This window comes from Tasmannia lanceolata, unplaced genomic scaffold (genome assembly GCF_043159265.1).
Source record: "Tasmannia lanceolata isolate RefF3 unplaced genomic scaffold, GAP_Taslan_0.1 ptg000005l, whole genome shotgun sequence".
Classification (NCBI taxonomy): Eukaryota; Viridiplantae; Streptophyta; class Magnoliopsida; order Canellales; family Winteraceae; genus Tasmannia; species Tasmannia lanceolata.
The window spans coordinates 13,660,766-13,799,997 of NW_027518682.1; the positions used below are offsets into that span (position 1 = coordinate 13,660,766).

General features: G+C 37.8%; 5 protein-coding genes and 2 pseudogenes across 10 annotated transcripts; 1 reads left to right on the top strand and 6 right to left on the bottom strand.

Moving 5' to 3' along the window:
- Window positions 1–5,455: 5,455 nt before the first annotated feature.
- LOC143876678 (pentatricopeptide repeat-containing protein At2g27610 pseudogene) lies at window positions 5,456–8,004 on the bottom strand (annotated as a pseudogene).
- A 4,487-nt stretch (window positions 8,005–12,491) lies between these two features.
- LOC143877582 (DNA polymerase epsilon catalytic subunit A-like) lies at window positions 12,492–73,401 on the bottom strand. Its single transcript, XM_077379725.1, has 49 exons — window positions 73,163–73,401; window positions 68,848–68,913; window positions 68,592–68,651; window positions 68,294–68,389; window positions 66,202–66,362; window positions 65,823–65,911; window positions 65,480–65,697; window positions 63,517–63,603; window positions 63,282–63,416; window positions 62,221–62,343; window positions 61,907–61,990; window positions 59,152–59,316; window positions 57,186–57,362; window positions 51,476–51,589; window positions 44,084–44,188; window positions 42,640–42,758; window positions 42,400–42,541; window positions 42,218–42,312; window positions 41,855–41,960; window positions 41,670–41,749; window positions 41,364–41,540; window positions 39,353–39,440; window positions 39,087–39,167; window positions 38,859–39,002; window positions 37,271–37,366; window positions 36,904–37,104; window positions 36,477–36,531; window positions 36,235–36,377; window positions 35,667–36,151; window positions 35,062–35,209; window positions 34,773–34,970; window positions 34,568–34,642; window positions 33,481–33,671; window positions 29,396–29,579; window positions 29,226–29,290; window positions 28,502–28,634; window positions 28,285–28,386; window positions 28,117–28,200; window positions 20,925–20,999; window positions 20,648–20,707; window positions 19,251–19,498; window positions 19,127–19,175; window positions 18,692–18,852; window positions 18,538–18,604; window positions 17,639–17,779; window positions 17,340–17,510; window positions 17,032–17,247; window positions 14,278–14,384; window positions 12,492–13,339 (listed from the first exon to the last, which is right to left on the bottom strand). The coding sequence occupies exons 1-49, from the start codon at window positions 73,313–73,315 to the stop codon at window positions 12,967–12,969; spliced, it is 6,693 nt and encodes a 2,230-aa protein (XP_077235840.1). The 5' UTR covers window positions 73,316–73,401; the 3' UTR covers window positions 12,492–12,966.
- Window positions 73,402–76,744: 3,343 nt separating this feature from the next.
- Window positions 76,745–81,459, top strand: LOC143876679 (LRR repeats and ubiquitin-like domain-containing protein At2g30105). 2 transcript variants are annotated; one of them, XM_077378366.1, is made up of 4 exons: window positions 76,745–77,161; window positions 79,443–79,491; window positions 80,867–80,986; window positions 81,116–81,459. In XM_077378366.1, exons 1-4 carry the CDS (start codon window positions 77,085–77,087, stop codon window positions 81,242–81,244), a joined length of 375 nt encoding a protein of 124 aa, XP_077234481.1. In that variant the 5' UTR covers window positions 76,745–77,084; the 3' UTR covers window positions 81,245–81,459. The 2 variants fall into 2 exon arrangements, 1 of the variants encoding a protein (XP_077234481.1); XR_013250456.1 differs by lacking the exons at window positions 76,745–77,161; window positions 79,443–79,491 and adding an exon at window positions 79,729–80,404 and having other exon boundaries at window positions 81,116–81,131.
- A 2,230-nt stretch (window positions 81,460–83,689) lies between these two features.
- On the bottom strand, window positions 83,690–95,863 carry LOC143877583 (putative apyrase 7). Of its 4 annotated transcripts, none has more exons than XR_013250672.1 (6): window positions 95,477–95,863; window positions 95,311–95,359; window positions 91,909–94,234; window positions 85,711–86,000; window positions 84,742–84,919; window positions 83,690–84,039 (listed from the first exon to the last, which is right to left on the bottom strand). XR_013250672.1 is itself a non-coding variant. In XM_077379727.1 (5 exons), exons 3-5 carry the CDS (start codon window positions 93,890–93,892, stop codon window positions 84,914–84,916), a joined length of 2,280 nt encoding a protein of 759 aa, XP_077235842.1. In that variant the 5' UTR covers window positions 93,893–94,234; window positions 95,311–95,359; window positions 95,477–95,863; the 3' UTR covers window positions 84,700–84,913. The 4 variants fall into 4 exon arrangements, 2 of the variants coding, with proteins under 2 accessions (XP_077235842.1, XP_077235841.1); XR_013250671.1 differs by lacking the exon at window positions 83,690–84,039 and adding an exon at window positions 84,312–84,592; XM_077379727.1 differs by lacking the exon at window positions 83,690–84,039 and having other exon boundaries at window positions 84,700–84,919.
- A 3,956-nt stretch (window positions 95,864–99,819) lies between these two features.
- On the bottom strand, window positions 99,820–108,220 carry LOC143877585 (deoxyhypusine synthase-like; annotated as a pseudogene). The gene is made up of 8 exons (XR_013250673.1): window positions 107,726–108,220; window positions 107,459–107,626; window positions 106,226–106,444; window positions 101,534–101,620; window positions 101,159–101,264; window positions 100,834–101,067; window positions 100,261–100,384; window positions 99,820–100,104 (listed from the first exon to the last, which is right to left on the bottom strand). The product of XR_013250673.1 is annotated as a deoxyhypusine synthase-like (transcript).
- Window positions 108,221–110,642: 2,422 nt separating this feature from the next.
- LOC143876371 (monodehydroascorbate reductase-like) lies at window positions 110,643–120,433 on the bottom strand. Its single transcript, XM_077378080.1, has 10 exons — window positions 120,320–120,433; window positions 115,392–115,611; window positions 115,013–115,131; window positions 114,450–114,520; window positions 114,146–114,357; window positions 113,571–113,630; window positions 113,463–113,470; window positions 112,986–113,111; window positions 111,160–111,300; window positions 110,643–110,945 (listed from the first exon to the last, which is right to left on the bottom strand). The coding sequence occupies exons 1-10, from the start codon at window positions 120,431–120,433 to the stop codon at window positions 110,643–110,645; spliced, it is 1,374 nt and encodes a 457-aa protein (XP_077234195.1).
- Window positions 120,434–129,649: 9,216 nt separating this feature from the next.
- LOC143877586 (Protein kinase superfamily protein) lies at window positions 129,650–133,513 on the bottom strand. Its single transcript, XM_077379728.1, has 2 exons — window positions 132,844–133,513; window positions 129,650–130,890 (listed from the first exon to the last, which is right to left on the bottom strand). Exons 1-2 carry the CDS (start codon window positions 133,386–133,388, stop codon window positions 130,089–130,091), a joined length of 1,347 nt encoding a protein of 448 aa, XP_077235843.1. The 5' UTR covers window positions 133,389–133,513; the 3' UTR covers window positions 129,650–130,088.
- Window positions 133,514–139,232: the final 5,719 nt, after the last annotated feature.

Sequence of the window (139,232 nt, forward strand, 5' to 3'; positions counted from 1 at the left end):
AGCCCTGGCTCCGGATCAAGACATATCTCTTTCTTTTTATATCGCCACTCGTGCTATGCTATGAGGGTGGCATCCGTTTTGAGAGTTCCTTGGTAGAGCTCTCCACACACGTGGATGATCCAGAGGGCGCTAGGGACCCGTTCCCTCGCCGCCTCTTTCGGATCGGGGTCCACAGTGTCCATCGCAGAAGGTATTTCGCGGATGGCTTGTTGCATGTGAGAGTAGCTAATGAAGAACGTGCGACGTGGATCAAATCTTTTATTTTCTCATTTTCTATTTTCGTCATTTTATTTGTAGTATTTTTTATAGGAGATGAAAGCTCCCATAAGTCTTTCTAAGTCAGCCAATATGGTTTGGTATATTGGGCCCATGATTAGCAACTTGGTATATTTGGAGCCCCAAAACCTTCCAAAGCCTTAGTGAATACTTGCCACAATCAAGAATTGCATTAATGTAAAGGTTATCTAAGGTTAGTAAGTTCTAAGATTAGAAACTTCTAATATTCTCCCACTTGGCCTGCATGGGCTTTAAATTCTATCATATGATTAACATTCACTAAACATAGCGGTTTTGCAAACATTCCGTTCAATGAGTATACTAACAACGGATCATATAATCATTGGACTATTATTTATATCCAATGACATCCCCACGGTCACAGAGTTAGTATCCACACTCACATGAAGGAGTCTTTACGACCCACTTTATGTCATTACCGACATGCTGCTTCTTAAATCATCCATTCATGTGCAAAAAACAAATAATGGAGCAGCATGCAATTTTATTTATCAGGATCAAAATCAAAAGTGATCCCATTAAAAATGTCTATAAATCCTTAATTGGACTCCTACTAATCAACAGAATCGGCCTTACCCACTAACCTCATGCGCGCTATATGTTCCTTAAAGATTTAAGGTGGTAGGCCCTCTGTCATGGGATTCGCTAACATAAGTGTGGTTCTTATGTGCACAATAGACATTAAGTGATCCTGAACTCTCTTCCTTGTGATAATTTGTCAACACAATATTGAGCCTTTACTTAATTTTCCGTTCTTGGAAAAGTAAAATCTCCACGGAATTATCACAACACATTCTTAGTATCTTGATAATTGTCAACAAGATAACACCATGAGATGAAATTCCACAACCACAAGACATAGAAATGAACAATAAACTTCAAACCCAAGGTGGAAGCCACCAACGGTGTATATTTGAAAGTCTTCCATGATTTAGGACTTTCTGCGAAAATATCCTGAAGCAGAACTCTAGGTGTCTTGACAACTACAAAGTCGGAATCAGATCAACCAATTTCCTTAGCATTTTCTGATCTACTATATGTGAGCATAAAACCTTCAGTCCCTTGTAGAAAATACGTAACCTTCTTGGTAGCCTTCCAATGATCCATTTCAAGATCACAATAGTATCTTCTAAGCCTGCCAGCCGCATAGGTTATTGGAGACATGTGCAGATTTAAGCATTTACACGACTCCCAGTTTGGGAACCACATGAGATTCTTTTTGTCTGCTCTTGTTCCATATTGATCTTGGGACTTACAAACTTGACTATATATGTCATCCCTAACCACAATGTAATCTACTAGTGGGACATTTATCAATGTTGATAATTTAAGAACCTTGTCAATATTTTTTTTTGAGATAATCCCAGCAATCCTTGACCCCTAACTAGATGAATATACACTTTTAACATATAGAATGCTCCAGCTAAATCCCTCATACCGAAATTCCTAAATAGGAATATCACTTGGAAATAGCAACACCACACTAGAGTAATTCATCATCGTTGGGCAAAAGAATCACCCAAGCCAAGTCCCTATGCTTGCTTAGTCTCAATACAACATGGCCAAGGTGCTACTTGAAAGTAGTATACCATCAACTCATAATACCAAAATGATGGTATCACTCCCATTGATCCTAAGATGTATCCACTGATCTATAACATTCTTATTGAACCCAAATCATATGATTAATGTGTAAAACACCAAGTACCACTGCAGAGATGCATGCTTTAAACCATAGATAGACCTTTCAAGTCTAGACATTAGAAGTTTCTGGCCTTCATCATGAAAACCGTCGGGTTGTGTCATACAGATAACTCCATGCAAGTTACCATTTAAAAAATAATTTTGACATCCACTTGGTGTAACTCCAACCCTAATGAGCCACCAAAGCCATGTATGTCCGTAAGGAGTCTTTCTTTGAAATTAAAGAGAAAGTCTCTTTATAGTCTATCCCTTACTTTCTGAGTATAGCCTTTTGCAACCAGTCTCACTTTATGCCTCTCAATACCATCTTTGGAGTCACGATTGGTCTTAAAGACCCATTTATAACCAACTGGTTTGACTCCCTTTGGTAACTCGTTGAGTTTCCAAACCTAATTCCTTTCCATTGAGAGCAGCTCACATTTCACGGCCTCAAGACGACTGATCACTCGTTATGATTTGATGAAAAGAGACGGGATCATCATCCATCTCTCCATCATACTCACACTCATTTAGGTAGACTTCTTACCCGTAAGAAATGACTTACCTTTTCTCTCTATGATCTATGCAGAGGCTGCTCAATGGGATTATTCACTCGGCTCTCATCGATGGGGGATACTATGTCAGGTATGCCTTCATGTACAATCGTGTCCTTAGGGACAAAAGTAGGCACCACCTTCTCTAGGGTAGCCGATATTGAGATCATATTACAATTAAGGCAATTCTCCGAGGCACAGTGCTCCCACTAAGGTCGACACTCTGCAAAACTTGGCGTATCTTATATCTATGATACGAGTGCTATTACCAGGACAATAAAACTTGAAACCCTTACACCTATCAGGATAACCAATGCAATGGCAACTAGTTGTTTTAGAGTCTTACTACCTTATTTGGAGATTATAAAATTTAGCAGCCAAAAAATCCTCATGTATTCAAATACCCAAATCTCGGCTCCCTACCTACGCATAACACAAAAAGGGTCTTAGGCATGACCTTAGCAGAAAACCGATTTAGGATGTTCACTGATGTCTTTAAGGCCTCTCCCTATAGGAAGTTGGGCGAGGATAAGTTAAACAACATGCTTCTCACCATGTCCACAAGAGTACTGTTTGACCTCTTAGCCACATCATTCCACTCCCTGGTATCGTCTGCTAAGCGACAATACCATTCTCTTACTGATATAAGGTGAAAGCCCCTGAATTATGGCACACCTCGAGTATTTTACTGTAGTATTCTTTGCCCTTATCGGACCTCACAATTTTAATCTATGAATCGAGCTGATTTTTAACTTTGACCTTATAGATTTTAAACATATTTAGGACTTCGGACTTTCTATTAAAGAGATACATAACAATAACTGGAAAATTCAACTATATGAGTTGGTGACAAATACTTACTACCAACAACCATCAGAGCCAGAAATGGTCCACAAATCTTAGTATAAATAACCTTTAGTGAACCGGTACTCCCAGTGACACCCTTAATCTTTGTGTGTCCCCCTTTAACGTACTCCGTACAACCATTACATCTTATGCTCTGTCAATTTCTTCTAGAGGGGGTGATGAGTTGTCACCGCTAATTTTACAAAAGTGGATTAACGTCCCACTTTTGATGTGGCGGTTTGGGGCACAGGTGCGAGGGTGCATCTTTCTTGTGTCTTGTGTTGTCGTTAAAACCCTGCAAATTGGGCCGTTGAATGGTGACCATTCTGGGCGGGAACTTTACCCAATAGTACAAACTTTAGTCTGATAGACATGACAACTCTTGATTTGCTGAAAGACCAAGTAGAAAAGGAAACACATGGAAACAGAACAGCTCCCCATTGAGGAGAGTCCAATTCCACAAATTGGAAGTGGTAGCTAAAAAATTCTGACCAAAAGAACATACTATACTTTATACAGCACCACTCATAGAAATTACTGCGAGTACCACTTTTTGGAATGCTAATTTCATTGATGTATAGAAGCACTTTAATATACTTGTCATTCCTAATTGTCTAAATTACAAAGATAAACTAAAATATGAATCTTCAATTCCAATATCTGATTCCCACACTTTCTTTGGTTGCCATCTAACTGGAACATGGTGGACATTACCATCCATGAAATTTGGTTGAATCTTCAATTCCTATATCCTATCCTAACTGTTTCTTACAGTGAACATTACTGTTCAACCAATGAGAACCTCAAGAGCATCTCAATCTTCTGTGCACAAAATGCAGTCAATCCTGACGAAGTTCAAATATGTAACTCTTCTCTATTAAAGAATGTATTCAGCACTTGGTTATTTCTCATATATTATATCAACTTCTACACTTTTAGCTTTTAATATAATCTCTAGTGATGGTTCTGTAATTCTTTTGGGTTGATATATGTCTGGGCACGATCTACTTAAGACTTGTGAAGATGGCAAAGCAGTTCATGGGAAGATGACCAAAGTTCCAACAGATCAGGAACCTACCTAACATGAGATTCCTGGTGAAATTGCAAAAAAGACACACCTTCAAAACCAAGTAAAGTTACCAAAAGCTGAAGCAATACGAGTTGATGAAGTCAAATGCAGCAACTAAACAACTTTATCTGATGGTCTTGAAATTCCAAGAAAGAAGGTCCCTCGGAAAACCTTATTGTAGGGTATCAATTAGAAGAAGGAATCAAGTTTTAATACCAGCTGGGGCATCAATTGTCCTCAAAACGGTCAAAGTGAGTGCTCCAAGAATTGGATGTGTCAAAGGCCATATTCACTGTCACTAAGGGTGCAAGCCCTGGAGTTTGTGAACTTCTCACGGTCTTACCAAGGGTTCCCTCCCACACCTTGGCTTTCCAGCAGCTCACCACTTGTATGAATCTCCCAAGTTCCATGGCACTCTCATGTGCACTCTCGATCTCCGTAGTGCTGATGTGATCTTGTATGTCACCACTGATTCTCTCAGAATATTGGGGGAAAGTACCTTGTTCATTTTCAAAGCTAAAGTCATTGAAAAGCTCTAATTTGATTGAAATCCAGGAGTGCTTCCAAAAGAGCATTTAAGCATTCAATTAGCTCGATGCTTAAGTTTTTGCAATGGTATCCGCATTCCTCTCTGACCTATTTGCACACTTTGCATTCAATTTATCTCATTATGAAGTTTTTGTAATGGAATATGCATTCTCCCCTTCACCTAATTCCACACTTGCATCCCTTACCTGATTTTCAAAAATCCATCATGACCGAAGTTGTCGATGTTAAACCCTAGCAACGTGATTGATCTGCTTACCACTTATCAGAATCAGGAGCTCAATGTCAGGAAAAATCTGTCAAGCATCATAATTATTCCCTCCTATATCAGAATAAGATTGCCATAAAATCAGTTTTGAGGGTTGGAATACGGAGATGATTTTTGGCCCCAGATTGGGTTGGAGAACTCATCCTCAAAAAAGAAATTTACAACGGTAACAATTCGAGTGAAAACCAAGACTGAAAACCCACTTCTTCTCTGAAAATATAATCATTGAGTTTTCTGGTTTAGGTACTTGTGGAATAAACCCACTACTCTCTATCATGAAGTAAATCAAAACTAGGTACATATCCTGCATCCACCATCTGGACTGTTAATTCATTCACAGTTCCGTGAATAATGGGTCTCTCAATATGCGCTAAATCTCCGACATTAAAGAAATGGACACTGTTCTTTACCTCAATCCAGCTGCATCCAGGGTGTTTCTTCAATCCCTTGTCCTTCATAGTCTTCCTCACTTCGGCCGTCTCATCCCACATCCCAGCATCTGCATATACACTCGATAGCATGACATATGCAGGAGCATCTTCAGGATCAATTCTCAAAATGCATTCCGCAGCATGCCTTCCTAAAGCCAGATCTTTATGAGCCATGCAGCCAGCCAAGAGACTGCGCCAGATAACCTTATCTGGGACAAGATTCATGCTTTTTATGAACTCATATGCCCTTCTAACCTGCCCCCCTCGGGCGAATAGATCAACCATGCAAGCAAAGTGATCCATCCGTGGGCTTATGCCATGGTCTTTGATCATAGAATTGAAGTAGCAAAATCCATCTTCGACAAGACCCACATGTGCACAGGCGGATAGAACCCCAAGAAAGGTAATATTGTTGGGCTTGATTCCACCTCTCTGCATCTCATTAAAAATATCTAAAGCTTCCTTTCCAAATCCATGTTGAGCATATCCCACAAGCATAGTATTCCAACAAACCACATTCTTAACTGTTAAGTTATCGAAAACTTTGTGTGCATCGCTCAATCTTCCAGACTTAGCGTACATGTCTATGAGTGCACTTCCGACGACCACGTTGGTGTCGAGACCGGGTTTAATTATGCAACAATGTGTCTGCTTACCCCAAGCTGTAGCTGGGAGATCACCACAGAGACTCAAAATGCTAGAATATGTATACACATTGGGACTCAAGCCTTCAAGCAACATCTGATCAAGCAGTTCTGTCACTTTTCCGACACAACCCATCTGAACATGCCCAGCAATCAGGGCATTCCACGATACCACATCTCGTTCTGTCATTTCATGGAAAGCTTTGGAGGAGTCATCCAACAAACCACATTTAGCATACAAATCTATAACTGCATTTCCAACAAATTTAACCAATTTAAACCCTGATTTTAGTAACAAAGAATGAAGTTGTCTCCCTACTTCAATTGCAAAGGCACTGGCACAAGCAGCGATTGCAGATGAAAATATGTGCTCATTTGGTTTCAAACCAGATGAATGGAACTTGTAAAAGAGATCAATGGCTTTCTTTCCTTCTCCTTGTAGAGAATACCCTCCTATAAGTGCAGTCCATGTTGGCAAAACTGGCTCATTCAGCTCTGAAAAGGTTTGGTGGGCAATACCCAGTTCATCACAGTTTGCATATAAATTGATAAGAGCCGTTGCTACGAATTCATCCGATCTAGCCCCACACTTAATAACATGGCAATGCATCTGTGTCCCAATCTTCAAATCTCTAATGCTAGCGCAAGCGCCCAAAACACTTGCACAAGCGTACTCATTAACCTTCACACCTGCTTTTCGAGACAGCAAATAAATCCTCAAAGCTTCCTCATCCTCCCCATACTGACAATAGCCCGAAATAAGGGAAGTCCAAGAAATCAAATCCGGACAAGTGATTTCATCAAACACTAGCTGGGCACTCTTTATCATACCACATTTCACATATAGATTGACCAAAGAATTGCTGACAAAACTGTTCATCTCTTTTCTAACCCTGTAAATCTTTCCATGTATCTCTTTACCAGTTCTTGCTGCCTCTATGTTTGAACAAGCAGAAATAGCAGCAACATAAGTAAAATGGTTTGGGTCAAATCCAGAAGCATCCATTGATCTAAAACAATCCAGAGCCTGTTTAGAAAACCCCGCCTTCGAATACCCAGATATTAGAACTGTCCAAGACACCAGATTCCTATCAGGCATTTCATCAAACAAGCTGCGTGCGTCATCAAGGCGTTCACATTTTACATAGAATGAGATCAAATGGTTGTTGGTATAAACATCATGGAGAAACAACCCAGATGTAATCATCTTCCCATGAACCATCTTTCCTCTGGGAATGCACCTGGAATCACCAGCAAGGCGCAGAAGACGGGAGAAAACCATGGATATGTCTCAATCCAAAGAACCAGAAGGAATTCTCGGGCATTTCCCTTTCTATTTTGCTATAATGAGAGGAAAACAACGGGTTAGAAGAAGAGTGATGTTGGTGAAACAAGAGTAGTCTGCAGCTCTCTCTCCTTAGTTCTCTTTTATTTTTCATTCTTTATTAAGGCTTGGCATTCAAATTCAACTGCCATCAACAAACATGACTTCTCGCGCGGGATTACTGGGCCCCACCTTAGATTTATCTAAACCCTAAATCAAATTCTGTGTATATTTGGAGCAGCGACGCTTATAAAGTGGATGGTTCAGATTAATCATATGTGGACCACTCTCATAGGAGCCACAAAAATGAGTTTTGGACTCACAATCGGTTGTCCAAAATTTTCAGTCCAGTCGTCTGTTTTTTACTCACAATCGGTTCTCAAAAATCTAAAACGAACTGGGCCTTACTGAAAGAGTCACTAATCTTCTATATATCTACTATAATAAGCTGGGAGGAAAAGCCCATGCTTTTTTGAATTTTTTTAAAAATAGGTGGGATTTACACCTCACTTTGTTTGACTTTTTCTAACAATTCAACCCACATATTTCAATCCTACCCCTCCTTTATGCTTTTTAACAAATGCACACATTCAACCCACATATTTTCAATCCTACCCCGTCCTTTGTGGCTTTTTAACAAAGGAGGGGTAGGATTGAAACCTCAATTATTTAGAGGAAACTCTTTAATTTTACCATTGAACAATCAAATTATATTATTATTAAAAAAATCAAATAATATTAACAGAGATAAAGGGAATAAGGAAATGTGTAACAATTACTTCTAATATGTTTTTTTTAACTCTTCCCTCCATCGTCTGATGAAATGCAGAGCTCAGGGTTTTCTTCGAAGGGCAACGCATTTACTCCTAACTGAATTTTTCGTCAACTACAGGTAAAAAAAGAGCACATCTGTTGTCTCCTTTATTTTGCTATTCTATCTTCCTTCCTGCTTAAGCAATTACACTTATGGAAATAAAAAAATAAAAAAAGAAGACAGAGATTTGCTGAGGGCTGAGGCTATGTTTGGTAACCATGAATTTTTTTTCCCATGGAATATTAGTTACTAATTTTATTTTTTTTTCCTTTGTATATTTCTTCCTGCTTCATAAATTACATGTTATGGATAGAAGGAAAACGAAGAGAGGTTTGCCAAGACCATGTTTGGTAACCGTGAATTTTTTTTCACGGAATATTGGCTTACCGATTGTTGAGAGAGGGGGGAGAGGGTGAGAAGTTGTTGCAAAACAGGGAAAAGAGCATTAGGACTTTGCTCACTCGAGCAGGGTAAAGAAGATAATTTTGTTCTCTCTTCTTCCCCTGTTTTGACATATTTAATGCTACTATTTACCTACTCAATTTTTAACCAACATTAAGGGTGTCAATTTTGGCTTGGGCTCGGAAGGCCCGATTTAGGCCAGGCTCGGCTCGGCTCGTTAAGGCTCGTTAGGAATTTAATATATTTAAATATATATATTATATATTAATATATACACTAAAAGGGTTATCCAGAGAGTGAAAGGGGGAGGCAAAATATGTCACTTCATTTTTGGAACCCCATTTGTTACTTGGACCACCCCCCATAGTGTAAAAGAAGTAGTCAAATTACACTAGATAGGGCTGTCCAGGGAAGATGAGGGGTGTGAACTTAATATAACCCGAGCTCGGTAAGGCTCGCGAGCCTGGTTCGAGCCCGAGCCGAGCCGAGCTTTTGAGCTTAACGAGCCGAGCCGAGCCTGGCCAAGCTCAGCTCGGCTCGGCTCGTTTACACCCCTAACCAACATATTTTAGACCCACTTTGGATACCTCTAAAAATTATTTGCATTTAATCTAATATTTAAATAAGATTTTTTTGAATGATAAATACATGCCACTATTTAATTCCTCTTATTTAACCAACATATCTTAATGCCACTTAGGAGACCTCTAAAATTTATTTCCATTTAATAAAATATGCAAATTATTTTGGAGAGAAATTAATATGTTTATTTGATTTCATCATTAAGAACATGTTTCCCTCTTCAAAACGCAGGGGACATATATCATACTGCTTTGGTGCTTTTCTGCATGCTGTGTAGTTGTTTCTATTTCATTCTTGATGGTATTGTAAGAAAATGACATTTATAGTTGCCACTGTTTACCTCATTTTTAACCAACATTATTTAGGGTCACTCAGGAGTTAGGACTCTAAAAATTATGTCTCTTATTTTCCTCTTTTCTGTTTTTTTTTCCTCAATGTTCTTAGCCACTTGCGGCATTTTGCATTTCCAAGGTGCAAATCTGTAACTTTTTTTAAAAAAAAATTTAACAAATTTGATTAAAACAGTTTCAACACACCCTTTTAAACGTATTTTCATTAATTTAGTAGTTAAATCCCAAAAAACTCTATCTATTCCTTTAATTTAGCATCTAAATCTCATAAAATCCTCTCTTGGTATCTCAATTGCCGTTTTCCTTGCACCACCGTTGTAGAGTAGACTTCTATTTTCTCCTACAAATACCATGAACCGCTTCTTTATCCGGCATATTCTCCTTCAACTCTCTTCATCGGATCGTCTTCCAATACATCAAGGGACACCAAAAAAAAATAAAAAATAGAAGCATACTTTTTTGAATCATTTTTTCTATAATATTCGTAAAATATTATATATTTTCACGAGGGGTTGGCAGCGAAGCATTGAGTGTATTCTATTTTCTGATACGCCTTTCAGTTCGTTATTTTGTTTACTTTACAAATCTCCCTCTTGAAATTGTGCGAATGGTTCATTGCAAACATTAGGGTATTTGTTAATATTTTAGCGTTCTTTTGATTTTGCCATATAAGCACCGTCACTTACTAGAATGAGATGACCAAGAAATTCTAGACTGCTTTTTTTTTTTTTTCCTTTCATTTTTTGTGCATTCTTTTTATTCCTTTTTTTTAAAGAAATTGTGTTTATGATGTTTATGTTCTGAAATATAGATCTTTGTTCAAAGGAGTTATCCTACTTTTGTTCAAAAGAAATAATTATGTTAAATTTCAAGCGCTGTCCCTGTTTTGTTGAACTGATGGACGTAAATCCAATATAAGAGTTTCATTTTTTAAGTTATCTCATACATTAAAGTATAGGGATTTACTAAATCTACTGAGCCCATTAAGTTTTCTATTTGACGACCAATTCTTATTAATCAACCTTTTTGAATTCCTAAAAAATAGCACCTTAATTAAATTTTAAATTTATCTGTTTCATTAGATTTCGTACCTTTTAAAATTCCTAAAAATCAGCAAGTAACTATAAGATTAATTTCTAAATTTGTTATTTTTTAACAAAGTTGATTATAAATCTACAATAAATATTTTTCTAAATTTTTTCTGAAATTTACTTCGTGTTACTTTATATTTTAGTTTCAATACTGTTCAAATCAACCTACACTGAAAAAATATCGGTGGGGCCTACGATTGGGCCTTAATGTTACTGTACGACCAACTCCATAGGATTATCCAAACCATGGACGGCTTGGATCGTCTTATGTTGTGGACGGGCCTTAATGTTACTTTACGACCAACTCCATAGAATGATCCAAACCATTCATTTGATGGGCCATAATGTAAATAGGTTGTGCCCCAAAAATCATTTACATAGGATGATCACAATCCTACAATCTATAGAGGTTGCATAAGATGTAGTTTCTATTTAGATCGGAGGGCTAGGATCAGCCTATGGAAATGATATTTTGGGATGCAGCCTATTTACGTTTATGGCCCATCAAATGGACGGTTTGGATTATCCTATGGTGTGGTATGGGTGGGGCCTACGTTGTTCAAAGATGGGCCCACCAAACTGTTCCTGTTGTGTGTGTGTGGAGAGAGAGAGAGAGAGAGAGAGAGAGAGACCGGTCAAATGGTGGGAAAGTGACATAAATCCTAATGTTTAACGTTAGCCATCTGGGGGTGGGGGTGGGGGTGGGGGTGGGGGAGGGGGAATACGACCGCCCTAAATCTTTTGTACTGTATATTTTAATTTCTGCATAAATATTTTTGTATGACAGTTTACTACTGTTTTAAATCAAACATATTGTAATTTCTTCAATGTATCTTAACCACAATCCTTGATGATTATTTTCTTCCGTTAGGATCAATTTCTCTGTAGAATCTATCATTTCCTCTTAGGTTGCACTAAATTTAAGTTTGATTTTTCTTCTTCTTTTAAAAAAGAGTTCAATGCATTTCTATTTAAACATATTTCTTCCTCGCCCCGTGCATCGCACGGGTCGCCTTACTAGTCTTATTTGTATAGCATTAACTTATTCTTGTTTGCAAATCTGCATTAGAAACTCTTTAGATGCAATTAATCACATTGTTTAGATGAAAAGAAATGAATACAATGAGGCTAAAATCGGACCTTTTTTTCCAAATAGCATTACCTAAGTTAATCTTACCGTCAAATCTGAATGAGAAACTCTTAGATAGGGATGGGCCTGTAGCTCAATGGTTGACGCTTTGCATCTAAACCTTAGGTCACAGGTTCAATTCCCCCTAAGTAGATAGCCATTAAAGACTTTTTTTTTGGTTATAGATGCTCGAAGCTCTCACCCCTCTGACGGGATAAAATCCCCCCCTTAACATTATTCGTTAAGTTTTAAAGGCAAAGAAAAACTTTAAAGGGGGTGAATTTATCCTCAAGCAGTGAACAATTCTCACAGAAACCGTTTAGGGGGAGGGGGGGGGGGGGGGGAATTTCAAAGAGACATGGCTGGTCCATAATAGAAAATTATGGGGCTTTCCAAAGAGGCTTTGGCTTTCGGCTGAAAATAGACACTTCGAACAAAAATCACACCAAAAGAAAGATTGAAAATTTCTTTTTCTTTTCTTATTTTTTTTTCTATAGTTACAACTTACATGTGATCCATCCTGCCTCCCTAAAGAAAGGCAGCAAGTCACCAATAAAGAGTTAGTTCTAACGAAATGAAACCCACTCCCTCTCTAAGAGCAGCTTTCATATAGAAATTATGAAACAATTGAAAAAAAAATATCATACAACATGTGACAAGATAAAAACTTTTTTAGAAATGCAGACTCCTCAGCACAATGAGCCTTATCTTCAAATACTATCGGATTGATCTGCAGTGGGATTATGCTACTTGAGTGAGACTTTGATTTGATTAATAGCGCGGTTTGTCAAACACAAGATAATTCCATTTTTCCCCATTTTCCAAGATCATGATATCTTCTGTTTGAGTAAGCCCAACTGAACCATTGCTCGAGGAATCAAAATTGCTTTTGTATTGGTGAATAATCTGCCGGAGTAATGCAGGCTCTTTTGAACATCACCGGACTTCGAGAATCCATGAAATACATTCTTGTAGGAGGTGGAATTTCTGATAGACGGCAACATTCAGAAAGACCCGCATTTTGCTAAGGAACTCAGATGCATCTTCCTTGCACCTAAATGAACCGCCACACGAGCCACCAAACCCACACTGCTCAGCCAAATGGGCAGCTTTCACCTGATTGCACTTGAGGCATACAAGATCCTGTAAATGATAAAGCCTTTCTCTTTGTCGAACTATCTGGAGGAGGAGGTTTTCCATCTCTTCACGGTTGTATGGTTGGCCGCACTGTGACACAGCACAACGCCACTCGTGCTCTAATAATGCAGGGTCGCGGCACAAGTCGAGGTCCCGACAATCGTTGCAGTAGCTACAGTTAGAGGGGAATGAATCAGGAAATAGTCTGAAAACTGATAGTAGATTTTTCCAAAAATATAGCTATACAAGTCATAACGGTAACAGTAATGCGAAACTCAAACTAAAAAAAAAGGGAACTAATTGTCAACTCTGTATTCTAGTTGGAAACCAAAGATAAATTAGGGTGCAAGCTCTGTAATCAAACTGCAGAAGATGGAATCTTTTACCAAGAGCAGAAAAGGCAAATGGCTCATCTCCAGCAAAATGGATATATAAAGGTCAAAACAGTTCAGATAGTACTTTTAATTCACCAAGTAGACTCAAATAGACCAAGACTTCAGTTAAGGAGGTTGCTTACTGTCCTTAGAACTGAGAAAACTCAATCAATTGCTCAAACCACTTGATTGAGCACTCAAAAAACTTGAATATATTAATGAAAACCCAAAAAACTCGATCGGGTATCTGAAGAGTTAAAAAGTCAGACTACAAACAAAAGCATTCCACACTTGGGGTCTTGATAGTACCCAAGAAAATTTAAAGCCAACTTCGACTGAGTCCCTGTTGAGACAAAGATGAATTATTAATTTTACAACCTATATGCATTTCAGAATTTTCTATAGGATTCATCTCATAGAAAAGTGGCAAAGTTTACGGCCAGCTGCCAACCTGACGCCAACCCTCCTTTATCCTGACTTGGGACAGGCTGTGAAAAGGCTTAGTTGAGTTAAGTTGAGTATGCATATCGGAAGCATGCTCATGCTCTCCAGCCATTTTGCAGGCTGGGGATGCAAGCTTTTGCGTTCTGGATCTAGAGAAACTAAATAATCGTTTGTTCCATAACCTACAGTAAGTATCTTTTGAGTAGAAACATATTACTGTCACTTTGTTATGCAGGACTTTCTTCATATGGTAAATTCTACAGACTGCAAATATCTGATTTGAACACTTCACCTGCAAATCACACTTGGGAGGGTGAATGACAAGCAGGGATCCCTAAACTCTGCTTCTGAAGCAAATTCTCTCACACGAACCAATTTCAACAGATTCTTCCTCATCACCTGTAAAACAATTCATAGACCAATTGTCAGTACTACATGTGAACTGTGACAGACCTGCTTGTTTTTTTAAAACATTCCATTTACTAGGGAATATGATGGTCCTAATGAAGAAGAACAGAGGTCTGCTCTGGTTACCCTAAGATGTTTAACTTAGATATGAATGCTTGAAGGAGAAAAACTTTATTAAGAGGAAACTAAAATAGCAATCCTGATGTGCACTTTAACATGTTAGCGTGGTTGGTGCAATGAGTCCAGGACATATCAGAGACAGGATCATTGAATGCACAAATCGTGGCTGCATGTCGGAATGTATCAACATGGTTGGCACATTGGGTAGCATTTCTCTTTAATGATTTACCAATGTTTTTTTTTTTGAAAAGTTCCATTTTATTCCATTAAATCAGAAGCAATAACAGCGAGGGACAAGATATCCCCGAGTAGAACAACTGATTTAAAGCCAAAAAGAGACAGATATTGCACGGGTCACAGAAACTAGAGTTGATCCGAAGCCATTCCTAGCGCCAACGCATCAAAGATGGTGAGGTTGTCCTCCCGGTGGACTCCCTCCTTCGCGAGACCATCCACCATAACATTAGCTGATCTCCACATGTGGTATATGTTAGGGCGAATGATACGGACAAGATCCCTAATTTCGTCGATAATAGCTGAAATTCACGCAGGTCCCGCACTGCGATTAGTAGCCCAAGCAATGGCATTTGAAGAATCACCTTCGACGATGAGAGGTCCAAGGTTATTCGATACATGCCATTTCAAGCCAACAAGAGTGCTTTTGCCTCCGCTTCATTTGCATCACAGATACCAACGGGTCCAAAGGATGACATAATTGTTACACCATTTGTTCCCCTAATTACAACCCTAATCCCCACTGGACCAGGGTTGCCCAACGAGCTCCCAAGAAAATTGAATTTGAACCAACCATCCGGTGGCAGCACTCAACATGGGGTGGACCCCCGATCCTTAGAAGACGGCGGGGAACGAGCCCCCGTCGGTCCTTTGGATCTCCACAGGCGGGTTTTACCACATGTTTCTTTTCTATAATGACTGCCTGCCAGTTGCGGAGTGTTTGACCAACAGAGTATGGGATCCCCGCTTTCGATCTTGACCGTTCAATGATGGCCAGTTTAATATCCAGAACAAGATGGTAAAAAATCCTCTCCTTTTCCATGAAGATACATCTATTCCGCTCATTCCAAATGTGCCAAATGATGGCATATGGAATGGAAGCCCACATTTTTTTACCAAAGCATCCATGGAATGGAAGCCCATATGGAATGATTTACCAATGTTTTTGAGAAATAAATAGGAAAATACCGGAAAAAAAACTTGATGTATTGAGGCCAATCAGCCAAGGAGCACATTCTTCTCACCGCGAACTCGAGGACTTCCGTGGTCAGAGCTAGATATAGATATAGAACTTTAAAATATGGCACAAGCTGAGAACACAAAGATAATGAGCCATAACTCAGTTGCAATGAGGACGCCAGCTTGTGGTAAAATAGCTGAGGTTACAGTAACTATGTGGGCAATGGACTTTTCAATTATTCGTCATTCCAGAACGAATTTACCAATGGTTAAAATCAACTAATTGTTGGATAGCAGTAGGGCATAATCATTTTCCTTTGAATTTAATTCCTATCTATTATATTTCTAGTAGTTGGGTGTCAAGTTTGTCTGCCTATGAACTCATACTGTGAGAACAAAGCCACTATTAGCAGTCCATGTTCCAGTTTAACATGACAAGGCCAAACATATTGACTATCAACACTTCATAAGTGAGAGGCTGACCTCCAGAGAGATTTCTATTCCGTATGTTACTACACATCAACAATCGGCAGAGATTTTGACCGAGGAATTTAACAAAGGTAGACACAAAATAATACGCAAGTTGGTTATGAGTTATATCTACTCTCTAACTTCCGAGGTAGTATTGAAATATAACCTTATAATAAGCCCATAAGTAATAAGGGCATTCTTGTCATTTCCACTAAAAATAAATATTAGGGACCATGGGAGAGCAATCTCATTACTACTTTTCTCCTCAAATCTCCTCTTCTCTTCCCTTGTCCCTTCTTCCCATCTCTTCTCTTCCTCCTCTTCTCTTTTTCCCTTTTCGGTTGTCTTGACATATTATAGAGCTTCAAGTTTATATTGGAATCTGCAAACTCGCCAGCCTTACTGCTCATCTAATATCTATGTCCTGCTTGGGTTGACTCTAATTCTGAAAATATCCTCCAGCTATGATTCAACAATAGGTCTTTCTTTTTTATTGTATTTATAAAATTGCCTTTTTCCCCTACATTGCACATTCCGATTTTCATTCCTATTCTTTTTTCCACTGATCTCACAAACCAGCACTTCTATTACACAAGCTTGGAAAGACCTGCTGCCTGTAAGCTAAAAAAATTGATACCTCAGGCAAACTTTTTGTCAGAATTTTATCAAATCTGATCGGATATGTCGTGAACCTCAATTTTTTCAAACGAAAAGATATTCCCCGGCTCCACATACAAACCGCACCCACTAAGAACAAGTTTAACCAAGATGAAAAATACATATTCCAACAAAATCTCCAAAAGGATAACAATATTATTTATAACATTGAGAAAGTTTAGATGTGGAGTATTACCAGAATATCATGCTGAACATTCTGGTCAAGAGCAAGAACGGCACAGACATGCTTAATGAACTCCAATGCAGCATTACCCATATGTATATGAGAACCCGCTAGTTGTGGGAATCCATGAGCTGTGGGTTCATCGCTATCCGTTATGTTCCTTCCCTTGATATGGCGAAGGGTATCGCGAACAATCTTAAGAAGTTTGTCCATAAAATAAGAGCTGATCTGCAATACATGTGGTTAAGCTATATAAATCCAATGCAAAACCTGAAAAAGATCTTGTCACACTTGCTTTGATAGAATAGCTTCATTTGTACCTTCTCTTTAAGAAACTCAGTAACGCGTGACTCAAAAGTTTCAGCGGATGTGACGGTGATGGATGGAGTGCAAACATTTCCGTCCCTCAAAGCTTCCCTAGTTGCAGCTTGTTCTTGAGAATATTTCCATGGCATATACATAAATTCGGAGACAATCAAAACAAAATGATCCTGTCCAGCAACAAGAAATTGGTTGAATAGTTAGAACTTGGTAGGAAGCAGATCACTGGGACCAATATATGGTCTCGCAGAACTCACAACATGAAACAAATAGAAAGTGTTGGAAGCTAGTGACCTACCTGAGTGACCTTTGGTAGGTATTCAGCTATATTCCAGCTTGATACAATGTCCACCTGAGGGTCAGCCACTATGTCTTCGCTAAGTGGCTTATCCGTGGGACATGAACCGCTGGGTTTTGCCTGGATCCCGCCGAAGTTGTACTATTGAATAGAAGGCAAACTTAGAGCGCATAACAGTATAGGAATGAGAAGATTATATGCAAAGAAAATAACAAAAGAACAATTGAGACGTGCAAACTAAATTATATGGTACTGCAAAATTATATCAAATACCCCTGGCTGGAGAACTAATTAAGCATAAAGAAGGAAAACCAGCTAACACGAAAAAGATAAAAAGACTTCTCAATATTTTTTTTCTCTATTTCAACATCAATACCTTGTCATCTCATGAGAAATTACTACTTTGCATTTCTCTGTCTATATCCTTATGTCATATCACATAGACACAACTAAAGATGGTTTCTATATCCTGACATAACAAGGCATCATAGATGACATGACATGGCAATCAAATGAGATGTCATAGTTTTGAGTAAATTCACAAATTGGGAGATATTTTGTTCATGTAAATCAACTAATGTTAATCCATCAAAACCCCAAGAATTTCTTGAAGGTGAAAATGAATAAGTTCTAAGGACAAAAGTCGGGATGTTGGAGGACACTCCTTCCAAACCTTCCTCATTCATCTCGTTTTTAATCTCCTTCTCATCTCCAATTCTCTTTTTTTTTATGTTATTAAGACATGGTAATGGCTGCTAGAACCATAGCAAGAAGTAGACGAAGAACTGAATATTTTAGTAGTCTATATGCAAATGTTCACAGGCATTCACAGAATTGAATGACAGGCTTTTACAGAATTCAATGAACTTGTGAACAAGCAGAAGCCAACACAAACAGACCTGATCCATGAACAGCAGAGAATGCCAGAAATGCAGGGGTTCAAGCTCAATCCATTCGAAAAGATCTCTAAAGAACAGAAAAGGGAACAGATTTATACAAATGGAAAGATCAACAAATAGGTCATTTGAAATCAAATATTGGGTCTTGACATACCTGGTTTGTAGAGTTTTTAATAAACATTCACAGTAAGCTTGAGCCGCAAACAAATCACACTTCCCTGTATCTATAATAATCTTTGAGAAGTCAGCAAAGACAATTGCGGCACCTAACTTGCGGAACTCAGCCAACAGTAACGCAAACACTTTTTCCATGACCTGCCAAATCAAAAAAGAGAATTAACAAATTAATCACATTTTGGAAATATGTATGTTCTTATAATACTTGCAATAAGAAATTACAAAAATAATTGCAGTCAAAAGTCACAAAGATTTTGCAGTAGGAAATTACAATCCTTGTATATTTGGCCATTCATCATTAAAAAGGCAAAGAAAATAACTGATTTAATAAACAGCATTGTATCTGGTGAAAAAAAAATTGTTTTCAAAAATTATCTTCCAGTAATCTTATAACCTTGTAACAAGTGATTACCTTATGTAGAACACGATGAAGAGCTGGATCATGGAGTTTTGACTGTGGGCTGCAAGATTAATGGAAGAGTCACTAAATAACGCAAGTAAAAATGGGGGTTAGCATAAAATTCAAAGATTAAGACCTGCAAAGCCATCGGTAGAGATGTTGCAATATTGCATCGGCAAATACATTTCCAGATGTGACAGCATCTGAGACACATCTTTCAATCAATTTCTTGAGGACACGAAATGCAGGTGCACACGAGCTAGCCTCATCAAACCCAGTCTGCTCATTTGATCCAGAATCCTGGTCAAACCCTAATAAAGTTCCTCCTTCCATTTCATTCACTTGGCTGCTCTTTAGGAGAGCATTTACAGCTAGGTGGTGGATCTGCAGAATAACAAGTGTAAGCAGTTTGTAAATATGATAGACATCTGTCATCACAAAAAAGAGAAGGGGCATCAAAAACTATCTTCTAGAGACTTTAGATGTTCTTGGGTTTTCGGCAATCAATCAAAAGCATTCTCCTTCATTGGAATGGAGGGCCTTTCGGCGAAACAGAAAGAATAATGTGGAGTTTGGTTCTGCATGTGTTGGTATGGCACATATGGAAAGAAAGAAACAATCGTACTTTTAAAGAGAAAAAAGGTTAATGGGAAAGATAATACTAGATGTCAAAATCGATCTCATCATGTGGGGAAGAAACACCAAGGGATTCAACATAGTATGGGAGATCTTTTGAAACTTGGATGGAGTTCTAAAGGCAATCCTATTGGGCAATTATTGATGGGATCTTTTGATACTTGGGTGGATGTTCTCTATTAACCTTTTCCGGACCGATTGGTGTATCTGATTCTAATGAGGCAGAAACATGGGCTACTTTAGGGGTTAAAATTGCATGCCGACTCCTTTCAAGAACCTGTACTGATTGAGAGAGACTCCACAATCGTCACTGCTTGGGCAACGAAAAGATCAGTGGGTCCATGGAGTCTAGCTGGAGTGATTGCTAAAATTATTGATCTATGCTCCAAAGTAAAACCGAAACTCCAACATATGGTTGAGGTCTAGTAATGTGCAAGTAAATAAACTAGACAAGAGTAACTAATCATTGTCAATACCTTAGGAACCGAAGGCAAGATGTAGGGCAGTCAGAAATTGATTGAACATGATTTTTTCTTTATTTTTTTGTGATGATCCCCATGGGACGCCATGTCCCTCTATTAGGATTTTTATAGTTGGCTAGTTTTTTTTCTTTATCAATCTTTCCAAAAAAAAAAAAAATCCCTTCCAGAGTTAGAGTTTTTATATGGTGCCCAAACGTCAAGTCCCGTGTGGGCAGTACCACACTTGATATTTTTTATCCAACAGCAGCCCATTTTTTTAAGTGGGCTGCTGTTGGATCAAATAACAAGGGTGGTACGTTTAACGTACCACCTTAATGGGACTTCCTGGTCGGGCACCACATAATTTTTCCTAGAATAAATATGTACTGATTCTAAACAGGATGCGAGTTCTCAAAGGTAATGACGATACAGCAACCTTTAGCTCAACAGTCACTTTTCTATATGCTCCAGGATAAGTGAGAACAGGTTGATGGACCTGTATATTGATGAAAAAAAACACCAAGAAATGAGTTACAGATAAAACAAGACAAAATAATGGAAGCCAATTTGTAATGAGACAAGTTCCTTTTATAATCCAACTGGATTACAGACTGGAAAATACCAACATATCCTACAGTAGATGTATTTACAGGAAAGCTCAAACTGAAAAACTTAATTTGTAGGAAATTTCTCTAAGTGTTTTGAATGCTCACTTCATCAGCAAAGCATGTATCTTCTTCACCAATGCCTCCTAGATCTGGAATGCCATCATCGGATATCCAAAGTACCTATGCGTTCAAAAGGGTTCAGCAATTAACAGTATAGAAAAAGTGAAGAGGTAAGCTTAGTAAAGCTGAATAATGATCTGTGAATTACAACATATGAAACATGGCTTTATTTGGGATTATCAACAGTTTAACCCTGAAATTCATGACCAAGCCCAGTGCAAAAATAAGGGAGCTTGACAATTGCAATAATAGAAAAAATAAGCATGATAAAATAAGAACATATGTTGGAAAAATTCCTTATTCATGGATATGAGAAGAAGAAGAAGAATGAGATGCTTCAAGGCGCGTAGTCATTTTCCTTAAGACGATATTCGCCCCCCACCAAATCTGTGCAAGAGGGTCCCCGAATTCGCCTCCAAGATACAATGACGCCTAGTTCCAAACCAATTTTGCTTGATGACGTTTTGCACTAACAGTACCAAACCGAGAATCACCCTTAGATTTGACAAGTATGTGAGACCCAAGTGTTTGTTTCTCTAGAATAACAAACACTTGACAGATTTTCTTAAACACAAGTAGAACAACACTTAGTAGGGGAAACTACAAGAGAGAATCAATAGAGTAAAAGTTCCATGGCTTTCTCAAAATTGTGTACTTTTTAATCTGGATGTTTTCCCTCTCTATTTATAAAGAACTTGTGTCCTTTCAAGTAGAAACACTCTTTGGAAACATCCATTCAAAAGTTCAAACTCATGTCATGAACCTTCATGAAGTGTCCTTTGGACATTGAACTTTCCATTCATGACTCTTGGAAGCAAAGGTCATGAATCAATTCGAAAAACCCAAGAGAAACATCCATTCATTTTCTCTCTTGTCAAAACATTTTGAAAAACTTTTTCAAACTTTACTTTGACTGTAAAAAACATGATTTTGAAAATCAAAATCCAACAACATAATTTGTGCTTGTGAGAATAAAACTGGAAACCCTTAAATTAAGCAAGCCTCCAATACCCCAATATCTACACTATGACTGACTTCCTAGACGAGATAATAGACAAGATCACCCTTGAGCGCATTTGTCAGGAGTCACATTACAAGTGACTGCAAAATGTAAAACCGAAACTTATGAATGTATGACAGAAAGTCAGAAACATTTAAAGCAAAACGAACAATGATGTGACTCAACAGATGTGTCATATTAAGAATAAAAAAATCAACATTTCCCTTCGGTTTTCATCTTATGTCTTTTGTTATTGCAGCATGCGAACAAAAGGGGGTTGCAGCATACAAAGGGACTTGGTTCCTCTAGCTTAGGGGCCATTTGGATACGCAGATTTTAAAATCCAGGTTTTTAGCTTGAAAACAGTGTAAAAGAGGGTTCATGATCAAGCTATTGTGTGCTGTCCTGACAGCGTTTCTTGGATTTTAAGTGAGAAATTTAGGTTTTAAAAATCTCTCCCACATCCTGAGATTTCTAAAACCTGGAAATATGGGAGGATCTGCTACTCTCTTGCTGACGGAAAGAAGGGCGAGAAGTCAAAAACGATGGCTGGCCTGCTTCTTCTCTCATCTCTTAGCTACAATTTTGAAGAAATCCCAGATTCTAAAATCCACGTATCCAAACGGCCCCTGAGTATCGAGTTTGTTAAGAGTATAGCCACTTATGCACTTGGGACCTTTAGTCTTTTAAAGTGTTATAATCAAGGAAGCAGGATTCTTCCCAGGGAGTGGGGAACCTCGATTCCCGGGTTCTCGAATCCGAAACGGGAATCTTCACGAATCCCCAAAAACTGGGAATCTCGGTTCGGATTCACCGGAAACCTGATTCCCACTTTTGGGAACCGCAGTTTATGATTCCCCGAAAACCCGATTCCCACTTTTGGGAACCGCGGTTTATGATTCCCCGAAAACCCGATTCCTACTTTTGGGAACAGCGGTTTAATGTTATGTGAAACGCTATTTCCCAGCGATTCCCAGGCGATGCCAACTCCCCAGCTATTCCCCAACAATTCCCCGGTGACTCCCTGGCGACTCTCCGGCGACTTCACAATTCCCGCTTCCGACCATCCCGGGAGCCTTCGATTCCCGCTTTCGATTCCCGCTCTGGCATCCCTGGTTATAATCCTTCTTAATATTACATATTTGTTTTGTTTCTATTGATTGATATTTAAACATGGCAAATGTTGAAAACTGAGAGATCTCTAATCTCTAAAAATAGAATCAAATCCGATGTGTAGCAAACGACTAGAAGAGATGTAAGCAACACAAAACATAAAAGAAAGAACAAAAAAATTATGTGGTTCGGCAGTGTGCATATGCCCACGGAAGAAGAGAGTTTCACTATTTCTGTTGGGCTACAAAACACTCACTTCTTTCCTCTTGGCCAAGAAATGCACAAGGGAAAAAAAGCCTTACTCCCATAACCTAGTAGGGCTTATACATTAATGCCACTACAGCTCGACCCATGTGTTCATCACGCACATTAGTCCGCTAAGGTGATGAATCATTACTAGAATACAAGACATCTATACAAAAATCTCCACTTGGCTCGAATTCTGCAAACATCTGAAGATCAACACCATTGTATACTCCTACAACACAGCTCAACACTTCCTGCCCATGAGGCGCACCCACTGTGGGATGCTTTGCCAATCATCAACATCTGTTGATATTGGCCAAGTCCAAGCAAGGTTTGAAGTTAGTCGCAGTAATTGACTTAGTCAACATATCCACTACATTGTCATCTGTTTGTATTCTCTTCAAGTGAATACTTCTATATGACACCCACTCCTTTATCTAGTGATGTCACACATGACTATATTTCATCTTAGCACGATATACTTGATTCTTTGGAAAGTGTAAGACATTTTGACTATCACAGACCAACAAAATTTTCCCCCGCTGTAAACCCATATCATGGAACAATCTATCCAACCAAATAGTCTCCTTGACAGCCTCACCTGCTACCATGTTCTTTGCCGTTTTGGTAGACAAGGCAACTGTAGACTAAAGCGAAGCCTTTAGAGAAAAAAAGGCCCACCTACTAATGTGAACAAATAGTCTATAATAAATCTTCCATCGTCCAAGTCTCCTGCATAGTCTGAATCTACATAGCCTGGCAACTCATCTTCATTTTTTGTCCATGTCATACAGCTAGCCAAAACTTGTAGTGGCCTGTAAGTATTTGAGAATCAACTTCACTACATTCCAAGGCTCCTATCTCAGATTTGCCATGTATCTACTAACCGCACTCACAGCATGAGCCATATCTGGCCACGTATAGACTATAGATTACATAACCAACAGCACTAGCAGAAAGGATGTTAGATATGCATGCATGTTCCTCATTGGTAGATGGGCATAAGTGCTTACACAATTTGAAGTGACAAGTCAACGGAATGCTGACTAGTTTTGCATTTTTCTATGTTCTTTGAACCTCTCAAGCACCTGTTTAATGTACATGGCCTGCAAAAACCAAAGCACTCCTTTTTCCTATTCCGTCTAATTTCCATCCTAAGGCTCTTCTTAGGAGCATCAAGGTCTTCCATGTCGAATTCCTGGCTTAACATAAATTTTAGCATATCGACTTTATGCCTAGTGTTAACAGTAACAGGCATATCAACAACATATAGCGACAATTATATATCTATGAATTATTGTCAATAACATGATAATAAACGCAATCATCAATGATACTACGCTTGTACCCATATCTCATCATAAAGGAATCAAACGGTAAATACCATAGTGGTGCATCTCTCTAGATCACACAAATCGACGGCCAAGAATGTCAGATCCTCGATCGGATTGCCTGGGACCCTCGGATCAACAATTCAGCAATCTAGATCGTCGATCAATCACAAGCTATGACAAAAGAATACCTCCCATTCACCGATCACCAACAGATCGGAAGATATAGCCCGTCAACCAGATCAACGGCCTATGTTCATCACAGTGCTTCAAGAGTTTTACACATGTTGGAAGCTTTTTATTATTAGTAATTTTGTTTAGAGTGCTGCTAGGGAGACCGGGAGTGGAACCGGGAGTAGAACCTAACAAATCCCCACATGCCACATGGCGTGGGAGGGGCATGGTTTTAAATTTCGGCCGAAACGAAATATTTCGGTTTCGGTGGAAAACGAAACGAAATTCACAGTGAGTCGGAAAAGTACCAAACTTCGCACGTTTCGGTAAAATTTCGGTGAAACGTTTCGGTGAAGCACAAAATTTCACCCAAAATTTCAGAAATTTTGGTGAAACATTTCGGAAATTTCCGGTGAAATTTTTACAAGATTTCGTCCGAAATTTCGTACCGAAACCGAAACCGAGATTTAAAACCTTGTGGAGAGGTAGTTTTGCCATTTCAAGGAATCAAAGGCAAAAAATCAATGAACGAGATTGCTAATGTGTGAATAGGCTATTTGTTCGGTTCCACTCTTGGTCCCCTACTCGGTTACCATATCATTATTCTTTTGTTTATTAGAATTTTAATTTGGAAGAATCTTATTAGGAGTTGGTCGTCCAAAAGTTTAACTTAGATTTAGGAGATTTTTAGAAATTTTAAGAGTTTTAGTTATTTTGGGGAACAAAAAAAGGCCTTGCTTTAGTAAGAGAGAAATTAGGATTAACTTGACAAATCTTGTTATATTTGGAGATTGTTTTGTCTTAGTAAACTAGTCTTAGTTGGAATCGGAAATTGTCCTTGAAAAAGTTTATAAATAGGCATATTGTAAATGATTTTACATCTCTTTATTATGAAAAAGAAATGAGATTTATAGGAATTTATTCCTTGTCCCTTCAAGTTGAATAAAAAACTCTCTTGTGAGTCTCTTTTTTGAGTGCAAGTTTTGATCGTGCAAAGACCTAAAGTTGCCAAAGGATCAGATCACCACCTTCAACAGCCATCTCAAACTCTTCTTGGGCCAGTCATCTACCTTCCAGTTTCACCTTAAAACTCAGCCCAAACCAGTTTTGACACCTAAAACCAGTACTTTCCATTGCCGAAACAGCCCCCTATCACCCTTTTCTTTCTCCACCCCAAGCCTTCCCTAAACAGAGCCTCACCCATGGCCCTTTAATCATTGTTCTCAGCCTCTTTACACCCAAACCAATCTTTGTTTCACACATAAACCCAGCACTCAAACAGTTCCACTCCCACCGCCAATAGCCCCACAAAATCAGTCCCTTCAATCGAAACCACCCATCCTAGTCGACCAACAGCCACGCTATTCATCTCAACCGATTCTCCAACCACCTATTCCAGCCGCCCCTCACCCTTTAGAAACCACCTTCACTTTGTAACCGATTCCCCCTCAACCATTAACCACTTCTTGAATTTCTTTAATCTCCACAAGAATTCCTTTAACCGAATAACCAAGTCTTTTCTTTAACCATATCTTGTTTCTTTAACCAACCCTTTAACCACCATCTTGAAACCAACCAAGAACTTCCCTTCCACCTATCCAACATCCCTATAATTAACCCAAACACTTCCACATATATAACCACCTTCATTCAATTAAGATATCCACTAGTTTCAATGGCCCTTTCATCCCTTTCAATAGCCCTTTTCAACTTATCCCCTACCTAGTTTTGCCTTAACTTTCTTTCCAATTTCCCTTTAGCTTCCACATCCCTCCAGACAGATCTTCCGCTACGCCTATCCTGCATTATTTGGTATTAGAACTGCAATCCGTTGCATCCACTCTACATTACATTGCCTAGGTGATTGTTCAACCCATAGAGAGACAGCTTCAGTAGACATACATGATCCTCCTTCCATTTTTCAACATATCGCTCTGACCGCTCCATATAAATATGTTCCTCAAGTCCCATGAAGGAACATCTTTTTAACATCTATCTGGTCTAGCTCTAGATTATGCTTCGCGACCAGACACAACAATGCCTTGATTGAGTTGGTGTTTTACCAAGGTGAGAATATCTTGTTGTAATCAACGCCCTCTTTCTAGGCGTACCTCTTTACGACTAGACAATCCTTGTACCTTTCTCCGGATGGGTAAGAAGATGCCACATTCTTGTGTATCCACTTGCATCCCATTGATCAAAAAATCGGTAACAATAACTTTCATGTAAAAAAATTAGAAGCATATATGATATGTTTTTTTTTTTTTGAAAATATAGTTTTAGCTATTTTAAAGAATTTTCTAACATAAATAAACAAAGGGGAGTGACAACTCGACCCCCTATGTGTCTTTCTCTCTCCTCTTGGAAGAGGAGAGAGAAAGACACATAGGGGGTCGATTTATCACTGCCCTAAATAAAATAATTAATTTTCAAAATGAAACTAAAAATATGACACTGTCAATTGTAGATCGGGCAAGAACTCACATATAATAAAAATTAGAAGCTCACATTCACCGACGATTAATTTTTATTCAAAAATATACTTTTCTCCAATTTTTAAAATTGTAAATCCATGAAAAGTAAAAAAATGGCTACTGATATTCACACTACGGTGTTTTGGTAATGGGGAGAACTCACCTTGTCTTTTATTTTTTAATTGGTTGCTGAGTGCTTTTTTGGGAATTGTAATAGCCTTTGAGAACTGCCTAAATAATAATGTGATACAGGTTTGTTATGACTTATTGTTAAAGTATAAAAGATAAATAACGCCTTTCTCCAACAGCTTAAGCTTTTGGAGAAGTTGGTAAGTTAACATGGTATCAGAGCAAAGGTCTCGAGTTCAAACCTCCCAGATAGCAAAAATCCATATGCGATGGTCAGCCCAAAGTGGGACCACATGTGCCACTTGTTTGCCAAGTGGGTCACACGTGCGGGGGAGTGTTAAAGTATTAAAGATAAATAACGCCTTTCTCCAACAGCTTAAGCTTTTGGAGAAGTTGGTAAGTTAACACTTATTAAGTATTAAATATAGAAAATTTAACAATTTAAAATAGAAATATATCAAAGCTACCAGGAGAAATGGAACAGATAAATATACAAACCTCCAACCCAAAAGTAATAGAAGAGGGCATAAAACAAACCAAAAGATGCATCGGAAACTAATCTCGTTAACCAAGTGTTCTTGAGAACTACATACATGTATATGAATCTCAAAATAAATAGTGGCTTATTTATCTACCAACAAAAAAACTCTAGAGAACTTTCTTGAGAACGTGAAAATTTTCCTACACAACTGGAAAAGTTCAAAGCTAACCTGTTGCTGATCACGTAAAGCTCTAGAAAGGAAGATATCAGCAGTAAATACAAGCCAATCAAGTTCAAAATTCCCCAATGGCACCTGTTACCACAATTTCTAAGGCATTTAAAAAAATATGAACTAATTTGAAGAAGAATTTTCAGTTAGAAATGAAAAAGAAGTTACATGTGCATATCTCGAAAGCAAAATTCTCTCTTTCAACCACTGTGATGAAGCAGCAGAACGTTGCATTCCAATTTTTGCAGCCACGATTTGCCATCCAATAGCCTATTTGAGCAGAAAAAGAAATGCAAATAAAATAATAAATGCTTGTCAAGAGATGCATCACATTAAAATGCATATAAAAATAATATAAACTGACAAAATTTTCCAGTTAGATCACCTGATAATTGCTGTCACGGGCATTACAAGGAACATGGACGCATGGAAATTCATCCAAAACACGTATGCCAGACTTCATAGTATGAATGCTTGGGCATTCAGTAACACCAATAACAGGCCCACGATGTTTATGTCTGTTAAAAGCCAGATCTATGCTCAAAACTCAATTGGAGATGCAATTCTAGAAAAATAAGACGCGTAGAAATGAACAGCAAAAATCCAATTTGGCTATTTTTAAACAAGAATACAATCATGCAAGTAATGAACTTGGATGAAGGCAATTGTAAAAATTCAAAAGAGTTGAAAAAATTTTAAACCACAAGTCAAAACAAAATGGCAGTGCCACCATCTCAACCCCAAGTTTCATTGCACATTTCAAATCAAACTGCGCACGGCTCAATATCAATCTTCTTTTTTTTGAATGGTACGGCTAATTATCAATCTTAATTCATAAAATTGTTTTCAGGAAATACTGTGAACAAATCATTTGGATTCAATTATTCAGTTTAATGGGAAGAGAAGCACATGCAAATTCAAATGACAAACAGTACTGAGACTATTTTTATTTTTTATTTTTCGCATCTCTTCTTTTGAGTCCAAAAAAAAATATGGGATACGTAGGGAAACACCTGTATGGCAGTGTTAATTAAGCACACATTCTCCCAGAATAATCTGAAATAAAATGTTAACATAGTTAAAAAAATATGGGATATGTAGAGAAACACCTGTATTCATTTAGTGTTTTTTGCAAAAGCTTTTCGGCATCTTTGACATATCCAACATAATCCACCTGAACATTAGTGGTTGTAATGGACAACCGAAAAAAAAAATAGTGATTACATTGAAAATTATAAGCAAAAAGCCCAAATTGAACCAGACAGGTCTATAACTGTACCTTGAAAATGATAGCATTTCTCTGCAAATGAGGTTCTACAGACAGTGCCTGGCAAGCTTCACCAAACTGTTTCTCGAGAAGAGAAGAGGATAATTCTTTGTTCTGATAAGGATTAATCACCACCACAAATATTGTGCTAGATGCAGCAAAATATACAACATATATTCCCCTCCCCTCAGACACACTGAAACCAATAATGAGATCACAGACTAAAAAACATGTTGAAAATTTTCTTTAAAAAGGAAAAATGTGTATATTAAGACTGAAAAAAAATGAGTAATGTGCATATGCAGGGACAAAATTGGGAATGGCACCAGATGAGGACTTTGTGATCACTTTCAAATCCTAATACCCACAAATACAACATTTAAAAGTTACAACTAGGTTAAAAGGAGCTTACAAAAAACAAAAGGCGGGGATTCTTATTGTTTCTTTGGTCATGGAAAAAGGTGAAGATTTGCAATGATGTTACGAATTTGTAATGCAAAATTAGTTGCCAATTGAAAGGACTGCTTAGTAAGTAATGTTCACTAAATAAGTAAAACACCATGACATACTTTTTGTGAAGAGATGCCACAAGTTATTGAGCATTTCTGTTTTTTTTTCTAATTTTGTCTATTGGAGGGCATTTAATGTAAAGTGCCAATCAGAACTAACTCATAAACACATACCCATATGGTCACAGGAAAAAAAACTCTCGCTTACACACAATATTCACAGATCTAGTTTTCATCTTGTTGTGTTTTAAAAAAAAAATAATTCAATAAACAATTGGCACATTGACCTTCAAATGGGGGGCTTGATTATCAAAATACCCTCGTTGGTTCTAGAAGATCAAAGCTCAGCTGAACGATAGACCTTCTCTGCATGTGTCAACTAGTACCCTGTCTTATGAAGCTTGATTTTTAATATCAACGGTGACCCTTATTCAACTCCAGGGAGGACTTTTGTGGCAACTGGTCGATTCTAATACAACAAGTCAAAACAATTTAGTTTTTGGGTTTCTAATTTATCATTGAAGATGGGATATTTACATCTTGATCAGTACTCAATTCTACATAGCATGTACGATTATCTATTTAAAAAAAGGGAATTGCTAGCATCCATCGCAAAAGGGTTTTCGCGGCTGGTCTGTCGCACATCAGACCAGCCACCTCGTTAATGAAGACAACAGCTTTTGTCTCCATTCACGAGGTGGCTGGTCTGACGTGCAACAGACCAGCCGCGAAAACCCTTCTGCGATGGACCTTAGCAAATCCATTCAAAAAAAAAAAAAAAGGTGTTATTCTTTTAGGGTGAAAGGTGTTAGCGCTTCCCCAATGAAGTATATGGATGTGTCCGAGGTGATAGATAGCGGGAGATGCGCTTTGCAGCAAACTGCAAATGAGGCTTCTGATAGATCTGCATTAGCATCGATGCTCAGTTTGCTGGTAAGACTGGCAATAGTAATGAAATTCAAACGGTGGTAGGAATAAGGGAGGAACAGCTTTAGGAAGTCACATTTATATAAATGGACAAATTGAAGGGTACCCATTGTGGATGAAAAAGAAGTAAAGGAGAATGCCCATTGAAATCGTTACATTTAGTTAAATCCAAAGTCTATTTCTGCTAGACTGCACACTGCAACTACTCACCATGAGCAGGGGTGATTCGCCTTCGCAGGGTCTTTACTCTTTATAGCCCTCTTGAAGCTCCATCAACATTTACCATGAGCAAGAAGACCATTTATCTCAAGGGTTAGATACATGATCTCAGGCAACAACTTGGCTATCATGAGAACTCTTCCAGCCCAAAACCATGGTTGATTAGACAGTACATCTGCAACTACTGAGCAAGCTTTGCGACCCTTACATTGCCTCTCTTGAATAGTCAATTAATGAGAATCAAAACATTTGCCTGGTAAGCCACATGTTTCTATTCTTTTCCCCTTTATTTTGAGAAAGATAACTTCCACTCAACAGTTGAAGTCAATAAAGATCAGGTGATATTATGGCACCTCATCCGGGTCATGCGTCTTAGATGATCTCACATAACTAGTTCCCAAGTTCGTGAAGTCAAACAACTCTAATTTCTTTCCCATCTGAACAAGTGGAGATGACACCAATCATACTCAAATATAAGTATCACATCAGTTCTCCAATTTGTTATCCTATTGCATCTTTCTACTGTGAACTTAATATTGATATTCACACTGGATTATGCAAGGGAAAGCATACTTTCACTTCCTCGACCCATCATGGTATTATTTCAAACAAGTGGAGCTCCTTGTATCAACCATGTCTTTTGTAGAGGTTCCTTCTTATGTAACCAATGCTCTAGCGGAAGTAGGTCATGATAGAGTACATGAAATCATTAGAAAAGGACAAGTTTTATCTACAAATCAAATGGGTCTATAGAAGGACAAAAGTATGGATTGAGCTAAAGACATGAGTCAAATACATAGTCGATATACTTTAATAAAAAACAAATAGTCGATTAAGGTGATTCTAGATATGGCTGTGGATCTCTCATGGCCTTTACATCATACATATAGTCAAATACTAAGTGACATTTGCACTTAGTGCATTATTGAAATCTATGAAGGTGATTCTATCTATGGTTGTGAATTTCTCATGGCCTTTACATCAGCTTGATGTGAAGAATGTCTTTAAAAGGAAATACAAGAGGAAGTTTACACGAGGCTACCTCTAAGATTCCAACAAAAGAAGAGAAGGTATGTGAATAAAAGAAATCTTTAGTTCTTTTTTTGAAGCAATCCAATGGTGTCCTGCTTGATAGGTTAAGCACTGGCATGCTTTAGTAGTGGTGATCATACAATATTTGTGAAAAAAATGAAGTAAGAACAATAATATCTATAATATAGGGGTTGATATTGTTTTTATAATTAATTGTCCTAAGGTACTTAAGAGTAAAATATTATTTGAGCAGGATTTGACATCAAGGATTCCATCCATTGGAAAATTCTTTGGGCGTTAAAGTTGGAAGATTAAGGAAGGAGATATACATCACCTAGTGGAAAGAAAAACATGTTGGGCTCCTAAAGAGAATGGGAAGGCTGTGAAAGAAGCTTGTTGATATCCTTATGGAGCAAAATCATCTTCCCACTCAAAAGGAGACTTCTTGATCATTGTTGTGGCAATTTTGTGCACTCGTCACTTGTCAATCACCTTGAAGCAATTCATAGAATTATATGGTACATGAAATCTTCCTCAAGGGAAAATTAAATGGACATATGAAACAAAAAGCCTATATATATGCAGATTGGGTAGGTTTTCATAATGATAGGAATTCACTCTGGGTACTACCTTAGGAGGCAATCTGGTTACTAGGAAGAGAAAAAAAATAGCTGTTGCAATATTGATATAGTACTACGTTATTGCATAGGGGGCATGTGAAATGATGTGGTCAATGATGCTTTGACAGAGTTGACAGTCCAAATGAGATTGCGTGAGTCATTGTTGCACTAATAAAGCAGTAACTAACATCTCTACGCATCATGGATCAATGGAAGTACTGAGCACATAGAGGTGGGTTGGAAATTTGCAATCCATAAGTTACCTTAGAAGATTAATTTACAAATGTTGTATCTACAGCCGTGGGAAAGAGATGGTGACAAGAGATTCTATCCAACCTAAGAATGAGATATTTTTGCACTTGTTTGAGGGAAAGCATTTAAAGACAACTTTTCGGATGATATTTGAGGGCATTTGTGCCACTTAACTAGTAGTTTTTTATTCTGGGTAATGCATGGCACTTTTTTTGGTAACCCCCAATTAGACTGATAAAATCCCATGTAACAGATAATTTCCTTGTTATTTTCTTCCCTTTTTAGTGGTGTGATATTGCGATAGCATACTTCTCTTTTTTTCCCCATTTTAACATGCTTTTCCTATATTTCATTTAAAAATACAGAAGCTTTGTGTACGCTTTGATGCTTCGAAGAAAGAGAGAAATCTTGAATCAATAAAAACAGCACACCTTAATTATTACCTTGACTCATCACAACTTCTGCCCTGAGAGACATGCTTAAAATTATTAGACATAACTTATCCTATTCTATGTGTAGGTTTTCAGGTAAGAGATACCTATGATACAAGTAGAAGAAAGAGATTGATTGTTCCAAATAAGAGCATTCTGTTGTAGTCTTCATATGTAATTCACTCAGACTCCATCCAACTTCTGCATTTCGGTGCTTAGCTGCTTTATCAATTTTGCAGACGCATCCAATATGGAGAATAGCATTATATTCTAGCGGGATCTTTGTCTCATATATTCCCTGTTAAAAATATTAGTCTCAAATGAAGTTAGAAAAGAAACCCACAGATAACTAAGTAAACATATCCCTTACCCAATAAGGCATGAATGAAACGAGTGAAATGGCTATTTGTAATTTAGCAATGGACAATTCTTGCAATTAAAAAAACAAGATGACATTTAAGAAAACATGATATCGGCATAATTTAATTTATAGGATCCCATAAATCATCTGAAGGTCGTATGCCCAAATGGGCGGATCCAAAATTGAGATGCAAAAATTTATCATACTAACACCAGTGTTGGCCATGCCCACGGCCCACCCTTGTCCCATTGATTTAATTGCTTAAGACTGGCTACGACGAAAACCATTCACCAAATTCCAGTAAATATTTTTATTTAGTCTCTATCTCTGCTTTGGTAAACAAATTTATTTACTCACACAGACACACAAAGAATTGTCTAAAACTAGGAGGGAAAGATTGTTGTGGTCACCTATTGAACTTAAAAAGGTTACGGATCCAGCTCACACGTGCTTTAGCACATTAGCACCTGTTTGTCTGTGGTGGAGGTATGCCCAAATGGAGTTGTTGATGGTCATGGCGTAAGGGTCAAAGGTCTAGAGTAGGGCGTGGAAATAGTCGAAATCTTTCTCTACAATCCAGCTAAAAACAATGTGTATCACGGGTTGGCTGTCGATTTCTGAAAATTGAAGTTGAGGCCATGGAAGTGTGTGTGTGTGTCACACACACACACACACACACACTAGTATTACGAGCCCATGCTATGCATGGGGGTAGAATGGTAGGCCCCACCCTAATGCATAGGATCATGATTTGACCTCAAACAAGGAATGCAAACATGATATATGCTTTTCTTTCACCACTATCAATGCACACTACAGGTTCAGGATTTGACCTCAACTTCGGGATCGGCTAGGTGAGCTGCAAGTTTTTTGCTTTCAGCCCTAAATTGATCTTCATCAGTTACCACCTATAAATAAATAAAAAATCAACAATAAATAGTAAGAGTTCATTAAAATATTAAGAAAAATCCACAGTAGCTCTTGAGAAACAAGCAGAGTAGCTCTTGATAAAGTTAAGGCATTCAAAACAACATTAACCTCAATGAGATTGAAGCTTGGCCGACCATGAGGAAGAATCTTGTTCACACGCCTTCCAGGAAATTCTTCTGTGATTGATGCTTTAGAGTTGAGGTAAAATACTCTGGGAACATTTATAGTAACTTTATGCATGATTCCTTCAGCAACGATCCAAGCACAAAAACACCCAAGTTGTGAACTCGGGACAAGTTGAATTATCTGAGCAACACAAGGTTGAATTCAAGCATTAAGAAATTAGTCCGAGCAGATATACTAAGAAAGAGACTCGACACTAGAAACATAGCATTACCTGCCAGTGAGACCGAACAAGAGTTAACTCTTGCCTTCTAAACAATGAACTCACTCCATTCCTACCCTGATTTTGTTTATGACTTATCACGGCATCTGTCAACTGCGACATGCCTACAGATTGATGCAGGCTCTTAAAATCACCTAACCTGCAAAATACAACTACTGCTAAGGAGAAGAAATTTGGCTAAAAGTTCTGGTTTGATCATAAACATGGATTTAAATTTCGGTTTCGGTTTCGGCCTTGGCCAAAACCGAAATCAGGTAAAAAAAGAATTCCTTAATCATTTTGGTAACTTCGGCTGAAATTTTGTAAAAATATTAAATTTCTTATAAAAAATTTAATTTCTCGAAATTTCAGCTAGAAATCCGAAATTTCAGATTTCAGACGAAATTTTAAACTATGATCATAATCCAAAGTTGCAATCATACAAGACTATACCAACACATTTGAAATGACAGTATAAGAAACTTCGGCCAGCAGGGCAGGTAACAGGCTAACGGAAGCTTATATATTCTCAATTCTAAAGATGGGTGCAGACAAGAACTGGATTTTTCTTTCTAGTAGTGTACATGCAAAACCATATACAAAGATAAACGATTTACCTGCGTCGCTTCCGTTTCTCTCGGGCATCTTTCCATTTTCTCTTCTTTACTTCAAGCCATCCTTGATAGTCAACATTTCTATCAACCTTTTCAGTAGAATTATCATTCTGATGCAACAACTTTAGCAGTTTATGCCCGTTAGCAGTATCAGTTTGTTCCGATTGTTTTAAACAAGGCATATCAACTAGTGGGCTAATTTGCTTAGCATACGGCTTTCCTCTGTTAACCTCATAACTGCGCACTATTGGCCTGGGTCCAGTTATGGAAGCACTCGCTTTGTTCCCAATGTCTTCCAAATCCCCGACGTCTATTTCATCTATTACATGATTTGTGGGAACAACAGAGAAATTTGCTTTCGTATTATCAGCTTTGTTCAAGGAGCTGAACATGTCAATTAATTTTCGTTGTCGAAATTTGTCCTCCTTCTCCCGAACCTTTTTATGCAGCCAATCAGGATGAATTACTCTAGGGACAGGATTGGAAACCTGAAAAGATTAACTTGTTAATTGGAAAAAAAGGGCATGTGAAGTTCCAAACTTAATGGAAAAAAAAATACAAGAGTTGGCACCTTCTGCATTGCTGCAGGAATAGTAATAATTTTCTGAATAGCAGAACTAAGCCTTTGCCTGTAATAAGACCAATCAACAATGGATCGAATGTCTACAATTGATGAAACCTTGCACCATTTGCGTATATAGAACTTCACTATTTCTGCAGAAAATAAAACATACAAACTTAGCAGTCAGTTCCAACTTTAAGTGTCAACAGAACCTATAGCCCCAACTATGGCAAATAATAGCCAGCCAGTACCAGGATTGGTCTCGAATATAGCAACAGGAATAGCACGCTCACTTACTGGAGTTCCCTGCACGAATGAAATGCGTAGGGCTCACTCGAGACAGAATAGTACAGACAAGAGATTGAATGAAAATAATGATCTTGGAATCAATCGAAAAGCAAGTTTCCACATAAGTAACATGAACTACCTGAATATGTGATGCAGGAGCATTTATTGAGAAGAAATCAGAAGAATTTGATACAAGGACATCTAAGGGCCAGTTTGTTTTAGATTATGACAACCGATTGTGGAGTCACCAACTGATTATTGGACTCAAATTTAGCACAATTTTCAGTCCAACAATTGGTTGGGGACTCCACAATCAGTTGACAAAATCTAAAACAAACAGGGCCTAAGAAGAAAAAGCTCAGGAAGTAAAAGGTAGACTGAACAGCATACCCGTGGTTCACATGCAACTATATACTGGCAACGTAGTCCTTTGTCTTTAACCATCGTATCACCAAGAAAATCAGCAAGTCGTCTTGCAGTGGTGACAGCACATGACTTCTGCTCCCCGTAGTCAGCTAAGGACTTACTCATTGTGCTCGATTCTGAAATGTAATCAAGCAACTCACTGTCTGCAATATCAATTCCTTGATTCTGACAAATGAGTATATAGTATGAGTATTTTCTCATTTACTGACCACATGGCTTAATCAGGTACATTGAATGATTTCAACATTATTATAAGTGAAACAAGAAAAAGAAAACATGTGATAAAATCTCTAAGAAAATAATGTAAGCTTAGACTAAATTAATTACATACATCCAAAAGGTCAAGCCAGCGGTTTGCAACTGAAGCAACAGCTGCATAGCATTCCTCTAAGGTTGTCCCATGAAGAAACTTATCAAAAACCTCAGCCTGTTGAATTAAAAACAAAAATAGTTCAAGTTAAAGAACAAACCAACTAAAGCATAGATGTACATCAAAAAATCCAATAACAAGATAAAGTATTGACGGTAAAAAAAATAGTGGCCTCATCTAAGTATTCCACAATCTAGTCTTACATATAGAATGTGCATGCATAAGCCTAGTCATGCAAACATGACCAATGTATCATGAATAAAGATAATTATATGCCTGCTTCTTGCAGAACATTAAGATATAAACAAATTAAAAAATAAATGAGAGTTTTGGCTCAGGAATCTTTCTCATACATTTTTTTATCTCGCGAGATGATTTTCATTGGGGTCTGTTTGGATGCCCGAGTTCCAGGCAGCCATCAGGTAAATGTGAGGATCTGGGATGCCACATCAGCCTTTAGTTGTGTTTGGTTGGCCAAAAAGCAAAAACTTTTTTTACCATTGGTGCTGTCAGGTGTGTGTCAACTTTGCTGGCATACACAGCGCTTCCCGATGAAGCTCTCCAAAAATTGAGATTTTTTTCAAGTAATCTTTGAGAAATTATATAAGACAATCCATTTTACTTTTTTCCTTCTCTACTAAAGGCAGCAGAGAGGATACATTAGCATTTTTGGGATGTGTTTGTATTTTCTGAAATTCTTACCTTTTTGAGATTTTTAACCAAACAGTGGAAATGACAAACCCAGGTAAATTCCTATATTTACTCAATCTTGTGCCCCCCCCCCCTTCTGACTACTTATCCCCGGACTCAACGCGCATCCAAACATAGCGTTGAGGTTTCCACCCACCAGCCCACTATTTGATATTCATCATCACATCCATGACTTATTTACACCAGTAAGATTGCAAATTTCTGTGTCAACAAGACATTGAAGAGGTGCATCTATAAGTATCTGTCAGCCATATGCCTTGTGAAGCTAACTCCCAGCCTCCAATGAAAGAGTGTAAAGGAGAAGAACAGGGACCCAATGGAGATCTTTAAGAGTTGCCTGCCATCATGGAAAGGCAGATTAATTTTTGCCCAAGAACGCTTGATTATGCTAAATCTCAAATCATTTTTCCAGCTTCATTTCAAAGTACAAGACTCCAGAGGATTTTGCTCCTATGCCCAAAAGGTTCTATGAGATTTTTTATGGAACAGGATTAGGTTTGAAGTTTTCCAGATACGATCAAAGGTTCCGTGTGGTCTTTATGGAACATGGAGGAGAGGGAATGGTCCATCATCTAATGTATGAAGCTGCTTGAAACCGTAATTCATATGTTGGAACTTCTGACCCTCACACACTTCTAAGTCACAATCAGAAAGCCAGCTATATAATATCAATGTAGGTTTTTAAGAATAATACAAGAACACCAAGTACGCCGACATTTTAATGAAAAAATGGAAATAGTTTAAAACAGCAGGTTTACAAGAAATTGCCTGTACCTGCAGGTTCACAACTAAACCAGGCTGATCCCCCAATAGATATCAGAAGAACTATAGGAAATACCTGGAAAACTTTGATGAGCTTCAGTTCACCTCTCCTCTTGATCTCAAAACCTTTAAGCTCAGCAAGCGTTCCATCATCATTAAAAACGGCATAACGCTTTTTAATTAAAATCCCTTCTTCCTTTGAAGCTGGGAGAATCATTGCCTATGAAACAAAAATAAGGCCTTAGAATAACGGTGACGTGCCTGAATAACTAATATAAAGTCAGGGAACTGACAATATCTTCACCTTGTAGGGTCCGTCCACTTCAAACTCAATAGAGCATTCACTGTGTGTGGTATATGTCTTACTAACAGGATCTTTGAGGGTCTGATTTGAACCACGCAATAATTACTAAATATACCCATTAGGTGCAAAAACAACTAATCCCAAAATATATTATGTACATAGGTAACATGGTTAACTTGGGAGAGCGGGGGGGGAGAAAACATAATGCTCGAGAAGCAAGAACACGGACTTTAAAAAGTTGAGAATGTAATGGATTGCTTCCTTACCTGATATTGATCATTTGTGTTGTTTCTCGCCACATCAACATTCAGCATGATACATGGATATGATATTGTCAATTTCCTCCTCAAGTCTCTAAAATATATTTTCACAATAGCATTTAGTGCCTCCAGGAAGAATATAAAGGCCCCAATCAAATGTACAGAATAGTATTCAAAGGCCACAAAATGCTTCGTCAATTTCTTGCAAGCGATTGCTATAATGAGAATGGATGCTATGGTTATAGGACCATGCTTTAGTCATCAACCACTAAAATTTTCGGCCCAGAGCAAGTGCCAAAGGATCAAAGCTGGCATGGTAACAATAATGCTACCATAAATGCTAACGATAAACAGATGTATTGAAAATCAACAAGATGTATTGACACACGTGTTTAATTTTCTCTTTTTGCGGCAGCCATCACTGACACTGTGACAAGTGAGATGCATTCTACAGAAATTGACTGATATCAAATTACAGTACAAATTCCAATCATATTTAAAATTAAAAGCGACCAAAGATTAAGTGTAGCAACAATGACCTTAAATTAATACGATAACCTGGAAGCTATGATTTAGCCAACACTTTGAATTTACTGCCAACAGGTGTGTCAACAGCGTAACGCTGACGCGTACTGACGAGTATCGACACCCCTTTTGACACATGTAAAAATATAGAAAGTGCCTAACTTAATGTGGGTGTGTCGAGACCATGGTTTTAAATTTCGACCGAAATCCGAAATTTCAGTCCAAATTTTCAGATTTCGGTCGAGAGAGACACCGAAACGTACCGAAACCGAAACGGTCGAAATTTCGGAATTTGGGAAATTTTGGCAATTTCGGCGAAATTTGGAAAAAAATATTTATTTTTTATTCCATTACCGTCCGAAATTTCAGTAATTTCGGCCCTGAAATTTCAGTAATTTCGGCCGAAATTTTGGCCCAAAAAACGACATTTCATGTGCCTTTACCGAATTTCGGGATTTCAGCAAAAAATTCGATTTCGGTTACCCCCGAAATTTCGGCCGAAACCGAAATTTAAAACCTTGATCAAGACATTTATGTATGGTGTCAAATCAAATACTGTTTATTATTGAATATAATGTTTACCTCATCTTTTATCATTAATTGTTATTTTATTATTAGCAAGGTTTTAAATCTCGGTTTCGGTTTCGATTTCGGTTTTGGTTTCGGTCATCAGCGAAATCGAAACATTTTGGTTTCGGTACGAAATTTCATACGAAATCTTGTAAAAATTTCACCGAAACGTTTCACCAAAATTTCCGAAACTTAACCGAAATTTCACAGAAACAAAACGTTTCGGCTGAAATTTCCAAAACGTTTCAGCGAAGTTTGGTACTTTTCCGACTCAATGTGGGTTTCGTTTCGTTTTCCAACGAAACCGAAATATTTCGGCCGAAACGAAATATTTAGGCCGAAACAAAACGTTTCGGCCGAAATTTAAAACCATGATTATTAGCACTTCTCTAATTAATAGTTGTTGTTACCCCCCTCACTTAAACCTAAAACCCTAAATAAACTCTGTTTCCAATACTATATCAATGGTATCCTGTTACTCAGTCTTCCTTACTACACATTAGAGACCAAATAGAACTAGATTGGATTGATGAATGCACTGTTATTTGATTATCTCATGTTTGTCTTAAGACTTGTAGTTGTTTTTTTTTTTTTGAGGCTATAGACTTGTAGTTGTTTAATCCTACGGTTTATTAATTTGTTAAATGAATACCATATATTATCTTGTTGAAAATTATGATTAGCATTAAGTAATTTTATATGTATATATGTGTATGGGCATGTTGCAATTTCTAGATTTTTAGGGTTTGTCGTGTTGGACAACTCATATCCATGTCAACAATCGACCCACAAATTCATCTCTATAGATCATAGCCTCAATGTTAAAAGTCAAGGGGAAATAGAATAACAAGCTTGTATCACGCATATGATCCACATACTTCACACTTAAAATAAATCAAGCCAAATAGGAAGCGGATATTACTTTGTTTTGAAGGTAAAATTCTCAGGGAAAGATCCTGGAAGTGCACACCAGATACCATCTGTATCTAGTTCTAGTGGCCTCCCAATCTTTTCAACAAGTAAGCGAGCATTCTGAATGATTTTTGCTCCAGTATATGTGACCACCCCAGCCATTTCCATTGAGTACCATCTTGCACCTCTAATGAGAACACAACAGAAATACTCCCAATGAATCCCTTGCAAGACAAAAAAAAATGACCAAAAAAAGACAATAACTAGAATGATGTAATGGAAAATGCATGACAATTCACATTCCAGGGATACTCACTTGCGCATTACATATCCATAGAAAGAATTAAGTATACATTTATGAGCCAGCTGTAGAGAATCATAAAGAACGACCAAATCCTGAAAATGACATATAAGGAAAAACACTGAAAGTATGAACTAGATTACACACATAAGCCCTCCAAATGCAGTATGTTCAAGGAACTGCCAAAAGAATATCCATACCTGTGCTTCCTGGATCTTTATAGAATTTCCACTCGCCTTTGCATCTGCTAATTTCCCCTTCCAGACCTTATTAAGACCTTTGTATTCATACCTTCTGTCTCGAAAACTGAATTTAGAGTGCAGAAAATGCTTAGAATAAAAAAAATAAAAAATTGATCAAAACATAACATGCGCATCTATATTTAACCTAAAACACTTAATGCGTAACCCAGTAGGAATTTTGTTAAAATATCAGATAGGAACCAACTGGGACTTGACTACCCAATATTTATATTTTTTCAGCTAGAACACAAGTACAAAACAAGACTCAGAAGGGCAATTTCAAGAGTAAGCATAAAATACAGAGGACAGATATTTATAAACCTGCGTACGGTGTCCACATAGAAAGGATTTTCACGCATGCATATCCCTGCCTCCCGGAGTTCAGTAACTGGCTTGTCAAGAACCCTTTTATATGCCTATACAGAAAAAAGAAAAAAAATTACATGCGAGGTGTTAATTGAAGTAAGAAACCATATCAAGACAATGACAGGTTTACCTTTTACCTTTTGGGAGTACTTCTTCAAACGTTCTTTAAGTTTTGACTGTTGTTCTACTTTAGGAAGATCGAGAAAGGACTTTGACAACTGACCATTGACATTATCCACTAGCTCGGACTCAATTTGCCTCTTCAAATGGTAATAGTCACTGATTTTGTAAAAGATGATATTACATGCATTAATGTAGTTTGATGTCAAGGTTGAAATACCAAGAAGAAGAAAATAGCGGACTCGTAAAATATAAACCTTTTCTTTGCCATGAAGGTTTCACCACGCCAAACCCATTCAAGCTTTCGTAGACAAGTTTTCCCTGGACGATTGAAATCACATGCAGTGCATACTTCATCTGAAACTATCGATGGTGGCTGTAATTGCAGAAAAAACATGACTTCAAATTTCTAATACAGTGATTCACAATATATGCCTTACCAGAATATAACGATTCGAAGGCATAGGTATCAAACAGTATAACCAAATGAAATTGTCATAAGGGAAGTGCATGCAAAGAAAGATTGGCTGATTCTTTTCAAGTAGGGCGGCAGAATGAAACCATATTACTCATCAGTCATCACAGAAGGGGAAAAGGGGGCAAAAAAAAAGAAGATTGCAGTAAAATGTCAAAGGCAAGTCGAAACCATTCAACATGCAACACACAAGGCAAGATAATAATATTTACAGATGTTGTACCCTCATTCAGACAAGCTCTCATCAACAGCTTATATCAAGAACAAGTGGCAATGATCTAAATAACTGCACCTAGGCACTGGAAGTTCAAAATAATGACAAAATAGTGGACACAAATAAAGTGTTTTTCTTCTTAGTTGTAATCATAACTATGACAACCAAACTTTGCATCATGGTTAGAAACAAGTCCAAGTCAGCTACTTGAAAAATATTCAACGGTGAAGATGTACTGAGCCAACACATTACTTTACCTCTCTCAATTCAGATCCAGTTTAAGAAACAATAAAACCAGGCTGCTCTTTGACCCAACTGGACGACCCGGCACCCAGTTGTATTTTTTGTAAACAGTAGAATTAAATGACCAAAATACCCTACTTTAAGGGTTAAATTTACAATGGGGGCATCTCTTTTGTAAAAAGCAAAATAAATTACCAAAATACCCTAATTTCAGGGCTAAATTTAGGATGAATGGACTGGCATTGCATCTTTTCTGCTGCCCAATCGACTCTGCCTATCCCAGCCACACCCTCCACTTTCACCACATAACATCTGTAGTTCCGTCTTCAAGCTCTATCCACCATCAAGATATGTCATTCTTTCAGGCCTTACGTTACATGGATTCTTCTAAATGGGCAAATAATCTGTGTGGACATGTCTCGGATTCCAATACTTCAGGCTACTTTGAGATACTTCCAGATCACTTTATCTGTGTTTTTTTTTTTCTAAATACCACTACCACAAATTTACAATTACCGCATGTTTTTGAGTTTTACCCATCCTAATAGTAAATAGAAATAAAATATTATGTCTACTTAACCTATAAAATTTTCAATATATTACTTGTCAATTTATTTGCCAGAAGATAAATAATTAAAATAGGAGCTCCTAAAAATAGAAAAAAATAATAATTTATTAGAAAAAATCCAATAGCGGCAACTACAAATGTAGTGATAGAAAACAACTGTACAAAGTTCGAATTACAAAGAACATGTATAAAAGCCCATACCTGAAGCCTGTTGGTTAAAATTATGTTTGGATACATTGCAGCCACATCTAGATGATATATAAGAGGACACTCATCCAGTGTTGGTTCATCCCGCAGCATCACAAGCTGCAGATGTGAAACCCAATTTTAATAAGTCCATAATGCATTCTAGATGCTTGCTGCATGAAAAATAGAATTCACATACTCAGAGCATGAGTTCCATATGGGAAATTCTAACCAAGCCAAACAAAAGGTTATCCAATTAGGAGGCCTTAAGATAAGTAGTGGTAATTAAATGTTTGCAGTACTATAAGTATCAAACAAATTAAATCCCAGATGTTACAAAAAGAGAATGGCCTCAGCTTGCCATTCGTTGAGAGAATGGGGATGAGGGTGGGGGATTGGTTTTGCGATAGGTGTGCTTATCGAAATTTTCAATGGAGGCATTATTGTCGCTGGGAAAAGCAACACAATCGGAAATATACACCTAAAAGTTCTCCCCCAAGCTCTTGGCAGTGGAAAGAAAAGAAGAAAAAGAGAGAGGTGAAGAGGGCCTATGATGATTGGTGGTGCCCCTCTATAAATATGTTAACTTCAGTTGGAGAGTCAGTTGCCGGAAATGTTATTCGAAACCAAAGGATGGGCTTCCGCCTTTGGGGAACAAATGCTATGATTTGGATCCTGAATCGACTACAATTAAAGATGATCTTTGGCCTGATTCAGGGACGATCTCCACTCTCTCTATGGTTGGTTCCCCAGTCCTATCCATTTCCGGAAAAGAGGTGGTATCAAGATTTTCGTCTCTTAGATGTTGTCTAATTGGAAAAATTAAAAAGTGGGGGTCTTTAGCCACTTCGGCTACTGATAATCTTTATCATCTTTGGCGGTGGGCCAAAAATGTCTGGAATCTCCCTTCCCTATCATGCCCCTGTCTCTTATCAGCAGACGAAGTCTTACTTATCTTTGAATCGGAACAAGAAGCTTCTGCGATCTTGGACAAAGGCAAAGACTTGTGGATAGGCAGACTTCATTTCCTCCTCTCTTGGTCCAAAGATTTCTTCCCGGATTGGAGGAAGTTTGGGTCAGATTTTATGGCATTCCTCTCTATGTATGGGCAGAATCATCAGTTCAAGCTTTGGATAATCTCTTCGGTCAAGTCCTAGAAGTAAAAAAGGAAGAGAACCATAACCAGTGTATGTCCTTTGTCTCTACTAAGATCCTTGCTCCGAGATGGAATTTCTTACCACCCTCCATTCAAATTAAAGTCGCCGGACAAGTCTACACGATTGGAATTGAATCTTTGGGTAATAGGGGCCCATTGTCTGAATCACCCCTATCAGGTTGTGCTACTCTGAGAGGACTTCAAGACCTGGAAAACTCTGTGTTGGCAATGGAACGTCCGTCGGCCACTCCTCTGGTAAATCTTGGCCGGGGAGTTGTTGGACCTTCCGGGCCCCACCTGATGAATTTGAATTTCAAATCTCCTTCAATGCCAGCTCGGCTTCCTACTTGCGGTCGGGACTACCGCCCTAGTACAAGAAATGGCTTAAAGCTCAAGAAGCTTCTGGCTGGGAACCACTCAAGGTATGTCAGCCCATTTCGCAATTGGTCAAAGAAAAGACGCTTTACAGGTTTCAGAAAATATCTAGGTTTTGAGGGAAAAAAAAAAGAAGAAAACCATCACAGTCTTTCCTGAAAGGGGTTTAGAAAGTAGAGTGAAGAAACCCCAGATAAATCTGTCTGACGCAAATCTTCGTAGGGGGCTTCTGCCCAAGACAAAAGAAAAAGTTGCTCAGCCCCCCTCGGAATCACTTGGTAAGCCCGTTGTGCATCGAGATATCCTTGTTACTTGAGGACCATTTTCTATCCGGTAGAAAGGTTTCCCTATTGGCAGATAGGTCTCTCTTAGTCATATTTTATGGTGTATGGAAGCGTAGAATTATTATAAAACGGAAAAGGTAGGAACTGTGCGTGTTGGTATATGGTTTGTTGAGGGCTCTTTTGGCGGTGGCTGCTTTTTTGGTAATGGTGGGATTTGCTTTGTTCGGGATGGAACATAATTTATATTATCTGGTTTATCGGGAAGAGGTTGTGGGCCCTTTGATGCGAAGATATGGTTATTGACTTATTTCTTAATATAGGTTTTTTAAAGGGAGGATAGGTTACTTTCTAGGTCAGTTTGTATTCTTCGGCAAAAGGTAAGCTCCATTTTACTACGGCAAAGAAAATGGCAAGTTCTACCTCTTTTTCCTCTGGTCCTCGTACCTATAAGAGACTACAGAAAGAGGATTCCAGAGTATACGGAATGGTTCCAACATCATCAATGGGTTCGCAATCTACGGTACAATCTTGCAAAAGCTTCGGTTAAAACCCCACTATCCCAGAACAAATCAAAAGGATTATCAAGAGTCAGTGGAAGCAGTTTCAGGAGGACTACAAACGTATTTCTGAAGAGTTCTTCCCTCTGACAGGTACACCCATTTTAAAGGAGAACTGTACACCGGTTTACAAACTTCCTTTTTTCCAATGCTGGTTGGAATATACCGATAACTTGAGGAGGATGGAATGGGAGGAAAAACGAACCCTTTGTATTCAGAAGATAGCAGAGATCATAGCTATCTGGAAGAACCCGATAGAAGAGGTTCCTTTTCCACACTTTGCCTCGGAGTTTTGGCCTGAGGACATGGAAATGGAGTTGGACATTGGGATCTTAATGGTGGAACTAAATGAATGCGCATGACAGTTAAGTTTAGAATCAGGTTGTGTTTTTGGTTTCCTGATAGAGACTTCTATCTTTTTTGGATCTGGATGTGTGAGTGATGGAGAAGTAAAGAGGAAAAAGCAATAGAATGAATCTTAGATAATAGGTTGTTACGGATGATATACTTCGGGAACTTTATTTTCTTTAAAAAGAAGGGAGGAATGGTGGGGTGCCCTGGACGATGTTCTACAATTGGGAGAGATTCAGGGGTACTTTGGATTTTGGTTAATGTTTAGGATCGATAGTCCCAAAGCTTTCATGGTAGTTCAGGGCATGCCCTGATCTGCCCTAGGAAGCACGGGTACCCCTAAAAAACCCTCGTACCAGTGTCGGGTGCGTATCCGGTACGGGTACGCTCGAGTACGTCTCGGGTACAAACCCTAGAGATTATTTTTTTTTAAAACGATATTTTGTGAATCGGGTGCGTGTCGGGTGCGTTTGGGGTGCACACCCGACGCACCTGACACGTTTAACTTTTTTTTTTAAAAAAAACATAAGTTAGGAGGGTGTGGGGGGTAAAAATCGGGGTTTATACATAATGGGGTGGGGTGTGTGTGGAGTAAAAGGTGGGGGTCTTTAAAAAATTCATTAAAACCACGATTTGGGTTTTTTTCAAACCCTAACTCATATATCTCTCTCTCTCTCTCCCTCTTCCTCTCCCTCTCCCGAGGGCTCTCCCTCCGGCTCCCTCGTCCGACGGAATCTCGCTCCGGCTCTCCCTCCTCCGACGGAACCTCCGGCTCATATATATATATATATATATATATATATATATATATATATATATATATATATATATATATATATATCCCTCTTCCTCTCTCTCTCCCTCCGGCTCCCTCCTCCGACGGAACCTCCGGCTCTCCCTTCCACTCTCTTAAAGGTATTTCTCTCTCTCTCTCTCTCTCTCTCTCTCTCTCTCTCTCTCTCTCTCTCTCTCTCTCTCATTTTCTTTTTCCTTCCTCAGAGTATGGCAACTGATTGTGTTCCCCAAACCTATTTCCTCAGATTCATAGGTTTAGGGCTGACAATCAGTTATCATAATCTCCAAACTTAGGCCCTTTTCGTTTGAGATTTTGGCAACTGATTATCAGCCTCAAACCTATTTAGGGCTGACAATCAGTTGTCATAATCTCCAAATACGCTTCGGGCTTTTTCCCTTTTGGGAGCACAATCGGTTGTCAAAATCTGAAACGAACAGGGCCTTAAATCTGAAAACTGTTTTATATGGAATTCGGCAATTTGCTATGGAATTTTGGGATTTGCTAGTATTTTGGGATTTGCAAGTATATGGGATTTGCTAGTATATGGAATTTTGGTATTTGCTTGTATATGGGATTTGCTAGAGAATAGGCTTTACTGCTGCCCCTATTTTTTTTTCCAATCCACTACTAATTATTTGTGCAATAATCTGTTTGAATTCTGCAATAATTCTGCAAAACTGATTATTGGATTCAAAATTTTGTTTAATTTTGAGCCCAATAATCTGTTTGGGGCTCATTACATTTTGTGATTTTGCCTTGTTCATTTTAGGCCTTGTTTAGTTTAGGCCCTATTCACTTGTTCAGTTTAGGCCCTGTTCTGTTTAATTTTTAGTCCAAAAATCTATTTGGGGCTCATTACATTTTTGGGTACAAATGTACAATAACTGACTAATTTTTGTTTTTGTTGTTTAATAGATTTTAGAATGTCTTCATCCGGTGCTAGTAGCGCCGCCCAAGCCGCACATACGTCTTCTACTGATGAAGATTTGTCGAAGCCTTTATGGAAGCATGTCTCTAGATTTGATAAAGATCCTAAGGGTGGAGGGAATGTGAGGTGGCAATGCAATTTTTGCAGTAAGAGTTTCAGTAGCTCCTACACAAGGGTTAGGACACACTTGTTGAAGATAGCGGGACAAGGAATCAGACCATGTCCTAAAGTGAAAGCAAGTAATCTACTTGCAATGCAAAGGTTTGAGGAAGAATGCAAAGAGCGTATGAAGCAAAATGCTCCCAAGAGAGTGCCATTGCTGCCATCATCAAGTAGAGGATCATTGAGTTGCCCAAGTAATATGTTTGTCCCTCCAAGTTTTGATCTAAAAAGGAGGAAGACAAGTGGACCAGGTGGAAGTGTGAATGCTATTGAAAAGGCATTCAACATGGCGGCCCGTGATCGCCTACATGGCGAGATTGCTCGGATGTTTTACTCCGGTGGCTTGCCATTTCACCTAGCAAGGAACCCACACTATGCGAGTTCATACTCTTATGCGGCCAACAATCCAATTTCCGGTTATTTGCCTCCGGGGTACAACTTGCTAAGGACGACTCTACTACAAAAAGAGAGGGCAAATGTTGATATGTTGTTGCAACCCCTTGGAGATACATGGAAGGATAAAGGGGTGAGCATTGATGGATGGAGTGACTCACAAAGGAGGCCTCTCATTAACTTCATGGCGATAACCGAGGGTAGCCCTATGTTTCTCAAGGCGGTAGATTGTTCGGGGGAGACAAAGGACAAACATTTCATTGCCAACTGGTTGAAGGAGGTAATTATGGAAGTTGGGCATGAAAATGTTGTCCAAGTAATTACCGACAACGCCGCAAATTGTAAGGCGGCCGGGCAACTTATTGAGGCACAATTTCCTTCCATCTTTTGGACCCCATGTGTGGTGCACACCCTCAACCTTGCTTTGAAGAACATATGTGCGGCGAAGAATGTGGAAGCAAATCAAGTTACATATGACGAATGTAGTTGGATAACGGATGTTTCGGGAGATGCTAGCATCATAAAGAATTTTATAATGAATCATTCCATGAGACTAGCCATATTCAACGAGTTCAACACTTTGAAGTTGCTTTCCGTGGCGGAAACTCGATTCGCGAGTGTTATTGTTATGCTTAAGAGATTGAAACTCTTAAAGCAAGGTCTTCAAGCAATGGTTATTAGCGACAAATGGACTTGTTATAGAGAGGATGACGTGGGGAAAGCGAGGTTTGTAAAAGAGAAGGTGTTAGATGACGTATGGTGGGATTCTATTGACTGCATACTCGCATTTACATCCCCCATCTATGACATGCTTAGAGAGTGTGACACGGATACGCCTTGCCTTCACTTGGTTTATGATTTGTGGGATACCATGATAGAGAAAGTAAGGACGGCAATATATAGGAAGGAAGGAAAGAGGAAAGAAGAGGAGTCCAAATTTTTTGACGTGGTGCACGAGATTCTTGTTGCTTGTTGGAACAAGAGCAACACTTCACTTCATTGCTTGGCTCATTCATTGAATCCAAGGTTAGGTGACTTTAAATTTATTTAGATTATTAGCTATTTATATTTATTTCTAAGTTCTAACTTTTGACTTGAAATTTGAAGCTAAATTAGTTTTTTCTTTCTTAAAGGTATTATAGTGAGCAATGGCTCAGTGAAGATTCGAGTCGGGTGCCTCCACATAAGGATGCGAAAATTTATACCGAGAGGATAAAGTGCTTCAAGAGGTACTTCACCAATTCCGAGGACCGCACGAGAGCTAATGTGGAGTTCGCCAAATTCTCCATGAAGTCCGGATTATTCAATGATGTTGATTCCATCAATGAACGGTTCACTATCAAGCTTCATGAGTGGTGGGCCATCTATGGTACATGTGCCCCTATGCTTCAAAGCATAGCTTTGAAGATTCTTATGCAACCTTCATCGTCATCTTGTGCCGAGAGGAATTGGAGCACTTACTCTTTTGTGCATTCTCTCAAGAGGAACAAGATAACTCCACAACAAGCTCAAGATTTAATTTTCGTTCATAGCAATCTTCGGCTTCTCTCAAGACAAACTCCACAATATAAGCAAGGAGAGACAAAGATGTGGGACATAGGTGACGATACATTTGATTCCTTCGAGGATGTAGGGGTACTTGAAGTTGCTAGTCTTTCTTTGGATGAGCTGGAGTTGGAGTCCATTGGTTTTACCGACGACGTAGAGGACGATGTTGTCGATATTGGAGATGAGGCGACGGACTTCTAAGAATAAGGATTGATGATGCATTGATGCTTTATGTTATTTTGGTGCTTTATGTTATTTTGGTGCTTTAATGATGAACTTAATCACGTATGAAATGAAGAGTAATATTAGAATTTTCCATTTTGGTGATGTTATTGTTATTTGCTTGCTCTCCTCTTTCTTTTCTTTTTTTATATATAATAAAATAATAAAAATATTATTATATTCAACGCAACCGAGCGCACCCGCACCCGAGTTTTTTGGAAAATCACGTACCCGCGTACCCGTGTCGTGTCGCACCCGCACCCGTGCTTCATAGGATCTGCCTATATAGATACTATGTAATGGTTCTAGGGACTCCTTGTCCCCATTGTACTTTTCATGGTATCAATATATGTGTCACCTTTCACAGAGAGAGAGAGAGAGAGAGAGAGAGAGAGAGAGTGGCCTGTATACAAAATCTGTATGAGAACTGATTCCAATGAAATCAAACAAAATAACAGAAAATGACCATTGCATGAAGATGTGAATGAAAAAAAAAATGACCATTACCAAAAGAAAATGGCAAACAAAATTAAAGAAATTGAAGAAATTACCAGAGGAAAATACAATTTAAAATGTAAATGAGCACATTAACATTACAACAGGTACCTAAGTTGAGGAATAGAAAAAGACAGCACCTTTTCCATGATGGCATTCTTCACATCCTCATAGTTTGAGACCGAATCCATGTCCATTTTGCCCTCCACTCTTATAGCATATTGCAGATCACGATCAAGGTTCGTGATTAATTGCTGGAAATGAAAGGGAATATGCCATCATAACTAAAACTTCATAATGAGCTACCAATAGACGTTAAAGGTTGTCTGAGAAAGATGCATGGCAAGTAAGAACTAACTATAGCTCAAGAAGCGAGCAATAATAGGTTCAGTCAAAAAAGTGAAACATGGGTAGTTTAGAAGGAAGTTTCAATCATTTTGGATCCCATGAATCCATAACAGTGCAGCTTGGAATGCAACATATGAAGAGAGAGACTCAACTGTGCAAAATAATGAACAAATTTTCCTAACACAAGGTGGTATATCCTAAGGACACTCTAAGGGCATGTTTGGAAACATAAAAATCTCCTTGAAAACTAATTTTCCAAGGTTTATCAACCTACTTTTTAGGTAAAGTTTTTTCAAGTAAAAACTTTCCATCAAAACACCTTGAAGAAACTACCCATGCTCTAGCGGTGAATGTTTTCCTGTGAAAAAAATTTCAACTTTTTAAGGGAAAATAGCCATAAAAAAATTTCAGCGTAGCAAACACGCCCTGAGTGTTCAATTATGAAGTTTTCCTACTACATGGGACTCAGATTCTCAACCACACGCTTCGGCAATTTCTTTATTGGAATTCAGGGATAAAACTCTGATGGTGACCAAACAGAAAAATGCAAAAATAGCCATCCCCTCCCCCACTAGTCCATATTTGCTACAATAGTAATGGGGAACTCTATTCAGTCGTTACCAATAAGTAAATAGTGTATGGCTTTCATTTCAGTTTGTTTCCTGTAGATATTGATGACTGGTGGCTAAGTCCTTGATGACTTATCTACAATTTATCTCTTGTATATATTGACAAATCGCAGTTAATTAGAAACCAAGAACTGGAATGCATCTCTTCATTCACTAAACATTGGCCAAATAGGTATGGTTTTCTTCCCACATAGCTTCCCTAACTAAATAATCGCACCCTTCCCCATATCTCTAATAAGGACGCGTGTGTACTTCAAATTACCACGAACTTGAACCAAATCATTAATAACAAAAGGTCAATAATTTCATCAAGGAAAATAAATATTTGATCGGCTCAATGATAATAAGCATTAAGTAGAAGCTATAGAAAGTTGATATCAAAATGCATTTGAGCCAGAATTTCTCTAATCAAGACCCAAAAATTCAAAATAAGCACAGCATGGAAATTGTAGCTGCAAATTCAAATGGTTTTAACATAGCAATTGCAGTACGTTTCCTTTTAAGTTGAAGATTGCAACACGCTTCCTTTTGAATTGTTTTATTAATTAGAGAGGGAAAATAAATTAATCAGCACAAGTCCTTAACTGATAAAGAAAATGTGCAATCACATTCTCAACCCAATGTTGTTCATGCTATCAATCACGAACTAGATCCCTATGCATCAGAGGTTTTGATGGCATCGGAGCTTAGATTATGCAAAAAAATGATAAACACAAGAAAACAAGCAATGAGGAAAACTATCTAATTACATAACAGAATCTCCCTCAACCGATAATTGGGAAGTGTGAGCTTTGTTGGCAAAATTTCGAATATGTCACCCAAACGCCATTGCTTATGCAAATATGGCAACCATCAATGTATGAAACTCACACTTGGACAGAGCCATCCTAGTGACATCGGGAAATCAACTCATCGGAGTTAGGGGTGTAAACGAGCCGAGCTGAGCCGAGCTTGGCCAGGCTCGGCTCGGCTCGGTCAGGCTCGGCCAGGCTCGCGAGCCTTATCGAGCTTGGGTTTATCGAGCTTGGGTTACAAAGTTTCGCACATGGCAAAGGTGGCTAGCAAAAGCAAATAAGAAAAAAAAAGTAATCATTACCAACAAAAAGTAAAATAGCTAAATTTATAAAGTTTAAAATGAAAAATTACCAACAAAAGGTAGAAAGTTATGACAATTAAGAAAAAAATACCAACAAAAGGTAAAAAGTTATGACAATTACGGGAAAAAATTAATTTCACCCGAGAATTACAATCCCCATTTTTTCTCAAAAAAACACAACCGTTTGATACGCAACTGCCCTCAGTATGTTTTTGCAGATGATGTTGACATGACAACACCAATCTCATGATGAAATCTTTATGCCTCCAGCTGTTTCCCTTATTTTTTTCTTGGGACACCCTACTGTATTATCTATTATATTTAGGACTATTCTTTTATACAAAAGTGGGTTTTCTTAACGAGCCTTAACGAGCCGAGCCTGGCCTAACTCGGGTTCGGCTCGTTAAGCTTAACGAGCCGGCTCGGCTCGGCTCGGCTCGTTAAGGATTCGAGCCGAGCTCGAGCGAGCTTCTGAGCCCGAGCCAAAATTGACACCCTTAATCGGAGTCCATGATTGGCAGGGTGAAGTCAAACAAGTTTTGCATTGACCGAGCTGAGCTTTTCATTGCTTAATTTAACTTCTTTCAGTTTTATTTCAACTTGATATGACCAAGCTAGGTCAAATCAATCAAGTCAATGGCTGACCAGGAAAATCTTGGAATTTGTTTGGTGAGTAGTGGTGACCAGGAAAATCAATCAAGTCAATGCTTAACTCCTCAAACTTGTTTATGGCCAAGCGTAGTGGCCTAGACAAACTTGGTGAGTAGATACCTAAAAAAGCATCATAAACAATCTAGTTTGGACCATTAAAGCTTCACCTAATAGGACTTCATCAACATGTTGCATACATGACATAATTGGTCAACAAGAATTAACCATAAAACCTGAAATGAGCGACCACAATATCACTCATCAAATCAAAGACTTAACCACCCCTCAAAAACGTGAACAAAATTGGACAATGTGGATGACAATGTCTCAAACCCGATTACCGAGAGTTGCATTGACAAGATAGACCTACCCCTAAAAAGAAACAGTGATGTCGGACGATTGACAGTACTAATACTTCGCCCGGATACCAAATCTGATGTAGGACCATTCGAACTCTGATACAAAATTTGATGCAACATGGTCGAAGGAATGGCATACTTCGCTCTAATAGTCTTAAACCAAACTGGTATAGGTCGAATCTAGAAACGAGAGTATGTCTGCTAATTTTAATCACGGATTGAGGAGTTTAAGGAGTTTAAGGCATGCTCTTGAAGGCATTTGAGTTTCAAATAAATTGGGAAATCTGGATCATTTAGGAATATGGGGAAATATGTTTGGGAATAGAGTGAAACGGATGGGTAAAAATTAGGGTTCCGGTTCTAAAATTTGTGACTAAATTGGAAAAATATTTCTACTAGGTTTAGTGTAGGTTTGGAAGAGTGAAGATGCATGCTAGGAAGGTGCATGTAAGGTTGAGGTTAAAAATTAGGGTTCCAGTCCTAAAATTTGTGATTAAATTGGAAAAATATTTCTACTAGGTTTAGGGTAGGTTTGGAAGGGTGAAGATGTATGTTAGGAAGGTGCAGGTAAGGTTTTGAACAAGATTAGGGAGCGCATGGTATAGGTTGCGATGGGATGGGATAGGTAATATTACAATGGAGAGCATCTCCATTTCAGGTTTCGTCGAAACTGACCAGGGACACCTCGTGATGCCTAACCATTACATGTACAAGGCATATAAGCAACATAGATTTCTACTGAATATAAAACCTTCAAAGAACCCTCGTGAGGCCTATGGCAAGTTGCAGCTACTTTTAGAAGATAACCACATGAGCCCATCTCTTTTCTAGGAACGACCTCAAACATACTTGGAAAGTGGTTTGCCCTCATTCACACCTTTCGTAAGGTTTGATAAAACATCCAACATACCATTCAAAAATCAAAAATCAAAAAAGATAAAACATCCAACAGGGGAGGTCGGCAATGGAGACAGATTGAGGTCTGGTATCATGCCAAGATGGCATTTTGACAATGACAAACATGCACAGCCCATCAGCCAGGCATATCAATTAAATCTGACAAATAATCATGGAGGTGGACCTGATCTTTCTCTCTTGCCTTTTCCACTCTTTTTCCTCTTTCCTCCTTTCTACCCTCTACTTGCTTCACCTCTTTTCCCTCTTCTTGTTTTGGTTCAAGAGACCATAATGGTATTTTTTTTATTTGTATAAACAATAGAAGTAAATAATTAGCAGCCTTATAGGGTGTGTGGATATTAAATCAATTACCAATTTATTCCAGAACCAATTATCAGGCATATTTATCTAATTTCCAATTTATATAGTGAATGAAGAACCAGGAGAAATGATATATTACATTAATGAGTGAAAGGAATATTTCTTTAGGCAGAACTTTTTTTCCTATTACAAACTTTGATTAACTAAGTTTCCCATATAATTGCAACTGCTCTTTGTATGGATGAGGTTAAAGCATTATGCCAAACAGACTTAGCATGAGATTCTATACTTGAAAGGAGATGTCCTAGCCTCCATCCAAGATTATTTCATCCAAGCCAACACATTGTAGAATTCTGGTTTATCTGCAATCTCTCGCTAGAATGCATGTTGTGGTTGGGGAAGCATCAAAACTGTTAAAGTGTAAAAGATAAATAATGCCTTTCTCCAACAGCTTAAGCTTTTGGAGAAGTTGGTAAGTTAACTTGGTATCAGAACCAAAGGTCTCGAGTTCAAACCTCCCAGATAGCAAAAATCCACATGCGATGGTCGGCCCAAAGTGGGACCACATGTGCCACGTGTTGCCAAGTGGGCCACACTTGCGAGAGAGTGTTAAAGTATAAAAGATAAATAATGCCTCTCTCCAACAGCTGCAGTTTTTGGAGAAGTTGGTAAGTTAACAAAAACAAAGATACAAAATCAAACAAATGGATCTTAGACATGTGTTCCTACAAGAAATATAGAGAATAAGCCAATTTGCACTTGTGATTTCTTAAATCAGTATTCAATTTAGTCCCGTAATTCTACTTTGTCATTGCCTATAGCCAAAATTATTTCACCCAACCAAACATGCTCTAACTTTCTGAATGGAAGGACACTTAGAACATGTTTTATCCTACAAGGAATATAGAAAGCAAGCCCATTTGCACTTATGAGGTCATAACTCATAACCTGTTTTCACTTCAGTCCAAGAATTATCTTTTTTGTGGTCATTCTATCCTTCTGTGAACCAGCAGATCTAGGGCATTTTTATAGCTACTTTGCTTAAACCGGCACCCTCTTATCTCCTAAATTACATGGTGCATGGAAGATCGTGGGTGATAAGAAAAAATGCCCCCTGATTCCGTTGGAGACCTTGCCACACTACAAAGGACAAGGAATCAAGTGAAGAGTTTCTCAAATGTTAACTGAAAGTTTCTTTACTGCATTAATTTATTTTTATTAATCTACATTTAATAAGATTAGCACAGAAAAGAAACTGCCATCACTCTTCCCATGAGAATAGCTATTCTTTTTCTAATAAAAGACAAGCATCACAAAAATAGACAAAAGAAAATAACAATAAAAAAAAGTGATATTAGTCATCGGGTTTCCACTAAAACTGAAAATCAGATAATGTAAAGAGAAGGATTGACAGGGTTCGGTGCAGCATTACAGACAATGCTATGCCAAAGTAGTCAGGCAAATACAAAGACCAAGGAAACATCCCAAGCTGGAAGCAACTTGGACAGCTAAATCTCTGCGGAAAGGGATAGTTTACAAGAAAAAATACCTCATATGCAGATGGATCGAGCTGAAACTTAGTGGGAAGATCAGATCTGAAAACCCCACTTTCAAGGCATTCCACATGCCCCCCTATATATGTTTCACTTTCCAGAAGGTGGTTATTATAGAACTTCTCCTGATCCGCTTGATGCTTATTAGGACAGATAACGTTTGCCTTGTATGCCTGTAAATATATCAATATAGCAACCACAAATAAAACTATACACTGAAATCAGAACTAGTTCAAAGAGGCCATAAAAATATAATGGAAGGAATGGATTCCGCCCAGCAGCATCTAAATTAGACAAATGCATCTGCCAGTGATATGGTTTACATGTTGAGATTCCGCAAACACTAGCATGACAAAAAAAAAACAGATCATTTCAAACCAATTTTTCATTTTTGAAAAATAAAAAATAAAACAGATCATGGCCTCTACCTAGTGGTACTAGACTGACTAGTAGCTGACTTATACCCCCCCCCCCCCCCCCCTAAAAAAAAAAAAGGCATACAAGTAGAAAAAATCAACTGAGATATGATGAATGTAATCACTCAGACAAGTAGAAAATTCACAATCAGCCCATAATATGATGTGAAAAATAAGCCGATCTATTGAAGGACTCCAAACAAGTCAAGATCTTGATAAAGTTTGATCCCTGAATCCACCTTGACGTGTTGCCAAATGGATCTAACCATCTAAGATGATTACACACTGCAATCACCTTAATCTCAAGGAACCCCACTGCTTCCAAGAAGAAGAAAAGTAACTGAATGTCTATCCCCAATAAGAAATATCAATGTCAAAAGCCAATCCCTTTTCCTCTTTTACCCCACATATAACAACCCTAGTGACCAACAATTAAACTTCTAAATCGACCCACTTCCTAACTTGACGCCTATGATTTGGTGGACACTTTGAATTTATTGCCGACACACGTGTCGTGTCGTGTCCGACACGACACCCGTGTCCACACGTGTCGACACTCCTTTAGACACTTCTAAGTGTACTGCTAGAAGTGTCAGTAACTTTGTATGTATGTACGTGTATGAATGTGCCACTATTTCTAGATTTTTAGGGGATTCCATGTCAGATACCTCATATCCTTATCGAAACCCGGCACACAAATCTATATCCACAAAACATGATTATATGTACTTTCTATTTTAGCCGTGACCCCGTTTCTAAATTTTGAGAGTTTGCCGTGTCCGTGTCGACACACGACACTCGTGTCCGGGTCCACAGATCATAGCTTGACGCCGAAACAATTGAAAAACAAGTTAAGTGACGGCAGCATGCCAATTAATGCCATATAAATTGACAAAACAAGTGAAGAATAACCACTAATTAGCCAAAGAGGAAGACCTATCCCAATCATGGTTTCAAATTTCGGTTTCGAAATGCGTTTCGGTCTTCACCGAAACCGAAATTTTGAAATTTCGGCCGAAATCCGACAAAACCATTTAAAATAATATTTTATTTAATACAAAATTTCGGCCGAAATTACCGAAGTATCAGCTGAAATTACCAAAATTTCGGTCGAAATTTCGGTAAAATATTGAATAATTAATAAAATCAAGATTTTTGGGTTGAAATATGAAAAACGAAATTTCGAAATTTCGACCGAAATTAATTAACGTTTCATGCATTGTGGATTTCGGTTTCGGTCTCGGCCGAAATTTCAGATTTCGGTCGAAATTTAAAGCCATGATCCCAGCTAACAAAATGGGGACATTAACAAACTTCACTTGTTTTGTAAATTTATATGACATTAATTGGCATAAAGGGAAAGTTTTGAAGATCAAAGACCACGAATTCAAAATATAAAGAATAAATAAAAATTAATCGATTTCTTCATCCTTGCTTAACAATTCCATTGGACAGAAATGTAAAATAAATAAATAAAAACAGCAAATCATTAAACGGGACCATTTGAAAGGCAAGCAATAAAAGGTAACTGTTTTAAAAAACCTACCTGAACCATGAGAAGCATCTCACAAAGTGTGCCACTGCCCTTTCGCAGAACTTCATCAGGCGGCATGGGGATTATAGTTGCAAGTGAGAAAATGAATGGATGAACGTATGTTTTGTACAGATAGTATGTTGCAACCGCATCTGATACAGAATATGAAGCCATTGTCTGAAACAACGTTACAAAAACAGGAAATAATAAATCCTTGGAAATAATATGAAGCCATTATCTTTTGTACAAGTAATGCACAAAAGATAATTTAACTCATAAATGAGATGGTTGAAAATCGATGAGAAGTTAGTAGAAATGAGAGCAATGATGTTGAGGACTGTAGCTCAGGAATACAAATTCCATAAATATACTCATCTCTTTATAACAAAAATTAGACCAAGGCTCAATATAAGTCAAGTACAGGGCGTTGAAAACTGGAAATCAAGGCATCCAATATACACTTAGTTTTTATTGAAAAATAACACTAGTTGTTACACTGTATTAACCAGTGTTTCAAAACGCAGATGCGGATCAAAATGCGGCCAAAGCAAATTCTAGTAAACTCAATGCGATGCGGACAAGTACTAGGTCGACGCGGTTTAATAATCAGTTAACGCAGTCGAGTATTTGGGTGAGTCAAAGGAGTTTTGATTGACTTTGCAGGGAAATATGCAGACTTGAACAAGAACGCGGCCAAGGTAGAAAGGAGTAGACTCGGGTGAGACGCCAATGGCGCGGTGGAGTTAAGAAACTGTGGTATTTAGAATTTACAGCATCCACCTATTATATGTTGCAAATAGCAATGGCAACAGACATTAAATAAGAAACTACTTTTTTCTGAAAAGTCATTGTCAAACAGAAAAAAAAGATATATTAGGAAATGTTTCCAAGAAAGCAGAGGGCAAAATTGTATGCACTGAGAATGGGAGATGATGTACAATACATCTTAGCAGATCAAATAACAATAATGTAGAGTATCAGCAGGAGATATTTAATAAAACAAATGTCTTTATACAAAAAATGACGGAGCTTGTAATAACACTGTAGAAGCATATTGAAGAATGAAAATTAACATGACCAGCATGGATAATTATTTTATTTGGGAATGTTACCAAAAGAGATGTAAGGCTTTAAGTCTTTAACACCTTGAAAATGCCTCGCGATGTGTCCTGAAACCATGGTTCTAAATTTCCACCGAAATCGACACGAGAAGATCGAAATGTTTCCGTTTCCATCCTCACCAAAACACAAACCGAAACAGAAACCAAAACGACCAAAATGCATAAACTAAAATAGTAGGTGTAACAGTGGTATACTGTAATAGTATGTATTACATAATTATGTTTATATGAACTGCAAGTGAAACATGATGCATGTATTATATATAAGGAATTTGCTAGGGACTTTCGCAGAAAGGCATTTCTTGGATGGCTGTTGCAAGAGAGAGCAGCCACCTCAGATGAATTAAATGAATAAGACAAAATCCGCTGAAAAGTGAGCCTGTGTGGTTGCTCTCTCACGCAACAGCCAGCCGCAAAATGCCTTTCTGCAAAAGTCCCTAGCAAATCCCTATATACAAATATTTATATGAATTACAAGTGAAATTTGGTTTGTACTAAATTATTAGAATTCAGACATGCGTGACAATGCATGTCACTAGGTGTTCGATATTTTTAAACCATTATGGATGGTTGTCTTGCTTATGTGATGGTTTCTAAGTGTATATTTGTGCTTATTCAAGCATTTATAAAGTTTTACCTTCAAATTATATCATTTGCATATGTTTCCATGATTTTACAGGATTTCCACCCAAAATCAAAATGTTTCCGTTTTTATGGCGACCGAAACCGAAATTTAAAACCTTCCCTGAAACTAAGCTGCAGCCTCAGTTTCTAGCAGTCAAGTAGGCTCTTTATTAGCTATTCTAAACCTAAGCGAATCGTTGGATAGGCCTATGGTCACTCAACCCAAGCGACCCCGCCTGTGATTAGAGATGCTAAGATTAATAGTTTATTCTGACACTCAAGAATGTTACTGGATAATGAGGTGAATGTGATTTGGTACTAACTTTCTGGTTTTAAGTTCCAATAATTTACTTTTCTTACTAGATTGCTAAGATTGTAGAACACTGATTCTCTAGTAAATGTTCAATCAACCACAAACATGTCAGTGACATGAAAGAAATATGTAACGCACATACAGATATTTATGTTTTTGAAATGTGGCATACAGATATTTACTTGGCACTACAGAAGTGTAAAATAGTGAATACGCAAAAAGGAATTTACATATGTGTGTGTGTGTGCGCGCGTGCGCTTTTATATAAGCTAAAAAATGCCTTCTTTTCCAGGTTTGTTTCCTTTGGGACACACCTTGGCAATCGCCAAGGCGTCTTGACTATACCATTACACTGCTCCTGCCCAAGCTACAAGTCTGTACTCTGTATTACTAAGACCCACAAGAAAATGTAATAAAGGACCAGTGGGTTTAATCTTTCATCCCATGAGTGCAGAGGTAAAATAGCTGGCAGGTACCATTTTCTACTGGCGCAGCCTAGACTTCTCCCTGTCTTACTATGCCAGTCTTATACTCGTAGTGTTTGCATTTGTCTGTCTCTAGCATATTGATCGCGCATTTCTACATATCCATGTCACACCTCACGATCACTATAGCTCCTTCAATATCTATCTCATAATTTAGACATTACTTTCATCAGTCATGGCCATATACCATTTTTTAACTAGATGTAGAATTCAATCATTTATACCTGTGGCTGCTCCTTAGCAAAGCGAACCATATCCTCCGGATTCACCTCAAGTGGATCATAACCCAACTTGACCTTTGTAACAGCCTGGAAAATAGGAAGAGGAAAAAAGAAAGAATCAACAAATGATTCCAAAGAAAATATTACACGTGTGAGGAAAGATCACAATAATGTAAGTTGAAGGAATGCACATGTGAATCAGCAGACATAATTTGAAGTCGTGAATCAGCAGACATAATTTGAAGTGAACATTCTTTGACCAAAAATGGTAGTTAAACACATAATAATATGATTGAATAAATTCAAGGTTGTTGCACCTTTAAACCCTGACTGCCTTGGGGAAGATAGCTGTCACGTTTGACCCAAGAAAAACAATCCAAATGGCAAGCAAATTTAGCGCGGCATTCCCCCTGATTTTTATCGCATTGAAACCCTACCTCCTGCAATCCCATCACAATCATAATTCTGATAAGATGATGGATACCTAAAAATGAAGAAACGGGATAAGAATTTCAAATACAAAAACAAAAGTGATTCCTATAATTCAGGAAAAAAGATAAAACATACATAGATACACACTAATCTAAGAAGAAAAGAAGACTAGTGCTCTCAATCAAAAATACGACCATCCACCCCTAAGATGGACATATGTTTCCATAAAGAAATGCTGAGAATGCAGTAGCATGTTCATAGCATCTTCTACAGTATCAAGACATTAGGGTTATCTACATTTCTTTTGTCAATAAAATGGGAAAAAATTAAAATGCTTCAAAAACAAAATCAAGTTTTCAGTTTTTTTTTCCTTTTTTTTTCAAATGACAACGAATCAAGTTTACGGTTTAAGAAAAATAAATCCAAAACCGCTTTTTGTTTCTAGTGTTTAACAATAAAATCTACATGCATATCAATCTAACTATATATGCATGTACATGAATAATTGAATATGTGTGTGTGTGTGTGTGTCTGTGTCTGTGTCTGTGTGAGCATAAGGATAAAGAATTGAATAGAGGATTGATTGTGACATTTAACCTTTACCTGGGAGTAGCCCAATTGCACAAAAGTAAAATACGTAAAAGGCTTTCAATGTACGTACAGAATAAGAACTATGAAAGCTACCATGAAGATTGCTTGATCAAAGTGTACACTGTTAGAGAAATGAGAAGGGCAAAAACTTAAGCCATAAGAATCACAATGCAAGAATTTTGCTCAGAATGACTAATTATTATTAAGGGAAAACCATTGATCGATCATAAGAAAATTAAGATTGTGTCCGTGCAGATAGGCATATTAGAAGATACTTTCCATAATCATCTCAAAGCAATACCAAATCCTGCAGAATGAAATAGTAATGTGAATAAGAAGAATATATGCAGCATACATCACTCATTTTAATTCCATGATAGGTTGCTCTGCTCTCCAGGAATGGCCAGTCAAAAAAATCACCATTGTAGGTAACATAAATGCCAGGCTTCACCTCTCGCATATGGGCAAACCACTCTCTAAGAAGCTCTTCCTACAAAATTGACCAAATAAAAGAAATATAAGACATGTATTCTGGATACATCTGAAACAATTGATTTTAAATAGATTTCGAAGACAATGAAGATATTTACCTCATTTTTCACATTTTTCACTTTAAAGTACCCTTCAAATTCTGCTTTTGGAGTATACTCCAAATCTTCAATATCTTCCCCCACGCACTACAGGAAAGTATGATGCATTTCAAGAAATATATAATTTCTCAGAAATATATTCATAGGAGACTAGCAATATGATAGACACATCATAAAAGACTCTTATGCTGTCATAAAAGACTCTTATGCTGGTAATATCTTGCTCTTCACTTTCTTACATTTCATGCTAACGGTGTCTTCTGTGCAGTGAAAATAAAATATGATAAAATAAAACATATCCTTATGTACACTATTCTCAAGACACTATTCATGGCATCATGCATGTCAGCAATAACCCCCAGAGACCATGGACATGAAATTTGAAGGATGTGGTTATTCTGACTTGTGGGGACTTTTTAGGATTGTTAATTGGATTTTACCAGTGAAGTCACACCCACACCCAAGGCCATCTTCCAACCTTTTTCTCTTGGGTTTTCCATAGCTGGTGTTTGAATAAGACAAGATAGATGTTCTATATCAGCTAGACTCATATTTTTATGCAGGAGTAGGAATGATTATAATAATAACATTAACATTAAATGCATAATGGTAAGAAACAAATCACTATTCATATGCAATTAATAAGTTAACTACAAACCAACAAGACCCATGGTCAAGCTCCTTTTGTGAAAACATTAGGTACCAAATTCAAGCAAGCAAACCCAGCATATCTGAGATTGGCAGAAAACTTGTGAATAATTTTGTTGTAGCAATGGGCCCACAGGTTGAAGCTGGGTAAGTTTATTCACTCCATTCTTATGGCTATATATTCATGATCAAACAAACAAACAAAAAAAGGCAATCAACATCAAGCCAACCAATAGGATTTGGAATGGGAAAGGAACATGAAGAACCATCTGCCGATATAGCCCTCCACTTCTATTTAACAGCCACTAATCAGAAAAGCAAAGCATAGGTAGCGGATTCAAGAATGAAATAGAACAGAAATTTGTGTCTCATACAAATTTGTGCCTTACCTTGGCACAACGGTAAGGTTGCTCCATTGTTACCTGGTGGTCACGGGTTCGAGTCACCGAAACAGCCTCTCTGCAAAACAGGGGGAAGGCTGCGTACATCTAGCCCTCACCAGACCCACAATGGCGGGAGCCTCGTGCATTGGGCTGCCCTTATACAAAGGAATTTTAAAAGGGTTGTGTATAGGGACACCCGATCCCCTGGAGGTTCACGCATTGGCTCGACGAGATCCAAGATTTTATTGAGGACAGTGTTTAAAATGTGGATGCGGGTCAAAATGCGGCCAAGAAAAATCCTTGCCGACACGGTGTGGACGCGGCCGAGAAAAATCCTCGTCTACTCGGCGTAGACGCGGCTAAGAACCTGGTTGACGCGGCTGAGTACTCGATTGATGCTGTCATAACTCGGGAGAGTCAAAGGAGTTTTAAATGACTTTGTAGGGCAAACATGGAACACGGTGGCAAAACGCGGCAGCCAAGGGAAAAGAGAGTCGACTCAAGTGAGTCCACAATGACACAGGGGAGTTTTAAAACTATGATTGAGGGCTCATCCATAGCTTTCATCATGTCAAAAGGTAGGCTAATTCAGAGGCCGATCAGCCAGCAAGGGATGGTGTTGTTAGGGACGACCTTTGGGTTTTTTATTTTCTTCCCCCCTTGAAGGGTTGTTTATGTTTATCTTTTCTTATATTTTCTCCCCCCGCTCCTGACATTCTCTGTCGTGCGGGTCTTTCTCTCTCTTCTTTAATATATTATTTCACCATTCAAAAAAAAAAAAAACAATGGTATTTTAAAACTCGTGTCATGTGTAGGAAGATTAAATCATGAGTCACTAGCAGAAATGAAACACAAAAGGGTCACTACAATATCTGTAGGTGAAAATACAGCAAAAAGGGATAAAAATAAAACATTTTAAAGGTATATCCCACCTCTCTGTTAATTATCAAGTATCCTTGTCCATCAACCATGTATGAAATCATCATTATCAGATCATATTCAGCATCAGGAAATTTCAGAGGAAGTTTGGTCGTCTCAATATCAAATGCACAGACATGAACTTCGGCACGCTGTAGCAGATCATCCCTCTTCTCCAGAACAACACCAGTAGTAGATACACTAACATCATACCACTGCCCACATCTTAAATCTGGAAGACATGTAGCTCCCAAAATAAGGTATAAGGGAAACAAGAATAGACAACCGCATCAATAAAGCTGAAAAATATAGAGGAAAAGTAAGCTACAAAGTGCCCAGCATTAAATTAGAGCGCACCATTATCGATAGCAAAGCGGACATGATACGGAACATCGTATTCACGAAGATCGATGATGCAATCAATATAATCTTGTGGTCTTTGTTTGCTGTAATTCACGATAAAACCATAAGCACCTCAAAATCAAGTAAAGGGTTACATAATGAAAACCATAAGCACCTCAAAATCAAGTAAAGGGTTGCATAATGAAAACCATGAGTACCTCAAAATCAAGTAAAGGGTTACACGATGAAAACCATAGGCATCTCAAAATCAAGTAAAGGGTTACACAATGAAGCTTCTACAAGAAATCTATCCTAAAAAGCTAAATATTCAAGTCGAAAAAGAATATGGATTGGTTTTATACTGTGTGAAGTATTTTGCAGTATGGAGCTTTACCTCCTCCCACTAAATATGGATTCATATGCCTCTGCAGCATCAATCTTTGCTTGGTTTCTTTCAACAACATGCAATAGATCATTCTTCACATGCATTAGTTGTTGAACAGTATCGAAGCGAATCTTCAAATACGATTTCTGCAAACCAGACAAATGGTTTTTCTGCAAAAAGCATAACATACTATTAGATTGCATGTTTTGATAAATAAAAGAAAAAGAAAGAAAGAAAGAAACATTTTACATAGCTAAGTAAAAAATTTTAAGATGTCAGTCTATATAATCAGAATAGAAACAATGGTTGACCAACCAAAATGAGACCAAAATACTCAGAACAATACCATACTGAAAAACTCTTCCCCCTCTTTCATTGACTTTAGTTGCACAATCATTAAGCATGACGGTAAGGTTGCAAGGATAGGATGAAAGGCTTCAAAAGTGGAATATTCAGATTTGTAGCTAATGGATCTTCAATTTGTAAACACGTAGTTGGAAGTTAAAACAAGAATTTCAACTAAAGGCGAACCTAAGGTGTTCTGCACCAGCAACGAGGCAACGGAAAAAAGAACTATGGGGTTCTGAGAGAAGGAGATGGAAGGAGTTACCAAAAACTAGTTATTAAAAAGAACTATGGGGTCATGTTTAGAAAACGGGCTTCAATGTCTGTTGCTGGTAAGCGATTTCAGGGGGTTGAAGAGTCCTTACCCTTAAGTATAAGGCATAGATTCAATGTGAGCAATAGAGTTAAGGTTATGGAGAACCCATGTAGGGACATTTACTGCAAAAGAATTATTTATGTCTTTGTATAAGATTACAAGTGTCAAAGATGTGTGGTTTACATTTGCATAGATAGAAAGGATGGCAAAGTAGTTCGGACTCATATCCTTATTGCGGCCTTAACAGATATCGAGTTTTCCTCTCTCATTCAGTTATGTTCCTTTCTGCACTGTACATATGTCTACCTGTAGAGCAGGGAACAATAATTTTTGGAGATGGAGTCCTGATGGGATTTTTGGATCAAGTTATTCTATTGTTCTTGGAAGGTATCAGCTGTGGTGAGAAGTAATGGAATAAAGAAGGGAAGGAGAGAGCAGAAAAGAGCTAGTGGAATAGGTTTTTGACCCATTGGGGGGGCATTCCCTATCTTTATTCACTCAAGTCTTCTATTAAAAATGCCAGGAATACTCCTTTGTAGACAACTTCAATGAATAGCTTTGGTGAGAACATTTGCTAGCTAATCCTCTAAAATGTCTTACGGAATTCTAATGAACTTGTCCTCCACTTTTTCTCTCACGAAGTGACAATCAACCCTATATGTTTTATTCTTTCTTGAAATATTGGATTAGAGGTGATGTGAATAGCTTCATGGTTGTTAGAATAGAGATTCATGGAACTCTCCACTTTAACTTCCATTTTTATGAGTATTTTAAGCAACAAAAGCTCGCATCACAAGAACAATAACCATGCATTCAACCTTAGCAATGAATCTTGCCAGAGCAGGAGTCTCTATGGAAGATTTGGAGTTGTTTGACTTCCTTCCGCTGTGATTTCCTTTGTTATTGTTTGAGCTTTGTTCGCTTCTGTTTTGTTTTTGTCTTCTTCTGTATTGAACATCTCGGTCCTCTTTTTAGTTATAAAATTGGCTACCAATTTCAAAAAAAAAAAAAAACAATTTTCTAGCTTAGAGAAGTTTCCAAACTGATGGATAACTTTTTATGAGTCAGAATCTTGATATCTGTGGGGTTCTATATAATCACGAAATCCATAACAATTACAAGCCCTTAAAATTTACAATGTTTAAATTTGCATTAATGTGATAAGAAATCAAAAGATAATATCAGCAAATCAATTTATTCCAATATTGTGTAATGAACTGACAAATTGCAAAGGTATTATTCAACGAGAGTAAATTAAAGGACAGACAAAACTAATAGATTGGCCATGAAGTTATGACCAACATAGCTTACCAGCAAATCAATTTATTCCGATATTGTGTAATGAACTGACAAATTGCAAAGGTATTATTCAAAGAGAGTAAATTAAAGGACAGACAAAACTAATAGATTGGCCATGAAGTTATGACCAACATAGCTTACTAGATCCAGATCCTCTTTTTCCATTATTTCTATGTCAGCAATCTGTCCTTCATAGCGTCGTCTGAGATATGCCTCAACATCTATTTGCATTTTTTCCTGTTATATTAACATAGAGGCAGGAATGATTACCAAAAAGAAGGTATTAAGTATTAATGTCTTAAATACCGGAAATGGCTTTAAGGATCCAAGCATACAATACTACTGGGCATGAAACAATATAAAGTGAGTGACCAGTATTTTTTTTTTATGAAGTAGATGTGTAAGTATTTTTCTTTTATGAAGTAGATGTGTAACTTGCCTTTGTAGCAGCATAGAAATAAGGGGAGAATTTGTATTTAGATTTGAAGGTTGATCCATCCTGCAGCAGGGAAAAAGCTAGCCTCACATACGAAGATATTTACAAATCATGCATTCGGATAAAGAGAAGAAAGCAAAGATTTGGCAATGGTGAACCAATATGTTTACAGCTACGCTTTTTAAAATTCCTAAATTGATTCATAAATGCATAAAAATGGAAAGGGTTTTATGTATAGATGTAAAGATTAGAACACCACCTGAGAAACAAAGTAAAGATCTACACAACTATAGGTCTTGTTGTTATCTTGGTCCTCCAATGATGACTGCAATAGAAAACACAGAGACAATTAGGTCACCACGAGCAATATCAATCAATTTTCAACCTAGTGGTGCCTGCATACACAAACATAAACTTGAAAAATGGTATCAGGTTGACATAAGCAATACCAATCAACTTTAAACCCAAAGGTGTCTGCATAAACAAACATAGACTTGAAAAATAGTATCAGGTTTCCAGCCTTTTTTAATCACAAAAAGTAAATAAGTAACTGCTTTACAGATTTCGAGGTAACAGAAAAAACATACTTCCATTGTATAGCATAAACCATATGTTTCTAAACAGAATTTTCCAGTTAAGAAAGAAAAGAGTGTCAACTGCCTACATGCATGGAAACAGTAAACACTAAAAAGTTCTGATAACAAAATGATGTTTCCTTCATTAGCTACTGTAGACACCTAAATTTGAGTTTTTTATATATAGTAATAGGATTTTATTTTGAAATTGTTTAAAAATCTACAACCTAAACTTCCTTTTTGGAAGGGATCCCACAAAATCCAAGGAAAGAAGGCATCCTTCCCTTAATTTTGGGCTCTCTCTCTCTCTCTCTCTCTCTCTCTCTCTCTCTCTCTCTCTCTCTCTCTCTCTCTCTCTCTCTCTCTCTCTCTCTCATAATTTCCACAATACACTTCTACTACACTTTTCCCTACACTACAATTATTTCTACACAAATACAAAGTAGCATTTATACTCCATTTCTTTTCAAAGATTTGATCTTCATCTCATGGTCTTGCACACGGGGGCAACACAGGCACTGGACCGGCATCCATGACAATCTTCATACAAGGCCCCCACTGCACACTCATTTCTCTTCCGCTTGTGTTGAATCCGTCGTCAACATTCGGACCTATAAATCACGCAATGGGGAAGTATAAAACCATTTTATTTATTTATTTACAAGAGATTTTATACCGTGTAAGCCCTTATAGTTCCTTATTTTTCAAAAAGTACTATACGGACCGCACTATAGGATGATCCAAACCGTCCATATGATGGTCTATAACGTAAATAGGTTGTGCCCAAAAAATCATTTCCATAGGATGATCCCAGTCCTCTGATCGATAGAGGTTTCCATAATATGCAGTTAATCTATAGATCGGATGGTTGGGATCATCCTATGGAAATGATTTTTTGGGCACAGACTATTTACATTATGGCCCATCATATGGACAGTTTGGATCATCCTATAGTGCGGTCCGTACAGTACTTTTTGAAAAATAAGGGACTATAAGGGCTTACACCATATAAAAATTTTATTTACAATATTGTTATTAATTTGCTTATGATTCTTCAATCCTTTTTTTCTTAAGCTTCAATAATCCATCTTTAGATTCATAAAACCTCAACTTTTACATTTTTGTTGTTTTCAACTGCAAGAGGAAAAAAACAAAAAGAAAAATGAAATGCAAACTAACTCGAGTAAACAAAAACAATCGCGGGTCTAAGTATGGCCAGAGGAATAGAAGGTTCTAGCAAACAAAGGGGAAAGCATAGCAAAACAACAATTTTCAATTTTGTAGTTTTTGCTACCTTACAACAGAAGGCCACCTAGTCAAATAGAATCAAGTGCATGAATTTAAGGGTAAAGGCCAGCATTTGAAGTTATCCATTCCACGCCATCCTCTCAATTTTGTTGCCAGGAATTGGGAGACTCTAGTGAAGAGATGGAAGACATGGTAGATCATCCTAAAGAGTTACACAACAACACCAAAAAGAAACTTGAAGCTCCTTATGCTGCATACAAGGCCTACTTGACAAACACCGATGTAGCAGCATTTTCAAGAAGGTAACATGGTGATGATTTTCTTACACAAAGAACAACTTCAAATTCGTGCAAAGAAGAAGGCTGCCTAAAGTTTGCCGATGAGATCGAGCTTCTAAGCGACTCCAATATCTCTAGGTTATTCAAGATTGCTAATCTATACGAGTATTATGGTCTACCACTGAATGAAGAAAATATCTGTGTCGAAGATGAAGAAAACCGTGATTTTCACCATATCTTAGGATTGACAAGTAATTTTTGAAGATGGAGTTCCACTTCTCCAGTAACATATCCAATGAAAGAACAAGTCACTTAAAAAAGACTTGTGGTTTAGCGTAGAAAAAATTAAAGATCAGTGAAATGGTTATGAAAGATGAACTCGAGGGAGGGATTGATGCAATTCAAATGGGTGCAAAGGCCCTACAAACACCTAGCCCCACGTTGTTCGAAACCTGCAGCTAGATGAAGAAGAAGAAATAGCAAAAATTAGCACTTACAAATGATGTCCTCATGGTGTCTAGCACTCTAGCTGGAATCAGCAAAGAGGCCCACAGTGGTCTGTTGGATTTCAAGATTCGTTATCTTAGACATCTTCATTTTAAAATAACTAAAAATATCCTTTTGTGATTTTTAGATGACAGGTTTCTTGATGGATTATAGTTTATGCATTAAAGATGTTAATTTCAAAAGGATTTCTTTAGGTGATTTTTTAGTAGCAAACTTGTGGCTTCAGTAAGGGGCTGTTTGGATACCTGGATTTTAGAATCCAGGTTTTACTTTGAAAGCAGCGTACAATTCTGGATTTTACAATGGAAGTAGGTCGTAGTCTCGTAGATGTGGGGAGAAGTAAGTTGCAGATGAAGGGTTTAAGTAAAAAATCCAGGTTTTAGAGATCTCTCCCCCATCCTGAGATTTATAAAACTTGGAAACAAGGATGATCTCCTACTCTCTCACTCGACGGAAAGAAGGGAGAGAAATCAGAAAATGACAGACGGTCTCATTCTTCTCTCATCTCCCATCCAAGATTTTGAGGAAATCCAAGATTCTAAAATCAACACAAATAGCCCCTAAATGTCTTGGAAATATACTACAAAATTAGTAGGGTGTCGAGACTGAAAGTCATGAACTGTGATCTGGGGTATTTATATGCCGTTATGCAAAGATAATGGGTTACAGTTCATGTTGCTGTTCACAATTTTGGGTTTTGCTTCTAGCTGTTGTTGTACTAACAGCTTTATGACTTATTTCAATAACATCCTCTCTTCTTCCTTATTTATGTTACATTAAATGGGCAGATTAAGAATAGAAATGTAACCACGAAAAAGGATGAGTTAGAGCTAATAGATTGGCCAATCCACAAAATCCTCTCTATGGGACGAACCAAGGCCTCTAATTTGGGGGCTAAAATGTGGTTAGAAAATAAACAACGAAGTGATGCGGACGGAAATCACGAAGAATAGTTCGGTTCATTGGCGTGGGACAACTTTCTTATTTATTAATTTGTATTTTCGTCATTTTATTTGTGGTATTTTTTTTAGGGCATCAAATCTTGTTCTTTTGGCCTAATTTTGGTGTTTTTAGAAAGGTTTTTTTATTACCTATCTAAAGAGCCCAAGATTACGCGATTTGGACTTGATTTGGCTAAGTTATAGGCAGTTTTAGGATATGGTAAGTGTCTATTACGGGATTACTATTTTAGGTAAGTTTTAGTCAAGTTTTAGGTTTTATTTATGTTATTTTAGATGGACGGCTATGATTAGTTGCTTGGGTATTAAGTTAGCTTTAGGGTTTCTTTTATTATAAATATATGTTATGAAAACATTGTAATGGACTTTGATTACTGAATGAAATTTGCCTTTAGGCTTTTGAGTTCTTTTGATTACTTTTAGTTGCTTGGATTAGCACCTGCAGGAGTATTTTCTTCGACGGTGATCGAAGCATCCGCTGCTGCGCCACGGAAGGGCGTCCAGATTTTTGGACTGCATCACGAAGGTCGGCACTCATCAGGAAAGCATGGTTTTAATAGTATGGCAGGAGAGAAGTTCAATACATGGCTAATTCATAACAGGACATAGCAGATAAACTGTTTGGATCATTGAATAAGTGTCTCTCAATTGTACTTTTGCCTGAAAAATATCGGCATCCATTATATAACATATCATAGAAAAAATAACAAAAGCAATAACTAACAAAAGGCCATATATGAAAATTGACGCCCTGCTGTGTAATCATCAGATTACCATTTCAAGCAGTCGACCGAAACTCGTAAACCCTAATCTACGGGAACTGCTCGTACAATGAATTTTTACCCATAACCATGAAAAAAAAATCAATCCAATGCGTTTAACAAACTAATCTAAGAACATATATTGCTAGCTACGCATGATTGCACATAGAAACAGAGAGACTGAGAATTCAGCAGAAAATAGAAAACAGATGAATGAATATCATAGATTGTAGTCGAATGACTTACAGATGCGAATGTAAGTAGCCATCCGAGCCTTTTTTCGCCTTCAGTGAACAGATCAAACCCTAGCTTGGCTTCGAGTTCTTCTTCGGCAGTGCGGATGCGATTTTGGTTCAAGCGATTTCTCGGATTTCCTCTCCGTCTACCTTCGCCACTCATTTTCCTCTTCAGATAGGAGCTTGGGATCGCAGAAAAATTGAAGAAAAATAAAACCCTAGACGATCTCGATGACTTTTGCAGATGTGTGTTTGGGAGGGAAATGAAAAGACGCTCCAGACCAGACACACTCTTCTAACAGCAGTTTCCCGCGCATTTTCACTTTTGAATATGACAAAAATACCCCCGACCTTTATACGAAACGACCCGAGTGCCACACTATAATATAACCTAGGGAGCTGATAAAGTCGCAGCCCCCTGAGGATAATTCGCAACTCTATAAAAGAGGGTATACGGCAGACTTTTAACGCTTTACAGCGCTATTCACTGTAAAGGGGGGTGAATTATCCTAGAGAGGGTGAGAATTTATCATTGCCATAAAACCTAATCTTATTGTATTAAGCGAATGTTAGGTACCTTACCGATACACCTAAAGCTCCAGAGCTAATGGAACGCATTAGGCGAGACCCTCTAAACCTGTCCTATACCAGGCCGGGTCCCACGTAACATACCACCACGCTTCCGAATCTGCCGTCCTTGGAGGCCCACTGAGTGACCGTAACACACGACCATGCTTCCAAATCCGCCATCCTCGGAGGCTCACTCTGTGATGGATATCACTCTGCCTTTTTTCCAAGTAGGCCTTTCCACAGGTCGCGCCTTCTGTGACCATGACTCGAACACGGGACATAGTGGCTACTCTGATACCAAATGTTAGGTACATTATCAATACGCCAAAAGCTCCAAAACTGATGGAACGAGTCAAGCAATGCCTTTTAAACCTGTCCCACACCAAGCCGAGTCCCACCTAGTAATCCCTCACGTTTGCCAAAGTTGGTGAACAACATAAGTTTCAGTTTCGTTCTCTTTCACGAAAACCAACGCCATTTTCAAGAGACTTGGGAATGCAATTTCGTAATTTCCTTATGGAAAAGGGCAAAGGAAAAATGATTTTATAACACATGCTTGTTTGGTCTTTTTTACAAAGCCGGAATTTTTTTTCTCAAGTCGGGACTCCAGTTAGCAAAAACATGCTTATGATGGGAAGTGATATATTCGATCCGTTTGATTACAATGGACACCTAGAGCCAGTGCATCAATGACTAAAGTGGGGCTGATGTACTTGACGTCGGAAGAATTCGATGGGCCTGATTGCTACGTACACTAGCACTAGGTGTCCCTAGTAATCAAAACTGCATGTCTTTGGCAAAAAATGCGTTTTATAGGTTTGCTATCTAGTACTTGGGATTTGCTAGCCTTCTTGGAAGCACCTTGGCGGTCCATCATTTGTAAGTGATGACAGCCGCATATGTTGACTTTTGCTTCGTTCATTTGATTCGCACATGCTGACGTTTTATGTATTTGTTTAATTCATTTGACATGGCTGTCATCACTTGCAAAGTACAGAGCACGAAGGTGCTTCTGGGAAGGAAGCTAAATTTGTTTAAAAGATTTTTTCCTATTAGTCTTTCCCTAGCAAAATAAATGCTAAAAGGTGGAAGCTTATTTTTCAAAACTAGCAAAAATTTATACATCAAAAGACATGAATTTGATATATTAAAATTTATAAAATGACAACACTATCCTAACTTCTCAATATGTTAATTACTTCTCTACATGTTTTGGCAAAAATCTTCCAAGACATTTTTTCAGAGATTCAAGATCTTATTTAAAGATTATAAATTATGATGTGGACAGCCATGCTTGCACGTGCAGTCCAAAAAATACAATGAGCCCACATTGTTTGGGTTGTCTAAACCATTATCTGTTGGGCTCAAGGCAGTACATAAATAGGGAGTGCCCATAAAATCTTATCTATAGATGATCCTAACCCGTTGATCCGTTTTGTGGGTTATACATAATGGAGTATTTGGGCCCCACATTTGCCATGTGGATATGTTATCAAGACCATTGATCCGATCGACAAACCAAAATCGAGCCATTGTAATAGATCCAAACTTGATCGGATGATTATAGCGATTTGACATGTGAGGCCTCATTTAGATTTGCACTTGGAGAAATTGTAATTTAATAATTTTCCAGATTGGATGTCATCTGGGTAGGTGGCGTTTCTTCCACCGCGTACATCACCTCTTGCTGCGGAGCCGAATGATATGATTCAGAAGTCTTGCACAATGAAAAATAAAAGACGAAAAAGAAAAAGAGGAGAAAAGAATGGAGAAAGAAAGAACAGAGAAGAAAACCAAAGAAACCACAAAAGAAAGACGTCATTGATTTTCAGCGTCGTCGAGTTCGTCACCGAAAAATCCGTCATTCCTCCCGACTCATCCAACACCAGCGTGAAGATCCTCTCCCACAACCATCCGTGCATTAACAGCCAAACCATTCCAAAAAACCGAAACGAAGGAGCTTTGATGAACGGTCCGATGAAACTAGTTTTAAGGTGGAGCCGCGTAAGCTCTTGATGACGACATGTGCAATGATGACTAATTATAAGACGAAGGGAGGAAGAAAGGGACGCAAGATCTCATTTTTCTCCAACCAGTGCTTAATCTTTAACCTTGAGGACAAGGTTGATTTCAAGGCGGGTGGAATGATACGTACCTAGATGGATCCCACTTAGTGGAATAGATTAATTAGATATTCTAGTGAATAACATCCCACAAAGATCTATACATTGCTTTTGTATCAGACCAGGTGGATCTTTTAGCAAATATTCCCCTTTGTTACCATTAAAAAAAAAAAAAAAACTCCTTTTGTTATCTAATTTTCACATACCCTTGGAGAAGGCATATGACCGTGTTGTGGCAGAAACATTAGGCAGAAACATTAAGCAGAATGATGGAAAAAAAGGCAGAAGATGCGGCCTCATCGAAGGATTCTCTATCAGTAGACCGGGGGTTGAGGTCACTCATCTACAATTTGTAGATGACAATCTCATCTTTAGTAAGGCTAGCGGTGATAGTTTGATAAAGCTCAAGGCAATGTTAAGATGTTATGAGATTAAGACGAGAGAGACAGATTGGCAGGGATACTAGGGTGCATAGTGGATACTCTTCCCACCTCGTACCTTGGTCTCCCTCTGGGTGAGGGACGCCCTAGGAAGAAGGCGTGGATGCAATTGTAGAAAGAGTAGAGAAGAAGTTATCTACATGGAAGGGAAACTTTTTTTTGTGTGTGTCATGCAATCCTTTTATTTTTTTTCTAAAACAAAGAAAAACTATCAGGAAATCCTTAATCCTTTTTAATAAGTTATCTTCTTTCTACAAGTAGATTACAGGAATTGCTTTGGTCCAAACTGACTTCTGAAATTAACGCCACTGGACATCCAATTTACTACTACAAATTGATGACTGAAGAAAAACAGTATACCTGACACTGAAATATTAAAGAATACTACTGAAGTCCAAAGCTAGTATATAAATAGTTAATCTGAGAGGCCAAAATGACTAAAACTGAAACTATTAAAGCCAACTTAAAGTTTGAGTCGACGAAAACTGGACCACGTTTTTGGATGTGATGAGTTTTTAAGTAGTCATTTTTTGTGTCATCTTATCCTTGGTAATCTTTAAACTTCTCCAGTATGGTGTGTACACACAAATACAGTAATCCTTTTCTGTTTTTTTTTTTGTTTGTTTTTTGAATGGTACAATAATCCTTTTCTTTTCTGTTTCCATTCCGATTTAATTTGTTCTCGTATTTCTTACTCAAAATAATGCAAAATTCAATAATTCAATATCTTATATGACTAAATATGTGAGGTTGATGAGGAACTGCTAACTGTAGTTTGCAACAGGGAAAGTTCTTGTCGATGCAGAGACATTGTCATCACAATTGTCAGATGGGTCAAAGATCATGCTGGTGGCCTCTCATGGTTTACACCAAGGGGTAATTTTGTTGTGTTATTAGCATATGATTGGGTCTAAAGTCTTAACATGCATCATGATTTATTTTGGAACATGAAAACTGATCAATGGCCTTTGAAGGGATACAATTTTGAACAAAATGTAGTACCCAATTTTCTAGATCAATTTCTTTACCTATATTATTCAGGAAGGATGTTAGTCGATGTTTGTACTCTGTTATTGGAGTTTCTTCATGAAAAGGGAATTTCTGTAGTTCCATTTTTGTAAAATATGCTCTAATTTAAGTCGATCATGATGCTAATATTCTGAGAATAAGGTCGACCGCTGGACCTTATTTTTGAGCTTGAGTTTCTCTCACTGCTCTGGATTGGATAGTCAACAAATTTTCGATTAAAGAAAATTTCAGGTATCTGTTCAATTCAATTCTAGGATTGATTTAGAATAAGGAGGACTAAACTGCTGAGTTATGTATACATTTCACAGTACCTCCTCTATGTAGTTCCACAGGCAACATTGTCTATTGCTGCCTTTCTAGTAGCAATTTATGAGGGAAATGATGTAGGCTCTTCCTGGTTAATTTTTGTTCAACATCCAAAATCCAAATCGTGTGCAGATGAGGGTCTTTGCCTGAGTCAACTTCAAAGTCATTCTTTTTTTTTCTTCTTTGGTTCCTCTGTGGTTAAACTCGAGGACTAGAGAGAGAAGACAGGTGACAAACAGAAATCAGAACTAGAAGCTCAAAATAGAGCACTAGAACACCATAGAATTCCATAGAATTTCATTAAGGCTGTAATTTTATGTAGAGAGCGACATGCAATCTTGTGAATTGAAGGCAGGGAGCAGGTGATGAGAAAAGAAAAACAGAAGCCACCACAGAACCTATGGTGAAAGGATGGAGGGAACTGAAATGTTTAGCTTCAAAGAGAAAACTTGGAATAAACAAAAAAAGGGAGGTTGAGCTATTGTTAATGAGTGATGAGAAAGTCAACGAATAACAAGTAATATGCAAAAAAAAGAAGGGAAAATGAAAATAAAAAATGAGAAAAAACACCATGCCCAAATTGAGAGAATAACCTATATAAAAGATAAATCAAATAAAGCAAAAGAATACTGTAAAAAGGGGGAAAAATCAAGACAAGAAGATACAGAGAAATCGATATCACAAATACATATCCAACACAAATGATCTGGAAAGGAGAAAACTACAAAAAGTTATAGTGAAGATCCCCTTATATATGATGCGGATAAAAGCATTCATGGTCGGAGTGATAGTGGCAGTCATTGTTGCGATTATGTTGATGATTTATTCGGCAAAAAGTTATGGTGAAGATCCCCTTATATATGATGCGGATAAAAGCATTCATGGTTGGAGTGATAGTGGCAGTCATTGTTGCGATAATATTGATGATTTATTCGGTTTGGAGTTTCACCTCCGATGACACTTTTTCAGTTAGGGATAGTAACGGTGACACTTTTTTGGTATAATCTTGCCTTCCATCTATATTTTTATTTGCTTCCTCCATATGGTTAAGGTTTTCCTCAACATCACATTGTGAATTTGCCATTTTCAGGCGACTAGCCCAAGTCACGATATTGGTCTATTTTTTCTCTTTTTTTATCAATTAGTATATTGTCATAAAATAAGGAGAAAAGAGCCAATCCCAAAGTAATTATGATAATAAAAGAAAGATACATCAAAGAGTTATTAGTTGCAAGGACAAATGATGAAATCCCAATTCTTGATTTCTTAATAAATTCTGAATTAAAAAGGCATTTGTGACACTAATCATAAAGTTGTCTGGATTGCTCCTGGATGCCTAAAGTATAAGGCCGCATTCTAGAACTTAGCATTTTAGGAGTCTCTATTTTCACTTTGCAGGTTTTCAGGATGATTGGATGACACATTATCTATCAAATATCATATACCAAATTCTTGCTCGTGTTTATACAAACTACCTTGGAAGATTGCTTTACAATTGCATTTTCATGTTTAGATTATTTGCAACCAACTATGATGCAACGCGATTTTCTTATATGATTGCTTAGTGTTTTTTATGTTCAAATTTGGAACACGCGGTTGTCCTCCTCATTGTCTTGGAGAGTTCCTTTTTCATCTTCATTTTGCTATGTTTAATTCCTTCTAAATTGTGGTGATATGACTGAGTGGGTTCTGATGTCTTTTGTTTCCTGTATCTGTATCCTGCGTTGTCAGTGTTTCCAAGTGGAATATGGGACAATACACAGCTCAATCTTTATAGCCTTCTAAATCATTCTTTTTGAATATTATTATCTCGTGTTCACAGGATAGATTCGGTGGCTTCATGCATAGGGAATTGTTCCTCTCTTATTGAGGTCTATTTTATCTTTAAAAGTTTGTACTCTTAATTTTGAATTTTTTTATTTTGGACTCGGTACATTTTTTTCATTATATTCAGCATGGTTCTGATATGATGTAGGTTGATTTTTCATCAAATCTTCTAGTGGAGTTGCCCGAAACATTTGGAAAATTACGAAATCTGAAGGGTCCATCTTTTCATCATCTCTATTGTTATTTATGCAAAAGCATTTGGAGAAATAAATGATTTCTGTTGTATCTATGCATACTTGAATTAAGATGTTTCTTTTATTTTTTATTTATCAAGTGAAAATTCAGCTTTATCAATAAAAAGAAAATTCCTTGTTGGATTCCTAGTCTTGTTTTCACTTTGGCTCTGTTCAGTTGCGTTCCTTGGGATGGAAAACCCGAGGAAATGATGTGGTGAAAATAATAGAAAAGAAAAATAAGAGGAAAAGAGAAGAAAAAAAGGGAGAAAAAACATTTAGTTGAAAAGAAACAAGGAAACCGAGAGAGAGAGAGAGAGAGAGAGAGAGAGAGAGAGAGAGAGAGAGAGAGACTTCATGCAGAAGAATCTGTCATGATTAGCCGATCTTCTATAAAGTGTCTCACATCTTTGAGATTTAACGCTACTGAGGGCGCGATGAAATTAATCAGCCTTGCATTGCTCGTCTTCCATTGAACCGTGTCCTTTTGAGGAGATGTTTGTTCAATCCATCTAACATCTCGGTCATTTCTTTTCCCTCAATAAATATACAAAAATGAAATTTTCACATGGATAGTTGGTTCCATCCAGCTTGACAAGGATGGAATCACTAGAGACAGCCATGGCAGATCACCAAAAGTGAAGGGGATAGGTGATGTGGATCAGCGATGAAAGCCACTTGTTTTTCATCTACAGGCTCGGTCGCATTCGTCTGCTGCTGACCGGTAAATAGCTAACTGATGCTTTGCTTTACACATGTGGTTTTCCCATACAGAGACGAAACTACCAAGGCTTAGATGAAAACTTGTGATCATGGTACATATGCCTTATAGCTAAATGTAGAGTTGATCATGGTGACATTCTTAGTTTGGTGAATCATTTCATTGTATTTCTGGAAATGCTTCAAAGTCTTTCTATCAAATCTATTGGAGTTACTGGGTGATAAAGTGTTTGAAATGAGATTATGAGTGAGAAAGATTTTGACATTTGAGGAATGCCCTTAAAACAGCAGTTGGGAACTTGAAATATTACTTTTTTAAGTAAACTAGTGTTTGTGACTGGCATACATTTTCACAGTATATAATGATTGAGATAATAGTATGTCCGCTGATGCTTAGTTTTTCTTTCTTTACTCGTCAACATCTCTGCACTGATCTTTTTCTTCATAACGATTATATGATGCACAGACTCTGCATCTCCGCAACAATGGGATGAAATCCTTCCCTTCTACATTATTTAAAATGTGCTCACAGCTCTCAACCCTTGATCTCCATGGCACGGAGATCACAATGGATCTTCTCCGTCAGGTATAGTCTTTGATTCACCATTTTTCTCCAACCCCGAGTTCCCTTCTTTCTTTCTATTTTTTTTTGGAGAAAATTGTGAGTTCCTTCTATTGAAGGAGTACATCTGATTACAGCCAGTATCTTATACAGTTTGAAGGATGGGAAGATTTCGATGAGCAGCGTCGATCAAAGCATCAGAAACAACTGGATTTCAGTGTTGGATGCTCTTCTGGATTTGATGAAGGTGCACAGATGCAGATGACAATCCTCAATGATTAAATTATCTGTCCAAATTGTGTTAGTTGTAAAACCAATCAGGACCTACATACTGGCCTCAATTGGCGGTGGCCGCATTGTTACAAGATTGAGTTTGAGCTCTTCTTTTTGGGCCTTCCAGGTTTTTTTTTAATTCTCCGAACCCAGAACCCAGTGCAACACATTAAATTTTATTAAAAAATCACAGAAAATCGCAATATTTTTTAAAATGTCGGATATATTGTGCCTATGCTTGCTATCTTTATTTAATAATTTGTCATTTCATGAGCCATTGCTGGAAAAGTATCGATCAAGGATTTGGTTTTGATGTTACACAAATCGATCACGACTACGCACAAATTGCACCGAAATGTCATTGGGTTGAGCCCAAATGGATCTGAAGCAAGAACTCGGTGATAATTTGCTCTACTCTGTCATGAAGAATTTTCCCATTCCAGGTATTATGTTTGTAATAATTTCAACATTAGATGAACTCAAAACCTCTCCCATGTGAAAATTGCAAGTCAACAACCTTGCATTCTGTTTTTCCAATCTAAATACAAAAAACCCACTGTTAATCAATTTTTATGAGCCTTCTCTGGCGAAAATTTGCCTTCTCTACTCACCATTTGTTTTGGAATTTGCTCAGTACTAGAACATTTGCCAATGCCGAATATGCTCTGATTGAGATTGACTGTGCATGGGAACTGTGAGAGAGAGACAGAGAGAGAGAGAGAGAGAGTCCCATAAGACTTGGACTTTCAAACTATTTTGAACTTTGTCATTATAAAAGTTCAATGTCATTGGCAAGACAAAAGCAACACTCAATTAATTGCGATCTTAATCAAACTCTAAAATCCAAGTTTAAAAGTTCAATGTCATTGGACTTTTAAACTATTTATAAATCCAAAAAATTACACTAACATGAGGAATTTGTAAATCTTGTAGATTTCACTCAAATCCAAATCCAGATGTCATAAAGGCTTGCCAAACGCCGAATTTGGATTTAAAAATCCAAATTCACCTCCAAATCCAAATCCAAGGGGTATCCAAACGGACCCTAAGTGTGTCAATTGTCTTTGATCATTTGTATCATAGTCTCTATGATCTGATTACTCCCACCAATGATTCTCCTAATCCTTGATAATGGAGATTAGAAGTGAAGCTTCATCGGTCTAAGGTGCAGCAGCATCTGCACATGGTGCATATGCTGTCAATTAATTTTTAAAATCTCAACAAATTAAATTAAAAATGGGAAAATCCAGCATATGAGTGGTCAATCTATGTCAAAAGCTCAGCGAGTCGACTCTAAATCTAAAAAAAATAAAAATTAATCAAACTGGCGGTAAGAGACTATAGAAGAAAACCAGAAAACAGAGGCCCTGTTTGGCTTATAGTTGGAAATTAGATATTTTAATTCATAATTAATATGAGAGAGAGAGAAAGAACCTGGTAACTTTGGGAGGGAGAGAGGCAAGATAGTTATGAGATTATTGATGACCCCTCCATCCAAATCTCCCTCCCTTTTCTCTTCAACTTCTACATTTCCTTTATGCTATGATCTCCCTTCTTCATCTTCTTTTCCTTTATCAACTTCTTTATCTTCTTCTATTCCTTTATCAACTAGGTGCAGATTCAAAGGAGAAACCAAGCTCTCACTCTCTTCAATACACTCTTCCATCTCTACATGGAAAAGAGAGAATTTACATGTATAGGCTCTGTTCACTTCTTTTCCCCGGAAAGGAAAGAAAAGGATTTCATTTTTCTTTCCTTTCTAGGTGACATGGCAGAAGAGAAAGGAATGAAGAGGAAAAGACTTCGTTTTCCATGGAAAGCCTCTTTCCGATATATTTAATCGGAAAGCAAATCTCAAGTAACAGAAAAAAAGTAAATTTCCACGTCATTTTTAGCCTTTAAATAAGAAGTTCCACAACTGATAATAAGAAGTGAACACAGAAATTCTGGCTTGTCAAGGTCTTGTCAGGAAAAAAAATGCTGTTTTCCAGGGAAATTTTCAGGGAAAACAGCAGCAAGGAAAAGAAGTGAACAGCCATGTCTATGATCTACCTTTCATGCACGTCTTTTCTAGTTTTTGTCTTTTCCACTTTTTTAACAAACAGACAGGAAGGCATAGTGACACCTGTCAGAAACTCATTGCGCTTCCCGCATACTCTCGGAGGACTTTGCAACCATCGATTTATTTATTTATGAAAGACATGATCCTGACCGTCCATGTTTTGTATTGCCATTCACATTGGCCGTAGCCCAATATTCCAGTGGTCCAATGGGTGCAACCAATGTTAGGTGACTCCTTCACCTTCAACATCTTTTGTTAGTAAGGAAATGATATTTCCACCCCCTCTCCAGCATTTCCATCCCCTTCTGTTTGTATTTCAATATCTGATTGAGCTGTTAAATAAATAAATTTTAAATACAACAGAAAATAAAATTAAGAAGAAAAAAAAGATAAATATCCAACGGCTGTGATGAAGCCAAATAAATTCGAGTTCTTTCAACATAAAAAAGAAAACATCCCCATTTCCTTGTGCAAACATTATATTTGTAGGAGAGAGAGAGAGAGAGAGAGAGAGAGAGAGAGAGATCTACCTATACTGTATATTTGCAGATCACTGATTGGATGGCTAAGATTGCTCAAGCACCACGATTTTACGTAATGACACATCTAAGTGGTGGTCGACCACATCAACGGTCCAGATCACCATATGCATAACATATCTATAGTGGAGATGGCGGGAAGGGCGGGCCATGATACAAACTATAACCTCCAAGCTGATTTGGAAATTCCCAAATATTTTTCTCTGTGGAGTCCAACACAGGGTGCACAATGTAACGTACTGTATTGTAGCAAGATGGGATGAAAACAAGCAGCAAATGGGAAGTTGAAGAACAAAAAGAATGAATTAGAAAGAACTGTGTTTCAAACAGATGATTTTTCAATCTAACACATGATCAGAACAAATAAGAAAAAAAAAATTCAATCTAACACATGATCAGAACAAATAAGAAAAAAGTCCAATCTAACAACTGAGCAGAAAGAAGGAGACAGATTTTTCAATCTAACACGTGATCAGACCAAATAATAATAAAAAAATCCAATCCAACACATAGAGCAGAAAGAATGAAGGAGAAAGATTTCTGGGTTTGAAAGAGATGATTTTTCAATCTAACATATTATCAGAATAAAGAAGAAAATTTTTCCAACACTGATTCTGCGGAAATGTCTGGCTCGGACCTCTCAGTCATCGGTCATCATACTGAGCCATTCGCAAAGAATGTAATGTTAAAGCTCTGCTTTCTCTATAACAGAGTCCACTACTGGTCCTGTCATCCTTGACCTCATGATCATTAGTCCTGATGAAGAATTTTTCTGTAGTGGTCATGCACTCAACAGTATAAAGTAGGTTCTATTAATGTAAAATGCAAAGAGATTATTGCATGGCGGCATGAGAATTTCTATCTAATGAAACAATAATAAAATAATTGAACCGAATGAATATTACTGATTACGGTAACAGACGAATAGAAGAGGCATTCTGTTTAAGCTCTCCCAAGCAGGATGTTTGGAAACAAAATTGAAACCGCTGGGAGATCGCAAGGCCAACGAGAAATGGAGAGATGCCTCTGGTCTTGTTGGTGGGTCTTTCATTCGGCGGATACCATTCCACTGCACTGTCAAACCTGACAAAAGAGGTTCACTTATAAAAGATATGATTGATGAGAGTTTCAGGCTATAAAAAACATAAGAACTGGAAAGTAAGATCAAATGATTCTTTAGAAATGATCCAATGCTAACAGCTGAACAATTAGCTCTTTTGAGCTATGTCACAAATATCATTCTCAGGAATTTCTTGGCAAGGGAAAATCTCGGGATATATTTAAAAGTTTTATTTTGTTTGGGTTTATATCGGGAAAAAACGATAAAAATAAAATTATTTAAAATACATATAAATATATGAAATTTAAGAAAAAAATATAAAATAAAAATATCATAAAAATATGGGGATAATATCGTGATATTTTATGAAAAAAATGAAAATATTGCTAAAATTTTAAAATCTCAAGATTATTTCGGGATTTAGTCATTTTATCAAAATGTCGCGATAAAAGCACGGTATTTTGAAAATATTGGAGATATTTGAGACATTTTGAATTCTCACTTCTCATCCAAAGGCAAGACATGAAGCGATTCCATATGCGAAGGGGGTCTTATTAGATTAAAAGCACAAAGCAAATATCATCTAGTATGAATGCAAAGATGAATTGCATTATTGGAATCGACCTAATTCTTAATCAATCTATAGAAGTATAATACATAAAGAATGATTTAATTCTAACAGATACTGCAAAATGTTCTTAGGGATGAAGAATTACAATGCATAGCTTTGCATTCTCTTATTTATACAATTTGCAACTAAAGAAGAAGGCATATCAGTGGTTTTCTTCAGTATTCACATAAGCTAAACCATCACCATGTGAGCATCAGCAAGTGATGAGCTGAGGTCTTCCCTCGACTGCGATCTCCGACTCTGGAGCCGCATTTGACTTCTGTTAGGAGTCCAGAAGGATCCTGCTCCATTGTCAAATTGCATCTGTCCCAAACTACCTGATGAATAACTATGTGAAGCGAACCCGCCTGAAGGGTGCAAGGAAGCCTCCATGAGCTGAATGCTGCTGCCCCCAAATCCATGTCCCATACCAAATGGTCGCTCCCCAGAGCAAGCAACTGTGGGACTCAGTGGTGTTTTCACTCTTCCATCGCCTGAAATGCCACAAACACAAATGGGTCATTTAAAATTCCAAAGTCAATACCAAAAAACTTGTGCTCACAGGGAAAAGAATAGTCAGAGGCAGAAACAGAAGGAATCTAACCAACCAATGAAAAACTGAAAAAGCAAAATGTGGAAAAACAAAAGAAAGGCAAAGAAAATAAGGGATTTTTCACAAAATGCAATTATGGGGAGATATGATAATAAAGCATAGGCATATGATGGAAATGCCTCATACTGGCTTAAGATGGTTACATATAAGACATGGATATCTGATTGAAATGGAGATGACTAATTTCCATCTCTCGCAAAAGTTTATTTTGAAATTTATTTTATGTCTTCTTAAATTTAGGCACCCCATTTCTTAAATTTAGTCGTAGGTTTTGCAACCACTTTTCACTTTATTAAAGTTTTTTTTTTTTTTTTGCTTTCCTCGTTTCTACTTTTCCTCAAATTTGGGAGTCTCTACTTTTAATTTAGACATAGGTGTACAACTAATCTTCTTTTTACTAAGGTTTTTTACTTCCTCCTTTTTTGTAAAATTTTGTAGCTCAACAGATAGTCCCTTTGTTTTCTCTTTCCCCTAAAGTATTTGTTTAGTGTCTGTTTTGTTTCATTTAGACCCAATTCGGAAAAATTAGATCCTCATACAATCAAGTCTGTTTTTCTAGGATACTCTCGTACTTAGAAAGGATGTCATTTTTATAATCTTGTGACAAAGAAAAAACTATGCTCGTGAAGATTTGACATTCTTTGAGGATAGTCCTTATTAGTTATTTCTATCATTTCGACAATCACATGGCCAAAATAGAATCTTTGTTGTCTCATTCACCTCCACCGATTGTGGTTCCTCTGTCAGAAACTCGGACCCTATTGCTTGTTTACCCCCACGACTTCAAGAACTTACATGTTGTTCCAAAGAAGACACTACATATCTATATGCGAAGGGAACTAAGATATTGACTCAAACCATCCCTCTATCATCTTCTGCATCTAAGCATCCAGAGGTCGATTCTAGTTCTCCAATTAATTATGTTTAGTCTGATTCCTCATTGCCTTCGTAGAAATGTTGCTATGTCTCATAATGGAAGAAGGCAATGGATGATGAGATGTGTGTACTAAAATAAAATCATGCATGGGAGCCATCTGAATTACCTGCAGCGAAACATGTCATTAGATGTTGATTAGTTTATACAGTTATGTATTTAGCAATGGTACAGTTGAGAGACTGAAGGCACAATTGCTTGGCATTGACCAATCGGAAACATATCTTGAAGAAAAATTATGTTTAAGATTGAAAAGTTATTTAGATGTGGATTGAGAAGGATCGCCTTCTGACCGGTGTTTAACAATAAGATAGTTTACGTTTGTTGGAGGTAAACAGAATGTGGTTGCACAATCTAGTGCAGTTGTGGAGTATCGTGCAATGGCTCACGCAACGTGCGAGTTAATGTGGTTGAAGACACTTGTCAAAGAATTGGGTTTTGAGCTTGGCAAGCCTATGGAGATTCTATGTAATAATCAAGCAAATACTTACATCGCTAGTAACCATTGTTCAATGAGAGGACGAAACATTTTGAGATGGATTGCCATTTTTTTTTCAATGACAGGTTTACTAGCAAATTAATATCCACTACATGTGTGAGGTCAAAAGACGAATCGGCATACATTTTCACAATGACACTTGCTAGTTGCAGTTTGGTAGCATTTGTTCCAATATGAGCACGGATGATATATATACTCCAGCATGAGGGGAAGCATTTAAGAGTTGAGTTAGCACAGGTAGATTTATAATTGTGTGCACTTTATGTAATTATGAATTTTCACTTATATATAAGCATATGGCATGTGGGATTGGCTTTCGAACTACTACTCCTCCTACTTCTCCTCATTAATTTACAAGATTCATAACTCATCCTCATTAATTTTGTTCACATATACAATAAATAGTCCAATACACACAAGTGGAAGAGTAGGGTCAATTTCTCCATTTCTTCAAAGATGGGGAATGTGAACATCCCCCCCCCCCCCCCCCCCCAAACACTCCTTTTCAATTTTTCACACACAACATTCTCAAGTTTATTAAGAACTATGAAAATCTTATGTACAAAAATTCGAATGCGATATAAAATCCTCACAAAGCTACAGAAACTGATAAAAACTCATAGGCTCTTCTCAGTTATGTCACTGAATTTGGGAAAATGTAAACAATTAAAAAATTCGCTTATCTTTAAAAAAATTGCAAATTTTCTGTATTAATTGCAAACTACACGAACAATTTGCATTTAATTATAATTTCTTTTGCTAATTTTAAAAATATTTAAAAGAAAGATGATGAAAGCTAAACAATAATGATTTAATTAACTATGAAAGCTTTTCTGAATTTTCCCCGATGATGAAAGCTAAACAATAATGATTTAATTAACTATGAAAGCTTTTCTGAATTTTCCCCGATCATTTCGCAAACTTTCCCATAATGCTCGAAAATTTGCCTCATTGAATTACTCCGAATACGAACATGTTGACTATGCTTCTCAAACAATGATAGAAAATAAATAAATGTGAACATCAGGTGTTAATGTAGATCCTTGATATGAAAACTATTTGACATGCATGTAACCCCTATCAATTTAAAATCCAAACTTAAATTATCCAAGTTGAGCATTTTATTGTAATACAACAACAACGGTCTTAGCGCGCCCTATACTCTTGCAGTGATAAGCTTTGCCAGTGACTTCATATCAATGACTAGTTTCTCCAAAAAAAATTGACCACGTGGATAAGACCTAAATAAGATCTATGTCAAAGGTGTGGATGGCTAAAGTTTCTGGTGTCAAAAAGTTGGAAGTCCTCAAAGCACAACATTATGTGGATTTCTTCTAATATAAGTAATTAGACTCGGATAGAACAACCGATATATGCATTGGCCTTGTGGCATTTTGATGGTATAATAGTCTTCAAGGCAATAGATTACCTGGTATTTCTTAAGGTTTAAAAATCTTTGGTTGTTAGTTATGTCATGCTGGTTAAGCAATCCGTCAACTTAAACCAATGCTTAGAGGCACATAGATGTGCTACTTCTTAAAGATGGTTCAAAGCCTCATAACATACAAATGTTTAGGCAACACTAGGTTTAGGATTCCACCAAGCCAAAATCTGAATCTCAATATTCTGTTTGACAACCAATATGTAGTGCGCTTTAGTCATTTTAAAAGAACACGTAAAAACACAGGTAGTCATTGTTTAGTTTTACTTTCATAATCAACATAGATAGAGACAGGCCTATGATTCAACACTAAAGAGATCTGATTCACATTATCCCTGAATAGGGAAACAAATCAGTCTAAGGTCTAAGGTAAACCCTAGAGATCAAAGCAAAGCCTTAAAGGGGATGCAAATGAGTGTAAGGAAAACTCATAAAGGAAGTGACTAATAGCTTCTTAGAGAACTGGTTTTAGACAGATTCCACAGAGATGCCAATCAGACTCACCCCTAGTATTGCCCTCAATTTTTTCTTTTCCTTTTAATGAAATCAGCTTTCAAAAAAAAGAGATGTCAATCAGACCGCAACAAAAATTTGAGTTTGGCCACCATAAATAGGAAGATGAAAGAGTAATAAGACTCACACTGCAAATGCAAATCAGATAAAAGTAAGGAAAATAGTTTTTGTTCGCTGGTTCAAACCCTTGGCTCAATAAATCTAGACTATACCAGTCAAACGGACCAAACCTACTCAATCTAGTATTCTAATGGGTCAAATTGGACTCGAACTGATCGATCTTGATCTATGAAACCCAAATCATTGTTTAAAGATGCCCCGGGCCAATCAAGCCAAGCCGCAACACACATTGCCAACAAGCCATTTTTCCAATACAAAAAAGGAAACAGATTGTTATTTTATCAAAGAGAATGTTGCTTCCAAGATCATCTCTACTACATTCTTAAGATACTCCAGTCAACTTGTTGATATGTTCACCTAGGCTTTCAATATAGTTCCACTCTAAATGATCCAATCCAAGTTAGGCATATACAATATATATGCTCCAACTTGAGGGGGAGTGTTAAAGACATAAGAATAGTATGTGTTTGAGTAGGGCTCACATCGTTGTTAATTTAATTTATTTTTATTTACTTTGTCTTTAAATGAGGGGTATTCATGTGATTATACATTAAAGTCACTTAAGTGATAGCTTAAGTGACTTAATACATGAGTGGGGCCCATTTTTGTGGGATTTGGGTTTTCCCCCACAAGTCACAACATATCTAAAGAAGTTGTGGTAGAGTTTCACCAACAGCACGAAGAGTTTCTCCTCTCATCTCCTCTTTTTGTCTCCTTTCATCACTTCCTGGTCCTCCTCTTCCTTCTTCTCTTCTTCCTCTTCATTCTTGTTCTCCCTTTCTTTGCTCCAATATTACTTAGACTTCTTTTGTGTCGAAGTCAGGCCTTCATTGGTTCTCTCTAGTCCCCAAAATCCTTCATATCCCTCTAAATTGTTTTTCACCCTCTGAATTTCACTACCATCACTCTTAAGTTATTATAATGCCAACAAAATTAACCAAGACAAGAACCAAACTTGACTAGGTGTGCCTAATAAATAGTAATCCAACTTGCTCCTCTTATATTCTCTTTTCCTTAGTGACTGATGAAGCATGTCAGACCATGCTCAAGGTGCATGCTTGAGTCCATATAGCTTTCTTAGTAGTTTCGAACCCCTCATATTGCTCTATGTACATTTCTTCTTTCACACAACAATGAAGAAAGATATTCTTCACATCCATTTGGAAGTGTCTAAATAAATGTGATGGGTAATGCCAAAAAAATCGAATGGCAGTAGTCTTAGCAACAGGATAGAACATCTCATCACAGTCTAGTCCATGTTGTTGATTATAGCCCTTATGCTTCGTTTGGTTGCTAGTAAAAAAAATCCATTGGATTTTTGTGGAATAGTCAAAAGAAGTCAAGAGGGAGGAGACACGAATTTTGATTTGTCTAGAATTTAGCTTGGACAATAGGGGTGTCATTATCAATATAGGAACAGAGGAGAGAGGAGAGAGGAGAGAGAGAGGGAAGGGAGAGAAAGTGAGAGAGCACCATTCCTCAGAAAATTCCATGTTTTATTTAAAAGTCAAGGGGAGGGGGCAAGCATTTATTACATGGGAGACTTCCAAGGAAAAGCTGACGTCACCACTAATTCTTCCACAAAAATCCAATGGATTTTTTTTTACTACCAACCAAAAGGAGCATTAGCAACTAATCGAGCCTTTTATCTCTCTAGCATTCACTGAATGTGATGAATATATATGAGTTAAGACCATTTAGATGTCAAATACATGAGATTTCTCAATACTCATTACTTATGTAATATGGTTTTCTGCATTTGAGAAATTCTAATGTCTTCTGAAAAAAAAGTTTGAAACTCCCATATGAAATCAGACTAACAGCAAAATGAAGTTAAGATATGAATCGAGGGAACCTCTCTCCCTCACATCTTTGGATCCACCGATAAGAACATAGAATCAAATTTTGCAAAAAATAAGAAAACAGAAACAAGAAAATTCACTTCTGTATAGTTTCCGCAAAAAAGTGGGATTGCACTACAATAGAGCAGTGGAACTTCTGTTTTCCAAAAATAATAAATTTTAAAAGACTAAATAAATCAGCTGAGTATATTTTCCAGGCTAATGCTAACCAAGGAAGGTCTTGATTCCCGATTAGTGACACACTACACAACTCATTATGAGATTGACGGCTCATTGAAAAGGATGGTTCTAATAATCACAAAAGATATCCAAATAAATAATGCAATGAAATAGCAGTCAGTAACAAAGGTTATCTAAGCAATTCAACAAAGGAAGCAATACTCGCATAAATGTTGCGGCCAACTTGAAAAAGGAGTTAACCTGAATTGATGGGACTCCAGCGCTGGAAGCGAAAAGGAGATGGAATATTGAGAACAGAATTAGTGGTTGCACTTTTATGCCTGAAAAGTGGGAGGTATGGCCCATGGAAAAATCTTGGCATCCAATTGCCGATGCATGATATAGCGCAAATTAGAAGTATCAATGACAAAAACAGCAAAGCAACGAGAACTGTTGGGTTTATCTTTTTATAAAGTATTATATAGCTTTGGAGCTCCAATCTGTTTGACAATGCTTGCCCAGCTTCCAATAAAGCAACCCCCAGTGTCCATGTAATACTCCCAGACCCAATAACCACTTGGTCATCTGTAATGTACAAGCCCTCTCTCAATAAAGAAACAATATATGGTGCTCTAAAGCAATACTGTTCTATAAAAGGCTGTTGAATGACACTATTCTTCGCTACTTCCCAATTTTTCTCGCAAAATTCCTGACCCTTTTGCAATACATCATCTAGTGTAGCTTCAGAGGTCAAGTTGAAAAACTTAAACACGACAAAGAAACCGGACATAGCGTAGAACTTTCCATGTGGCTGAGGCAAATTATTGCTGAGAGCACAAGGTTGGAGTTCACAATCAATTCCAGGACTTAAATGTGACCATTCAGACAAATTAACAGTTATTTTTGCAAGCGCACTGCATTCTTCCCACTGAGGGGCACCAAGCAACTCAATAGCTATTCCAGATCTTCCTTTGCCCGTACTCGTCTCTCCCACCAGAGGGCTTCCATCTCGGTTTAAGGAAGCACACTGAGAACATATATATTTCTCTTTGTACCCGGTTTGCAAGCACGGGTGTTTAAGCTCTATTCGGCCACTGTTTAGATCCACTTCAGGAGCTCCAAATTGACTCTTGAGAAGGTGAACCACAGACTTGTCAAAGGCATCATTCAAACCATAGCCTGAAAGAGAGTATGCACTGAGATGATGGCTAACTGCTCCAATACTTAGGTTTAAACTAGTTTCATCATGCAAGATTTCCTTAGTTTCAAAAGTAACTTGCAGTGAAGAACCACCCAAGTCAAGTGCACCAAATGTTCCTTTTGCGGGTGATGAGCCCAACATACCCATGTGATAGTTAAGCGCTATCCATCCATAATAAGCTTCCTCCATGCCAGTTATAGTCTTAACCCAGTGCCTCTGACACAAAAATGATGAGTTTTTCAAAATGGACCATGCGTTCTCTAAAAGCCATTCTGAGTCAGAACTCGGTAGCCTACGAACCCCAGCCGTAGCATAAAGAAAGAGGGACGTACTCTTATGAGCATGCTTGGGTATTTGCTTCTCTGCCCACTTAAGTAATGGCTTTATCGCAGCCCTCAAGCCAGATACATTGTGTACAAGTTTATGAAAACCGGGCTCTGTCTCCATACGATGATAGGCACGCCCAGTGCGTGAACTGGACCTTCTTTGAACACCTTCAGGTAATGAGTTCAACATTATGGGAAGACTCTTACTCCCACATTTGTTATCAATAGACCACTCGTAGACATAAACCCGTGTCCCAGTACTTCCGCAATCAAGTACCACATAAAACTGTGATGCTTTAGTACTAAATTTTTTTGAACATACATATATCAGGTAAAAGAACAAGAGAAGGCAAAGAAGACCCACAGCGGCACGCACCCATTTCTTCCGTAAAAGTGAGGTTGGTGGCAAGGCCCTTTCCTTTGAAAAACTTGTCCCCGCATTTTCTCTTTGTAGAGGACGAGGGGGTTTTGCATGGGACAAATTATCAATTCCATGGTCAGGATTACCTTCTTCTGGGTCGAGTTTGCAGAATGTGGAGAAATCTTGGAGAGAAGTGGAAAACCGCAAATTGCTTTTTTGTCCGAGACCAACCCAACCAAACCTGTGATCTGAACCTACCGGGTGCGACAAACCAGATGGTCTACCATCTGGAGAATTTGATGTTGTAATACTACTCACTGCAGCAGAAAGAATTGCTGAAATTCTACTAGATCCCATTTGGCTGCAGTTTTCACCTTCAATACGAAAATTTCAATATCCAATCCTAGAATTTTGATGATAGAATAGATGACAGAATTTGAAATGTCCAATGTTCATCAAATATTCACAGAACCAGTATGAGGACAGTTAATGAATATCTCATTTTTCATTTTAGTGGATACCAACAATGGCGATTGATAAGAGTCATTTGATGCCTGCAGAAAACATTCAATGACCTATGTTGCATGAATTCTTTTCCCCCCTCTGCCGAATCCATGTCGACACGTCTCCACATCCGAATCGGACATGGATTCACGTGGGACACACCCATGACTCTTGTTGATAAGAGTCATTTGATGCCTGCAGAAAACATTCAATGACAATAAACAATAATTCAAATACCAATACAGGGCTAGATCAGTCCATGCCAAAGTTGATTACAGGTTCCTCATAAATATGAAACCCACAAAACTATAAAATTATCCATGTCTCAAAGTATAGCTGTCAGTTACATTATTGCATTTTAACCAAAACTAAAATTCAGATGCTGTAAGAAATAAAAATAAAAGAGAAACACCAAGAATATGGATTGAAATCTACGTTGAACAAACATTAAACACCAGAAAATTATTTCTAAGTTGCACAAACTAGTAGTAACATAAATGCACCTCTGTCGTAATTTAGTTTTATGGGGGATACTTATTTTTTCTTCTGATTTACTTAATTAGTCCCACTCAGTCTTCATAATGAAGTTATTTTTGTAATTAAATGATTAATGAATAAGGGAATCCAAGCGAGGGAGGGCTTTATTCTCCCAATAATTTTCTTTACTTTTTTTCAAGGCATCAAAACACAAATGAATTCCTAAGTTCCAAAGAAGACTAGATCATGTTCTTTCCACTGCTTTTTGTTGCAGATCTACTGGAAGAAGTGAGATAAACGGATTAAAAAATTTGGAAAAAGGTAAGATCCAACTACCTTTGATGGTCCATTACACGGTTTCAAAACGTGGATGTAGGTCAAAACACGACCAAAGAAAATCCTGGTCGACTCAGCACAGCATGGTCTAGTACTCAGTTGATGCATCTGAGCACACGCTCATAACTCAGGAGAGTCAAAGGAGTTTTGATTGATTTTATAGGGCAAAATGCAGACTCGGACAAGAATGTAGCCAATGTAAATGGGAGTCAAATCGGGAGAGTTCACAATAACGCGAGGGTGTTTTGAAACTATGGGTCCATAGCCTATGATAAGCTGCATAGATCACGAGCAGTCAACAGGGCTTAGCTGGATAGTATCAGGCCTCTTTTTTATGGAGGTTTGGACTCGAGGAGAACCTATTCTATAACAATTAAAAAAAAAACCCATTCTCTAAATCCACCAGAAAAAAATGTATAACATACCAATACAGAAGGGTGGGGAGAGAGGAGAAAAACCTGAGAGCAAAGCAAAACAAGGTATTAGCTTCTCCGGATGAGGAACGCACTGCAAAATACAAAGAAAAATGGATGATAATCAAAATAAATCGATAAAAAAAACCATAAGCTAAGCAAGTTTTATGGTCTGTTGATAAGAAATGAAAGAAAAGAACAAGAGATTTACATTTGAAGCGATCGAAGGGTTGGATTGAAGGAGATGGGCTAAGGGTTTGGAAAAAGTAGGGTTTAGTCGGATTTGGGTTTTGAGTTCTGAAGAAGAAGAAGAAGAAGAAAAAGATGAGGAGAATGACAATTGGATGGCCAAAACGAGAATAGGATTCAAAGTAAAGTCCAAGAAAATCACAGATTCAGAGTAATAGGCTTCACAGATCAAACCCTTCTTTATGTGCCTTTCGATTTGGTGGAGAAGGGGCTGAGGTGGATGATGGCCGTGGGTTTGTGGTGGTTGCCGGTAGCTTTCGCCGGAGTTGAGGAAGCGGGGGCGTGGCAGAACAAACCCAAAACCCTAAAGAGTAAAGACAGAAGAAAGAAGTAAAGAATTATTGACCTATTCAGGAGAGAAAAAAACGATTTTAATTTTTAAGTTATAAATTATTGACCCTTTTTTACACGGGACAGCCTCTTGCCTTCAGTATCTTGTAGTCTTTTACTCTATCGGGGTCTGTCCCAGGAAAAAAAGGAGTGTATATATCATTTCCCTTTTAAAGTTATAAATATAACATAATTTCGGTTTGTAAAACCGAAACTGAAAACCGATTTGTTTACCCGTAAGATCCCACTTCGGTTTTTCGGTTAAACCATTTTAATTTCCGTCGGAAACCGAAATCGAAAACCGAAATCATGAGAGTCCAAAAACCGAAGCCGAACTGTTTGATCCAAAAACTGAACCGAATTAACTGAACCAATTCGGTTCGGTCAGTTAATTCGGTTTTAATCGAATAATGGAGAAGGCCGAGATTTTTTGTTAGTTTTGTAAGTAGGACCTACTAGGACACTCCGATGGACGGTCCGATTTGAAATGGACCGTGACCGGGACACAAGAAGTAGGATCCAAAGAACACTCCGAATCCGATCCGACCGACAAGGGATTTGAATGGATTGTGACTTAGACATAGGTGGATCCGATCCGAAGTGGATCCGTTGACACCCCTAAAAGTTTCCAACAATCCCTCACAAGATTCAAAATATAGTTACAATTTGGAAACGGAAATATCTGAGCACATTAGAAAAATAAAGTGAACTGTACTCGTCGGGCTGCAAATGCCTATTGCTATTCCCCCCTTCTTCGTGTCGTTAAACCTATCACCAAGTTCCGCTCCAGAATCGTAATGGTCGAGGCCATGTGGCCACTACCATAACAGATTGATAAGCTTACCTTTACACTTAACAAAAATTTACTTAACAATTAATGTGTGTAAATATTGAGAAAAATTTTTTTCCTAAAAAACAATCAATTACTTTTCTCTCTTTAATTATTAACCATGCACCAAATATTTCAATTATATTACATAAAGGAAATTAACTTAAAACATAAATATAGCATTAAAGTACACTAAAAATAAAATAAAAATCTTAATGTGAATACCTCTATTACTTTTCTCCATTTCTCTTCTCATTACTTAGTTTAGCTGTGTATCACATATGGCTTTTATAAGACAGGATTATGTTAAAAGAATAAGATGGTTACCCATCACACTTGATGCATGTTCTTACATTTATTTAGAAAAGGCTAATCACAAAAGATGCATATTTCATGTGGGGTGAACCCTATGATAATATTGTTGGCATTGGCTTAAAGCATTCAAGTGTAATTGAAAAAAATTACAGCGGGGCCCACATTATAGGGTGATCTGTGGAGGTTTAAAATGGACAGCACGGTGTAGAAACCTCACAGATACGTGGGTCATCCTAAAATAAGATTGGACACGGCCTATCTATGCCCATCTATGCTGGGACCCAATACATAAATGGCTTAGATCACAGAATAATATATGTGGGTCCCACTATAAATATTTTGCTACACTTGGATGCACGGCTGTCCATCATATAAAAAGTACACAGTGTAGTTATTTAGATGATCCAAATTATTCATTTATTGGCTCGTAGTTCTGCCCCAAAAATTTTCTCTATAGGCTAATCCTAACAGTCTGATATAATGGCTAAAAAATGGGCAGCTCATAAAGTTCAAAAAAAAGGTAACGTAGACGGCCACCTTTTTAGACTTCACGTGTTTTCACGGCCACCCATCATATAAATTCTCAAACATATGAAAGGTTTGGATCATAAAAAAAAAAGTGGGCCGTACCTACTTTTTTTTTTTTAGACTTCACGTGTTTTCACGGCCACCCATCATATAAATTCTCCTACAGCAGGGACTAACAATGAATGGGTCATAATATATCATCCAAGTAGGTGAGCCGCACTATAGATAATGTCCACTTTGCATTTCTATCTAGCCATCTATATTTTTTCAAAATAAAAAATATACTTTGAAAAATATGTGTTTCCTATAATAAATAAGTCCCCCGAAAGGAACACATTTAAGAGAAGGCCCACTCAATAACTAATAAAAAAAGAGTGAAGTGTTCCTGAGCTCGAGCTCAAAAACTCATGTGGGCCTACATTTTTGGGGTGATACAAAGTATTCATTTAGAAGGACCTTATATAGATATGGTGCCTACAAAAAAACATGTCGATCCTAACCCTTTCCATTTGTGGAGGGAAAAAATGGGCAGATATGTGGAGAAACAATATTTATACATTTTTCCTTCCACTTTTGGATGGATTAGGATATCCTATGAACTTGATTTTTGGTACACACCTTATCCATGTAAGGGCATTCCAAGTGAATGCTTCGGATCACCTAAAAAATGTGGGCCCATATGAGTTTTTGACGCTCATATGACACATGTCCAATATGGAAAATCTATTTAGTGGAAAATTATATTGACACATGTCCAATATGAAATCTGATGCAAGATGAACGTCCACATTTTCATCTTAGGGGTTCCTTTGGATCTTGGGAAATGAAAATTATGGAAAATAAAGTTCCAGGGTATAGTAGGTTTGCAGTCTTCCTGAACAATTTTTTTTATTTTGTTTAAACATTCTGATGAAAAATGATTTTACCATATCTGGAAAATCTATTTTGTGGAAAAAATATCCAAAAAAGAAAGACTTTTTCCTATGTCCAGACAGCCCCTTAGTATATTAGTCCTATTTCTAAAATCATTATGACCATTATTTGGAAATAGCCATATTTTAACTCGAAGATCGTTTGCATAAGGCACTTCACCGATGGTCTGTTGCATCTGACAGCAGCCACAGAGGCTTACTTTTCAGCAGGTTTGTCTTCATTCACGATGTGGCTGCTGTAAGATGCAACATCGGACTGAAATTTCGGATTTCGGTCAAAATTTAAAACCATGGTGGGGCCCACTATTTACCAAAATTTCGGATTTCAGTCGAAATTTAAAACCAAATGCCGGTTTCAGTCCCTACCAAAATCCGAAATTTCGGATTTCAGTCGAAATTTAAAACCATGGTGGGGCCCACTATTTACACCTCATGCTCTGCACAGCTTGTAAATCATCATCTCCATAGGATGATCCTGACCCTCGGATCGTCTCCATTATAAATCAGAGGGTTAGGATCATCCTATGGAGATGATTTACTCGGTGCAACCTATTTATGTTGTGGCCCAACAAATGAACAATTTGGATCATCCTATGAAGTGGGCGAGTACCTTTTGAAAAATAGTTGCACGGAACATATAAAATCTCAGAATATATAGATTTTGTGTGTGTGTGTTTGTGTGTGTGTGTGAGAGAGAGAGATGCAGCATATAAAATCTCATAATATCTAGATTGTGTGTGCGCGTGTGTGAGAGAGATGGCTCGCTGAAGGGGACTTACTTAAAAAATCTCTATAATATAGGAAATTGAGACGAGAAAAGGTGGAGGAAGAAATCCCGACTTTTAGGGAGGAAAATTTACAAAAAGATTTGCAAACTAAGCTATAGACTTGAAAAAATCCCCAATTTTAAGGGGGCAACTTTAAGAAAAAACGGTCCCGCCCCCTCTTAGATCCGCCCATGCATGGTTGGGTTGGCCTTTCTCGGTTTGAATTGGGAAAACCCAACCTAATTTAATTCCGAGTTGGGTAGGGTTGGGTTTAGGAAGTAAAGGGGTACACTTTCTGATAGATGGCGTGAGGGGTTAATGCAGTTACCCCTCAGTTAGTGAGGTTGAAATGACGGGGATCCGAAATATGGTCCATTGACACCCCTAGATTTTTGGGATTACTCCACATTTACATGCACATGCAATCTGTCTACCCTTTAATTTAGTTATCTTCCACTCAAAAAGAAAACAAGAAAAAAAAGGGTAGGCCCCAACGGTACAGTTGCTGGCCTGAGTAAGAACACCATTTTACATTTTTACTCATATTGGGCATTGTACAATGCCTCCAAACAATGCCCCTAAACCATGCATAAACCAAAAAGTCTTAAAACAAAAATCAGCCAATTCCAGATAAATATTATCTTTAATATCCAAGCAAACATCTTCACACTTTGTTTACATAATTCATACAGAATGTTAAAGTTAAAATTCTAAACAACAATGGTTTTGTAGAGAATTTTTTTACTATCATTTAACTAATAGTGACATGATATACTAAAATCTCCCACTTGCAATAAAAAACTTGCCGATTTTGTTGATTAATAACTTAATGTCAAATTTTCATCTGCTACTTCCATGCTTCACCCTCCATGCTCAGGAACTGCAAGGCCTAATTAAGATCTAATATCAAATTTTGCACAGCTTTAGTTTGAATTAGTAGTCCTGCAAGTTTTTTTTTTTTTTTTTTGAATCGTAGTTGTGCAAGTATGTGCCCATGTAACTCTATTTGTGAATGTATCGTGGATAACCTAAAGAACAAAATTACCTTCTATGAGCTTCAATTTTAGTTGCTGGCACAGATCATATCATTAGGTCCCAGTGTTGATTACCCGTTTCGCAAATGTTTCAGCAACCAGTAAAGGAAAAGCGATAGTTGCATCACAATGTACCTGAGAGACAAACAGAGAATCAAGGAGATTCAAATCACAATCTCAAATGGGCAGGGCAAGAATCGAACTATGGAAGTTTCCAAATGCATAGAGAAGACATTGTTGACATCATGAAGGTGCTGGGGGGTTTCAAGAAATCTCCATCCATAGAAAAACAAATGGCACCACTGATGGGCTCGCTAAATGAAGGTTTGGCACTTTGGCTACCCAAATAATCATGTTTGGGATTCCATTCCAACGACAAAATGTTTTCTGTTAACTAGTCCAATCCCTTTGTAACAGATTGTGAAGTAAAAAGGATTGAACCTCTAGCTCAATGGTAAAGGCATTGACCTTCAACCTTGAGGTCAGGGGTTCGATCCTAAACCCCCACCCTCGCCCCCCCCCTTCAAAAAAAAAAATAAAAATAAAAAAAAGAAGAAAAAAAGTGGATGTGAGAAAATGCATACTTTAACTGTTCTCGCAGAACCTCGTATTTTCCCCCATGATACAGCCTCATCAGGGTGAGCTCCGGAATCACTACCATCAAACTCCTGCGCTGTGTTGATAAAAACAGCATAATCCACCATTTCTCATCATATTGGCATTGCAGATGTGGTGCTTTGGCATCCCCCCTCCAAGAATTATCATGCCTGTCTTCCTAGGACTTGCATGGACAGCTTCTCCGTTCACGGCCCTTATATCTATTCAAAAAAACAACTAATATCAATTTGTTTCTCCAGGAAGTAAAATCAGCATAAGGTAGGAAGCATCAAAAGATGAAAAAAGAAATACCTTGAACAACGTCAATAACTAAACCAGGTCTGTGGAAAGAATGGAAATATAACATGTCCCCCAATGAGCCGTCAGTTAAGCCCGGGCAGAAGACTGGAATCCTGTTCTGGAGAGTACCCACAGGGAATGTCATTTATATGATTACATCAACTAAAGAAATAAGATAAGCTTGTCTTTAAGGCATAAACTTATTAAAGTGAAGAAAACAGTAGAACATCTCTCTCTCTCTCTCTCTCTCTCTCTCTCTCTCTCTCTCTCACACACACACACACACACACACACACACACACACACACCATTAGAATGGTCGACTGAAGGGAGAATTTAGGCTGATGCTGGATAAATGAGTTTAGATGCCATCTTGGTTTTATGTACCTTGAACGCCCAATATAGGTATGAACCTTCATCATTTATTTCTTTTCCAAGGCGGGCAATCAGCTTCGATGGTGTCCATAGTACTTTCTGTTAAATAACTCATGTCATTGCATATATAAAGCAATAAGATTAACATCTAGCACCATGTTCTGACGGGAAATGATTTGAGGGGAAAGTTCATTACCCAGTTAATATTTCACTATCAATAGGAACACAACTACATAAAAGTAGAACACCTCAGGTGAAGGAATTTCGAAGAATGTAATAACAAAATGATAAAGTTCTACACTTAACAATGTCAAGAATATCTTTGAAAAAAAAATTAGTGGTTCAACATTCAGTGAACTGAACGTTGGCAGGCAGACACTATCGGAAAACCTAACATGGCCTAGTTACTTGTAGTCATTTTTATTTCTGTTGAAGAAAGTGAACATAAAATATGAAACATTAAAAAAAAGATATACACATGTCATTACAACATTAGGAGTAAAACAACCTCACTTAGGTGAGGTAATTTCAATGAATGTAATAGAGCCTTAAACTACCCTTAACAATGCCATTGGATAAGTAAAGCATATTGCATGGACAATAATGGTTCAGCATTCAGAACTGAAGCTAGACAAGTAGAGACTGGAAGAAAGCCTGACAACGACTTCTAGTGACTAGCAGTCGTTCCTATTTTTGTAGAGGACAGTCATCATAAATTATAAAATAATATAAAAATGATACACATCATTACATGTAATAGTAATGGTACATTATTGTGATATTGGTATCAAATTACACCCATGTCAACTGAAGAAGTATCAATTAATAACAAAGACAATTAAAATAACGGTAGAGGCTGCCCTCATATAAGAGCTCCCTATGCGGTAAGCCGGTAAGATTTAGCAAGCTTACCAGCTAAATCCTTGGCACTTCTACGGATGAAAACAAAAGGAAAATAAAAGCTTGTATTCTGGCACATAGCAGCAATCTCATCAATATAATTCCTAAACGTCCATAGTCCGACACGACAACCAACAGCCCATGATAAGCATTTGAGAAGCCTCACCGATAATTAGCGGACAGTTAAAGACTAGTGTAGATCCACAAACAGGTAAGCACTGCTCTTATCTCCACCTTGTTAGAGTCAGATATACCAATAGATCCAGCGTAGGAGTGTAATATGTTCCCTCCTACATCTCTAAACACACCTCCAACTCCGGCAGGTCCCAGTTTGCCCAAGGAGCAGCCTTCAAAGTTGAGTTTGATGGCTTTATCCGGAGAAGATGCCATCTTGCCAAAATCTTCATCTACAATTTGAGGGCCTTTAACAAAGGACAACAACGCATATAAACCACGTCTTGAATTAAGGATGACAACGTTTAAGAACTCAAACTTGACAAGAACTCACTCCAATGTAAAGGTGAGCTGACTCAAATGAATCAATGATTAATACAGCGATTTTTTTATGGACTAAGGTGATGTAGAGAATGGGAGAGGAAGCACTGCTCGGATATGGGATACTTCTCTACGAGAACTCTGATACCCAAAATAACCAGCCGATTCCTTTAATTAATTCTGGTGAACTGAATTGGACTGTAAGTAGCAACCAGTTTGGACGTACCAATCTTGCTTCAGCAGTTCAGATAACTTCTGAACTGTTTTGAGCTATTTTTCTCACGGTTTTTACTCGGCTTGGAATGGCATGAGGAGAACAAGGACAACACACAGTTTGCAGCAAAAATCAGCTCCGATCTGCAAGTTTCGTCCAGAATGGACTATGAGCTCAAGAATGCAGAAAACGTCTCCAGAGAATTGAGCTTCCAATGTGGAATCCAAGGATCCTCCAATCAGATATATACCACTACTGGAAGTGATTGGTTAGAACTGATCTAAATCTGAATTTGGCAAGAAATAGTTGCAGGACGGCAACTTCAAGAGAGAATTCTATCTCAAACCATAAGTGGTAAGCAGATTGGAGAACTGTGGGATTAGGTTCAGATGTGAATGGAACTGTCTGAAATAGTAGTTTTCTACACGCCTCTGAATTGTTGCAGTGCAGTTTTCTGGGTTTCTAGAAATCAACACAGGTTTCGGTCAAGGAATAGGTTCAGATCAGATCTGAACTGTGTAAGCTGTAAAATCAGATCATTCGCTTGTGACATTTAGTTCTTTGAGGAACCTCAGACCCGAATCAATTCATATCCGATCATACCAGAAAAGATCTGATCAATTCAAACCAGGATTGAATTGTGAAACTGTTCATGGTTCTTGCCAGTCAAATTGTGTAGGCTGTGAGTGCAGAACTGTTCACTTGTACAAAAATTTACTGTTCTGTTTTGATTCAAAGCTTCGGCGCAAAACAGTTGTGGTAATTCAGAATTGAATTCTGCATTGTACAAATCTTGAATTGTAAATTTGAGGACTTGCACTCGCAATTCAGCTCTCGAGCATAGATAAGCAGATCTGTTCTTCTTATGACAACAGATCAAAGATATAATTTTCAACTCATATTCTGTTCTAGGTAGAACTGAACTTGAATAGGTTCAATCTATGAATGGAACAATCTATGAATGGAACTACATTGGATAGAAAGAAAGATCGGAGGTAAACCTACTGGTATCAAGTTTGCGAGCTGATTGTTCAGAGTCAAGCACAGTTCTGTTTAGAGAAGAACTTCATGTGGGAAAGCATCTGGCATTGGCAACTGACAGTGAAATGATTTTAGTTTCCTCTATGGACAGGGCAGTTTGCAATTGAATTTTGTTTTTTGTTTCAAGTTGTAACAGTTCAAGACCTACTAGAATTTCGGCAGTTGCAAGAGCTATGATAGAAGAAGAGAACTAGATGGAATTAGCTTGAAAAGATCTATGACAGAATTCGGACAGATCTGAAGAACGTCAGATCAGACTTAATTGGAGACCAAATCAACAAGGAGGAGCTGATTTATATGGAATTACTAGGCAATGGTGGATGTACGAATAATGAATTATCGAGGGATTTAAAGGAATTCAGAACAGAATTTAAAGCTCAGTAGATCTAACAGAATTCACAGAATTTCAGGAAAACTAAATTGTAATAGAAGTATAAGGTTAGAATGCTTACATTGAAGTATAAGGTTATATAAGGTTAGAATGCTTACATTCTAGGATGATAAAGGATATATGAAGAGGTTCTATTACATTGAAGGAACACTCTAGATCTTCATCCATGGAGGGAGCTCCTACAAGAGCTCAAAGCTCACCGCAACTCCCAAACACTCACCAAATCTTACAAAATTCAGGACTGTCCCAAAATTACAGCACCTATGCCTATTTATAGGCATCATATGAAGCTACGTCCAACTGGCTGCCGGCTCATGAACAGCTGTCATGCCAGCTGTTGACAGCTCATAGGTGCTTAGGTGGCGACAATGACAGCTATAGTGCCACTTGTAACCTGGTGATGTAGCAACACACAATTCAACACATAGACCAACCACACATGGACACTTACACCCTTGTGCACGCACACATCTCGATGATATGGCAGCACACACTTTACAATCATACACACATGTTACGAGTGCTATCACACTTCATATGGCACATCAAAGCTTGTTGTCACCCAAGCCAAATCAAGGCTTCGGTGTCTTCTAGGCTTCTTCGTCGCCAATGCCGTGTATGCCGAGCCCTTGACTTCCACAAGATTGGAAGTCTTTGAGATTCTTTATTACCCCCCAAATTATTCCAAGGAAAAGAAATCTATCTATGCCCTGTTCCTATACTCCTTTAGCAATGTTTTATGTCCACATCATGGGGGATGTCAAATGAGTTCTGTTTGGCTGTGTAGGGCTGAAACTGAGTAGGGCCATGATGAGAACAGGGCCTCATCTAAGCCACCTAAGATTAAATATAAGAAGCTTAGGGCAAGGAATAGGCATGGACTAAACACAAGGAGCTTATGATGTGGCTTGGGCGTGAGTCAAACCAAATGTCACAAGAATTGCAATGGTGTGTGTAACATATATATGTGCAGGTGTTGTGTGTGAGGGTTCAAATGATGTCCCACATCATTAATGTGTGAGACATTAGTGAGTTAGCATGACCGCTCATGCTTAACTGTCATGCACTAATAGGGGATATGATTTTCTATAAATAGGGGCTGAAGTAGAGATTTACAGCTAGTTTTGGAGAATTTGGAATTTGTGGAAGCTTGGGAGATTCTGGGAGGGGATCCAAGAGAGGGGGAGGTGTCCTCCAATGGAAGTTGCACAGCCCTTTTGGTGATAGACATACATGTGTCTCGCAGTTGTCAGAGTTCTTGTCTCCTTGACGTGATAATTCATGTGAGGTTATGTAATTCCTTCTCTTTTCTTGAGATTCTATCGATGATTTTCTGAGATATCCTTCTTTTCTTCAATTTCTTTCCTAGATCTATGAATCCTTCGCTTTTCTTGAGATTCTATCCATGATTTTCTCAGATATGAGATATCCTTCTTTTCTTTAATTTCTTTCACTAGATCTATGAATTTCAGTGCGTATCTTTTAAGTTCTTGTTCGTAGATTTCATTTTACATTCATAGTATGTTACTAGAAGAAATTTCAAGGTAATTGCTTTAGAGATCTAGTCCAGAAATTCTTTTTATCAGTCCATTTTTCACGAGAATCCTGCACACTTTTCTGCAATTTCCATATCTATATATCTACGAGGATGTTAAAAGATTACCTCTTCGGACTGCTCTTGCAACATTTGGTCAAAAATTGGAATGATCCAATCTTCAAATTTGCAGTAATTTTCATTAGGCACCAACAAGTTACCAATACGGTTCAGTCCTTTTGACCGCAAATATGCTCCAGGTAGAGAAAAATCACCCCTATATGTGGGCGCAAGGCATTTTATGATATCTTCTTCTATACCTCCAGCTGTTGTAACGATTACATCTACCTGCACATACCATAATCCTATTATCTGTATCATCAAGGCAAAAATACAGTCCTTGATGCTAATTTCACTGCTTTGCAAATCATGACAGAAATCTACACTTTAAGAATCATATAAATGACACTTATCCTAAATAATAATGTCATGCGAGATGAGCCAATTATTTTGTGAAATGCGATGAGACATTTCTTTTGTCTAAAGAAAATAACAATTTACGACTGATTATGTAGTGTTGTAAGAAAGCTTGAGCATTCTGCATTCTCCAACCCTGACTCTCTTCATGAAATGGAAAAATCTTAAAGCTCCAAACCGTATGTGTTTGACTATATGATTACAGGAAGGGGTCAAGTTATTTTGAATCTTATAACTAGAGAAGAAACTGCAGAATAAAATGAACAAATAAGTGGAAATGTGACTTACTATCTATTCTTTTGCGTTTTAATACTAAATAATGTGTCTCTATTTATCTAGATACATTTTTCTATATCATTTGCTTTAATGAACTAATATAAGCTATATGAGCTCGAGCTCACAAATAGTTTTTCGTAATATGAATGTGTCTACATGATGGGTTTCCATTGACACCATATCTAATACCTCATGTCCATATCCTTCTATAAGTTACATTGTAAATGCAACTCGCCGATATGTTTTAATTGCACTCCTCAGTCCTCACTATACCTAAATTTGCCAAATTATCTTATTCAAAAATTGAAGTCCATATTTTGCATTTTTCAAATATTTTACAATCTGGAGACTCTATTTCAGTAAAAACATTAATCCTGACAAATTATTCATAGAATCCGAATCCAACTAATCCACTAAACTCATAAACTTATAACGTGATTTCACATAAAGTTGCTCACTTTTCACGTCAAATCAGGTTATAAGGGGGTGTGCACGTAATGCAGGGGGTGTGAAAATATCATCTCCAAAAGAGAATTGGGCAACCATATGAACCAAATTGTATATCAAAATAGGAAAAACTAAACGAATAGAAAAAATTACATCACTCACCATGCGATGCTGAGCAAGAAACCGAATAACATCCCTAACCCCCGATGAGACGAGATTCGAAGTAAACCCTAGAAAAATCTTGCATCTAATAGACTCTCTAAACTTCAATTCTCTCTCCTCTTCATCACAATCTTCCGATGGCTCTTCGTCAGAGAGTTTCCAATCTAGCTTTAATCCAATTTTAAAAAGTAAATAGAAAAGACAGAATCGAAAAACAATCCAACAAAAAAAATACTTAAAAACTCAAAAATACTTTTTTTTTTTTACCATCTGATTCACGACATTGATCGCGTCTCCAAGATTCGAAGCCTGAAAACCAGTCGAAAGCATCGATTTCAAGAGTTCCGGATAATCGACGCCGCGATTAAAATCGTAGCCGTTAATTTTTTCGCAGGAACCTTCTAGAGAATCGGATTGTTTGAAGACAATGGAGCGAACAGAATCGGGAAGCTGCTGGTGATTTTGCGCAGCTTCCCCCATTTTGAGACAAAAACTAGGGTTTCTCCGAAATATATGACCGAAATTCCTTTGTTGTTTTGGGAGAAGATTTGGAATTTGGGCAAGAGTCTGTGATGACAATCAAAAGAATATAATGATGTGAAAAACATCACGTTTAGGGCAATGTTACGTGCCCTGGATGGGTCCGAGGTGGAATAAATTAGATTTGATTTTGTAGCACGTGAGATTTGCTTTTTGTTTGGTAAGAATAGGATTCTTTGGAGTTAAGGGCTAGGGTTTCTAAATTAGCTAGCTTAGCCTAGGACATGAGTATTAGAGGAAGTGGTCCAAGTGGGTTTTCCATTTTGGTATAAACAATATGTAGCAGTCTTTTTCAGATTAATAAAGAATTTTAAACCATAAGGGCATGTTCGGCAACGCTTCTCATTCTCGCCTAAAGAATCGAATTTCGTGATGACAAACTTTAGAAACGGTTACTTATCGCTTCAAGGAATCATATTTTTTAGTCGAAAAAGTAGCAGAAATTTTAGAAACGGACCTTAGTGGGTCAAGCAGCCGAACAAGATTTTTGAGATTTTTTCGCTTTCGTCATTCTCCACCCCTAAAAAAGGGGAAAATGCGGTTATTTAATGGTTGCCGGACACACCATAAATTGTGCTGTGAACATGAAGGAGGATCAACCCTTCCCTCGCAGTGAGTCGAAAGGCTGATCTTTCCTCCTCTAAAAAGATCAATCACATTACAAACCAATTCAGGTTATTAACAGGCAAACATGGGTCACCACCACCCTATATGCATTGATTAGGTATCACCGGCAGAAGGGAGATATCAGACAAGGCCCAATTTTAGGGTTTGCCCATAATTTAAGGGGGACTGATATCCGCAATACAATCTCTTGATAATGGCACTACCCACTTTGTTTTAAATTTAGGCTTCTTTAATTAGCTTTTCACGGTTGTTGCAGTGGGAGTCAAGAATAAAGATGTTATCAACATGCAATCAGAAAATGTCTAAAACAAAGTGTAATGCCATTTTCAGAGGGAAGTGATAAATCGGCCCATTTTCATTACTTGGACAGCCAACTGCAGTGTATGTGGCAATCAAATCCGTTGAATCCTCCCCATGTAAAGTACAGCAGCCCCTTTGCAATCATAGATACACTGCAGCTGCGTGTCCCAAGTAATGAAAAGGGGCAGATTTATCAGCGTCAAAATAAGGAAGCGTGGATATCAGTCCCTTAAATAAATTGTTTGTCAAGTACAGGCTTTTAATGTGTGCCGTGTATTTCCAAAAAAGTACTACAATTTCTTAAGAAAGAAAAAGAATGACAAGAGGAGATTTAATATGGTGTAAGCCCTTATAGTCTCTTATTTTTCAGAAAGCACTGTACGGACCATATCATAGGAAGATCCAAACCGTCCATAAGATGAAACACAACATAAATAGGTTGTTCCTCAAATATTATTTCCATAGGATGATTTCAGCCCTCCGATCTATAAAGGAATTGAGTGTTAGGATCATCCTATGGAAATGATTTTTGGGGAACATCCTATTTAAGTTGTGTTCCATTTTATGGAAGGTTTGGATCTTCCTATGATATGGTCCGTACAGTACTTTTTGAAAAATAAGCGACTATAAGGGCTTACACCATATCAAAACTCTGAGAAGATATGCTACAAAATCCAATTGGGCTTGTTAGTCGGTTTTCGGATCGTGGGAAAGAAAAGAAAAGTGACTGACTTTTACGTCCAAATGGGGAGAATGTGCGTTTAGTTTGTTTCAACGGAAACTTTTGCCAGGTTTTTTTTGTTCCCGGGAGTTATGTGGGAGAAAAAATACCCTGGGAGATAGGTGGGAAAAAAAAGAGTCCTGGAAGTATCTTGGTAAAATAAAAATCCCATGTTTAGTTATGTGGGAGAAAAAAATACCCTGGGAGATATCGTGGGAAAACAAAAAACCTTTGTTTGGTTGCTTGAACTGTTGGGTAGAAAAAGGCAATCATTACAAAAGTGGGATTAAAAAATTCACCCCACAAGTAATCATTACAAGAGTGGGATTAAAATAAACCTAGTGCTTAAAGACAACCAAACATGGGATGGGACCAAAATTTAACTTACTCTACCACAAAACTCCCAGGAACAAAAAAGACCCGGCAAAGGTAAAAATTGAATTTTCAACGTGTAATATAGTTTCCCATGATTTCCCTGATTTTGCTCCAACAAGTTCCCGTGAAATCGTACGTGGCATTAGGTGCCTACTTTTGTTATTTTGTTTTTTTTTATCATTTTTTTTGTGGGCCCAAGTTTAGCCCCAATAGCTAAACTTCCCTTTAGCCCCAAATAGGTTGAGCCCCACAAAGATCATTTCCATACGATGATCCCAACCTTCCGATCTATATATGCAGTTCATCTATAGATGAGGGGCTGACTCAATGGAATGATTTTTCAGGCACAACTTATCCACATAGTGGCCCATCAGATGGACAGTTTGGATCATCCTATACTCACTACATCTCTCACGATTTTGCTAACTATTTTTAATAGGGAATTTGGTAGGGAACATCTGAAAGAAAGGGATATTTTTCAGATGTTCCCGAGGACCGATCCCGGAGAGACCAACACCAAATGACATGTTAGAAGACAACAAGGAACGGAGAACAAATCCCTCTACATTAAAAATTAAGCACAGATGATAAAAGTAGTACTCACCTCTGGCACAATTCGAATCAGATCTTATATGCAAAGGTGAGACCTTCCTTAACCAGCTCCACATTTTCAACCGGAGGCTGGATCCTTGTAACTTTGGCTATGGCCTTGTTCTCATCAGCCGGTCCCGCTTTCCAAGAAGGCCCCAAACACCTTCCCATCTTTGATCCAGTAACATCCGAACTAATTGTTGTCCCAAATAGCACAGTGTCCCCAACAGTGTCTCCATAAAACTGCCATGACAGATCAAAGGCGCGGGAGTAGAAGAATGGGAGGTAGTCATAATCATCCATCGATTTGCTTTCTTTGGTTGCCTTGATGGCCTGTAAAATTGAACAAAATGAGTGTGTTTTGCTTCAGCTTGGCCTGATAAACTTGGGTACATGGATAAACATGTTAATTCATATTGGGAAACCAAACCATTTCGCTCCATCATTTCCACAAATTAGCGCGGAGAATTAGCTACTTGGGTAAATTAAGTGGGGTACCAACTAGATTCCAATTCTTCTCAATAGAAGGCATGACACAAAAGTATACCTTCACAGCATGCTCAGCTGATTTCCTTGCGTGATCAACATGCTCCACTCTCCTCATTTCCTTGTACATCTTCAGAGGAAAGGTTGACACGTCTCCAACGGCATACACGTTGGGGACGCTCGTCTTGAAGAATCCATCAGTCTGTGATATCACACCCAGAAATGGGTTCGGTAAGACTCTAATGAAGCAATTTTATGACAAGCATATTTCATACAATTTAACAGGTTAAAAAAACCTTGGAAATATATCAAGAAAACGACTAGATGAACAGTCACCATTAGATCAATGCTGACACTCGATTTTTGTGTCCCGTGACTGACATGAAGGACATGCCGAAACCGTTGGATCTTATAGACCATCTTGAGGTGACCTGACCCAATTGGTCTTCGTTCCATGCCAAAGGGACATCCTATGCATAAGATACGGACTACAAATCCAACGATTTATCTTTTCTTGGCGTAACCATAAACCGAGTCTTGGGGATCAATGGCCTAGGATCATCCAATTGAGGTGTTCTCAAAGCTTTTGGAAGGGCTTGTGGTCCCTGGTTAGATCAGGGAACTGATGATGTTCGCATGGCACATGCAGAAAGAGACTAACAGCCACCATTTTGTTTAGGATTTCTCATATATTAAATTCTCGATTTTACCAGCTAGAGGAATAAGTTGGAAACAGAAGAATGGTTTCATGGATCTTGAGAAATTGACAGTATAGCCTCATACAAATGCAAATACAAAAACCTAAAGTCATCCAACTTGACTTTGGTTCGGCTTGGGACAACCTTCATTGGTGTTATAGTAGAAATCTCTGTTACAAATCTCTGACATTTTCAACATATCGCAATTTTATTGCGACATTTTGATAAACAACAAAATCCTGAAATAATCCAGAGGTTTTAAAAAATATAGTTTTATTTTATCATTTACCGTGAAAATATCAAGTAATATCACGATATTTTTTCTTAAATTATATATATTTAATATGTTTTTAAATAAATTTATTTTATCATTCTCCCGATACATACCCAAAAAATATATATCCCGAGATTTTCCATGCCAAGAAATTCCCAAGAACAATATTTGTGACTTAGTTTAAAATTTCTCATCCAGTCAATTGGGTTGAGATTGACCCAACCCAAAAATCTGAACTCTTTGCAATCCGAATGTGTAAAATTTTGCATCCTTTTTAGCATTTTGTTATTGCATCCTTTTTAGCATTTTCTTATGTACTTGCATCATTGTGCTCATGAAATTTTGTTAATATGATGATCAATACAGTAACAAGTTATAGATATAGCATTATGATATATGACTCCATTCAGGTCAACTTTCGTATGTTTGCATGTATCAATGAACTCATATTGATTTTCAATCCAAAAATTAACCTGATGTTCAACTTGAAATAGTAGACTAGGTCGGTTAGGTTTAGAAGGGTTGGTTTAAAAGTAGATTCATGTGAATCCGGGTATTAGAAAGCAGTTTTTTCAGTTATTTGTTCATTGAATACAAGTAATATTTATAATACGCTAGAAAGTTCCAACGCAACTACAACCTACAGTAAGTGATAATGGACTAAGAATTTGATAAATTCAATGTTAAAGCCTGGCTTTTAAAGAATTAGTTAACTGTAAGAAGACAACTTTCTGATATGCTACACATGAATTTATCAGAAAATCTGGCTAAAATGTTCATTTTATTTCTTTTTTCTTTTATTTGAAAAGGGTAGGAAGAATCAAGGTGGTGCCCATGGGAGCTATTTATCAAGGATCACCAAAGCAAAGTGACTAGTATGGTCCAGATATTCAAGGGAATAGAAAAGTAACTTACCTTAATTCCACCTTTCTCCTCTTCAACTTGGCCCTTAAACAGTGTTGTTAGCAGACGAGCCCCCACACCAACAACAACGATATCAGCATCAAACACTCTCCCATCCTTTAGCTTTACTGCCTTTACCTGAACAATTTCAATGCATATGTCAAAAAACAGTGAGGAGAAGCACCACCTTACAAGCGAAGTTTGAGAAGTTGAATCTCAACTAAAACGAGGGTCCATGTCTCTCTTTCCCTTTTGAATAGCATTGAGGGTCCACGTCTGATTTGAATTTAAATTTGATCGAGCTTCTTGATCAAGCTTAAAAAGTTTCCATGTAGCCCAATTTTTTGAGATTTTTCAAGTGTTCAATAAGTTGTTCTGAGTTTTTCAGTTACACAGATCATGTTCTTTTCAGGTTTTCAGGAAAAAAGAGTTACCCTTCTTACTCAAACCCACGTCCTGATGGAATTTAGCTTTTTAAAAACAGTTTACATGAGATACTGCAAGGCTAGTTTAAAGATCATCAAATTTGAAAGCTTAACTCTCCATTTGCATCTGAATCGAATCCAACTGCCACTGTCCCCTTTATGATTCAAATACCTTTCTTTGCATAATAACCCTCATAGAAAGCAGCTATTTCTGGAGTAAATAGCCAAGGCACTGCACGAGAAAAGAGCAAAGTCAGAAATTCAAGTGCTCTATTTATGAATGGTATTACTATTCAAAAAAATAATTATGAATGACACTTGGTCATTGTGAGGCTGTCACTGAAGGATAGAAGACATGTAATTTCTGATGAGGTGAGTAACAGGCATGAAAATTCCAAGTAGTTAATAATATCGTGTTTCTAATTTTTCACATGTGATGCAGCATGTGATGGACGTGAATCAAATTGGACTGTAATTCTAAAATCTAGATGATGGGCACATTTCATGAATAAGGGTAGACAGGGTGGAAAATTTGGGGTGTGCAAAATTCAGATTAACGGGGTCATACATTTTCATTCTAAGACACGAGAGCATTTTGGAAACAATGCAAATTGTCAATTCAATGGGTGGGGGATTTAAGATCATATGGTATAAATAGGGTTGCAAGATAGCTCTAATGGATTTTGGATTTATATAATTATTTTATATAGCTATCCAAGATAATGCTGGATTTGAACTGGAACTTACTGCACCACGGTTCAGGGAACAGCATAGAAACATCAAAGTTGTTGATTTTCATCGCTCCACTAACTTCAAGACCAATGTATCCTCCTCCAACAATCACAGCATTTCCGTTCTTCTTTGCCTTTATTGCTTCAATGAGCTTAGCAGCATCCTCAATTTCTCTCAAATAAAAGATGTTTTTGGCATCTGCTCCTTGAACGCCAAAATCAGTCAACCTAATAACATGCAAAAAATTAAGTAGCATAATTGTGAAAGATTTCTAAAAAATGCAATTACTGTTAAATAACTCTAATGTCATGCTTCAAACAAGAATGTTTTGGCAACAGACTGCAATGCTATATAATTCCATGCAGCATTTTGCTGGTAACTTGCTACATTCTTCCATCACAGTACGTTGGTACCATAATAATGTAATATTATGATAACAAATAAGAGATAAATGAACTATGACCACAGTTTTAATACTAAAACAAGCACACAGACAAAAAGAAAAAGGAAAAAAGGAAAACATGGATGTTTAAGGGCACGTTTGGCTGCCACGAATTTGTTTTCATGATAAATTGGCATCTCCATGTGGAGATGAGGATGAAATCCCTACAAATCCGGAAACCAAATCCCGGAAACTGGTTTCTGGTGATGACTGATGAGTTGCTGCTAAAAATCAGAAAAAGATCGATCCGGTTTTGAGTGGAGTTTTTTGTTTCTGGGTTTTTAGCAACTTCTAATCACTGGAAACCCTAGTTTCCGGGATTTGGTTTCCTGATTTCTAGAGATTTCACCCTCATCTCCACTTGGAGATGCCGATTTATCATTAAGGCAAATTCCTGGCAGCCAAACGTGTCCTAAAGGTTTCTTCTTTTCCGTACATACAGTGGAACCAATTGCAATGATTAATTTGTCGTATTTGAAGGTTGCTCCGGCTGCACTGGTGAGTGTCTTGGAAGCAAGATCTGCTTTTACTATTTCTGAGTTAAGAATCAGTTCTATGCCTGCAGCCAAGAGTTTGAACATTAGGAAATCCATGCGCTGTGCAAATTCTAGAACCATTCTACTTTTTGAGATTGAGGTTTTCCCAATGCAGGGAAAAGTTGCCAGAGACGAGTAACAGCCCACTAGTACAAACATACAGTCTAACGTCCAGATGATGATAATAAATGATATTTTTCTCATGTCTTAGAGGATTACAAGTAGAACTTGGCATAAACATGGTGATCAAAGTGGCAAACAAGTATTACCTTTTTCAGCATACCATTCAGGAAGTAGTCGCTCGCCGCCACTCCCAACGCATACATAAAACCCTGGAAGTCTTGCAGCCCCTGAAAGCCGGTGCCAACAGTAAAGAAATCACTAATGGAAATGAATATAGATGAAATAAAAATAATATCGTCATGGTTCCATGGTAGAAAGTCATCAAGGTTTAGAGGCTGTGCCCTCAAACCATGAAAAGAGTAGAATTCTATAACAAAAAGCTGCAATAGTAATCATTGAACGAAGTCTGCACTGACGGAACAACACATTGCAAGTAAAGATGTGGCACATTCATGACAGCAAAAAAAGAACCCCCAGTAAAATTTTATAGGATAGGCATAAAGATCATTTTAAAATGATGAAACAATATTGAATATTGGGACATATAATTACATAAAGCACAAAAAATATACCTAGTCAACTAAAACTAAAGTTTTTTTTTAATTTCACTAATACTTAATATAAGCAATTGATTTTCATTAATATACAGGAGAAACAAGCGATTCTTCTGTATGTTCACTCTGTATTATCCTAAACTTACAGTTGAAACATATCCAATGACGTTGAATGCAGATGGTGTAGGGATGGGTCTGAAAATGTGCACTCTGTATGTTCTATGAATCACTTTCAACTATCCCTTCTCTGTGATAAAGGAAGTTTAGACTTATGCAAAGAAACAGAAGGCCTGCAACATATAGAAACAGTGACAGTTATTTTGTTAAATTTGAGATCAAACTTTTTTAAGGCTGTTTATTCAAGCAGTATTTTTCTTTCTCATGCTTGCATCACAAGAAAGAGTCTAATTGCAAAACCAAAAAAAGAGTAAAATGAATAACCATAAATTGTATTACTTGACAGTTATTTTGTTAAATTTGAGATCAAACTTTTTTAAGGATGTTTATTCAAGCAATATTTTTCTTTCTCATGCTTGCATCACAAGAAAGAGTCTAATTGCAAAACCCAAAAAAGAGTAAAATGTATAACCATAAATTGTATTACTTGCCCTCTGGGAAAAGATAAGCCTTGCTAAGTGCCGGGCGCTCATAAGGAGCCACCTGAAGAAAAAAGATATATCAGTTGGGGTGCAGACTAAGCTTTTAATAAAAAAGAGGTATGCAAAAATAGTTTCTCCAGCAACTGTAAAACTCCAGCTTCCTTTGTAAATATCATTAAACAGTTGAGACAATAACAAACCACACCATCAAATATAAACCATGAAAGTACAATGACGTTTTTACCTTGGAAAAAACAAAATTCACGAATTTGTTAAATTTCTTTATGAAGCATAGTTGTCAAACTCATACGAGTCGACTTGCAAGTCGAGTCGAGTAGCTGGGGTTTCGAGGCGAGTCACATGGGTAACTCACAGATTGTCAAACTCTTATGAGTCATACGAGTCAACTCCAGAGTCAAGCCGACTCGAAAAAAATAAGTCTTATGAGTCAAGTCGAGTCACTGGGACTGAACTTTCAAATCCCTCCTTTCAACCATTCGCAATCATGTACTCAACTCCACTTGCCCACTCATTGGTTATTTTGTGAACCGTGGAATTTAGGGTGTTCCCGTCCTTCCTCCTTTGAGCTAATTAAAAGATAATGCTTTACATGAAATATAATTATTCTTAACCACAAATTATTAAGGAATGTTATGTGGATCTGTTATATAATAATTTATGAACTCTTATGCTTTCTATAAGAGTTGTCCACTGTTCTCATTAAAATTTCTAACCAGTTCAAATTTCCAATAACAACTATCTAACAAAACCACAAAAAATCATTTCCACAAGAAAGAAAATATTTACAGAAGTATGAGATTAAAAAAACGATAGAATAAAAAAAGAAAATAAGGTTCCCCAATAATGGCGTGCATATATTCATTCATCGAAGAATCTCAGCATTAGTGTTGTAAAAATGATAATCCTAGGGAGCTCCAAGAAGACCCACAAAAAAAATCAGCAACCAGATCGAATATAATAAAAAATGAAGCGAGAAATACAGTGGACAAAAGCAATTCATATATTTACATAGACAATTATTGATTTTTACTCAAATACGTGTTATCGAGTATATTTTCCTAGCCTTCGAATGGAAGGTCTCGTAATGAGCTGGGAATTAACAATATCATCACCGCATCGCCATCATAATTTGAAGAAAAAAATGACAAAAAAAAAAAAACAGAGAAAACAGACAAGAATCAAAGGGGAGAAGTTAGTTTGCCATCAAATTAAGAGAAACATTTTAAGAATAAGGAAAAAAGAAAAAGAAAAAATACGAATAAAAGATATGGGGGAAATGATCTAAAATAAGAGCATGGAAATACATTATCTTCATAAAGAAAAATAGAATATCCATATGAAGAGGCGAGCATGTGAGAGAGTGAGTTAGAAAGTAACACATTCTCTAGGAGAAAATGAAACCACATGGATCTTAAGATTATACCCAACCAAGAGGTTTTGCTGGGTAAAGTTTCCCAAGATGGAACCCTCTTCACTACGTGTCACATCAAGACACCATATTCTATTCATCGTTTCTATGTATGTTTTCAGGTTGGTCAATACAAGATCGAAGCTGGCAAAATGAAATGTGACATTGGGAGCCACCCCAAAGTCTTCAAAACTTGCATGATAACATAAGGAAAATATGGAATCCAGATCATCAACTTCCTCAATACCTACTGTCTGATTAGCCAATGCTTTCACCAAAGCATTGTATCCCACAGTATAACAAAATGCTAATCTCGCCCCCGAGTCTATTATTAAACCTCATTTTGCATATTTTGTTGCATGAAAAGTATCTTTCCAACATTATTTTCATCAAGGCTGAGATGATAAAAGTTTTCCCATCACTTTACCTCCACTATTGGGGTTTTTCCACCAGAAATTAGTTTTGATCACCCAAAAGCATCTTGGTTTTTGGTATCACGTCTCTTTGAGGGACCAAACAATAAAAGAAAGCAGTCACATTGAAATGGAAAGAAAGTCAAAATGTTCTCTGGCTGAGACGCCAATCTCAGATGAACTATTTCCAAATATTTGAGTACTCTCACCGCCACAACCAAAGTGGATGCCGCTTCAATTATAATTTTCAGCATGTCTACAAATATGAAGGTTTGGGTAGAAAGGTCACCCTTACAAATAGGCCCATTACCATATGACACTCTCTACTTACAAGACGTTTATGGTGGTACCGCATCTTCCGATCTTATTGCAATTGTATGAATCGTAGTCAAGTATTTTATATGTAGAAGATTTTGATGGATTGAAAATGGGATCGATCAGTTTCGTAACACTCAATACAAGAGAGGCACTAGATCCAAATTAGTGGGCTACCGGTGTCTATAATGATGAAGGTGGGTTTAGGGGAGGTGCGGATAAGAAAACTCATTATATATTCTCCATCGGCAAAAGGTACTAGCGATTTAATAGTGTCTAGGGTGGCTGAAGATTTACTGGAAGAATTAACCGCGGCGATACCTCGTTGATGCGGTCTAGTTTGGTGGCAATTGGGTCATAAAAATTGGAGAACATGGAATCATGATAGATTAGAGAGACTCTTAGAGTAGTGATATTATTGCTAGTTTCTTTGTGAGTGTCGGTTCCTTTGTGAGAGAACGAAAGAGAAGTGAGATAAGAATGAAATTGTTGAGAAATGTGGAGCAAGTCATGGTGAAACGAAGATGGTAAGCAGTGGAGGAATAATGGAGAATTTAGTCTGTGAATTGGAGTTTGCAAATTCAAGGCGAAATCATTATTTTTCTTCTTGCCGAGATGGAAAACACACCAATTGCGTTGAATCAAATTTTACAATAATTTCAAGATGAAAGAATTGTCTTTTTGCCAAGACGAAGAGCACACCGAGAACACACCGATAGTGTGAAATCAGTTTCTTTGTCTTCTCACATATGACCATTGCTTATAAATTACAATGATAATTACAATCAGTTAATTTGTCTTCTCGCATATGACTATTGCTCATAATTTCTAAGCAAAGAAATTGATTTGGTGTCCTTTGTGTAAGCAAGAAGACATAAACTCATTTCACGCAATCAATTTTTTTGTCTTCTTGCTTACACAAAAATTGCTTTCACAGAACATAATTATGGCGTGAAATCAGTTTCTTTGTCTTCTTGCTTACACAGAACACAATGATTGCGTGAAATCCGTTTCTTTGTCTTCTTGCTTACACAAAACACAACGATTGTGTGAAATAGAAATTCTGAGCAAAGGTCATATGCGAGAGGGCAAAGCGACTATTTCTTTGTCTTCTTACAGAGAGACTGCTTACACATAACATAACGATTGCGAGAAATCAATTTCGTTGTCCTCTTGCTTATATAGAACACGACAATAATGTGAAACCAGTTTCTTTGCTTAGAAATTCTAAGCAATGAATATACGAGAAGGCAAAGAAACCGATTGTAATGATCAATGCAAAATCTAAGCAATGGTCATGTGCGAGAAGACAAAGAAACCTATTTCACACAATCAGGGTATTCTCGGTGTGTTCTCCATCTAAGTAAGAAGACAATTATTTCGTCATGAAATCATTGCAAAATCTGATTCAACACATTTTGTGTGTTCTCCATATCAGCAAAAAGAAAAATAAACTGATTTTGTCTTTCTCAGTCTCAGCAACCTGATTTCCTCTTGAATTTGCAAAATCCGATTCACACTATAAATTTTTCATTCTTCCTTCATTGCTTACCATCTCTGTCTCACCATGGCTTGCTCCACATTCTCATCACTCTCATTCTTATCTCACTTTTTTCCCTTCTCTACTAAAAAAGAGACTAGCAATAAGATCACTATTCTTAACGTCCCTCTAATCTATCGTGATTCTCCATTCTCCCTTTTTACGACGCAAATACCACCAAGTTAGACTACATCAACGAGGTATCTGGCGCTCTTACGCCCGCCACTACTAATTCTACCAGTCCCGTAAATCTTAAGTCATCATAGACACTATTGAATCCCCAATACCCTTCGTTGGTGAAGAATATATCATGAGTTTTCTTATCGGCACCCCCTAAATCCACCATCGCCATTATAGACATCGGTAGTCCACTAATTTAGATCCCCAATAACATGGAAGATGCAGTGCTACCATAAACGTCTGTAAGTATAAGGTGTTATATGACGATGGGTATATTAGTAAGGGTGATCTTTCTACCGAGACCTTTATATTTGCAAACACTGATGCTCACAATTATAATTAAAGTGGCATCAACTTTGGATGTGGAAGAGAGAATACTAGAATGTTTAAAAATAGATCATCTAGGATTTGTGGGTCTTAGCCAGAGACCATTTCCACTTCCTTTCCAGTTCAATGTTACTTCTTTCTATTATTGTTTGGTCTCTCAGAGAGATGCGATACCAAAAAAAGAAATGTCGTCGGGTGATGGGGCACTAATTTCAGGTAGAAAAAACCCCAGTGTTGAAGGTAAAAGGACGGAAAGGCTTTCACCATCTCAATCTTGATGGAATTAGCATTGGAAATGACCGAATTCCAATATTGGTAGATTCTTTTCATGCAACAAAAGATTAGAAGGGAGGTTTCATAATCAATTCAGGGGAGAGATTAACATTTCTTAATATTGTGAGGCACAATGCTTTGGTGGAAGCATTGGCTAATCAGACAATAGGTATTGAGAAAGTTGAAGATCTTGATTCTATATTTTTCTTATATTACCGTGCAAGTTTTGAAGATTTCGGGGTGGCTCCCAATGTCACATTTCATTTAGTCAGCTTTGATTTTATTTATGGATTTCAACATCCTATAATGTAAGAAGACAAAATCACTTCACATCTTTCAAAAAACAGAGGAAAAATAGAGGATTGATAGGGTTCAACATATTTCTAAAGATTAAGCTGCCATAGCCAATTAGTCACCTAAAATGGTCTCATTTTATATTTTGTATGTATATTGTAAACGTTTTCATCTTCCATACAATGGTAAATATGTATACAACATATAGAAACCTACAAATTACCTGTAGTCTAGAACAATGTAAAATAAATTGAAAAGTACTATATCGCCGATAGAAATTACGTAAGATTACAAAGTCACAAGCAAATAAACCAGTAACTACAAATACTTTTGGAACAGCTGAAAAGGAAACAAAAGCATACCGCCTCTTTGGATATGATTGACAGCTCTCCTGGCTTAACGCCATGTTTACCGAACTCCTTAGCAGCATATCCCTATTTACATAATCTAAAGGTGTTATAATTTCAACCAAAAGAATGGAGAATTACATTTCAACAGAGTAAAGAGTCCTGCTTCTATATAAACAAAATTATAACTACAAAAGTACTAATCAATGTTTTAAGGCTTGCTTGAATTCTAAAGATAAATTGCAAAGGAGATGTGAAACATTTGACAACTCAAGGCTAAATATGAAGGAATTAAAACGTTAATAAAATTTCATCGTAAATCAGTCCTACGGCTACGGATTTAGTTATGATTGCACCAAAGTAAATTAATTCTAGGGCCCGTTTGGATACCCCTTGGATTTGGATTTGGAGGTGAATTTGGATTTCAGAAATCCATGGATTCAAAATCCAGAATTTTAAAATTCACAAATTTATAAATAATGCCGTTTGGATGACCACGTATAGATTCGGATTTCAAATCTAAATTAATTTTTTTTTGTTTGGATGCTCTTTGGATTTGAATTTGAAATCTAACAAAACCCAAAGGCCCTAAAATACTTGATATAGCGGCATTTCAGCCATTTTCCATGATCCAGGGGTATTCTAGTCATTTTACCCTATATGGGGCTGTTTTGATCATTTTTTATGTCATAAGAGTGTTTTAGTCATTTTCCATGACTCAGGGTACTTGGTAATTTTCACCTGGTATAGGTGTATTCCGGTCATTTTGCATGACCCGGGGGTATCCTAGTCATTTTACCCAATATGGCGTATTTTTTATCTTTTTTATCTCATGAGGGTATTTTTAGTCATTTTAGTCATTTTTCATGAGCCATGGGTCATTTTTACTTGATACAGGGGTATTTCAGTAATTTTCCATGATCTTGGGGTATTCTAGTCATTTGAGGTTATTTTGATCATTTTTATGTCTTAAGGGTATTTTAGTCATTTTGCACGACTTGGGGGTATTTTTTCATTTTTACCTGGTATAGGGGTATTTCAGTCATTTTGCCTCACCCGAGAGTATTCTAGTCATTTTACCTAATATGGCATATTTTTTATCATTTTTATCTCATGAGGGTATTTTTAGTCATTTTAGTCATTTTTCATGAGCCATGGGTCATTTTTACTTGATATAGGGGTATTTCAGTAATTTTCCATGATCTTGGGTTATTCTAGTCATTTTACCCTATATGAGCTTATTTTGATCATTTTTATGTCATAAGGGTATTTTAGTCATTTTGCACGACTCGGGGGTATCTTTTCATTTTTACTTGGTATAGGGGTATTTCGGTCATTTTGCCTGACCCAAGGTTTTCTAGTCATTTTACCTAATATGACGTAATTTGATCATTTTTTAATGTCATGTGGGTACTTTAGTCATTTAACACTTCTTTGGTATATTTTTTTCATTTTAACCCCTTACGGGGTCACATTTAGATTTATAAATAGAGAGAAAGGTTCCTACACACATGTGTAGATAAGTTATCTACACACTAGCTTAAAACACAATGGGGGCCACATTATTTGGGTGATCCAAACCATTCATTTTTAAGGCCCTCACATAGATAGGGTGTCCACAAAAAATCAGATCCATAGGATCATCCTAACCATTCGAACTGTGGAGGCAAAAATTGGACTAATTTGTGAAGGTTTAAAGACATCCATTTTACCTCCACAAATCGTAGGGTTGGGATGATCCTATGGATCTGATTTTTTGTAGACACCCTATCTATGTGAGGGCCTTTAAAATGGATGGCTTGGATCACTCAAACAATGTGGGCCCCCACTGTATTTTAAGCTAGTGTCTAGAGAAAGGATATGTGTAGGAACCGTTTTCTATTATAAATAACCTCTTGCAGAAAGGATTTATAAATTCAAAAAATTACACTAACATGAGGAATTTGTAAATCTTGTGGATTTCACTCAAATCTAAATCCAGATGTCATAAAGGCTTGCCAAACGCCCAAATTCACCTCCAAATCCAAATCCAAGGGGTATCCAAACGGGCCCCTAGGGAATTTGGAATGATTACAACTTACTTAAAACCTTTAATTATTAATCCAACTTAATTCTAGGGATTTTTTTGGAATGGTTGCAGCTTACTTAAAACCTTTGATAATGAATCCACAGATTGAAAAAGAACAAAATCAACGACTGGTGAAGTGAAAAAAAAAAAAAAAAAAAAAAAACAGCTGCAATCAATCAATCAATCACATAAAATGAAGTCATGATGTCATTAACCCTAGCTTTCTAATCTAACAACAGCATAAAAAGAATCTGAAAACTAATATTTGCAGAAATCAAAATCCATACGCAATTCAAAAAGAAGGAAAAGTAGAAAACGAAAAAACTAAAGATAAGAGTAAAATCAAGAAAAATTAAGAGAAACATCTGATGGAGAAACAGAAAAAAGGAGATAAAAGAATACAAACAAACATACAGCAGAAACTTGAAATGATTTTCGGCCATGGGTTTAATTTCGAAGGTTCTCGAAGCAAAAATCAATAGATAAGAGAAATGTCTGATTGTTTCTATTTTCAGTTCTGTGCGTTTGGTCGATTTTTATAGGAAGCGGCTGCCCGGGATTGATGGAGATTCACCGCGTCTTATTCCACGTGGCAAATACTTAACCGTCCATCTTATCTTCTATGAATGTGGTGCAACGGTTCGGATAGGATAATAATGGGCACGAATTTTTGTATACTGGACTGCCCATTTAAGGGGAATGACATACCTACTCACATTATTCCTCCCAGTCATATAGGTAGGGCTGCAACTCGGGTCGGGCGGGTCGGGTTTTGGAGAACCCAACCCTACCCGAGAAATATCTCGGGTCGGGTCGGGTTTTTTTTCGGAAAACCCACGATTCCCAAACCCGGCCCTACACATGATAAATCTGGGGTCGGTTCGGGTCGGGTCGGATTTTTTCACGTTGACGCAATTTTTTAAGGAAAATTCTTGTCTAGCAAGGCAACTCAACTCATAGAAGCAGAAATTACACTTGAATCAAACAATGATGTAATTACACTCACATTACACTTGAATCAAACAATGCTGTAATCAAACAATGTTGTAATTACAATCAAACAATGCTGAATCAAACACTTGAATCAACTCAACTCATAGAAGCATAAATTACACTCACATACAATAACAGTGGGTGCGTGGGTTTTCACTTTTAACTTTTAACTAACAATAGAAAAAATGTACATACTATAACTTATGTAACTCGGGTCGGGTCGGGCTCCTTCAAACCTGGCTCGACCCGAGATTCATGCGGGCTTTTGAATCCTGAACCTGGCTCGACCCGAAACCCATGAAACCTGAACCCAACCCAGGCTATTTTCGCTTCGGGTCGATGCGGGTCGGGTAAAACCCGGCTCGAGTTGCAGCCCTACATATAGGTCCCTAACACATGATATAGGAAATGGATGTAATTCATGTTTATACACTGGAAGGGGTGCGTCGGGGAAGAAAAGCGGAGAATGTATCATTTGCCTTTATGTTTTGAGGGGACTGATAGTTGATCTATCCATCCCTTTTTACGGTGAGCATGCCAAGCTTAGGGGCTTAAAATTATATTACTAATAACCATAACAATATATAATAGAATTGGAGTAGTGGGTGGATAGTTAACATTACAATCAACTAACATCACATCTTTAATGTTTTTTCATTGGATGCAGGGATAATTTGTCTTTGAAAACAAGGTTTTTTTTTTTTTTAGTATTTGGCTAATTCATTTTCCGCATGGTTTTAAATTTCGACCGAAATCTGAAATTTCGGACTGAAATCGATCGACACCGAAATCACTATTTTCCATAACGGTACTTTATTTCGGTCGAAATTTCGTTTTCCTGAAATTTCACCAAAAAAGCCTGTTTTTTTAAGTTATTTTAATATTTTACCGAAATTTAATATTAAATAAAATACTCTTTTCGTTTTTGTACAGGATTTTGACCGAAATTTCAAAATTTCAGGGGTCCGAAACCGAAATTTTAAACCATGCCTATATGTTGGGTACCTAAGTAATACCCTAAAAGCTCCAGAGCTAAAACGCGTTAGGCTTGGCCCTTTAAACCTGACCCATACCACAGTACAAGGGGTCCCACCAAGTTTCATTTTTAGGCTAGTACCCACTTATAAACATAACAATATCTTCTCCATACGCCATCCACCGCAGCAGAGCCCACTCTGTTGTTGCGGCTTTCCACATGGCCACCCCTTTCGAGCTGACTCTCTCTGTGGTAACTTCACTCTTTGTGGCTTTCAATCTTACTTTTTGACAGGATAAATGGATAATCCTTTCCAATTATTAAACCTTTTATTTTTGTTGTCCGACTACAAGAAACATGCTTTTTACCGGCGATTCTTTTCTCCTATGCATGTCCCATTCCGATTCTAGAATGAGAAAAAAAAATCAAAATCAAAATTTTAATTCAAAAAGACGTAATAAAAATTGCATTCCAGCCAGGGTGGAATCAGAATACCACCTCTTGAGACGGGAAACAGATTCACACATCCCCTCCCCTCCAAATTCTGACCTGGTATCAATTCTGCCCCTTGATTCCATTCTCTTGAAACCAGACGCCTGAATCGAGTGGATCAGAATCAGATCCCGATTCCCACATGTGATGAAACTATAAAGAAACATCAATCCAAGATAATAGAAAACATTAGCAAAAGAAACATGCACAGATGGTTCAATTCTATAATAGAAAACATGACGGGCAGCATAGACAATTAATAGTAATAATCTAAAGAAACATCAATCCAAGATAATAGAAAACATTAGCAAAAGAAACATGCACAGATGGTTCAATTCTATAATAGAAAACTTAGGGTTGAGCTGACCCGAGCTATGAACCTTGAACCGGACCCGACCCTGAGTCAGGGCCTAAAAAATGAACCCTGACCCGCCCTCAGGGTTAGAAAATCCAACCCAGACCCTGTTCGGGCTCAGGGCGGGTCAGGGTTGACAGGGCCAAACTTGCACCCCTACTCTCCATCATGTGCGGCCCCTCTTTTTAGGGTTGGCCTGCACGTGGCACATGTGGCCTCTCTTTTGGGTTGGCCATTACATGTAGATTTTTAATAGCAAGGAGTTTTGAAGCCAGGACCTTTGCTCTGATACCGTGTGAAACAACCAATTACTGCAAAAGCTTAAGCCATTGGAGAAGGTATTTTTTTTTTCAAACCCAGTATTTATATAGGAACCCAGTGCGGCACCTTTAAATTTTATTAATAGGACAAAAGTAGTTACAAGAGGAGGACATAAAACCTTGCCTCTAACCCACGCATATACAAGAAAGAGGAAAAAATAAAAACCCTTTTGGGCAAGGTTCTGTGAAGAATGGGATGTAGTCGTTCTCATTTCCTTTTCATGTCTTTGTTTCTTTCTAATTTACGATTATCATTTTCTTTTTTTGTTTTCTGCAGAGAACATTATCTTCTCACTTCATATTATGTATATTTGATTAGTTTTTTTCTATTTTTTGTCTATTAATTCCTTTCTTTGCCAAAGTTATTGGGGGAAAAGCACATTGAACTGGTTTAAATATTGCTATATTTTCTGTAAAAAGCACTCCTTTTGTGAGTTCACTTCTAACAAGAGAGTTTGAGAGGAATAAGGTTTCGTGAGATGACTTTTTACTGGAGAATCTGAGAAGAGTAAGAACTATGATTTGTTTAAAAGGCATTTTGAAGCAATTAAGGCAAATAATAATGTACTCGAAGGCCAAACCAAGAAACTCCAAGCACAGGTACAATTACAATTTGGCATGCTGACTCTGTGGTGATCTTGATTGGCATTAATTGACCCTAAAGATCCATGGTAGCAATCCGATCTGATCGTGCACAAATTAAACGGAAAAGTAAAATAAACAAATCAAGCCACAAGATGAACACCAAGATTTTACGTGGTTTGGCCAAGCCTACTCCACGGGCGAGAAACACGATCTTCCACTATGAGAAAAACAAAATACAAGGATTACAATGGATTAATCACAAACCCACAAACCAGCAACCCTTTCCTTGCTTCTCAAACCCAAGACCGTACCCAAGAGTAACCCGACAGAAACCCACAAGAGAAATCCGAAGGAGAACCCAAGAAAAGACCCGAGAAGAATACGCACTTCTTTCTCTCTTTCTCTCCCTTCTCTTTCTTTGTCTCCCTCTCTTCGTTGATCAAGAGGTAGACGACACACCTCCAACCCAAGACTCTTGCCGCTGCCCACAAGAGAAACACCACTATCTCTTTTTTAATCTCTTTTTTTCATGCCTTGGGTTTTTAGAAAACCTAAAAACCCAATTTAGAAGCTTTCTTATTTTTGCCTCTGCCTTCCCCACCACACCACACAACGGTGGTGAGAAATAAGGCAATTTTCCCAACACAGATGTTATGATGTATTGTGTCCTTTTGATTATTATATAGATACATCTTAACCACAATTCTTAATTATTATTTTCTTCCATTAGGATCCATTTCTCTTTAGAATCTATCCTTTTTTCTTAGGTTGCACTAAATTTATGTTTGATTTTTTTATTTATTTTTAAACGGTTTCAATGTATTTTTTTGAATCATTTTTTCTTCCTCGCTCCGTGCATTGCAGCATCGCACAGGTTAGAAAATTACGCCAGCATACTCTAGAGTAATGGTAAAAAATTATAATATACAACTTTGGAACTTTTTAATGCTTTAATACGTTACTTCTGCATGATTTACATAAGACTTCAATTCTTCAAAGACCCGGTCACTCTAAAGTCCCCACTAAAGAGTCCTAGACATTTCCTTGAATCACTCACAATTTGATGAACTTCCCCGAGTGACTCACAGTATGTAAAGTTCACCAGGAATTAAAAATTCCGTGAGACTTAACCCCTTCTCTGTCTTTCTCAATTGTTAAAAGAAGATCCGCTAGTAAACCATGAAAAAAAGAGGTTGGGTTTTACATGACCTGCATTGATCCTACCCGAAAATACCCTTCTTCGAGTTCAGAAATCATGGGTCTTGAGTTGGGAAGGTTTTTCAAGTTGAAAAATGAGATTTAATCTTGAGTTGGATACATCGATCAGGTTTAAAGGAATAAAAACAACCAAAAACAAATCTGACCTGCTATGACGAGAGAAATACAACGTGAGGCCTTTTTTTTATGACATGGGGTTGGCATGTGTTTTCCACAACCCGTCCCAAGCTAGGATAAAGGAGAAGGGTTGGTGTCAGGTTTGCAGCCGGCCGTAAACTTTGGCACTCTTCTATGTAGATATTTTCAACTAGTTTGAGACAAAAGCTTAGTTGAGTTGAGTTGAGTTGAGTTGATTATAGGGTATCCCCAGCACATTTTTAGGGCGAGACTAATCCCTAATCCCTAAGGATGCACGCAAGCACCTGTAAAACCCACGTGCATCCAGGCTACTCAAACTTGCCTTGAAAACATGGATTTGGGAATCTTGATTACACATGGCACTTCTTCAGTGATTGGAACAATAAAAAAGATGTGGGCCCATCATAGAGATGGCCAGAAGATAGAAACCACAACGCTGGCGATCCAAATCATCAAATCTACGAACTTAGAGCCATTGAAAGCCAAAGCAAGTAGATATTTCAGCCTAGCTACCTCTTGACAGGCTGTGTTTTCATGATCTTGTCTTACTTTAAGACTCATGACTTCAGGTGCGACAATATACAAACACCCTTCTGTTCCCTCTCGAATTATTACTCCCATAACCATTTTCGAAGGGAAAAATGATACGAGCACACCTTCCCTCTGTGACTGTTAATAAATAAAACCGTAGTAATAGAAAGATGTGTTCTGCTTGCTTTTGCTTTTTACAACCCAAGGGCCCACTTCTCATATCATCCAATCGATATGATTCTCCAATAGCTAGTTTTAAATACAGTAACTCAAATTGGATCACTCACCGTTTGGTGTGGTAGTGGGCCCTATCCAAATTAAATGAATTCTTCAAAATTAGGAAACGACATCATTATTATACATAATATATGATCATTCCATGCCTCAAGTAGAAAGTTCCATTTGAACGATCTCCACTCCACATAAAATAAAGGCCAAAATATGATAGAAAACTGTAAGAACACAAAAGAAGCCATGTATAACTTCTCTGTAGACAAATAAAATAGAATTAATCAAGGAGGTTTAATGGATGCATGCATCCATCCATGTTACAAACTGTAAACTATACCAAGAACACCTCCCTCATTCTGTATATCACTAAACATCGCACGTGGGTGGGGCACCTAGTCAACGGTGCAACACACTGAACCCAAGTGTCTCCCCGCGAGCGCCAAACATACGCCTTCGATGAAAGAAGAACAAGAACAAGAAAAGAAAAGAAATAAAAAATTGAGTTTTATACACCAAAATGAAACATCAAATCCATGTAACGATATAATCCCAAAACCCTAACTAGGGTTAGAACATTTTCCCTATAATCGCTCCAACAATCTTCTATACATGTGTTCTTGGGACAGAGTGGTACTAGGATAGGTGACCTCATGAAAACAAAATGGTACACTTCCGCTCTCTAGTAATACTCCATCGGAGTGCCAGGACTACTATCATCAGAGAGATCCTTAGCCGTAAATGGTGGGGGAATGTACGGTGGTGCGGTGCATCTCAACAACGCCCAATTGATCCCTTGGAAGAATGGATGGTGCTTAATTGCACTTGCGCCCATAGTGGACCCCATGCGCCTCGTAGGGTCCTTAACAAGTAACCCTGAAATTAGGTCCTTAGCGGGCCCCGACACGGATGGTTCCTTGGGGAATTCAAGTGCTCGAGCGACAATGTTAGCCAATGTTAGCTCATTGTCCATCCCCTTAAAGGGTGTAACACCATACAACAATTCGAACACAAATATCCCAAGAGTCCACCAATCAACAGGGCTCCCATGGCCCTCACCAGACACGATCTCAGGCGCTAGATATTCATGGGTCCCAACAAACGACATTGATCGGACGTCTATAGGCTCTGACACAAATTCAGGGGTCCCACGGTGTCGGCTTTGCTTCTTCTTTCGCTTCCACTTGGGGTGGTGGAAACATGAGACTGCGGGGACAATGCAATTGGGGAGAATGCATGAGGTAGATGCGAACTGAGGAGGGTCCGTAGAGTAGTCTTCGGAGCCCGCATTAGGAGGCTGAATTGGGTCCGATACGAGCTGAGGGGTGACTATCGGGTTATCGTGTTTTAGCGAGAGATCGAAATCCGTCAGCATGATGTGGCCGTCGGATCTAACGAGGACGTTTTCCGGCTTCAGATCCCGGTATACAATTCCCAACATGTGGATGTATTCAAGAGCCACCGCTACCTCCGATGCATAGAACCTGAAAATACCTCAACTTTATAACTACAGATAATTTCTGCCTTGTGCCCTGGGGTACAACAAAATTATGACCTCTATGTTGAGGATAACCTCCTGTACCTCTATGCACACGAAAATTATTTAATACCTAGCAAGAACATCATTAACTAAATAGAGGAATGCTAAACTAAGGGGCACCCTTGCAAAAGGTAGAGGAAAATGCACGGTTGTGACGTTCAACCAATGGGACCGCCCTATCCTCTGTTTTATGCAAGGGTGCCCCTCAGTTTAGCATTCCCCCAGTAATAAATATAGGTAAGTAGTGTTAAAATAGAATTAATGATAGATTATAATGGTTGTGTTTGGAGGATCTGGGCCATCAATGAGGTGGGCCCATCTAGGAAGGGCTACAGTCAACCCTACTATCTGGAGACTTTTACCCATTGACTGTCCTCCAACAAATACTTTTATTTTTAACTATCCGTTTGAAGGGACCAATCGGACGGCTGTAATCGTTAGATTAGTCCAATGTTTATTCTCCAACCATGTACAAACAGTGGGGGACCCACATACAGTTTTACAGGCACGTGTGTGTAAGTCGGATCTGAGGACAACCCATCTTGGTTCGTCCCGCGTCATTCAGAAGCAAGAAGTTTGCATGCGGTTGAATTATTTGTTAAGTTGCAGAAAGTTGACAAGTAAACGTTTGTTTTTTTCCTATAATCAGTGTCGATATCAATTATTTTCCTTTTTCAAGAAGGAAAATGATATCTGCACGCCTTTATAAATGATATCATCTCCCTATACTTCAGCTGCTAATTTAGAAGAGTGCTATTATTAAAATAAGGGTGTGTGAATATGATTTCTATTTTAAGAAAATCAGAAAGAAGAGGTGAGGATCTAGACCATGAGTTAGAACTTAGAAGCAGGGAAGCTCTTCCATTTTCCTTGATATTGACTGAAAAGACGGAAATGCCCTTCAGAGCACCATCAAAGGGACTTTCCAAAAGCCCAATAGGAAAGCGGGGCCCACATTACTGGACGATCTAAACCACTCATTTTTTTTTGGCCCTTTGTAGATAGGTTGTGCCCTAAAATTAGGACAATTGGACGGTGGGGTACCCGATCATCCAACGGTCAAAAGTTTTGAGCGTCCACCTTATAAAAACTCCGTTATTGGTATATTTGACTTCTTAAAACCGAACAAAGTCAGCTTCAATCAAGACGCTCTCACGTGGTAAAAATTAAAATAACGATTTAGTATTCCAATGAAGATCAACCCACTAACTTCTACTACTAATGAGTGTGGATATCAAAACAAGGGGTCCACAATCAGTTTCCAGCGAATATGTCACAAAAACTCTAGGCTACTGATATTGGCACTAACATGTTTAACTAGTTGCACAAACTGAGCTTGTCTTTTCTTTTTTAAATTGGCATCTGAGAGCTTTTTGGCAACTGTCATACAGTTGTATAATAAAAGACAAGATAGATCAGTGCAATTATCAAAACATCATAGTGCCAATATCAGTTGCCAAGTGTAGATATGTTGGAGGGGGCAAAGCCCTATCGATCACACTGTAAAAATCATGATTATTTGCATCAATTACTTAAAATCAAGCTTTTCTTCAAATAGAAATAACTTAAAACTTTTAAAATCCATTAAGAAAACGAAAAAAAATAAAAAAAATCTGGAATTTAATTTATTTTTATTTCGGTTTAATACTTCCAAAAATACATTTCTCCGAATTAATATTAAGCTTTAACGGGAAAAAGGGAAATATTTTCGCCAGAAATTTTGAAATACTAATCGGAAGAAAATATCAAATCTTTTCTGCTGATTTTTTTTATTAATAAAAACGCGTTTCAATCAAGAAGGACAAAAACGCGTTTCGGATTCTCCCATATCAGATCCACAACTTTACTAAAAATGCACAAAAAAAAAAAGTGAAGGGGCAGAGGCTAACGTGCGCACCTGACGGCCGATTCATCAAACCGCTTGCCAGGCTGGCGTTGCCGGAGCACGTGCAGATCTCCACCAGGACAGAACTCAGTAAGCAAACAGGACCACCTTACAGTCTCCAAACTCGCATAAAGCGTGGGCAAAAATGGGTGATCCAACATTTCCAATATTTCCCTCTCAGTCCTTGCCCTCCCTTCTTTATTCCTACTCGCAAGCTCCTTCTTATCCATCACCTTAGCCGCAAACGTACACCCCTCGGCGCATTTTAGCTCGGCAAGGTAAACGCACCCAATGTCTCCACTCCCGAGTCTCTGAACGAACTTTAAGTCGGTGAGAGCGAGGGAGCCACCAGACTCGGATCTGACTCGGCGGATGCCGTCCCAGCAAGCGTCGTTGGAGGCGTGGGGGCGAGTTGACCCGGTGGTCCAGACCGAGTCGGAACCGGAACTTGTGGTGGTGGAGTTGTTTTCGGTGGTGGTTGTGGTGGTGGTGGAGGAGGAGCCGAAGCTCATGCTTTGGAGATCGTCAGGTAGGTCGTCTAGACAAGGGTGCTGCATGGTGGATTTAGTCGGAGCAATAGGTCGAACAGATTGTGATTGAAATAGAGAAATATAAAGGACAGGGGATCTGTGGGTATTGGGCCGGCAAGCTGGGCTTGGGCCATGTGGCAGTCTGGGAATGAACTGACTACTTGTTTTTAAGGAGTAAATAGGTTGTGCCCAAAAAATCATTTCTATAGGATGATCCCAGATTCCTCTTTAAATCGGAGGGCTGGGATCATCCTGTGTAAATGATTTTTAGGGAACAACCTACTTACTTTGTGTTCCATCAGATGGACGGTTTGGATCATCCTATGATGTGGTCCTTAGAGTACTTTTTGAAAAATACGGGACCATAAGGGCTCACACCATATAAAATACCTAAATTTAGACAGTAGATTTAAGATAAATCCTGTAATGGGTAGCCGTGAAACCCTTATTTTTCAAAAAGTATTGTACGGCCCACTCTATAGGATGATCTAAACCGTCCATTTGTCGGACAACAAAATAAATAGGTTGAGCCCCAAAAATCATTTACATAGGATGATCTTAGCCCTCTGATTATATAGAGCGTCAACACATTATAGAAACTTCAATTGATCAGAGGGTTAGGATCATCCTATGGAAAGGATTTTTCGGACACAAGCTATTTACGTTGTGACCCGACAAATGGACAGTTTGGATCATCATATGGAGTGGGCTGTACCATACTTTTTGAAAAATATGGGGTTAAGACGCTACCCATCATATAATTTCTCGTAGATTGAAAGCCCAGCCCCAGACTCATCTGTGTGTGTGAGAGAGAGAGAGAGAGAGAGAGAGGGGGGGGCCGGGGGGAGGGGGGCCCTCCGGCATATAGGCCCATTTACCCGATTGGATACCTGCACTGTGGGACCCACTCAAGTTTGTTGGGCCGAACAAAAGCGAGGATCCTCCGGCTACTGCTCTTCCCTCCTAGGGGTGGCAACGGGGCGGGTCGGGGCCGGATGTTGGGGTCCCCTTCCCCTTCCCCTCTGCGGGGATGGTGGGGAATCCCCCTCCCCTCCCCGCGGGGAATATCTAATCCCCTTCCCCTCCCCGCATCCTTCGGGGACAAAATCTCCGCCCCGCCGCCTCTTTGGAACCCAATCAAACCAGCAAACAGAGCTTCTTTCTTCTACGTCCATTACAGACAATATTGTGATGAATGCTATGATTCTATTCATGTGTGCAACAAACAGATGGACAAAATCAGAAATGCATGGATGAGACAACAAACATAAATAACAACAGGACCTCATCTTTCAGCAATTTTCTGCATAAATTATGGAATGATAAATAGGAAATGAGCACCAGGATTACCTTCATTAACAGACAGCCAATGTGCAAAAAGTAACTATTTCAGTAGTCACAATGAACTTTAAAAGTCCATAAGTGGGCGCTCACACACGCAAAATAATGTTCATTAGTTCATTCTGTATAGCATGTTAACCCCCAGATGAGCATGAGAAATGAGAATGGAGAAGAGAACAAAATCAACAAATGACTTATTTCTTTAACTGCAATTCAGTCTAGTGCTGACATGAAACAAATTTCTAGTAGCTAAATTTTTCTTGTTGAAAATTAAAACCTGCAATCCAACCCTAAAATTTTGTTGGCACTACGATTTTTTGATAATTGCATACACTCAGCGTCTCAGGCTCTCAGCTTGTCTTTATTATTTCAACATCTGTGAAAAGGTTATTATAGTTCCCAAAATGCTCTCAGAAGCTAATTAAAAGGAAAAGACAAGCTAAGTTTATGTTTGGGGGAATCTTGTAGCCGATCCACAGAGTTTCTAGTAGTTTTCCTTAAAAAAAACACTTAAAAATTTACAAAAAAATGGCATTGATTAGCGGGGCGGGGCGGGGACAACTCCTTCCCCTTCCCCTTCCCCTTTCAAATCGGGGAATCCCCTCCCCAAACGGGGCGGGGCGGGGCGGGGCGGGGCGGATCCCCGCTTTTTCGGGTGAAATTGCCAGCCCTATTCCCTCCCGAGGCCCCAATCTCATTAACTACAATAGTGATAGATGTATTCACTTCTCTATGGCTGATAATCTGATATATCTATATTAACTACAATATTGACACACACACACATATATATATATAAAGGTGTAATAAAGGGAAATGAAATATATCGCTTTCAGTCAGAGATATAACTTATAAGCATTAATATTTGAATAGTAGAAGTTTAATTGTTTTTCTAAGCTGTGGGGCATATTGGACACGTGTATGGTTGCTTACTTATCAATTGTTGTCTGATTTGTGAGGTGGGTTCGTGGGTTAGTTAGGCTGCAAATGAACCAAGCCGGCTCGCGAATATGTTTGGGTCCGGCTCATTAAAAGCTTGGTTCGGACTCGTTCGTTTACTAAACAAGCCGAGCATAGCTTTTCCAAAAACTAAACGAGCCGAGCTGAACACGAGCCCGAACACCCCAAAGCTCGGCTCGGCTCAGCTCATTTGCAGCCCCTAGGTTTAGTAATGTTGTCAAAGCCACTCTTCACATGCACATGTAGTTGGCCATCCCACAAAAATAGTGGACCCCATCTGAGTGGCCCCTACTATATCAGTGATCATGCGACTAACATCACTCGATCAAAATTTGTCTGCCCTAACTAAACTAGAACAAAATATGGCAAGGGATCTTGATTTGCTTGGCAAATTGATCAAAAGGGCCGTTTTTTTTTTTTTTTGCTTGGATATTGCTGTAGGTGAGCTGGGTAGGACCCACAACCTGTTCGACTCATGTAATGCCCACTTATATGAAAAGAAGTGATTCAGATTTAATTGATTATTCGGGAAAAAGTAACCCTAATTTGTGATGTGGGTTTTTTTTTTCTGTAGGTGAGCTGGGAGGGGACCCACAACCGATTCAATGAAGTAGGGTCCATCTGCATTCTGCAACAATTTTCACCCCTTCAACTACTACTATTCAAATCTTCACGTTGAACTCTTTCATAAGCCATCCAAATCAGGTAGGCCTCTGTCATTTTATTTCAGGAGTGTGACAAATCAAGGATGGGTCCACTATTTATTTTATTTCACAAATCTCCTTCATCATAGTAGTAGATGAAGTACGGCACACCATAGCCCATACATGGACCCATTAGGAATTTATTTTTTTATATTTTTCTTTTTTATTCTTATTTAATTTTTTTTTATAGATGGCAACACCGTAGTCCATAGATGGGCATCCCATCCACAAGATGAATGACTACAAAAATCAGCACTTTAGCATCTCTTGATAGAATCTTAACCAAACCTGATCGATCAACGGCTTATATTTATCCGATCAAAGTGTTCTCAATTCCATTTGGCCTGCCTTATAGTTGTCGTTAAGATCAATGGGTCTGAGCACATAGCTTCTCTTGGCGGAACGCCGGAACCCTAAACCAAACTTGATTGATTAGGCATTTAGAAAGAGTGAGCATGCAGAGAATCACCATTGTGATCAATCCTAATGTTCAATATTGGGTACCACAAATGGACACAAGGATATGTAATTGAGACCATTGAGCTTATGGGATGGTTTTTTACTTTTTATCTTTTCATGGATTTACCTTATTTCTCTTGTATTTTCTTCTCATCTCTTTGTATTTTCCAGTCTTCCTATTTCCAACTAAAAGAGAGGCAACTTAAGTCACCTTTAAAGGAATTAGTTAACGGTGTGTCCTTTGTCTGAAAGAGATTATTAAAATATTAATACCGGCAACACCATATGCTACGGATGTGTATTGCTATCACGAGACTAAAGATTTCAAACTATCCTATTGAATAATGAGAAAACATACTGTTTGAAATGCTTTCTGTCTTTTGAAGACTAACCATTTATAGGTAAGCTCCATTGCTGGTGGGCCATAGTCCCCAATCAAACTGAGTAGACAATCCTCACCATCAAATCAGAAGATGATTTCCCTAAACTTCAATTAAACAATGATCTTCAATACAAATTCAATGGGTAAAACTCTTCTATTTTTTTATTTTTTTTATTTTTTAAGTATTTTTTTTCTATTTAACTTAAAAACTAAAATGAATTTATTAATGACATTGAAATTCAACTGGGGTTGAAACATTTTGGACTGAATTAGGGCCTATTCCTGTTAGATCATTGGTCAAATTTTAAAAACAATAAGTTTTTTACCTGGGTGGGCCCACCTTACAAGCAGTCATAATCTCAGTTGCAAACGGTTTGGAGGTAAAATAACGAGCTTCACACATTTTAGTTGGCCCTTAAATAAATAATATACACATTTAGTGAGCAAATGATAGATACAAGGGAGCCCTTGCATAAAGAGCCACAGAAGGGCTCTTGATTGGATCCACCTCATTTTCACTCATATTTAGTAATCCAACATGATCCATGTTTAATGGGATGTGTCTTCCTTTTTGAACCACCCCGTAGAATTTCAAATGGAGGGCTGTGGACGTGTTTGTGCCTTCGGGTCTCGTTTTCAGCTGTTACTTTCCATCAACTTCAATGTGTTAATTTTTCTTATTTTTCTAATAAAGTTTCCTCTCGTCGGTTTTCGTTGGTTGGTTTTCTTTAGTACTATTATTTTAACTTGTCACTCTCTCACTTCGTACCTTTTGTCTCTAAGAATCTCTCTTACAAAACTCTTCACTAATCCACGGTCTAAGCATATGAATCTCAAGACCAAAAAGTAATTTTCAAATGTACAGTGTCATTAGTGTGTTTAGATTTTCAATTTATGAACTTTCAATGTGAAAGAGTGAAGGGCTGTAATCATCGTGATTTCTACAGGCTTCCCCAAAATATGCCAAGGCCATGTTTGGCAACCATGATTTTTAATTTCATGGTAAATTTAGTTTCTCGAGTGGTGAGAGACAGGAAGAGTGGGTGGGAGGTGGAGAGATTTGAGGGGGTGTGAATGAGTAAAGGTTGAGAAGGGGCTACAAGAACAAGGAAAAAATCAATTTGAAATAGATGGACAAATCTGCCTGATCTTTCCACTTTCCTTCTCACATAAGAGAAGCAACTAAACACTACCCTAAGGTTAAACTAATGTTATAAACTTCACATTAGTGATTTCCTATCTATCTATATGCTCAAGCAAATAAAGGTATAATTGTATCGTTTCTCTTAAGTTTAGACAAAATTTAAGGAAGAGTTATCCACCATCAGGTGTTTCCCTAGGGATGATGGTGGTTGTTTTCAAGGGATGAAATTCAAAATTCAAAAATGGAACTTGCACGCAGTTGTGATGAGTTTCTCAAATTATAGTAATTGTTGGGGTTTCAAGAAGAAAGGCTACATAAAGGGACAGGCGCATCAGAAAAAGAGGGTCGTTGACCATCATAAAAAATGATCTAGTCGTTATTAATTTTACATTCCCTTTATTTTCGATTAGCTTCTTAGTTCCTTAGTTTGTAATTTGTTGGATATAATCCATATCTTAAGAAGCCCAAATATGATTCTTAAGACTCTTGAATAAAATAGACGGATCAGATTTCTACAGATCTTATAAACAAATAATGAAAGAATGATATATGACTTAGTTGAACCCAAAACACGTTACTTGAAACGAAAACATGTTACTCGACTTCAAAACAGTGCAAGTCGAAGCCAAAAATCCACATGTTACTTGACCTCAAAACAGTGCAAGTCGAAGCCAAAAATCCATGTATTGTAAATTAAACCATAATTGAAATAAAACATGGAAAACATATTGCACTTATCTCTTTTGATGGAAAAACGTTTATGGGAAATCTGATTAAGAAGAAGAAAGCTGAGTCGTGCCACTGGTCACTCTCTTTAAGAATCGTATCCGCCCCCTACCGGTGCGACCGGGATCCGCAAACTGATGCTCCAAGATAAAACA

Excerpts from the sequence above, each read along its gene's own strand:
- LOC143877582 (XM_077379725.1), bottom strand. The coding sequence starts at position 73,315 with ATGAGTGGCGAAGGTAGACGGAGAGGAAATCCGAGAAATCGCTTGAAC. Across the intron at positions 66,363-68,293 it reads AAAAAGAGGATCTGGATCTA|AAAAACCATTTGTCTGGTTT; the intron begins GTAAGCTATGTT and ends TGCTTTTTGCAG. Across the intron at positions 33,672-34,567 it reads TAGCCGATCCCGAAGTTGAG|GGAATATATGAGACAAAGAT; the intron begins GTCAAATCCTGA and ends TATTTTTAACAG.
- LOC143877586 (XM_077379728.1), bottom strand. The coding sequence starts at position 133,388 with ATGCAGCACCCTTGTCTAGACGACCTACCTGACGATCTCCAAAGCATG. Across the intron at positions 130,891-132,843 it reads TTTGATGAATCGGCCGTCAG|GTTCTATGCATCGGAGGTAG; the intron begins GTGCGCACGTTA and ends AGGTATTTTCAG.
- LOC143876679 (XM_077378366.1), top strand. The coding sequence starts at position 77,085 with ATGCAGAGACATTGTCATCACAATTGTCAGATGGGTCAAAGATCATGC. Across the intron at positions 77,162-79,442 it reads CTCATGGTTTACACCAAGGG|GATAGATTCGGTGGCTTCAT; the intron begins GTAATTTTGTTG and ends TCGTGTTCACAG. Across the intron at positions 80,987-81,115 it reads CAATGGATCTTCTCCGTCAG|TTTGAAGGATGGGAAGATTT; the intron begins GTATAGTCTTTG and ends TATCTTATACAG.
- LOC143876371 (XM_077378080.1), bottom strand. The coding sequence starts at position 120,433 with ATGGCGATGGTGGATTTAGGGGGTGCCGATAAGAAAACTCATGATATA. Across the intron at positions 115,132-115,391 it reads GAGCGACTACTTCCTGAATG|GCATAGAACTGATTCTTAAC; the intron begins GTATGCTGAAAA and ends TCTTGGCTGCAG. Across the intron at positions 110,946-111,159 it reads CAGCTGAGCATGCTGTGAAG|GCCATCAAGGCAACCAAAGA; the intron begins GTATACTTTTGT and ends TCAATTTTACAG.
- LOC143877583 (XM_077379726.1), bottom strand. The coding sequence starts at position 93,892 with ATGGGATCTAGTAGAATTTCAGCAATTCTTTCTGCTGCAGTGAGTAGT. Across the intron at positions 86,001-91,908 it reads CTGGAGTCCCATCAATTCAG|GCGATGGAAGAGTGAAAACA; the intron begins GTTAACTCCTTT and ends GTGGCATTTCAG.